At 38.2% G+C, this 144,179-nt stretch overlaps 2 protein-coding genes across 2 annotated transcripts in view; one reads left to right on the forward strand and one right to left on the reverse strand.

The window, feature by feature from the left end:
- Positions 1-16,309: 16,309 nt before the first annotated feature.
- On the reverse strand, positions 16,310-63,305 carry LOC133991468 (contactin-associated protein-like 4). The gene is made up of 22 exons (XM_062429890.1): positions 63,234-63,305; positions 59,047-59,194; positions 55,523-55,726; positions 46,348-46,523; positions 45,954-46,100; positions 43,503-43,770; positions 42,544-42,693; positions 42,192-42,360; positions 38,878-38,984; positions 37,364-37,483; positions 36,919-37,119; positions 35,919-36,081; positions 35,374-35,501; positions 35,007-35,177; positions 32,730-32,948; positions 30,529-30,768; positions 27,499-27,720; positions 23,997-24,130; positions 22,889-22,976; positions 21,148-21,363; positions 18,998-19,069; positions 16,310-16,506 (listed from the first exon to the last, which is right to left on the reverse strand). Exons 1-22 carry the CDS (start codon positions 63,288-63,290, stop codon positions 16,310-16,312), a joined length of 3,597 nt encoding a protein of 1,198 aa, XP_062285874.1. The 5' UTR covers positions 63,291-63,305.
- A 79,233-nt stretch (positions 63,306-142,538) lies between these two features.
- ciao2b (cytosolic iron-sulfur assembly component 2B) overlaps positions 142,539-144,179 on the forward strand; it is a 2,992-nt gene continuing 1,351 nt past the window's right edge. The window contains exon 1 of the mRNA XM_062430349.1: positions 142,539-142,769. Within this exon, the coding sequence (XP_062286333.1) occupies positions 142,643-142,769 (127 nt within the window). The 5' untranslated portion in view covers positions 142,539-142,642. The remainder of the gene's footprint in view (positions 142,770-144,179) is intronic.

Raw genomic sequence — 144,179 nt, forward strand, 5'->3', positions numbered from 1 at the left:
TGTATCAATTTTTGGAGCCTGATGTGTGAGAGAGAGGAGAGAGAAATGGTGGAAAAATGGGGTTAAACTGTTGTTTCAGGTGGGATGAAACAAGATATCCTTCAATAATCTTTGAAGGAAATATTGTTTGATGCCAGGAAAAAGAATTTCACAAAACACTCGCAGAACTGTAAAAGAAAAAGAAATCAAAACAAAGTGACAACAGCTTTGTAAAAATAGGAGCTTGTCCAAACTCTATGATAGTTGTGTGTGTTGGTGTCACTATTAAAAAGAGTGTATCTCTGTATGTCTTTTGCTGAGTATATGCATGCATGGATCAAAGCTTGTTCTTCCACCAGGGTTTCATAACGTGGTCGATCCTTGTCCTCGCAGAAGGAAGCGAGTGTATGATAAAGATCACAGATGTGAGGAAGCACTGCATCCAGCTGAGCCGATGCTCAAACACTGCCCGTCCTCAGCTGCCAAATCTATTGATCAATTCAAAGTAGCCGTTCGGAGAGTCGGATCTGAGCACACACAGGCTTTACACCATCTCTAACAGTAGAGGATGTCTTGTGTTGTCGACTCCCTGCATGTTAAAATTATTCATTGGAACTTTCTGAAAGTTTTGTAGAAATTATCAGAAATATCAGCCATAACGCCTCAACCATATCTCCACTGGGTTATTAAAACTCCAATTTATTGTTGTCAAGTTAATTGCTATTGACTGAGGGAGATATCAATGCTCATTTCCACACATATTTGCTTTCATTTATTGCTAATTGCAGCATTCTGTATGGATGGCACTCTGTTAAAAATATTCGGCTGATTCATGTTGTGCAGCTCTGGTTCATTTGCAGTCAGAGCAGCAGAGTAACAGTCCCTGCTCCCGCAGCTGGTGCAGGCGTGCGCTCAGGAAAATGGAAAGAGCTGATTTGATCTTCCCGCTAATTGCGAATGCAGGCTTTTAATATTTGAGATGCTGACATTGAGATCGTTATCCCAAAACAAAAGCCCTTAAAGCACCATGTGCTTTGTGGTTGTCCTTTCCCAGCCTCTGTGGCCATGTGCTTCCTCTCAGCTAAACACCACTTCATACTCAGTCACTCCACATATTAATACTTAATGGTATAGCAACATTCATCTATTCATCCTTGGGTGTCCTTGTTGGTTGAGGATACTACATTTGAAACAGATTAGAAGAGGAAAACTTTGTTGGCATTGCTTCCCTGTTCCTTCAAAGGTCAGCCCTGTCTGTATGGTTTGCAATTGCTTAACGGCAATAATTTGTCAGAGTGAGTCACAAGTTCACAAAGGTAGAGCTGAATGTGAAAGCACCACAGGAAACAGGTTCATTGGTTGTGGCGATTCCATTTAAAAAGGGACACACATTGTGTTTTGTTTGATTTTCTGTAATTTTTATACCTTTACGATGTTGGATGTTTGTTAAATATGGTCAAAGCTCCAAAACATTTGGTGAATGTATGTCAAATGCTCCTTGTAAGTCAATAGTCAGGGCTCCTCTGAATCCTTTGCTTTCAATGTTACCTTTACATTCTCCTCGTGTTAACATCAGATTGTTTGACCATACCAACAAACAAATCATCTGTTCTGTAGCTTTTTTCTTTGTTGCTGGAGGTCCAATCAGAACAGAGTGGGCTCAAGGAAGGGGGGACAGAACGAGACAGAAGCTTAAACGGCGGATTTATAAACGACCAGTATATGATAAATAAGGAGTTTTTTTAACTGTAAATCATGCAAATGTATTCCAGTAGAGCTCCAGAATATAAATATAGACCTGGAAATGTGCATGATTTGTCCCCTTTAGATTAACTAACTTAAGTATTTATAAATTCTGTACGTGCTAGATATTGTATATCTGTCTGCCCTGGAAGCAGCATCCCTCCCCTGTTCCTCTTTCTGAGTTTTTGTCCATTCCTTCCTGTTTTTCCTTGTTCAAATCAGGCTCTAATTATAGAGGATGTGCTACACCTGCTACTGCGATATCACCTGCTTCCCACCCTGTGTCTCCCTAACTTGTTGCCACTCCCCCAGTGGCTCTCTCCTTCTCTCCCCGCTGAGTGTGTGATCGTTTGAGTGGAGACAGGTGTGCTGGACTCGGACCAGAGCCCCACCGGCTGCAACGCACTCTGTAATCAAGACCTCCATGAATACTCAGCCCTGCCAGATTCACACTGTTAGATCATAGCCTCTGCTCAGTCAGGCCACCCTTGCAGCCATTTTTGCCTGCAGTTACCTAGTTATCCTATCATGCCTGTTTTCCCTAGCTTGATGCTGTTTCTCCTCTCCCCTGTAGTTCAGATCAGTCCTGCTGCCTCGTTAGCCCTGCTTCCCCACCCTGGACCCCCCACTCTACTTAACTTCCTCAGCTCCTACTCCGAACCTGCTTACCTCTGCCCTAATCTCCCCTTGCCCCTGCAACAGCCTCAGTTCCTGTTTCCCATATATCAGCCTGAGTTTCTTCCCCACCCTGCTTTATAATAAAATACCTTATTCACCATATCCCTACCTCTATAACTGAGTCTGCACTTGGTTTTTCTTGCTCCACCCAATGTAACAGAGTGTTGTATTGCTTTTATGTAGTAATTCAGATAAAATACCAACAAATGCAGCAGTTATATATTGCATTAGTCCATGAGAGTGTAAAGCCCCCTGAGATGATAATTGCTCTATGCAAATATAATGGACTGGTACAGCCATGATGCATTTCTTTGTTGTTGATCCATATGTTCAGTATGTTTAAAAAAAAGAAAAAAGATCTCTACTTCATTGAGTTCTGGAGCAGGAAAACAGGTGGTATTTCATTTCTATTGTGCAAAAACGATGCCATCCTCCACAAAAGGAACAAGCCACACACCTTTCAAACTTACAGGGATAAGTGTTTGAAAGTCAAGATAGATTTTCAGTGGAGTATTTTAATATGGGAGAAATCCACTTACCTTGCACATAATGGTTTGATTTATACCATTTATTTAACAGATCAATTATTTCCTCCTAGAACATTTCTATAATGCTTCAGGCTTTAATATGTATGACTCTTGGAAAAATAATTACCAGCAGTCATCATATAAATGAGCATCAGGGTAGCTGTCACACAGAGACTGGGGGGGGAAACAAAGTTCAGGGTTCTGGCTGACAAATCAAAAGTCAGATCGTGACACTTCTGTTTACATTGAGTCAATGGACGGAAGATTACCACTGAGCCTCTGGGATGGGGCCATGGCATGAAGACAGTGTCTGTGGATTTGACAAAGAAGGAAGCTCTCAGTCAGCAGCTCCTGTGGGAGCGGGACGCTGCGACAGACTGAATGCTGAGAGGGATTCAGAGAGTCAGACACCTCTGGCACTTTAAACACTGACTGAACAGCTGCTCGTGTGTTCGTATCACATCACATCACACTGATAACTGTGTGCAGTGTAGTGATTCATTACTCCTCTTACACACCAGGGAAACTGAACCACACAAACATTTATCTATGTTGTATGTTGTGCTGTAGAATCTCATCTCACCTTACAGATGTTATGCTCTTATTTTTGTTCTTTCTGCTAGAAGTTTTTATTAAAATGAAGAAAATACATGTGAGGGGGGGATGCATCAATTAGATGTAGAGAGAGAATGTTATATATTTAGGTGACACTTGTATTTCCATCTAAAAGGAGAACTGCACTAAATCTAACAAGTGTTTGGCTTGTTTTTCGGTGAATAAATACAAATACTTCAAATAGTTTCTGGTTAAAGAAATTGATATAGAAACTGTTAAACATTTTCCTTTTTTTGACAGAGTTTGATAAGATGATAAGAAGATTGATACCACTCTAATACCATTATCATGTCTGTGCACCAAGTATGGAGTTGGATCTATTAGGTGATTAGCTTAGCTTAGCATAAACACAAGAAGCAGCTGTTATGGCTCTTACTATATCTTGTATCTTTGATTTATACAGAAGCAGAAAGGTAAAAATGTCAATTTGTGATGAGTGTATGCATTAAAATGGACAATAACATCCCCCAAAAAATGATTTAGGAGAATATATGAGAATTACAATTCACTTCTGAGCTCAACTGTCTAACAAAGGCAAAAGGAAACTAAAAGACAGTCATTGCATTTTTTAGGGGTTAATAACTGTCTGAATTTGTTAAAAAATGTTGCATCTACAGTCTGCATATAAGTTCATACACTGATGATAGACAAGACACACGCCTGATGTTTTTAATTTCTATAAATCCTGCATGTTGTGTTCATAAATGCATCATAGAAATCTCTTAAACACATCCCTGAATCTTTACCCGAATCTGCACCAAAACAAACCTGCTGAGATGGAGAGATCTGTTGTTTCTTGGCCTTTTGTTGAACTTTCCAATAAGTTTGATTAAAAATGTGCTCAGTTTCCAGAAATCCTGCTACCAAACAAATAGACAAACAGAAACGACCGGTACTGAAAACATAAACCCCTTTGGTGGAAGTAATAACTGTTGAGTGAAACTGAGAAAATGGCTTCATGGGGGTCGTTTGTCTTTCCAGCCAAAATCAGTCAGTATCAGAAAATGTGTTGATTTGCTCACTGAGCCAACAGATGTTATTGTTTATCCTTTATCCTACTGAGTGCTAACACACTGATGAACAAACATGACAAAACTCATTTTGGACTAAACATAAAAACTAATGCTCCACTTTTTCTCCCGCAATGTAATGAAATAACATTTTCACCATAATGAAAAAGTCTGAGATGAATGAGAGTAAACAAACAAATAATGCTCAGGTGAACTAAGTCAGATGTTGATGTGGCTGCAGGTGCAATTTGGTGGGAAGCTGTGGACATGAATTGTGTCTATGGTGCAGAAAAGGTATTAATAAATGCTGGATTGTGTGGATATATGCACACAATATTTTTATTTGTCACATAGAGACAATGCTTCCTGTCAAAAGAAGCGAATAAAATAGAATAATTCATTTGATGCAGCAGAATTGTAAAATCTTTGCTGAGTGTGAATTTCCTGCGTCGTATCTGGAAGTCTGGTTTTAAAACAAACCTGTTCTTTGATAAATTTGCAGCCTCTGATCTGCAGCAGTTTTATGCTCATATCAAGCTGTCTTGATGTTATGGAAGCCCTGCGGAGTTCTGAGTTGTGCTCAGTAAAAGTCATGGAGAGTGGAGTAAAAAAGAAAAAAAAAGAAGGAAGGAAAGAAAGAAAGAAAGAAAAGTAAGCCACAGCATACATTTAGTATACATTTATTTTACAGTATTCAGGCTGAACTGTGAATGAATAAAAGAAAAAAAAGAATGCCTCAAGCTAAAAACTAAGTGTTTTCTTCTCAGTGTGCTCACAGAGATTTCCCTAACTAACCATGTGGAATGTTTATTATTTAGATGCAAGGAAGATAAAACACAAGCAAGAATCACAGATGAGATGATGCAAATGAAGAGAGTAAACACACAGTGCAACAACAATGGATGCAGGTGTTTTCACTTTCCAAAATTAAACAGGTGAACTGACAGGTGTGAAATAAATTGAAACCAGAAGGCAAGTGTTGAACATCTCACATAACATATTAAATTAGTGCTGGATTCAGGAAACTTTAACACAGTGACTTATTTGAGTGAAACATCAGTACAACACACAGTCCATGTTCTTACCTATTTGTGTTCTTGTGGACTTGTGCAACATCATCATTAACTAAGAACAGTACAAACGACAGGAGGTGTTCTTGCTCTGCCTGTTTTATCAAGGACTCTTTGGGAGCTGACTTGCATGGACTTGGGTTAGCCCTGAATGCTTGGAGTTACTGAGGCTAAAAACTGTTAAAAACGTAATCCAAGGACTGCTATTATCATTTAAATAAAAGAAAGTGACCATTTAGATTTTTAAATATTTGATTCATTTATTCAAATAACGCATGTGTGGAAATTTGCTCTGACATTTTCAGAGATTTGATGACTCAGTGGTTCATCATCATACTGCGGAGAACAGCCTTATCTCCTTAAACATGTCTGGAGGGGATCTTTAAGCAGCGGTCTAATGCTGTGTTCATGTCATATCGGCTTTACCATAATTCTGAGTTTTTGATGTGTAATACTGTTTACGGGAACCTCCGAGTCGTATATTTGCCTGGAAAACAGATTTTTCTGAAAGCTCAGATATATTCGACTTGGCACTTTTCATTAAAACCTGAAAACCAAGCAAACATGGATGCCTCATGTCAGTCAAAGTCAGTCTTTTAATATTATTAAACCCAAATTTAAAAGATATAAATATATTTTTTTCAACGTTAAAAGTAATTTAAACCCAATTCAGTTATCATAAAACCTTCATGAGTTGTCAGATGATGTGAACGCTCATAAGTATTTATCGCTAATCGTTCTGATCCATCCTGCATAGTGTTAACATGACAATACCAGTCAGAGCCAGAATGTGCTGACTAATTAGAAAACATATCCCTGACTGTAAAACAACTTTGTGATTATGTTTGTGAATATAGAGAGGCACTAGGGAAAAAACATTAGTGCTGAGTACAGTGCAGATGTGTTCACTGCCAAGCAACTGCACATTAGATGAAGCGGAGGGGATGAAAGATGAGGGAGGCTGACTGTTGCAGGGAGGGCAAGTTTTCCGTTTAACGGAGCATCTCACACAGGAAAACTCAGAGGTCATTTTTCCTTCAGGCGCTCTGTAGTGTCAATAAAGACTCTTAGAGGTCTTTTTCTTGATTTTCTGAAATCTGTCACTGTCCAGCAGAGTTCAAGGCTCTGGAAAACAGTAATCCATCACTGCCTCTGCTCTCTGGACACTTGGCTCTGACCTTGAGCCATAAACAGCATTACTGATGTATTATAGCAACTGAGACTGAATAATTACACAGAAGAGGGGAGGACATTTAGCACACAGCCTGGCTGGCTCATGGATGGCTATAAATATGGATAAAGAGGTGTGATTTTAACATGGATACCACTGCAAAACTGATTATATGCTGAGTGGAAGTGCGGTGTGGGTGGTGAATATGATGGAGCTGGAGCACCATACTGGTGTGGTTTCCATGCATAGCTGTCATTCTGAGCCCCTCATCTGTGTTTAATGAATATGTCCATGACTGCAAATGTGATATATGAAACGCACCATGAGCGATGACTGTGTGACAGAGTGATGGTGTTACAATGCAATGCTGAACAAGATGGTTTATGATCTGTAAATTATGCACAGACTGTGTGCTTCATCTGGGTTTAGTCTGATGGAAAAACATCTAAAAAATGAAAAAAACCCACATGTTAAAAGGTGAGAAATTGATGTGATTAAGCACCATAACAGGTTAAGAAATGGTGTTCTGAGTGTTATAAACATAAAGCTCAATGACATAGAAGAGGAATATGTTGTAACAATGGTTTGAAAATGGTTATGCATGACTCAACGTTGCCATTGGAATCCATTACTGAAAATGTTAGCGGACTATGGCGGCCGTCCTACAAGATGAAGCAAGCAAAATGTGGGAGATATTTGATACTCAAAACATACTGTAGATTACCGAGGATCTTTTAAGTGAAAGATTAATATAAAAAGGGAAAAAGAATGACATAAATAACAATACATGCGTCTGTCATGGCCATAGATTTAAATTATTATAACTTTAAGGTTGGTATGACAGATGGTGTAACAAGGCCAGCGGATAATTTGGAGGAATGTATTGTTTGATCTCATGGAAAATAACACAAAAAATGCTCATTTGTAAATGATTAATCTTATTATTATAATGGTCAATTTTTTGTTTGTTTGTTTGTTTTAATAAAAAAAAAGAGATGGTATGCAGGCAGGATCAAGAACAGAACTATTTATCTAAAATCAAACGGTGGCAAATTGAGCAGACAACTCAACAGAGAAACTGGACTTAAATACTAACGAGGAGATGAGGTGAAGGTGGGAACAGATAGGGAGCTGATTGGCTGAGGGAAACAGGGAGCAGGGATAAAGAGCTTGATGCAGGGCAGGTGTGGAGGGGAAAAAAAACAGGCTGGGGAGGAGCGCAGGAACGCAAAAGGGAGGCACAGGGCAAACAGAAAACCTAAACTCAGAAAATGCAATCCTTTAGATAACTTAGACTGAGTAGGCTCACAATCAAATCTATTTATTGTAATTTTTACCATACATGAAAAAAAAGGCTCCTCTGGGATCAAAATGCAAGGAAACAAATATGTAAGTAGGAGACAGAAAAAAAGAAACAACTCAAATCAGCCTTTTCGTGCACAGTCCAGTCTTAATATAACAGGTAGAAAAGGTTGAGGAGTAGGAACAGTAACCAAGGGACCCAGAGCCATAATGCGACGGAAAACTGAACAGGTTCAATAACCATGAAGAAGAACTCGAATTAAACATCCACACAGAGTGAACACAGGGACCCATGACAGTTGGCTCTAAATGCTCTTACACCCATGAGCTTCTGCACCACTTTTGTTACGGACAAAGGCAGACAGAGGCGTGAATTGGACCTGCAATTTCTGAACACTTTGTCATTGCAGTCGGGAACAAAACACCACGCACAGACTGACCCAGGACCCAAAAACAAAAATTGAAAAGTGAAACTGCCAAATATATATTGTTGTTCCAGACAGTTTTTTAAGATTGGTGATTGGACTTTCATTACCAAAATCCACCATGTGAGTTTGGTGTTGAAATCTTTGATTACTTTTCTTGTGTGTGTCCAAACCTCAATTTTTCACTTTTTAATCAGAGAACTGGATATTTGTATTATTTATTACCAGTTTTTGATCTTTTGCACTGATGATTCAACCATGAAAGTTTGTTCTCAGACCCTTGAAATGCTTTAACTGCAGAAAAAGAATGGGATTTTTTACATCTGGACCCCTGCAAGTCTGAAAAATAACCCTTACTTACCCTTACTGTCACATTTTCAAAAACAGAAGTCAGCAGTTCAACGTAAGCAATGCAAAGAGATTGACATTGATAGTGAGAAAAAACCCATGCAGATCAGATTTTAAAGCGTCTAATCCCAAGATAAGTGTTTGAGTTAAATGTACATTATTAAAATCTATATAAATACATTAAATATGTCTGCTTTAAGGGTAATTAAATACATGGAGCATTTACATCACCCTATGAAATGTATTCTTCCCCTTTGTAAATGTTTTGACATTTTGTAGATATGATTTTTTCTCCCTCTGGATTAGTTTAAAAAAGCCACATAGGATCTACTTTAAGTAAAAATAGAATTTAATTAGGTTAAACAGCATGTTGCCACTGCAGAACTGATACAATCAGTGCAGCTTTTCATTCTCTCATGTCTTATGATAATTTAATATATGTAGCCAGTCGAATAAAACAGAGGAGAGCAACAGTTATATGATCAAGATTAATCTGATAGCCTAAATCTGATTAGTGGAAACTGAAATGAAGCTGAACAGATGCAAGAATCAACTGAATGGGGCTATCTTTATGGTTCCTATCCGGATTTTTGAATGATTTTAATTCAATCATGGCTTCCTTTTCTATTTATTATTTTTGAAGGTCAGCCTGGTTAGTTATGAGATGTTGCTCAAATAATTAAATCAGAAATTAAACACATGAACCTTTGTTAACATGGTATTGTATCTGCTTTATGAGCTCTTATATCAAAATAGCCCCTTCCCTATTACTGTACTTTGTCACCACGGATACACCATGACATAAGATAACGCATTGAGGTACCAATGAAGAGGGTCAATCCTGACAGAGAGGTTTATTTATAGGATTTGGAGGCAGGTGAGAGCCTCTTGTATGGCCAGTTTGTTAGACTACCTCAGCTAGCTGGGGTTCAGGTTTTGGTTATAGCTTTTTTTAATATAGCTTCTTATTCAATGAACCAGAAAATCCCCAAAAGTCTTAACTCAACCAGAAAATGTACCCCTGATAAATCTGAGTAAAACTTCAGTTTCAGATGAGATCTCTATAATTACAGTAGAGCAGAAAGTAAGAGTCCTCCAGCTGATACGACATCTCAAGAAGCATTACCATGACCTCAGACTAATAACGCCTTTAGGAAGTAAGTACTTTGGGAAGTGATAGAAAAATACTCCAAGTAGAGAGAAATGTAGTGAAACTAATATTTGTGCAGACACTGATGAGAGACTCTAAATCCAACTTTGTGGATGAAAACGGTAAACACAAAAGAGATGGACTCTATCGCACCTCCGGAGAGTTTGTTACCAAAAGCCGTCCTCTAGAATTGTTATTATGGCATTGCAGATTACTCGAACATCCCCCCTGGGTGTGTTTTCTCTCTCCAACACAGACTTGCCCACGATTATCTCAATTAAGGAGTTTTAGGCAGCTAAGCACCCGATGTTGTGAGTGAAACTGCATTAATCTCATAAATATTCCCAGCAGACCCGTGGCAATTTGGGACTGTTTAAACCACATTGGTTTTTCAGAGGGGCCTTTTAAGTTAACTCTAAATAAGTACTCTCATTTTAAGATCTGCATAGGGGGAAAAAATGAGAAAGCCAAAGTGAGACAGGACAAACACTGAAGAGAATATCCTGAAACCAAACCAAGCAAATGTGTAGGCCTTTTCTTTTTTTTTCTTTTAAGCTGCTGCTCGTGCATTTAGTTGTTTGAGATTTTCTTGCAAGATTGTTTTAGGGTTACATGATTGCTCTAAATTTGAATTACACAATGCATTTGTTAAATAGAATAAGACAGCTGATTTTCTATATCTTTCCTTTTGATAACAAATCTCATGTGGAGAGATCTACCTACAAGTCTTGTGTTTGTATCCAAAGTCTTAAGTATCCTCTGTGCTGGAGACCTCTGACCACAGAACTACTCTCTGGAGACTGAAAACATGATTGCTGTTATTATTCCGAGCCATTTCTAAACAGACTAATGTGCACAAACTCTTTGCGGTGAAGGAACATGTCACCCAGTGCAACTGTTTGGCTTACTGACAGGTTTTTAATAGTTTTTTGGACAACAACAGAGGTCTAAGGCACAGAGGAATAAGATGTATGAGGTGTTGGATACACACACACACACACACACACACACACACACACACACACACACACACACACACACACACACACACACACACACACACACACACACACACACACTACTTAAATATCCATACCCATTAACTACATCTTACCAGAATTTAAAAACTAAATAAAAAAAATAAAAAAAAGAAAATGTAATAATTGGTGGAATGGTGCTAAAGATGGTAAAATGATGATGCTGTAAAAAAAAGAGCTGCAGACAAAACAACACAATTATTTTAGCTCCTACTCTCCACAGTTCAGTTATTTTCTACAGTAAAAAGCACATGTATTTGACAACATAGAAGTGCTATTTTCATTATCTAATAGGACTGTGGACTGTGTGCCAAGTGTGATTGGTCCCATTGCTGCTGTGTTGCAATCACTGTGTGGAAGAAGTGAGATGAGAAGAAAGAGGAGGGAGGAGGGGGGGGGACAGTAGTGGGCTGACTGTCATGCTGTGCTCTCTGGCATGCCGTAGGTGGGTAACCATCACACTGTCGCTCTCTTTGCTTTGAATGAAGTTGTAGGAAAGATAAAGCATCGAGTGATGACAGCTAAAAGTGTGGAAACGAGCAACGTCTCCTGTGATTCTGGTCTCCTGGGGTGATTCATGTTACCACCATCTCTTTCCCCACCAACAGCTGCATCAAAACAACAACAAAAAAACCTTGCCATGAGCCAAATTTGACATGGCGGGGGGTTTCGCTTGAGCAGTCCAACCTCTGGCCTGCGTGCTGCTGACCCCTGACGACTGCACTGTCAGTGTGCAAACAGAGGTAGTCCACATTGCTGTCAGCGGGGCTTTTTAACAGCGCTGGCCGGCTGACATCTCGGACAGCGGGATCTTGACTGTGACTCTGGGAAGCTGAGAAGTCTTTTTATCATCAATAAATGTCACATTCATAGTCTGGATGCATTTCCTTGCATGATTATGATGGATGTACAGGCGACGCAGAGCCAGAGGTCCAAGCTGTCGTTTATATTCAGGTGCTTTTTTTTATGGAGCTGTTTCTGTTTGTTGTCCTGCATTCCCATGAGAACCTGTAATCAGATAGCAGGCAGCTCTTAATTATCCAGATAGTGTTTGAAGGAGAACACAAAACCTCTTCTGTTCATTATCTCTTTATTAAGTGCATATATTGTGTTTATATTGAAGCTTGACCTCTGCATTGATTTAAGCAGAAGGTAAAAAACATCAGTTGGGGTTTGTTTGGTGGTGGGTTGAGAATGTGTCCATAAACTTTTTAAATGAGTATTGTTGCCATCTAGGTGCCCTTTTCTAAATCATTATTTAACCAGGACATGTCTGTGCTTTATCGAGATGTTCAAATGCTTCTTTTCTCCCCCTTAAGCCTGAGTTACTCCCTGTTCCCCTCTGGTTACATAGCTCAAGTGCCACTCTGTTGTGACCTTCTGAGTGAGATGAACCTTAAACCCCTCAAATCTGCACAGTCCTTAAACCTGAGCCAAAGGCATTATGTTCATGCCAAAATGAACTCTCTCCATCTCGTACATACATAAGTTGCCAGCCTCATCATCATCATCATCATCATCAGGCATTATGCAAATTATGAGCTGACAGTTCAACATAAAACAAACCTTTAGTGATATTAATGCAGCTCCCATAACGTTTCAACCATCCAACCAACCAACCACATGCAGGCAAATACTCAATACACACCTCCCAACTGATGCAACAAATCCTAAAAAAGGCTAAATCCAAACAGAAATGTGGAAGGTTATAAGTTTTCTCACATTTTACTCTTTATATTCCTAATGAATAAATATTAAAAAACTGCATATGGTTACATATATGTCTCTCTCTATATATGTAAATATATCACAAATGTGTATTAGTAGTATTTAGGTTATATTTTACCCCAAAAACCAAACAAATTGGTAGTAAGCAAAAGAAAATCAGTCTGAATCCAGTCTGGACCTAAACAAAAACCCTTCTGGTGTGGTCAAATCGTGCCTCCATTATTCAAATATTCCCATCTGATGGTTGAATTCAAGCATATGTTTCATATTTTGGTGTAATTCAAAGGTCAGAGTTGACTTTTGTTTTACTTCCACTGGCCAGATGTGCATTCATCCAATGGAAACGTAAATAGACGAACAAACTACAACACTTATATTGTTTGCAGTTTGTTTCATTAATTAATTTATTATTACCTGCATTACAAATCATCCTTTTTTGGTGCAGAGTGCGGGGAAATGTCTGTGAACAGAAATGCCCTGTGACTGCATCTTAAACCTAGTAGTAGTGTAATAGTAGAAGTTGCACTTTTTTCTCCACACCTTGCCCTTAGGGAATCTGTGAATGCCTCTTTTATTGCCTTAAAATGAACGCAATTTCTCATAACAAGTGAAGCTCACATTTTTGGTGCCAGCTTTATCATTGCAATCTAATTCTAATAATCTCATTTGTTCATTTGTGGCGGCACATTGTAACAAAATCCAGGTTTTGTTGGAGGAACATAGCACTCATATAATTGTCTTCTCTTCTAATAACTGAGATGATGATCTTGAGTTATGATCTGAATTATTTTGTGTGTGTGTGTGTGTGTGTGTGTGTGTGTGTGTGTGTGTGTGTGTGTGTGTGTGTGTGTGTGTGTGTGTGTGTGTGTGTGTGTGTGTGTGTGTGTGTGTGTGTGTGTGTGTGTGTGTGTGTGTGTGTGTGTGTGTGTGTGTGTGTTAGTTAAAGGGGCGGACAGCAGGCGGTAGGAGGCCTCCATCACGTATCTAAACTGTGTCTGGGTGTTATCGCTCCAGCTTGGAGAGAGGCTTGGAAGAATTAGCTTGGCATCTCTGGCACCTGAATGCTTCACAAAGCAGCAGGCGGTGAAGTTTATCTCTTCTCTGCAGACAGATGCATATTAATAGCCATCAGAAATGTCACAAGGTGAAGGAAAAAACCCAACCGAAGGCAACTTTTAAAGGGCCAAACACTCAGATATAAATGCATGTAGTTTCAGCCTCATTTAACAGAGAAATAACTCATTCAGATTTGATGTTATCTATTGATCAAGCTCAGAATCTCTTGTTCAGTTATTCAACTCTACTTGGTGGTAATTCACAAGACTGTTGCAATAGATGCTATTAGAGTAAATTGTATAATCAATCAAGTTAATAATCCATTAAAAGTGCAAGATTGTAATAGACTCGACAACAAAGATAAACCCGCCTCAGAAAAAGCATCAATGCTTTTATTTTCACTGAACAGACCTTTGTTTGTTACTAAAATATCTGTACAGATTAAAATCTTACAGCATGTCACTCACTCACTGACATCACAGTTATTATGCAACGCTGTAAATGTCATCATGTAGTTTCAGTTCAGTTCAAAAGTGATTTACGGCCAGAAGAGGAACCAAACTGTTGCACAAGAAATTCATTCCTCAAAACAGTTTAATATGACATTCAGTAAACAGTTCATACTGTATAAAGCTGCTTCAAAGTCCTCAATCTGTGTATTCAGGTCAATGACGTTTCTTTGTGTCCATGTGGTTTAGTCAAATTTAAAAGGGGTTAAAATGTGAACATAAATGTATGAATAACTTGCACACATTCTTTGATATATTAACTAGTTTGGCATGATCTTACATCATAACTTTTTATATTAAATAAAAGGTAATGAAATATAATTGTTCTAAATATTACATTTAATCTGGGGAAGCATTTCAATCAGGTTATTATTCATATAAGTCCACTTAAATACACTGTAAGTGGATAAATGATTTTGTGGTTACACCATTTGACATTTTCAGGAGCATTCAGTCTTACTTTTTGTACATGCTGATGCTGCTTTTGAAACATTTTAAGATATTTTTGAAATGCTCATCTTGCCAACCCTTATTTGTCACTGACCCAGATGATGGTGCTTTAACTGAAGCTGATTTCATTACAGGTCTTTGCCCTCATTTGTCATTTCAAGTGTTTGATACCTGTGTAAAATCCAGATGTGATTTAACACACTTTCATTTTACACATTGCAACATATGTTTAACAATATGATCATGTGACTGCTAAGCATCAGGTCGTCATGTGTCGCAGTAATGTTGATGCTTTAAAGGTCAGATCAGAAAATTTGAATAATTCATATTGAGATTATTTGATTATATACTAAAACCAACAAAACAAAACACCCACACACTCACTGATGGAGGAAATTTTCTGGAAAAATATGTTTTGGATGCATTTTTATGAATGCTTTTACGTCTCTATGAAAGTGCTAGTGTGAATTTTGTGCATTTTTTTTCTGCATTACGTTAAAATTTGGCTACAGCAGTTTTACATGAACAACCAAGAAATGTAAAATAATGAAAAAAAGTAGAAATACATGTATGAAATATGGAGTTTTTCAAAATTGGTATCAAACTGGAGACTTCTGGTTAGCAAGTGGATCCACCTCTTATTGTCCCTTTGTCTGGTTGCCCCATTGAATAATATTCTGTTTAGTATTTAAATGAGAATGTACGGCTATTTCACATAAAGTTCACAGCTCTCCATCAGTTAATATAATTTTGTTTGCAATCTTTCACAAATGCATGGCTTCCTGTTAATCCGCCTATCAGGCAAGCAAAGGTCAGTGTTTAAATTACAAATTTAATGCTTCAGTAGGGATCAGGGTGCGGACAGAAAACAAAGGCTTGAATTGTTTTGTGGTGTGCAGAAACTATGTCCTTCTCTGATAGCAAGAACATAAATATAGAGTAACATAAAGAAAGAGAAGTGAAATGAATAAAATGCAAAAGGTGGCTTTCCCATAGTTCACACAGGTGCAAAAACTGGATATTGAGTCTCGGTAGCTTCTCGACAGCTTCTGACAGGAATAAACTTGGTTCACTCACTCAAAACAGAAAATATTATCCAGAAAATGTATTTAAATCATCACAGACCTTCAGCTGTGTTAACTTTCATACCAACAATTTCATGGAAAATATGTTTCAGTAGGACAGAGAAATACAGATCGATATAAAGTCATACTTTTAAGATTTACATCATCAGATATGTACAATTATTCCACAGACAGTATTGACGCATTGTAAATCCAACACTTTGTTCTAATGCATCTTTATACAGTCTTTACAAAAATACAACCACGGAAGCAAAAATGAAACTTAACAAAACAAAAAGACAGAAAATGAGTGTATAGTTCTTGTTTGTGCCTTCCTGTCTTGTTGAGCCACCGTTGGGTCTCAGTTTGTAGTGTAAAGCACTGAGGCTTGACAAGGCATCTCTGTCTCTGTCCGTCTCCTCACATCGAACAGGCTGAACCTCTTCCTTAAATGAAATATTCCTTCTGGCTGTCGCTCGGACCATTGTGTGAGCTGGTCTGGCTGCTGAACGGCAACTCTGGTCCATCCTCGGGTTTTACAGTTTTTACCTCCTGGCTCTGACACGTCCCTTTCCTCCTGTAGAGGAAGCGGCCCATTATGGCTAATGCTGACACGGTCACAAAGATCACCACGGCTATCACTCCTGGAAATGAGAGAAATGGAAAAAGTTATTGCAGCTCAGCAGGGGAATATATAGACCTTCTTTACCTCCATTACTTTATTTTTTGCCATGTTGAGGAATTCTGCTGAAAAGTCTCCCTCCAGTCAAAAATAATAGTGATGTTTTCAAAGAAGGAAAGCTCCTCTGTGTGCTCCTTAAAACTGACTTTAAGACAACTAGTTTGGAGTCAATTGAAGACTAAAACTTGAAGCCTCTAATGCACAAACACTGACAGTGGACTTTTCAGGGAAGTAAGAGGCACCTTGTATCAAGTAGTTAAATATTTGAAATGAAACATATTTGCATACTCATAGGTTCTGTATTTTTAATGAGGGAGAAGCAGCAGATGCTCATTTTAAGGATGTTTATAATTTAAAGCAGAGGATTTTTATATGTCCTAAAACATGTGAGGGATCTTTAAAGAGCAAGTATGGGCCAATAAAACAATATCAAAACATAGATTTATTGCTGGAAAACTAATGAGCCCTCTATAGATTTACATGTTTGAATGTTTTTCCAAATTTGAATCACAGTGGATTAATTATGATATTTTTTTTTTTTACTCTAATCAATCGAAAAAAGGACTTTAACTTCATAGTGAAAACAAAAATTACAAAAATTGTCCTTAATTGAAAACAAACACAAATGAGTTAATTGCACAAGTCAGTATTTATCAGTGGCACTGTTATTACATCAGTTATTACATCATGTGCAGAAGGATCTGTATCAGCTTTTCTTATCTGGAGATAAAAGTTTTTTACCTAATTCTTCTTCACAAAACTACTCAAGGTCATGTCAAGTGTCATGACTTGGAATCAATATTGTTTTTAAGCTCTTCATCTGTAGCTTTGGCTTCACTTTGGAGTCAGTTTATTGCTGGAAAATAAGTCTTCTCACACACACACACACACACGCACACACACACAGACAGCAGCAGGTTTTTCTCCAGGGTTACTTTTTGTTTTGCTTCACTCATTTTAACCCCGTACCCAAAAGTTTCAACCAGAAAGTGCACGGTTTAATAAATCAAAAAGTCTGAAATTCCCATTGGGTGATGTTAAAGTTCAAGACATGTCAAAATGTCATCTACGTGAACACATCCGTTTGCTGCTTGTGGCCAATAAATTCAGCCTGAAAAGAAACTCCTCAAATGTGAGTGAGTAACGACAGATGAATTTTGGTTTTTGCATTGCATGTTGAATCTCAGAGCACATTTATATTTGCCCCGCATACAGTGGAGATCATGTCAATATAAGGTATTGTTTGCATGTATTAAGTTAAAAGAGGTGTTAGATTAGATAGCTTTATTGACATTGTACAAGTAAAACAAAATTAAGTTTGTGGCTCTTGTACACAATACATTAAAAAGACAGTCAGTTAAGATTATAGGACACTATTCAGAGATGCAACAGTAAGATTAGTGATCAGTGCCCTTGTATATCCAAACTAACTAAACAATTTAAATAGTCTAAAAAAAATCTATCTATCTTAATAAACAGAGCCACAGCTCAATGTGCAGTGTCATCAGTGGACAATGGCAGCCTTGATTAATAAATAAATAATTAATTATAGGTGTAACTTGAGTTCAAAATGTGCAATATTGAGTTGTCATAGTATTGTAATAATAGTAACAGTAAGCAATCTTTAGTAACAGTAAACAAGTGCAATCAGGCAATTATAGACATAATGGCAGTTGTGGACAGAGCGAGAGAGCACATACTTTGAAAAGTCACTTCCTGTATTGGTGGTTTAGTTTGTGGTTTATGAGCCTTGTTTGTATAGTGGGACAGATTAGATCTACAGAATTAAATTGGAGACAAAACATTACAAATGTTCCTTTAATAGAGTAGAAAATAAAAAAAGTAGCAAGCGGTCAGTGGCTGAACAGGCAGCGAGAAAAGATTAGATTGCTTTGACTCCATCATTAGTTGTGCAGTTTGCTCATTTTCCACAAGCTCCTGCGGGCAGTTTCAGCTATTAGAGGACCTCTGCACCAATGTCAGCCAAAACAAGTACAGCCATTGTTCTTGGAAATACATTCTAATTAGTTGTGGTTTCCTTTGTGTACTCAGACAGAGTCACGTTGTTTGAGGGACAACTCACAGCACTACACAGCATGCAGATATCATGGAAATGACACAATATATCATAATAATAACAAATTGGTATCTAAAAACTAAGATTATTTGAGCAAATATCTTCATTAAACATAGAAAGCTAAATATTTTGCACTGGTGTGACAAAAATATTCAGCTGTGAACATCTTTTCACTGACAGTTTTCTATTCTGAGCTGTAGAAATCCACAGAGGTATAACAGAAAATAAAAAGATGTGAATTTTAAATGAGATCACAGTTTGTGACTTATTGGAGCCCTCGAACATCACATCATCCCTGCTTGTTCTGCAGACACTTTCTGTCTCATGATAGACGGTACCGACGGTGTGACAGTGAAACAACTTGCTGTTAGCGTACCTCCAATTAGAGCTGAGTCACTCCTGATGGCATTGACTAGAGGCTGACCTGTTCCCACTGATCCAGACTGGCCTGCAGCGCAGACAGAAGAAACAGACCGAAAAAAGAGAGAGGAAATAGAAATGAGATTAGACAGGAACGAGAAAAAGAAGGGGGGAATCACGGGGGAATGAAAGGGTGACGAGAAATGAAGTTGAACAGATGAGGAGAACAAGTAGAGGAGGGAGGAAGTCATTAGTGCCATGAAAAATAGAAAATGGAGCTGCTGAAGAGCGATGCTCAACAGAGACATGTCGAGGAGGAACAGGAATCATATAACTTGGTATTGTCAGTCAGAGCAGAGAGGCATATTCTCAGTGTGAGCGACCACACGGGAGAGATATCACAAAGAAAACTTTCTTCCCAGGTCTGTGCTAATTGCCTCGTTTTGGTCATTAACCCGGTCATTAAATCATCATAACGTTTTAGAGGTAGCACCCACACAGAAAGCTGGACAGTATCATTTACAGTTACTTCAATAATATTCGTTAATTTGAGTTAATTGCTATAATTGTACACCTTCACTGTGGGTCTATTGTGTTTTTGGGGTCAACCACAGATTTTTGAAGGCTGGAAGCTCACCCATTACATCAGAAAATCTAAATATTGCTAAAATCAGAGCGTAGGTGGAGCAAGTTGCAAACACTACAGAAGCTGAAAACAAACCAAACAGCCCTTTCCTTAAGCCATTCTGCCTCTATGAAAGAGCATATTGATAGTTTTCTAAGCTTTTAGCCCATCAAATACAAATCTATATATTTATATCATTGTCAACCATTCTCCAAAGGATAATATGAGTTTTAGATTGATCTCCTATCTTCCAAGGAGCTATTGTTGTCTATGATTTCTGTCCACAGTGAAAATCAATGGGCAGAGACAATAGGCCTGGCCTAGGTAATCCATCATAGTGGATTCACACAACATCTTTATTATTTTGTGTAAAGTATGCCACGGCTTGTTTAAAAGGCGCCTTTTAGACTGTGCAACAACAATGATTGTGAAAGGTTATTGTAAGTCTCACTGTGCGAGATGACTATAATAAAATCTGAGTCACAATCTGTGTCAATATAAAATGGCGTCTGTGAGATTGTGCACTTGAATGTCTGTTGGAAATTGTGGCGCTACGATGTAAATACAAATAGTAAATGAAAGCAGAGGCATGTCATCTGCGCTGTCTTGAAAATGTAGCAAAGTCACATTTCACACATGATTAGTTTCACCTCCAGCGTTTTTGTTTTTTTGTGTGCCAAGGACATATTAATGTATTTTTCTTTATTTTGCTAAACTTTATTTAAACAACTTAAATGCCACACTGATCAGGGCATTCTGTGTGTATTCTAAATGACTGTAAATGTGCGTCGTAGCAGCAGTCACATTGTGAGAAGTCAGTCTTAAATTTCTGTCAGAATTTGCCTCGGTTTGTCTTTGGTCACCAAAAGTCCACATTGGTCGTCACTGGACATGTCTCACAGTAAACAGAGTATACAGTATGTCACAGTGTGATAATACATTTCTCTAATGATTGTCAGCTTTTGTCTCAGACAGCCCAAAATTGCAAAGGACCCTTCAGATTTGAGGCTCTGAAAAGCCTATATATATATATATATATATATATATATATATATATATATATATATATATATATATATATATATATATATATAAGGCTATAGACCAGACCATTTAACTAAAGGACTAAACATGCACAACTGCCAGTATGGTCCTTCTAACAATGGATAGTTTCCCACATGATATGCACTAAACAAAAGGCAAAAAACATGAAAAATTAGAAACAAGAATGAGACTGATGAGGGATAGACAGATGAAATTGCATCAGAGTCTGATGGATGTTTATGTCAGCAAGATTTTCTATCCATTTGTTCTTATAGTGGGTCATGAATGGGTGATGAATACTATGATCTCCCAGAGTGTTTCTTGTCACTCTGTCTTGTTTTGATTAGTCCTTTTCACTAAACTCATTTGGACATGTCACAGTAGGAAGAAGTCAAGAAGTCACAATGTCTGTGGTGAAAAAGGGCTATTCCAGTCATGTCTTTGACACTGAGAATGTGACAATAACACCAAATAAAACAACAAAAGTTCCCTCTGACCTGATAGGTGGTCTGTGGTTTCTGCTGCATAGGGATTAGCTGAAGTGGAGCCACAGTCGGACTGGACCAGTGGACCGGTGATGATAACTGGGCTGGTGTCTGAGTGGAGCAGAGCAGCTTTCAGAGGGGTGATGGAGTTAAAGAGGACGGCAGAAAGGCAACCTGCGAAACCTAGAGAGGCAAGCTGAGCTATCTCTGGATCCACCTCATCAGAGTCTGCAGAGACAGAGAGGAACAGGGTTGTGTTTAGTAATGAGCCTTAAAATTGTTGGATTTTTAATGGATAAACAATCACAGACTCTCTGTAGATATACTGTAACATGCATCACATAATAACTCACAAAAACCTTAACCCATATTCAAATCATTAAATCAAAGTATGCTGACAAGGACTAGCATAACTTTGTCTAATTTGTTAGCAGTGGCAGCGCTGCACCTGCATCAGGAATGTCTCAAGGCCTCTCATCTTATTAACAACCAATTTCTTAGTCCGTCTCTGAAGGCGCCGTTCAAAAAGAGCCAAACTAGGTCATGACAAAGTAAATTACAGTGCTGTCATGTCTCTGTTACATGTCCGATCTGTTTAACAGTCACACCAGGTAGACACAAACCACAAGCAGAGGTATTTTGGTTAAAATAGCCCACCATGATGAGAAAGGTTAAATTCTATTTAATTAGACTAAAATCATCAGTATGTGCTTTTCCTCCTCGGAGTCTTCAAGTGTTTATTAGAGCAGCTTGAGTTTAGCTGGCCAAGGAGAATCAGAGAGAAAAATCTAATTGTTGAACACTAATAAATCTCTATGAAAGAATGAGAGCACTGTACTAAACTGTTGCAGCTCTGCTGAACAAATAATACTGCAATGTGTTCGTCATACCCAAGAGGAACCATATAATTGGTCCAAAGAAAATAAAAGATAATTAAGAGGCGAAACAAACATTGACATCATCAATGCACCTACATCATCCCAAAAGAACAACCTCAACGGTGTGATGACTTTAATACAATGTCTCCCAGTAGGAGCGTCTTATGTGAGAAGTTTGAAGAGTTGCTCACACTGTATATAAGCAGAGTACAGAAGCAAACAAGAAAGAAAAAAAGCCTTTTTGTTGGCAATAAGGAAACTTTCTTCTCTACTTGCATCAAAAAAGCACTGCTCTTATGTACTATATGAAATCCTGCTGCAGCTGCAAAGAAGTTGGTTTTCTTTTTGATTTGTGAAATATGGATTTAAAACCACACAGAGCCCTAAAAGCCTGGCTTTAAATCAAAGTGTGGACTTGCCTGAAATACCAGGTTTAAAAAAAAGAGTCGCAAAAGGAAGTCTAAAAGCTACACTGGAGGGCAAATGGAAACCAAAATGATGGAAGCCAGATGGACAATAACAATTCTGGTCTTTTATTCAGTCTGTCGGTCATTTCACCACTTTGATCCGGACAAAAATAACAAAAAAATATCACCAACTATTGGATGGATCGCCTTTACATTTCATGCAATACCCTAATATTTCCTCTAGAACCACCATGAACTTTACATTTGGTGATTTTGAGTAAAATGTCTCAACAGCTACTGGATGAATTGCTGTGAAATTTGATGAATCTCTGAAAAAACTGAAACAACTTTGATGACTTTACTGTGATGAAAGTTTGGAAAACCTCATCTCTGAACATCTCAGTGTGTCTGAGTGCTTTGCAGCCTGCAAAAAGGCCCTATTTAGGTTTTTGCAGCTGTCTCACTCACCACTCACTCTGCCAAGAACCAGCGACCTGATGGCATTGAATTCCACATCGGATGTCAGGTTGAAGTCTTCTCTGATGTTCTGGTCAATCTGAAAAAAAATGAAAGATATCACTTGAAGATTAGTCTCAGAAAAAAACACCTCACCAGCACTGCTTGGTAAATACTTACTAGTAAATACTAAAATTTAACTGATAATACACCTGAAAATGTTAGAAGCTGATGAATTGTTATCATACTAGCAGGATTGAGGATGATAATTAAATATTTCCCTGTATTTAGTTGTTACAGTGTCTTCAGCTCTGTTATTTGATTTCCAAAGTCATGAAGTAACAACACTTCTTCTATCTTAGAAGGGTTAAACATTCACCGCTGTGCTATCGAGAGTTTGCTGACATACTGCGTAGCTGCCTGGTTTTTCAGCTGTATGAAGGCGGAACATGTGGCTATACAGAGAGTCATTAAAACAGCTGGAAAGGTCATCGGGACTGAGTTGCCAGACATCACAACCATCTCCACCTCCCACTGCCTGTAGCATTCACTTTAGCAGCAACATTTGCAGTTTTTATTTTTATTGCACTTTATTGAATTTAATCTTCTTATTTCTTATTTAGTATTGCAAATACATTCTTACCTATATTGCCTATTTTCTAGAGATGCTGTGCTGTTTCGTTCTTGTAACAATGAAAAATAAAGTACTTTGAACTGTGGTTTTGGTACTTGGAAACACAGCTCAAAGTACAGCTGTGTATCATCAGGATAGGGTGTGCCACATCATGATTAAGCAAAGATTATTGTTATTGAATCAGGTGCCCAAAAGTTCAACATCATCTTAGAGTCAGCAGAGAACATTTAGTCTTGAATGTATTTTTAAAAGAGCACTTTAAGAGCTTTTTCTGAGCTATCAACCACGTTTCTGTGTCTACTGTCTGAGTGCAGCTCAGGCTTTATTATCCGTGAGTGTTTTGCTGCAGCCTTCTCACAGTTTTTCCCAATGATTGTTAAAATGGACTGACAGAAAGTCATCTGTGAACACCAGGCTGACTCTGTATTTAGTACAGACTGAGGAGAATATTGTAGCCTGATGTGTGTGTGTGTGTGAGTGTTTTACCTGCATAGAGACAGAATCTGTCAGTCTACTGATAGTCACAGTATGTAGCTGGCCGTTGGCGAGGTTTCTCACTTTGCTGCTCAGGATCTCTGCATCTTTGCTGCTGTCCAGTTTGTATCTCACCTCCAGCTTGTCTGTAAACACACAAATCAACTAAACAATGCACTTGTACGTTCCTTAAGCACAGTGAAAGACCATATTTACTACATTTCTCAAGAGCAAAATCCTATTATTTATTGTTTTGTGGCTTATAAGTAGAGAAATAAAGAATGTCCTTAATAAATATGCAGAAATTGGAGCTGTACAGGCACGCTACAGTGTTTATTAGGATTACGAACATTCACACATCATTGGGCATTTCTGATCTTAATTGCTAAGAACAACCCAACCTGAGAGATCTAGACGCTCCAGGGCAACAGCAGCTGAATAATTCACCAAAAGATTAATTCAATATTTGGAGAATCAGGGCTAAGTTTTACCAATAAAGGTCCAGAATCAAGTTAATTTATATGATTTTTGCATCATTTACGATGGATAATTTCATTCCTTTCACATGAATACAATCTGATGTCTGCAAGCTGTGTGAATGAGAGTGAGACACATTGGAAAGTAAGGATTTCCTGGAAAGCAGAGCAGTGCAAAAACATATAACTGGGATAAATTTGAGTTTTTAACATTTTTACTCTTACTTCATGTGAGCATATCTTGGATAATAATTGTGAATGTTAATAGTCTATTCTAATAGTCATCTGATAAGGAAAGGAGAGTTTGAGAGTCTGGATTCCTGCATTATTCATATTTTTCAGAAATAATTTTTTTCAACACTTACTGATTACTGTTTGTTCAACATGCATTACAGCAGAACAGACAGAGAAAAGTGGGAGGAGGCTTTCACCCTGTAATGACCACGATTAAGAAGTCACAGGAGGTGACTACAGAGCTGACAGACCCTGATGACTCCGCTGACATGGAGTTACGTCAGCAAACTTGTAAGTGTTTTGAAAAGTTGGAGATGGCTGAACTTTTCACCTTTTAACAACATCAGATTTCCAACTGTCCTTCTTTTTCTGCTGCAAACATTTAGTTCATATAACAACAATTTCTGCTGGTGAGTTAAAAGTTCAGCAGAATTCTCTCAAAAGTGTATTATTTTTCTTTGGTGCTTACCAGTTTCATACTGTTTGAGAATCAATTTGGAACTTTATGATCATGTGATAATGCATGGGGAAACTACTTGTTCCTGCTTGGTGCATTCACAGAGGCTCTGACATTTGAAATCTGAGAGTCAGCTCGTAAAAGCAACAACAAATCCTCCTTTATCATGCAAGATAATTACCACAATATTCATGCATATTGCTGCTTTGTTTTTTGTTCTGGGTTTGATATTAAATAGTGTTCAGTAGCTTCTGAGTGCAACATATTTTGGCAGTCGTCTCTTCAGTCTATGATGTGAGAGGAAGACATTTCTACCTGACAAAGAGTCAATCTGGTCTCAAAACATACTCTTTTTGATATTAAGGGCAAATATTTTAAAGGGAGCATTTGCAAGTATTTGAGAGAAACAGATTAACTATGCAACTGAAAAAGGGACATGTTACTAGAAACAGTCATAACCATGATATATTTAATGATGCATATTGTTGTCTTTAGTCATGGCTTACGGCAGGAACGTTGTCAGAGGAATGCACTAACAAGGAGAACATCTGCTCACAGCTACGGTAAAATACAGCAATAATGTAACTTTAACAGAAGAAAAAAAGGGACAAAGATCTTCATGTTCGCCATGATTGAGGAGCTAAATTTAAATTAATGTCTTAACATTCAAATAAATTGGAAACCAAGAAAACTATTAAGCCAGACATAGGGCAGAAATGTAAATGTTGATGGGCTAAAACCACCAGAATGACATGGTTAGCAATATATATATCTTACTTTCTTCAAGTTCATTGGCTCTTACTGATGTGGATCTTTAACAAATGGGTCCTAAATATATACTGTAATTTCTAAAAATGGCAAAAAAATTTACAAAAACAGCTGCCAATGTTCATTGTAACAAAGAAACATGCACTCACATCAGCGGTGTGGCTCACTCACTGATGTATTTGTGAGTTGTTTTTGGGCAAAACTAACTCTATAGCACAGAGGAATAACTTGCAGTATATCATGGAGTTTTTTACAATGAGAAACAATACCACCAGGCTTTATGATTATGAAAGAAAACACGTGTATAGTTATAAGGACACAATTTGCTTGTTTAAAACTTTAAGGTGACACTTCAACTGATGAAAGTGCAATTACACCATTGCTAACAACACAACAACACATCAAACAGGCTGCTTGCAGTAAGTTTTATCACCAATAGAAACCTGTTCCAGAGTTTTAATGAGGTGTATTCAGTTTAAATGCAGCTACCTGTCGTCTACCTGATCACTGTGGTAACTCTAATGACCTGCTCGCCATCACCATCCTCCAGTCTGGGTTATTAAAGCAGCCTATTTACAGTCTATTTACAGCTATTCTAGGTGGAATGCCACTTATAATAGGTTTATCAGCTTCTTTTCCCTCTGCAATTCAAATGACCCTACTTGCCACTCGTCTGGCTGAACTCACGACAAGTTGATTAAACACTGCAGTGAACAGTGGGCTATGAGAACTGGATAAAAGAAAGGAGGATGAAAGAAAAGGAGTTGGAACATAAGAAGAGAAGGAAGGTGACAAGGAGGCTTGGTTTAGGAGAAGAGAAGGGAGCCTCAAACAGCTGCAATGTCTGTGCACATATCAGTGCTCTCAGTTCATTGTTGATCATCAGGGATGTAATGTAGCTGATGCATAATGCAGTGAAATGTCACTTTAACTGCTTTGAAAATGCACCAAAACAAACTATTTCAAGGTGCTGGATAAGCTTATTTAAATTAGTAAGTTGTTAAACACACATATGTGTACATGTTTAACTTATGTTAGTGTTATTTTGATGAATTAGATGATTTAAGTTATTATTTTCTCCTTGTTCTTGTACATGTTGTCACATTATTAGTCTTACAATCTGTCACACTGCTTATACAGTCAGAAATGTTGGTTTGTCTTCAATGTGACATCATTTATTACGTTTTTATTAAATTTCGAGTAATTACACTTCATTACATAACCAACAGTAACGAGGCTTTACATGATCCCTCTCCACAAAAGATCACAACTAAGCAGCACAAACTCTGAGAAAACAAATTAGGTTTTTAAGTTTTCATAAGGAAAAAAAATCAGCCTCTTTAATGTTAATTCAGAGCATCTTTCAGATATTTGTTTATGGGAATTAAAACCCTTATTGTCACAGTTGTAGCACCATAATATCAGCCATACTGCACTCCTTTATTCAGTAGGGAGACAAATAAGAAAATAAGGCTCATGATGGTGCTACATGAGCCAAGCCAGGTGTCTAGATACAACATAGTGAACATCAACAGAGAAAACCACAGTACATGTGCTTTAAGAGGATCTGAGTGCTCACCATGCTTGTTAAGCAGCAGAGCTAGGTACTCTCTGTAGTAGGAGCCCACGTAGAGGAGCAGAGCTGGACTCTGGCTGGTCCTGAAGCTCAGGGATATGTTTTCTGCTCTCAGGCTCATGCCAGAGTGGATGAAAGAAGGCAGAGCGTTGTTGCTCTTGTTTAGCATCAGCTCCTTGAAGGTGTAGCTGACGGATGTTCCCGGCTTGAAGCTGGCTGAAACCTCTGCAAGAAGGGAGATAGCGTGTCAGAGCTTGTTACAAACTTTGATAATAGAAGATGTCTTATTTGTAGCTGTGTGTGACAGGCAGTTGTGTTGATGGGATGTGTATGTTTGAATCTGGTTGTCAAAAGTTGAGTTTGACTTGATTTATGCTGTTCTTTCTCACATTAAAGTTTTTTTCTTAACCATTTTATCTGTATTTTGCTCAGACTCAATAACTTTTTATCCTGTGCCTACTGCAGAGTCACTTAACATTTCACTTAACCAAATCAACATTTCACTTAATCAAATCAACATTTCATTTAACCAGATCAACACTTCTTCCCAGGGACAGCATAACAGTCAGGTTTGCATTTAAATGTGCATACATCTTCACACTGCATCTAAGTAACATCTCATCTCACAGGGGGACTGTATGGTAGCAGTGACTCAAATGTTGTATGTAGAGCGCCTCTGCAGCACTGACAGCACCTAATTAGTGAGCTGGTGAAAATGCAGCCATAGAAAAACCAGCTGACAAGCGAAAAGAACAATGTGAAATCTGGCTGCTAATTATAACACAGTCATGAGTTGTGACTTCTGTAGCAGATACAGTATACCTGTGTAGCTCCAGCCAACACAGCTGGGCTTGTTATTTATTGAATATGCGACACATCGCCATAATTAAAGCACAGGGTAGGTTTAAAATTCAGTTGGCATCAAACAACTTGTAGTTATGTTTATGCCATCGAGCAGCTGTAGTAGACAGCTGTTACTGTGCTGACATGATGACTTGATGTTCCAGTGATAACTTAAATAATAAGAACTTGTGATGTGCAGTCTTAGATTTAAAAAAATAAATAATGCAATGCATCAGATCACAACAATCTGACAAGCTGTCTCCGTCAGGATACCCAAGCAGGTTTACTTGGATATGTTGACACTTTGGTGAGATAAATAATTGCTGCTACAAGTTCTGTCTTTGTTCAGATGCTGCAAATAGAAAATGATTTTGTTGTCTTTAACTTAACTTTTTACTTAATTAACCTCAGTTCAAAACATCTTTAGCACACATTAGTATTGCATTTATAAAGGTTTAAGACTAACATTTTTTAAATACAACATGCATTAGTGAGATTTTGCAGCATTCAGGCAAAAAACACAAGTGTGGGAGTGAAAGGTCCAAACAAGATAAATAACCAGCCAACCAAACTTAATAAACAGCCTCAAGTTATACTGTGTATCAAGTCTCCCAAAGGATCAAGATTATTAGCAGCTACAGATGGGCCATTCTGCAGAATTCTTGCCTTTTCCATCCTCAGGACATTACATGCATACATATCCATGAAAAGCATATGTACATTATATTATACATGTATGTATTATATTATTAAGCAAGGTGTCCTGCACTTTGTCCTCATTACAATTTAAAGATATACCATGTAAAACCGTAACAAAAACTACCTTAAACACTGACAAAATAGGATTTTCACTCATCCCCACTCTCTTCATAAAATTGTATTGTGTGACTCTGTTTTCTATTTAGTCATAAAAAACAATTTCTTATTGGGAATTCATAATATTTTAGTTGAATTATATAGTCCTGTTACCCTGACACATTACCCCATCTAAAAATTTAGGATATTTCACAAGTCACATGATGATTTGTAGTCTTCTGAAGGCCATGAGAAGACCAAAAGTAAGCTCTCTCACTATGTTTTCTGTATTTTTGATAATATGACTGAGAATGTCAATCTCAATATTCAGTCCTGTTACATCATTTTTTTCTTAGATGTTATTATGTTGTTTTAAAAAAAAAAGTTTTGGTAACATACTTGAAGGTGCTTTGTATTCCTATGCTTTTTGCATTGATGTCATGTGGCGAAATGTCATGTATTTTACTAATGCTTCGCTATAAACTCAGTCCTGTTACTCATATGAAGTATTTGTCAGTTAAAAATGGCATTAGATTGACCATTGCACATTCTGAATTGATAACATGCATGTTTTTAGATATAGTGATGAAAAAAAGATCAATAATTAAGTTGAATTTTGATGGGTTATAACATGCACCATGGCACCAATTTGGCAGACTGGTCCATATAACAAGGATGTGAGGTTGCAGTGGTGGGGTATGCACCTGTATAACCTCAGAGCTCCTGTGTATATAGATATGTATATATATATAGTGCATGGGTGTTAAATTATTCAAGTTTGTGTTTGTCTTCATGACCTCTTTTAGTGTGCATGACCTCTCCTTGCATCTCCATGTGTGTGTTTTTATTTATAGAACACTTTCAGGTGCTGCACTGTAAAATATTCAGGTAAGGTTTCAAAATATGTCATCACTCGTGGCTGAGTTGTGTGTTGCTTTTGAAGTTGTTTTTATATAAAGTCAGCTTGTTAGATTTCTGAACATGACATCTAGTTGACTTTATCATACATGCTTTGTAAGGTTTAAAACTAACCTATTAACTGTGTGTGTGTGGAGCTACAAAAATCTAGATATGGGAGAAGATTTAGGGAGATTTGGAGGCCCTACTTGGAGTTTAGAGCAATTTAGCAAGTGTGTTTGTATCTGACTGAATCTATATCTGCACTGCTTTCTGCTGCCATATCTTTACTGATTAGCCAACTATGCAAAAATGGTTAAATGAGTTTGCTTTGGGGTAGAACATGAAAAGCCAACTAAAAGCGAATTTGTTCACAATGACCTACATTTATAAAGTGGAAATTGAAGTTCTTTATATTTAAATTCATGTTAGTCATTTCATTGACACATGGCTAATCATGTGGTGTGTGCTGGGACACCGGTGACAAAGCATCTCTACCTCTGTCGCAGAATACTCCGGTGTAAGCAGAGGGGCTGCAGTCGCAGGAAAAGCTGTTGGCTCTTTCCACACAACGACCGTGGTTCTGGCAGAGGGAGCCGTAGCTGCTGCAGTGGCCCGGGCATCCGGCCTGAACTCCCGGTGTGATCTTGGCCCTCTCCTCCAGATCCAGTGTGACGCCATTCAGCTGCAGAGCACGAATACAACCCCGAAAGCCCTTCTGTCTAGATGCTGTGCCCCCTGAAGACACACAAACGAAGCACTTAAAAGTGTTATCTGTTCATCTTTTCTTTTTCTGTTTATGATTCTATGCAGGTTACATAGCTGCAAATGATAATTATTTTCATTTTCATATACTCCCTTGATGATTTTTTGACTAAATTGGTAACAATTAGTTAAAAAGTAGCAATCACAGTTCCCCAAAGCACAAGATGAAATTTATTTAATTTACATGGAGGATTATATGAAACAAACAGATGAAAATGTTCTCAAAATGTTGAACGAGAGAATGTTTGGCTGATAAATGAGATAAGCAATGAATCAATTATGAGAATTGTTGTTGATTAACTTTGTTATTTCATGAATTAATCCATCTTTATGAGTCACCCCCCCCCCCCCCCCCTTTTAATTGCAGAGATCTTGGATAACTTGTGAGTTTTTTCTTTTTTATTCAACATTTTATGGACAAAATGGTTAATTGATTAATTGAGGAAGTAATCATTAACAATTATCGATGATTAAAATAATTGTTCTCTTCACTCTTGAAAGAGCTCAAGTACTTCACATAACAGTCATATAACTTCATGAAAAATATATGCAAACATGGATTATTATATCATTATTATATTATATGGATTATGCAACCTAAGCAGCTCTGTTCATACTGTACAGAAATGAATGGAAAGCAAATCCCATCATCTCTGTGATCAAATCCAGATGTGACCCTGACTGATATCTGATTGTATTATATTATTATTATTGTTAACAGCTGAACCCACTTTGCACCTTCACAAACAAAAATGTGTCACCAAGCACACGCTGAATTTAAAAAATGATGAGGTGATGAAACACAATGAAACACAAACTGGTGAAAAATTCATGAAGTTGACTTTTTATTGGCTGTATGTCAGCTCGCTGGGCACCGTGATGATTCTCGCCATCTTGAAGTTGGTGAGCTGTCAGTCTTTGTGACAGCCTCATTGTCCTGCCTAGCTGTCTGACTGTGACAGGAAAACAATTCTTTTTTTATTTTTATGGACAGAATTTAAACTCCAGAAATTATTGTTTTCTGACTTCTTGCATTACAATCTCTAACTGTCCTCAGAGTTCAGGCTCTGCAACATTATAATTGTCTCAAAGTGCCAAACTGGCAACCTCAAGACTCGTATAATGGGATAAACAGCTTTCCAGGACTGCAGAGTTGATGAGGTTCATATCATGGCCTGCTAGTTTCATCAGGAGCTGTCAGAAAGAGGACAAGCTTAACTAATGGACCGGGTTAAAACACTGTTTCAAGGTTACTGCAATGAAACTGACCACTACAAACTTTTCACTGCATCACCCTGAGGATAATTCTAACAATTCGCAGGACTTTTCACTCAGTCTATGCATATAGAGGTATTGCTTCTATTAACTGGGCCTGTGAAGCTGAATGGGTAAAAATGATCTTAACACAGTCTGGGAAGGATTGTTAAAGGCTGATTGAACTCACTTGAATCTGTCAGTGCCTATGTGGATCAATAGTAACCAGAGCTGAGCTTTAATCTGCAGTTTTGCTGAAGTGTATAGTTTTCTGACTATCTGTTTTTCTCAGGAGAAGCAGAAGTAACTAGGATGTAAAGTTGCCACCTCCCATGGGGTCAACAAAACTGTACTGTAGAATCATTGTGTGTTTGATGTGCAAAAAACAAAAGAATATAAAGAGAGTTAATGAAAGAAAAAGAGAGGAGGGCAAAGACAGAATATTGCAACAATTCAAGAAGGTCTGAGGTAAAACAAGAATAAAAAAAACCAAACAATAATGCCAACTCTTGATAATGACAGCTGACACTAATATGTCTTCCAGAGAGAGATCGTAACTGCGCAGAAAGAGAATGCATGAATATTGTATTGCTGTTACTTTTGTTGGGGTCTTTAAAAGGCTGCTTTGAATTGCATTACAAAAATCCAAACCAGCCCTGACACAGCACACATACACACACCTATAAATAACTGGCTGTTCAGCTGCAGGTGGATGTGCCCATCAGTGGGGGCCTCCTGTGTGGCGGCAGGGAGCTCGTCGAGACGAAGCGACGCCTCTTTAACATTCCGCTCGGCGCGGATGCGATGCCACTTGTTGTCATTCAGCGGGAAGCCAGCCTCCACGTGAACCGCCAGCGGCCCGTTACCCACGTCAAAGGAGAAGAGGACCTCTGTGGAGGCTGCGTCAGGGAAAAGAGAAGCACAAAGTCGAGACTTACTGTGAATATTTAACAATATTCAAGTACATTTTTACTTCCCATCCATATTGTCATCTGCATATTCACTTGTTCCAGCTGTGGAGAGACCAGGTGTTATCCCATATCATAACACACGTACATGCTCAGGCATATATATGCTGCAAGCTCCTATGATTCAATAGCCCAGACATTTTGTTCTTTTCTGACTTGGTTTATGTGAATCTGTAAACATAACACACACTATTTTCCAAATAGAACAAGATGGAAACACAAAGAAGAAAAAGACAAAAAAGAAAACTCACTGCAATTTTGTAGCCAGCTCAAATCACAGACAATATCGCTCTAAAATGTTGCCAACAAGCCATATTTTCACACTGAGCCGGCGTACATTTCTCACTGATTTACTTGAACATAAAAGGCCCACTTTCTCTTATTGCCCCTTTTATCTTGTTACTCTTTTACCAAGGACCAAGCTCATTTTGAAGCCCTTATTCCCAGGAAGAGTAACACCATCTGTGAAGGCAACAAGATGAAGTTATTTTTGCAGCGGGAGTGCAGAGCCGGCTGACACATTGACACCTAAGGTCCACCGGAAGTTTGAAAGAAAGAAATATATTCACACTGAAATCATTTCTCGCTAAAGTGATGCAAACACAAACTGTCGCCCAATGGCTCACAAGGATGTGACACTAAAGAGCAGCTGTTGTTATGACAACCAGCCATAAAGACAGAGCTCTACTACAGCCAGCTTTCCTCAGGTTCCTCTTGCACATTTCTCTTTTGTTGGTTACCGTTTAAATATTAATAAGCAACAATTCAAATCAAAGGAAACATCTTAAGGTGTTATTCATTAAGAGTTCAACACTCGACTAATCTACTACACCAGGACTGTGTGGGTGTAGTTTGACCACATTTTTTTGATGGGGTCCAAACAGCCACCAATAGTCATCAAATTTGGATTCAAATATAACTAAATCCTGATTGGCCAGGGAGCACAGAGTGAAAAGGAAATACATAAATATCTAATAAAAAACAACAAAAACTGTTCTAAGCTTGATAGAAAACTGTGTTCAAGTAGGGCGTGTTTACTCACAGTAAGAAGCTGATTGAGAAAATACATTTTCAGAGCCTTTAGACCTGACTTCTTCATCCTCACAGCTACATTTCTGCTGGAGTAACTTGATTTCTTTGTGGTTTATATTATTAAGCAGGTCTCTGACTGGCTTCTCCCACGTGTGCATATGCTGGACAAAGACTTGAGACATGTGAAGTATCACTGTAGCAGGAAGAAATGATGTATGTAAAGGTGATGTGTGTCTTTATAGAAGTCTGAAATTCAGACAAATGCACTGCATACAGTGAGAAAAAAACTGCATTTTCTCACTACTTAGCCTGGTCTCTTTCTCTTGTTTATCAGTAAAAGAAATTAGGCTACAGCTTCATATATTACTAACAAACTTCAAATATGCCAGCATTGGATCAAGGGGAGAAATCTGATGACCAGCTGCAGCCTTAATCTGATTTTCTTTTTGCAATAATTTGTTTTTGTGTGTGCATGCAAACATAATCTATCATACGGAGCGACCTGTATATCATTTTCTATCAGGACCAGTTACAATCTTTGACACTTAATCAAGAGGTGTTTTAATAAATGGTAGCTACAACAGCATGTACTATGTGAACTGCCATAAAGTATCGCAGTATGATGATATTTTAACACCATCACGCTGTAATGATACAGAGAACTCTAAAATCTGGTGGCTATAAAGGAAATGCACTGCAGCGGCGTGGAGCAAAGACACTCCATTGAATTCCCACTGGAGGAAAAATAACTGATGGTGTTTGCTGGAAAAGTGCATTTCTTTCTTTGATTTCTTTCGAGAGGGACTGAGGTGGAGTTTCATGAAAGGCTTGTCACCTCCAGCTGAGTTCAATCCAGATGAAACTTTTAACTCTCGGGGATAATCCTTCATGCTTAGGTTGTACTCGCATCTAAGTGCAGTCGGGATTAGATGTCTAACCTGAGAGATTTTTACTTACAGCTGAGTTCAATCCGAATAAAGTCTTTGATGCCCAAGTTTTCCAGGAAGACGCCGGAGGATGAAGTGGTTTTAAACAGGAAGGAGATGTCCGCGCTCAGCTCTCCGTGGAATGTGGGAAAGTGGAGGTATGATGTCTCTTTGTCAAAAAATGCAGCGTTCCAGACATTTTCTGCAAAATGAATGAACAAGTTTTAGTCATGGTGTGGACTACATGAATGGTTTTTGAAGTTTAGCTGATACATGTTTGGTGTGTCAAGTTTGGTGAGTACAGTACTGAGACATGACACACACACACACACACAAAACACACACATCATTTCAAAAGCATGCACAAGGTGAAATTGAGGGCTCTTGGCTGGACTTACTGTCTCCATGGCAACGGAGAGGTCCAACCCTGTATGCGCTTTCTGAGCCTGGCCTGTGGACATCGCCCAGCACCAGAGACCTGACAGGGAGGGTCTCCTTATGGGTCAGTAGGCCTGAGTCATTAGCCCTGGAAGGTAGTGAGAGGGTGGAGCGGAGGAAGAATGAGAAGGAGAAGGAGAAGAAGAAGAAGCAAGAGGCAGAATTTAAAGGAGAAACCAAAGACTAGAGGGGAAAAATACTTTTTATATCAAGCAGTGCAAGGACACAGATAAGAAAGAAGGTTTGAAATAAGTTTGATTATCATTATCATCAGTGGAACGAGATGAAGGAAGGAATAAGAAGAGAAAATCAAAACAAAGAGAAGAGGGATTTTAAACTAGATACACACAAAATGTCTCATTGTACTGGGCATGTTGACATTAATGTCACGATAGATTAATCTGCCAAAAGTGCTCTTATGCATTAAATGTGTTAGACTATCAGGGCTAAATTCTTATTTCACTATGCTTCATCCTCAGTTTTGATAATAATGAAGGAACAGTACCATTCGGTGCGGTCTGCATCACAGTTGCAGTGGTGTTTGGGGTCCACACAGTTCTTCTGCAGGCCGCAGGCACACTGCTGGGTGCCTGGAAGAGCCCCGCCCCAGTAAGTCTGCATCTGTCCTTCACCTGGACCCCCCGTCCACCAGCTCAGCGGAGAGCCGTCTACAACACAAACAAATATTCATCTTAGTCACTTGTGATGAAATGTTAATGCACTGGAGGCTTTCCCCAAAGGTAGTCACAGCTGCAAACTGTAACACCTCGACCTCCTGTTTTAAATTCAAAATATATGGGCGCCGGGCAGCACCATGATGTTGGTTCTATGTGGTGCCACAGAATATAAACAAGCCTTAAGCTGAATTCAAATGTCCACACTTCACTGTGCTTGCAGACTCGCGGACTTTGCAGACGCATTCCTGGGAATTCGTCAAAAGCCGACGGCTGTCCAAAATCCACTTTTCATCAAGTCCACAAGGAGCCTACAGCAGTCTTCTGCATACTTCCAGAGAGTCCACTCAGTTTGCATACTTCACTCTAGATATGTACCATATTTTCTTTTTTTGTTGTAGAAATGTTCTGATATGGTGAGGCTTGATTATGCACATACATAATACTGATAGCACTATAGATTTAACAATGTGGATTGTATCATTTATTAAACTAGATGTGCAAAAGGTTTGTTTTTGTCCATCGACAGATTCCAAGGTCCTCTTTTGAGGATTTGCATTTCATGTAAAGCAAAAATATCTCTGAGCATTCTAGCCAGAGTTGTAGCTGCTGTGTGAAGCAGCAGACCTGCACATATCATGTAAATATCAAAACCATTGAGAACCATTCTGAAAAACAATTTGAAATGAATTACAGGGTTAGGAATTTAAATTAATCTCCATAGAAACATTTAAGGTCTTAAGTCTTATCTCATAGAGCATTTTATCCCTTCACTGTCTGTGATGTCTTAGCCTGCAAGTCTGGAGGTTGGACAAGTGTATAGAGACTTACCTGGCATTTTGAGGAGGCGTGACTTCCTGCAATGGTAGGTAAGTTCCTGTTCGCAGTGCTCTGATTGGCTGATGATGGCCGCTAACTGCGCCTCCTCAGATGTGTATTCAAAGTGAGCCGAGTGCTGGCTTTTGCCCAGCGAGGGTCGGACTCTAGTTAGTTCTGTGTTATTGTGCTGGATCACCATCCACGTCATCTCCTCTGGTGGAGAGAGAGAGAGACACACAGAGAGAGAAAAAAAGACAAAGCATATGTTGTTAAGTTTTCATTTTTGTGTGTGTGTGTGTGTGTGTGTGTGTGTTTGTGTTTGTGTTTGGGAATTTCACTGAGTCAGCAGGACTGACAGGCAGGAATAGAGGCGGGATGAGAGAGAGAGAGTGAAGGTGACGCCAGACATAAAACTGGTGTGTTTGTGTGGGTGCGATTTGATGAGTGTGTCAGCTACCTGTCATGTTGCAGTATATTAGCTGTGGTCTGATGGGTCCGCTGCCATCCACATCAATGTAATAATACCCCGATGTGTTCCCTTTGTGTTTGTACGCCTCGCAGGACTGCTCGTATATGGCTGAGGACAGAGAGAGAGAGAGATGTTTTTGTTAGCCCTCTCTAACATCTCATCACCAGGTGAGAATTCTTCTCTCTCTTTTCATCTTTTGTGAGTGATCTGATTAATTAAAAGACAAAGTATAATGCAATGGGCCCCTGGGCAGAGACAAATAACCCCCTCCACTAATACACAGCATGTGCACCACTTGCAGTTATTTTGTTTCTCTTTCAGAATTTAAAAGTTTCTTTCTCAGTATGCTGATTAACTGCTATAAGTGCTGCTATTTAAATTCCAATCACTGTGGACAGGAAGATAGACACTTTCCCAAAGCTTTCTGCTACAACAGATCCATACTCATACTCCTCCTCACATGCAAAAAAATAAATAATTGGGCACTGAACAAAACACTGTACTAAAAAATTAAGAGGAAATCTGTAATTCAGTTTTTTTTAAAGCAGGTCTCCTATCAAACATTTAAATTACTTTTACTAAATATTCACTTGACAAACAACATATAACATTAATTATTGAGCTTTGCAGGTGCTGGTAGGTGGATTTTGTTCCCTTCAGACAGAGCCAGAGTATAGCTGTTTTTCCCTATCTCCACTCATAACACTAAGCTAAGCATCTCCTGGATGTAGCCTCATATTCAATGGACATTTGACTCTTGAAAAAAAAAGCAAATAAGCATGAGGTCACAGGGGAATAAAGGTTGAGAAACCCAGAATTAAAGTATTAGTTACTGTGCTGACTGTTGTGGGAACCTGAAAGCGAGTTATTGATCATTCCCGCTTCACCTTTGATTCACTTGTTAAATTTATTGGCTATATTGAAGAAAACCTTTCAGCCTTGACACATCTGCTTAAGTGTTGTGAAAATACCTTGGTTGTTATTTGTTTTAACCTTTAGCACACACAGCAGCACTTCTCTTGGGTCTTCAAAGCAAAGTACTATACTCAGTTTGGTTTGGTTTGGTTTGGTTTGGTTTTTGGCTTTTGCAAAGTAAAGTTTCCTAAATCAAATGTACACTTACATACAAACACACAGGCATTATTCACTCAAAGGTTTTAACCAAAATGATTGGATGGTGAACAGGCATCTTTCTCTAAATCTGCCCCTTGGCTATAATTGAACTCTCACTTCTTCTCACTTTTCCGTCTACTTTTTAACCTCCCTAGCTGTCTTTCTCTCTTTGCGTCGTAGAGTTTCTTCTGGGCTGAGCGCTTACACAATGATGATTGCAGGAGAGAGGTTACATCTTAGCCCGACCTTTTGCCACAACAATGTCTGCAGAGACACAACGTTAAAAAGCAGCAGGTCGTCTCATTATAGGAAAAACAAGCGCAAACATACACACGGAACCACAGACACTGTATACGTGACCTTTACACAACAAGGCATCAGCCTCTTACAGCTATGGCAGGTGGCTCCACTGTAGCCGGTGCTGGAACAGTTACAGTGAAAGGTGCTCCATGACTGACTGCAGCTGCCTCCATGTTCACAATGACTGGCAGAACACCTGAAAGAGAGAGAGGGAGTAGAAAGAGAGAGAAAGAGAGAGAGAGAAGGAGGGAGGGGGCCAGAAAGGAAAGCATATTGCCGTATACCGTATATTGCAAATACATGTTCTTCCTGCTTTAGATATGCACAGGGTTTTATAGGTGCTAACACGGTGTTGACGGCTCTCTGTTTGGACTGAACACAAGTAGTCAGAGGGGGAAGGTGAATTAGAAAAATCACAGTGACAATTAAGAGAAGAAGACGATTCACACGTTTATAAAAAGATGTGCGAGTCTGAAACAAATAAATATGCTTTGGACAAAAATACAGTAAAGATTACATTTGTGTAAAATAATTAAAATCGCATCAGACATCATCAAGTTTTGGCCAAAGGTTAGCTAACAGTTAAGCTGTTTAAAATTAGATTTAAAGATAAAGAGGTAAACAATTATTTTAAGTTTAGGGTCAGGTCTTCAGGATGATAGAATAACATAAACTACATTTAAAAGTGAAAACTGGAACTTATGAGGTGGGATTTGAACTCTGCTGAATATAAATGTAATTTATAATCCACAGCCCAACCTGAACACCTTTACTTTTCACAGGATTCACAATCTAACTGTAGCTTGTTTCTGGCTGTGCTGTAGCTCGACAGACCTTTCTTTCATTGTTGGTTTTATCTTTAAAATTCTGGACTCAGAACTAACCTTTGCCTATATTTCTTTACATAACAAGCTAAGAGTTTAATTTTATTGTTTTGACTGCATGAATACCAGATCAGAGAAGAGGTGTAACTACGTGTGTGTGTGTGTGTGTGTGTGTGTGCTCAGAAATGAATTCCTACAACCACTGCCGAGGCAAAGACTACAACTTTGGAGGTAATTCTTACGTACACCAGTGGATGTTTATATGTGTGTTTTCTACTGTGGACATGACATGAGAGTTAGTAGCTGTGTCCCTGTGCTGCAGAATCCAATTTACGCACAATTAAACGCATTTTACCAATCTCTGCTGCATTTTTTTTTAACTTCTTTTTCTATCTTTCAGTGTCAGTCCAGTGTCAGGACAGACGCCGAAGAGGATGGAAAGAGAAGAGGTGATTAGAAAGAGACAAAATGATGGAGATAGAGAGTGAGAAAGCGAGAGAGGGAGAGAGAGAGAGAGAGAGAGAGAGAGAGAGAGAGAGAGAGAGAGAGAGAGAGAGAGAGAGAGAGAGAGAGAGAGAGAGAGGGAGAGAGAGAGAGATCCAGGAGGGGAAATTAAGGTTGAGAGAGGGATCGAAGAGGAGGAAGGAGGAATTGAAGGTGGGGGTGAATGGAGCTCAGCAGCTACTGGGTGAATTTATTCGAAGGGGGGAAATAAGGTCAGCAAATTTGTGACTGCAGAGAGAGTAAATGAGAAAGAGAGGAGAGAAGCATATATTTTTAATCTTTTACTTTTGGGAAAAAGTCTGACTCAGCAGACTTGTCTGATGGTAAATTTTGTCTTTCAGCACCAATTTCACTGCTTTCCCTTTATCTAAAAAACAAACAAACATGAAGGCATGTGCAGCACTTTGTATTTACTCCACCAATATGTGCTTCTAAATAGCATAATGCATTATAAATTCTGTCCATCCATTGTTGCCTCACTTATCTGCAAACGGAAGAGACTTTTTCCTAAGCACGCATGATCAGTCAAGCAGCACTTATTAGGGGGAAGTACACTGTAGGTTGCAGGTGAAGGGTTTGAATAGTGTGAATCAATTTTTCAACTTGACATTTTATTGAAATAATAATATGTATTGGTGGATAATATGTATGCCATTTGCCAATGGGCTCTAATGGTTTGGAAAAAGGTCTAATGTCATGTTCTGAGAGGAATGTGCTCTCACACAACAAAACATTAAACTGACACGGTGGAGTTTGTCTTGACATTTTCTGCAATATAGAAAAATGAAAAGACATATTAGAGGCTACAGTTTCTTCAGTATTTGATGATAAAGAAATGTCAAGAACATTGATTCTATTCAGTGGTGGTAACAGATCTTTCAGTGTACAAATCTGTATTGGTTCAACAGTTTTAGTCTCCAGCATTATGAGCTTCTATGGCTTTAACATCCTTATAAAATGTAATAATGTTAATAAAGCTGTAAACTGCATCAAACTTTACTTCAAGCTATAACTGTAATCCACCCTCACTTTACTTTTCATGTACAAACTATTAACTATAACTATACTAAGATGCAAAAATCCAATTAACAACAGATGCATGATGCAGCAGCTTCTTTTGTTGAGGTGTTTTAAATTAAATGTTCACCATTGGGACATTTGGTGTTTGTGGGTTTAAGTTTTCTTTACCTTCTGCTTCACTCACAGCAGTGAAAACCTTTATTCAAAAATGTTCCTCATGAGTGCAGTTCTGTCTCTCTTGGAGTCCCGAGCATACAAACAATCAGCAAAAAAATAATAATGTTGACGATAATCAGGCAACGGAAGAGCGAGAAAGCAAACTTGAAAAATAAAAACTCTCTTTTGAACCAGCCAAACTCTCTATCAGCTGACACTAACACAACAAAACACAATATCCCAATTTTTTCCAAACTCAATCACACACTGAGCCACAGAGCCAATCAACACCAGGCAGATAAAATATTGTGCAATAGTGACTTGGCAGCAATCAGCAGAACAGGAAAACATTGTTTTGTCACTCTGGTTATTTCACTCGACTCTACAATAACTCTAAATTGTGTGTGTGTGTGTGTGTGTGTATGTATGTATGTGTGTGTGTGTGTCATACTCTTTCCTTAAGAAAACATATTGTATCACAGATGCTCACAAATAAATCCCATTTTCAAGAAACAAAAGAAAGCAAAACCACATTTTAGCCCAGAGGGAAGAAGCTGCACCTCCTATAAACAATTATAGGATGTTTTGTGAAACAGTGAAACTGGAGTATTGCAGCCATAATTCCCTTTGCATCCAATCTACTGCTGTCAAATAATCCACGTGTAACACCCCTCCACAGGAAACTATTCACTGAACCTCCAGTGGAAGATTAACAGGGGTTACAAAGATAGGATGGCAACAAAATCATATTTTTGATTATATGATCCTTAAGTAGCGCCAAACAAAACGTAATGGACAAATAAAGGTAAAACAAAACTAACAGTTGATTTAGCATAACATTTAGCATAACATTTGCTATTTTGCTCAATTTCTCCTGTATAAATACTTTTCGGTCTGACCTGTCAATGATGCCACACATATCGATCTGTAGGTGACTATAGTTTCCCAGCAGCCTCTGCTGCACCATGATCAAGTCGACTGGTTGGTTGTCCACAGTCAGTTGACGCATGCAGCCTTGGAAAGCTTTGAAGGGGTTCCTGCACTCCTGATGGCTCCCATTAGGACAACCTGTGCAGCAAAGCAAACCATGATGTCCAACTCTGACCCCAACATCTCAAACAACTGTACCGATGACGTTCAAGTTTAGAGAAGTTAAACTTGACATTTAACATGATTGAAAGGCAAACATGTTGTTTCAGCTTTTAGAAATAGTCTAATTAATGCATGTGTTCATTTGTATCAATGTCTTACCGGCAAAAAAAAGTTGACCTCCGGTGGTAATAACAAACGAGGGACTGGCGTGAGCAGTGGCGCCTTCATCTCTGTCCACTGCAACAGTCAGACGTCCTCGTCTGGAGATCAGCTCCACAGAGTGCCACTGGCAGTCATTCAGAGCTGAACCTGAGGACACACACAGGTATACTGTAAATACCTTTGATTGTCATGATTTCATCATTTAATGCCATAGTCTTAAACTTTGTTTTACTATTTAAATCTACAATGAATCTTGGCCAGAAACTAGAATTCATATGTGCTGGTTGTAGCAGGATGTGCAGTTTTTTTGTGTTAAAGTAAATTTTAAGATGTGAATGTGAAAACTTATATGATCTCTGGAGAGAAATTATATATGATTGCTGTACTCAATGTGGACATCAGAGATTGGGCACAGCTACTTGACAGTGCTGCTGGAGCTTGTTGTGATTCAGTGTGTTGTTCAAGGACTCTTCACCAAGCTAGATAAATGAAAAAGAAATACTTGAACCTAAATCCATTGGCTAAAGGATGCTCTCTTTAAAGACGCTGGATGTTTTATTGGGATTGACATTAAGGCATTTTATTTTAAGAAATTCTGTTTTCTTGCAACTTGTGCAAATTAGTTTTTATCTGTCCGGTTAGCTCTATGTGTGCTGATGAATATGTGGTATAAAAGAGCTTTTTTTCATTGTTGAAAGTGGTCAGTTTGAAGCAAAAAGCCACTGAAAGAGAAAAATACCAAGTACATTATTTAAATGAAGAATATTTCTGCTCATGCTGGGTTATGTTACCAAAAACACAAGTCAGTTCTTGCTCTGTGGCATCTGTGCTGTGAATTCTTAGTTGTTAATCTAGACCTTAATGAGATGAAACTGGACACAAAATGGAGAGATTTTGCCCCAGTGATCACAGAAGAGAGAATATAATTTAAATTGTAGGTCGAAGGTCAGACTGACCTGCACTGAGCTCCAGCGGCGCCCTGCCCTGCTTCTGCACCTGTAGATGGAGCCTGGCTTTGCTCAGGTACAGCCACACCACACCCTCTTGTTTTGGTAGGTCAAAGGTCAGGAGCAGCCCTGCCTTGTTCCACGTCCGAAACTGAAGCCCCGCCGACATGCTCGTCGATGTCAGTTCTGTCACTCCTGGCAACCACAGGAAACTCTGAGGGCTGGTGAACGTCATGGCAACAAAAACGGGCTCAGCGCAAGAAAAGGTCACATTGCCCTGAGATAGATGGAGAGGAGGAGAGGGGAGAAGATGTGGAGAGAGAGCCATTATTACAGCAAAAGAAGGAAAACACGATAATGTATGAATATGAATTAATTTGCGAGGCTGCGTGGCGGTGCCCTGATGCACAGAGATCTCATCAGCAAGTCTCCTTAAAGAGCAAGAGACTATTACCATAATGATAATAGCCAAGCTTAGAATAAGCACCAGCGGATCAAACTTAAAGCACCAATGTCACCCAACAGCTCTCTAAGGTCACAGAGGAAGTACAGAAAGAGAGAGAGAAATAAGATGCTGATTAAGCGCCTGGGAGCACCTGGTCAACTTTGTATGCAAGACCATAGTTTGGAGAAGTGGTAATTACGGTAAGTCCCCTGCCGAAGCAGCAATACTGGTATATTACATCCCATGGTCTCTACTGGGAACACTGGATTTTCTATTTTTAGTGGACTATGCAGCACGCAGACACTTGATCAAATCAAAAAGCTCTGTGTGGTACAGTTAAAGTGATATATGTTAATGCAGAATGAAGAGGAGAAAGCCGAAGAGACTGTGATGCGCATTAAGGTGACATGATCCAATAAGCACACACGCGCACACACACACACACACACACACACACACACACACACACACACACACACACACACACACACACACACACACACACACACACACACACACACACACACGGAGAGAGAGAGAGAGAGAGAGAGAGAGAGAGAGAGAGACAAATGTATGAACTTGCCTTCCCGTTTTGAGCATTTAAATACAGTAAATTGGAAGTAAATGAGGAGATTTTTTTCCTTCTTCTTATCAGTCAGAAATTCATGTGCACTTAATTTAGCATTTCCCAGTTTCACTTCATTTATTGTTACTATGGCACTGCTCAACAGCAGCTGTCCAGTGAAATATAAGTCAACTATATTATTTAAATAATAGTCCGTTTTCAAATCTTGGCAGTGATAGTAATACATAGAGGACTCATACTGTAGGTCTATTTGGAATGCAGTGTTGGACAAGTTACTGAACATTAACTTCTCTCAAAAAGTGATTTTACCAATCACTGCATATTAAAGTAATTAGTGAGTAGGGAAAGCAACTTTTGTGTTCCTTTAATGCAAAAACGCTCAGAGTTTAATCAACTTGGTTGAGAGTCTGGTGTGTTTTTCCCACAACCTCAGATCAGTTCAGTTCAATCCAGTTTCACCAACATAAAAGAACGACGACTAACAACTCTGCTCTCAACTTAAAATGAGAACTCAAAGTTGGAACTGCAGCAGGAGTTCAGTAACAGTTATTATTAACAATATATAACATTATAACCCCAGAGATGAGGCTTATGTTTTACTATGAGTTGGCTGCAAAGACGTGGACTTTACAACACGGCTCTGAGACACAGTGAGGTCAGATTTATCGTGTTTGTGTTGTGTGTGCGGCTGCTATCTACACTTTTCACATAAAACAACCGTGACTAAAATACAGCAAGAAAGATGAAAGAAAGTTAGTCTCAACACTGCTAATATGTAAGCAATAATAAACTCTGCGATAACCTGTTATATAAAAATAACAAACTATAGGCAGAGTCAAAAACACCCCAGTGGTAAATGGATCATGTTTCCTCTGCCAAGCACATTATTTTTCTTTATCAATGTGTGTAGTCGGTGTGTATTATGTAGCTTCTGCCTTGGCCACTTTACCAAAGCAAAACAGTCATTATCCATTTTCAAAGCTTGTTTGAAGTCAGTTTAACGCATGGTTAAGTCAAATGGATTATTATTTCTTATCTGTCATTATGTATTAATACAGCATCAAGCAGAAGCATTGTTGCTATAGTTACCAACAACGTTATATATATAGTTCCTGTGGTTACCTAACTGAATGTTTGTATGTTTTAGTATTTTTGATGGACATTGTATAATAATTGTGTTTTATAAGAATATATGTGTTGAAATAAAATCTATGAATCTGTTATTTTTTTTGCTAATGTTGGATCTAAATCTATATAATACTAATTTCTGGCCAAAATGTTGCTTCACATCAATTCATCCAATGTATCAGATATATTAGTGGCATCCACCAAAAGGCGTACATGTCTAGTGTCTACAGTGTGTGACAAGTGTACATAATACACAAACACACACACAAGCTTTTCAGTCCAAGATTATGAGTCATGTTACCTTCACAGTAACCCGCTGATCTTTCTGTTTAGCCAGGTCCACCAGGTTCAGGCTGTTATAAACAAGGTTTTCTATACAGCCGTGAAAGTCCTTGTTTGACCCGCCAGACCTCCGAGAACCAGGGCCTCGGTCTGCTCCTACACTCATCTGTAGAGGGAAAGAATGTGACAAACACACACACACAAAAATAGAAAATAAAGTTGGTGTTTCTTTGCCTCATTATTTTTTCATCATATTTTCATCATGAGTTTCCCACCTACACAGACAAACACACAGACACACACACACACACACACACACACACACACACACACACACACACACACACACACACACACACACACACACACACACACACACACACACACACACACACACACACACACACACACACCTGATCATGTTCCCAGTGAGTGAATCTTGGTGGGATCTGCACCCACAGTGTGCTTTTGTCCACGGTGAGGTTGAGGTGAGAGCCGTGATGCTCCACTGCGACGTGGTGCCAGTGTTGGTCGTCTAACAGGCTGCCAAGAGACACGAGATGCCGGCCGTCAAGAGAAGAGCTCCTGCCTGGAGACGAAGAGGAGGAGAAAGACTGAGATGAAAAAATGGAGGAATATGTAGTGATGATGGTAGATAAAGGAGATGATGAGAGGAATCTAAAGGAGAAAGTTGATATCTTGAATTTTATTTATAAAATAAATAAATAAATATTTCCTATACATCACTAAATAAAATCTGCAAGATAGTACACAATTAAATACTCAAACTTGACTAAAATGGGTGGATTGTTTTCAGCAGACACAAATGAATGTTGATGCCTGAAAACTGATATTCAGATAAGCTTATTTTCTTTTTTTGTCAGAGCAGGATCAAATATTTAAGTGTTTTCCTTTGTAGAGATGTGTCTTGTTTCACTAATGTTTATTCATGCAAAGAATTTGACTCTGAAATCTTTGTATTGTCAACAGCACGTTAGGAAATGCAGCCTCGTCTGCTATGGGAACAAAATAAGCACAGTATTCCTGTCTACACCTTATGCTTAAACTGGCAGGGACTGCTGTTTAAATGTCTCCGAACTGCTACTGTAGTGTCACAGTTTTCTGTTGGTGATCATCTCAGAGCCAGATCAACATCCGCAACTGAGAAAGTGCCGGAAAAAGAAAGGTGATAACACATAATTAGTATTAAAGGGAGCAGGAAAGAGGTTGAAAGGTATAAATAAATGACGGGAAATGCTGCTGGTTCTCCTCAATCCCTAAAGTGTTGGCAGAGAACAGAGTTTCTGCTGAGAGAGGGAGGTGAAGACAGAGCTAAATGCACTCGGTCATTAAATATGAATTAGGTACCGTTTGAACCAGACAACGTTGTCTGAGTGGCAAAAGAAAGAAAGAGATTGGGAGACAGACAGAGACCAACTCATATGTGTTCAGTCATCAATCACCATTGATTTATCAGATGGATTCTTGCCATAGCAGAGGGAGAGACTAGAGAGAGAGAAAAGGAGACAGACAGAGACAGAAAGGGAGAGGGTGAAGCGCACTTAATCATCATTGATCAGCAGACTGATGCTTGCACATGTCACAGGGAAAGAAAAAGAAGGAAATGAAGGCAAAGTCAAGAGTACTTAGTCAATTCTGAATTATATAGACTGAAATTAAGTACAAGGCTAGACTAGTTAGATATACTGCAGTTTGTAGCTAGCTGTGATAAAATAAGTGCTTTGGTGTAGAGTTCAGCTTTGGTGAATTATGAAACAACTTTTGAAAGTGCGGCTGATCTTTGAGGGAATCAGGGAGTGCAAAAGGGCAAGAAACAACTTTATTAGCTGTGTGCCACCATCACATTTTATGCATTCCCGCACTGCCGAATGGGACAGAACGCCAAAAAGAGCTTTCCTCTTCACATCCAATTTACCTTGAATGAAAGTAGCCACGTTCAATGTATCACCAAGCTTTCAGCACGACTTATTTTATGAGGCTGTGTGGCTGAATTTAATTTAGGCTTTTTCTGGTGTGACAAGGCATTAAGGAGTCTTGCAGTCAAGCGAACAGAAAAAGACCTGATGTTGTATTCCTTTCATGCATTTTAGGATGATCTTTTTGATATTCATATACAGTGTACCACATTAGAAATTAAAATTGCCTAACTATAAAAATGCAATCCAAACAAGGTATGATTATTAAATAAAATGTTCTAATAAAGAGAGCAGAATATCCCTTCACATCCTGAAGATAAGCAAAAAGTTATATATTTTTTAATTATTACTTAAGATGCAGTACATGACATTCAGCCACTAGATGTCGCACTATAGCACCAGCATCTCAGATCAAAACGTTATTTACTCAATAAAGTTGAAAAAAACAACAACAAACAGACTATCGTCCCTGAACTGAAACTCAGATCAAACTGCCAAAAAAGGGAGTGCTGATCAAATATGGATCAATATTCTGTTACTGCATTGCCTATTTCTTGCCTAAGATGTTTTCAGAAACTGTTTAGCTGGAATTCATAACGCCATCTTGGAAACAGATGTGGAGGACACGGAGGGACCAAGCCCCCAGGAACAGTGCTGGGCTTCGAAGCCAATTTGATATAGTGGACAAATTGTCTGATTATAATGTCCCATGTTGCTATTGGGCGCAAACTTACATAGTCTGCAAATCAGCTAAATCTTCTTGTGGGTCATAACCTCCCTGAAATGACTCGTTTTATCAGAATTCGGTCTGATCACATTTGGAAAATCCAGAAGTGCTCCATGATTTAATTGTTTTATCACCATTCAAATGAACTGGAAGGCTAAACTGGGTGGATGACAGAAGACACTAATGCATCTGCTCTATGGGCCCAAATGATCCGGGTAATTTTATACCCAGGATTCAAACTTTTTTTGCTTCATGTGCCACTGAGCAACTTTCATAAGAATGAACGAGGCCCCGCCCAAAACACTGTGTCCAGTTCTCTTTATAAGTCCACTGGAGGGACTCACATACACTAACATGCATGCTCACATTTACTTACATTGCTGTGCAGCCAACCGGCTTTTAAAACAAAGAAGACAGAAGCTCGGACAACAACACATACATAGAAGGAGTTTGACTACATTCACTGCTCAGGTCACCATTACTTCACTATATCCATACATAGAAAATATTGAGGCTAAACTCTCTGAACCTATCCTCTTTTAGGACCCAAGAACCTGCTAAAAGTTCTTCATAGCCTTTTTTTTTTTTTTTTTTTACAGTGTACGTTCCCGTGTAAGTTGATTTCAGACAGCTCCCTGAGGCAATATCACCTAATCATCTGCTGTCTGCTCCTGCATTACGGCTCTTCGCTGTGACTCTAAATCAAATTTTGCTGGAAGACATTGACAGGTCTTATAAGATGACAGACTGCTGTAATTGTTTCAGCATTGTCATTTTATTCCGCTTAAATGGACGAGACGCACAACCAGTCAACACAAGAATTATGTGCAACAACTGAACGTGCTCACTGCTCACGGGAGAAAGATGTTTTAAATAAGCCTGGCCAAAAAAAATAAATTAAAAGGAAAAAGTTTGATATTGATTTCCACATTGATATTCCACGCTGAAGACTTTTTACGAATGAGTTGTCAAATTGGGAAAAAAAAGGTGTTTCTAGAATTAAGTTATCATTGTAATTGCTTTTTTCCTTCCGTTTTTTTCCTGTCCTGACTGCGGCTGCTCGACTGTCCAGTCAATACAGTCAGCAATTTTTAAACTTCAGCGTCAATCAGCAGTCTCTAAACATATCCACAGCAATAACTCCAGAAGGAAATTGTAAAAAACAGTTTGACATTTGTTTCAAGGAACCCTAAAACATTGAACAAGTAACTAAAATACAGGACCACTGGAGCCTCATAGACTATGCAGCTAATCAGCTTGTCCTTGTGCATTACTGGATGCAGCTGAGGGCTGTAAAATTAAGCACAGCTGGGTCTTTCTGACATGAGCGTGTTGCTCCTTGGATGAAGGCTAAGCTGTTTATTTACAACCCTGCAAGACTGAACACAAGTGAAAGACCTTCCTATATTTCAGTGGATAGAGTGCGTAGAATAACAAGGTTAGTCAATACTGCAGTACTGAACACGACACACAGCCCACCACTCACTGTGACAGCTAGGCTGACAGACTGTATCCAGAATGAGTCATCACCTGTGTGCACCAGGCTACATTATACAGCTATAGTATGGGATCACTATATGACTATATGACAGGAATAATTAAGGTTTTTCACAGATTGTCATATATATATATATATATATATATATATATATATATATATATATGTATATATATATATATATATATATATATATCATTAGTGCCAAAAAAGCTCCCAATGCTGTCAACGGGTCCTCAATTTTCTACGGAGAATGAACAAAAAACTAAATAAGATCAAACCTATCTGTGCTCTGTTGTACAGTCCCATCAGCTCGTTAATACACAGAGGCTTCTAAAGGGATTGAAACTCCTGCCTGAGCAGTTTTAATATGACCACAAATCAATCATCTCCATTTCAACAGCTTCTACCTGAAACTCTGATCTTCACAAGGCGGCGTCTGCCAGGCCCTTTGGGAAGAATTTGAGACTTTGCCTCCAGGTCATGAGTTAACCACATGGATATCCCCATCAGATCCGACTGTCACTTTAACCCTGCATGCTGTACACTTGCACAAATGAAACCTGACCTCTCCATCGTGCATGCCCACTTAGTTGGCACTTTTTAGTTTTAGGCACTTTAGATGTTTAGATTCTTTTCCATTATGCAATACCATCAGGGAGGCATTGATCAGTCCCAAACTTATTCTGCAGCATTACAATGAACCCAAACATGCAGCCAGAGTCGTGAAGAACTATCTTAAGCCACAAGAAGAACAAGTAGTCCTGCAACAGATGGTTTGGCCCCCAAAGAGCCCTGGTCTCGACATCATGGATCCAGTCTGGGATTACATGCAGAGACAGAGGCAGCTGAGAGGTCAAAATCCACAGAAGAACTGTTGCAACTTCTCCAAAATACATTGACCTGCCAAGTACCTCAAAAACTTTGTGCAGGTGTACCGAGGTGAACTGCTGCTGTTTTAAAAACAAAGCTGCTCATAAAAAATATTGATTTAATTTAGGTTTCTTCTTTTTACTTCACTTTGTATGAAGTCAATCGATAAGTACAAAATATACCTATTTTTGAAAGCATCCCTTCTTTACTTTTAGTGCATAAAACCTTAACACAGTACTGTATGTACACATATGTGAACTGTATTCTGCCTTTGTGCAAACAAATTCAGATCCCAAGTTATGAGATTAAAACTCGCAACTTGGGATCCAACTGCAGTTTATCATTCGTTTACATAATTTGTATCTAGAAATCTACTTGCTTCCTTTTTATAGAAGGGAAAGATTTTATTCTGTCTGCCTATCTGAGACCTTTTTCATTGTTTACCTAAAGCAAGCAAAGCTCAGGCAGAAGGCACAAGATGAGTAAACACTGTTCCCTGTTGGTATATTTACTCTCACAAAATATTCCAGTAGCAGAAAAAAACTGAGCTTAATTATGAGCCAGTGAGCTACAGGACTATAAACAGACGTTTTGATGAATGTATAGCAGAGAGGGAATGGGATGCTTTTGGAGAGAGTGCATACATTTTAATGAGCCGGTGTATTTATTCACACAGTTTGGACAGCTCCAGACAAACAGAGTGGAACTAAGTGTCTTCTGTTAAATGCTGCTGAAGGCTGCTTAGGGTACACATGGGAACGAAACTCCCATAATGGATTGTTACAGTGGGGGCCAGACCAGCACACACTAATGAAAATCTAACTCAGGTAAAAGTGCAAATCAGTTAATTACCTCTGTTGTAATTTGCAAAGTTAATGTTTTAAACTTTTAAACGGGTGCAAAATGACCTGGAATAGCTTCACACAGGCTGGTTTTACATTTTTAGTGCCAGCGAAGCACTGAACCAACACAACTACTCATGGCATGCTGCACTGTGGTTGACCCTTCTCAAAAAAAGCACTAAGAGCTACAGTATGGGTTAATATGAGCATGTAGGACACATCTGTCACTTTAAATCACAGAACAAATCATCATGATTTGGAAAGTCATCATAAAACAGTATTTATTTATTTATTTTTGAAGTTATTTTATGTCTCTGTTATGGCAACAGTAGAGAGGAGTGACAGTTAGCGACAGGGAGAAAGAGTCTGGTGATTGACGTGCAACAAAAGTCAGCTGCTGGAATCAAAACTCAGGCATTTCAGTTTTGTGGTATGCTTTTCAACCAGTAAGCTACTACTATACTAAATGCTGCTGTCTAGACTTCTGGTATGAAATTTGTATCAACTTTCATATAAAGATAAATCTAAATTCCTCACTGGTTTCAGAAAGATCCAATACCTTTGGTTGCAGAAAGCTGCATCACAAGACATTTTTTACTTGGCAAATATTGAATGTGCATACACATTTAGTCACCAGACAAGTTATTTTACAATGACAGCTTTACAACTGAGGATACAAGGACTACTGGACAACTTTTAAATAGCAAATACCTACGGAAAAGAAGGTAAATTAAAGAAAGTCACATATTAGAGCTTGAAATGGAGGGAATGAACCCATTTGAAAAGAAAATGTAAGAAGGAAGCCAGACAGTGAAGTATAATGACATATTTAAATGGTGGTGAACTCTAGGAGGCAGAAGGGATACAGTATGTAGAGCAGAGGGCAGAGAAATGTGACCAAAGCAGCAAATCGACTTCTTATGTCTGGAAAAAATATGAAGTGATGAATGAAATGGTGAAAAATACAACAGATGCCAACTCATTGATTATGAAGTGAATACACACTATTAACAGATGTGTCGTCAACATCAAGCTCAGCACAGCAGAGATGAGTGACAATAAGAACTTTTCCCCTTCAACCACGAGGCTGTTCTCCTGCTATACCACAAAATGAAAATACTGCACAGTCCACTGAATTTAAAGGACAAATCTAATCCATCAACTACAGCAGCAGGTTAAAACCTTTAATTACACATACTGAAATAATAAAAGTAGTATAGTAGTCCGCTGGTAGGATAATCACTTCAGAAGTGTTTCTGCATGTGGTGTTCAGCTTATGAATATGAACTTAGGTGATCAATGAGTGCAGCTGAGTGTAAAAACTTGACTCAGCAGTTTACGTACAACCTACATGAAGAAGGTCCCACATGAACACAATGCCTTTAAATTGAAATATTTCTCTAATGCTTATCAGAGTAGTAAGTATTCCACCTCTATGGAAATCAGCAACAGCATGAAAAATATGCACATCAACAACAACCAAAAGAAGACGAGCACAGCTACAAAAAAAAGAGCACTCAAGCAATTTGGTGTTGCACATTGGAAGATGAAAAAGACGAAAAAAGAACGCTCCGCAGAGGCTGATCATATCCTGACTTTTAATCTCTAGGTTGGGTAAAGCTCCAAAAACACCACATCCTTCTTTTACAATGATGCAACCTTGTAGAGTTTTTCATTAAACCCTCCTAAATGCTGACATCTTTCTAACTCCACAGCTTCAGTTTGTAACGCAGGCTTTCTGCTAAAAGTTTTAAAGGATTAGGCTGGCAATTTTCTATTTTTGTATCGATTTTTCTGACCGCCAATAAATCTCATGTGTAGAGCCAAACCGACAAAATCAACGATACTTAAAAGTGTTGTGCGTGTATCTAAAGCCTGATATATTGGATTCCTCTGTGCTCCAAAAACTATTACGTCAATGAGCCTAAACGGTGCATTGGGGCACATGTTCCTTCATTCCTTAATAGTTTTAGGACTACAAGAGAGGTCTTTGGCACAGATGAAGAAGATGTGTCCGGCTTTGGATACACACACAATACTTGTAAGTAGACCAGTTAATTGTTGGTTTGACTCTACAGATGAGATTCGTTGACAATAAGAGAAATATAGAAATCAACAGCCTTATCCTTTAAGTCTCTAGCCCAATTCAAGACAAGCCTGATGGCATAATCTGCGTTATTTTTGCAGACTTTGGGAAACCTTTACAGTGTAAGCCAAGATATTATACAGCTGGCTGAGTAGAACTACTTGTGACAGGTAAACTGAATTTATAAAATCAGTTGCGTTTAATCCCCAATGCCAAACCAAATAATAAGCATAAGTAGATGGCACAAGTATAAGAACAGACACAGGTAGTCAGCAAACACCATGCTATTTTCAACCACTAGATCTGTGGGTGAAAAATAAAACAGCCAGAAAGATTCAGCAACCTCATAGCTTAGTGATATTTCCAAGCACACAACCACAGGCAAAATCAGAGCAAAAAGAAAAAAATTTAAGATACGCTCACAAGCTGTAAATACTTGATTTGGTGGCATAATCCTCTGTGTCTCCGTGGAGACTAAACCATTAAAGAGTTGATCCACAGGAAAGAGTGTTATGACTTCTAATATAACAGATTCCCAAGACATTTGTATCATACTGTATGGAAAGTTTTCTTTAAAAAGGTGCAGTGTGTAGAATTTTGTGGCATCTAGTGGAACAGGTTGGGCAGAAACAGAGTATAATCTTCATACGTTTGTTTAAATTAGTGTATAATCACTAAGACTAAGAATCTTTATGTTTCTGTTTTCTTAGAACCTTTTATATCTACACAGGGAGCGTGTCCTCCTCCACCGAGCCTGCCATCTTGCACCGCCATGTTTCTACAGTAGTCCAGAACGGACAAACCAAACACTCGCTCTAGAGCAGTGTTTTTCGCAAGTTTCGTGGCCACCGTAGGTTCTACTACAGGCTTGGAGGGGTTGCAATCTGTAACCACACTGCTAGATGCCACTAAATCCTACATACTAGTCCTTAAGGGTAGTTATTACATGCTCCTCCTGCCGGTTAGGATGAGCATATGACTTTGACTCTCATGATGTCTTTTGTTCTCCCCTCAGGTGTATCTGATCTGGTCTGATTGAGGGAAAACTAATAACGAGGGAGCAGGGACCTTGACTCGCCCTCTTTTCTTCCTTCTGGCCTCGGCAGCAGCAGTTTGTATTTGTGACTGACTTGATTTAGATTTCTGCTTTTGTTGGTTCTCTTGTTTTTTGCAGCTTTATTTCTGTTAGATTTTGGTCTGGGTGTCCTCCTTTCCATTTGTTAATTTTGGCCCGCCCATCAGCCTTCTATTATGTGTTGTTAATTTGTTATGTTGATTTATGGTCACAATTATGGTTCATTAAAAATGTAATGTGTTCTGAAACTACTTGACTCTTTTGGGTTATGTTGGACCTCTGTAGATGCCTTTCTGGGGGTTGTAACAGCCGTACATACTTGACAATATTTCAAAGTAAATTACATTCACTTAGCTTGTTTGATAATGCAACGCAGCACTAGCATGACTGTAAGCAATCATGACTGTGTGTGTGTGTGTGTGTGTGTGTGTGTGTGTGTGTGTGTGTGTGTGTGTGTGTGTGTGTGTGTGTGTGTGTGTGTGTGTGTGTGTGTGTGTGTGTGTGTGTGTGTGTGTGTGTGTGTGTGTGTGTGTGTGTGTCAGACTTGTACCTTTTCGGAGGAGCAGGAGAAGCTTCCCTTTCTCCAGCTCTAGAGTGAGGCTGTGATCGCTCTGTCCCTCTGCGTGCAGCAACGTCCCAGAGTTGCTCAGGGTTTTAAACTTCAGAGAGATGCTCTCTCTGGTCATCGGCCTTGGCCTGGGACTCAACCTGTAGAACAGGCTGCTGCGGCCATCGAAGCTCACCACGTCAGAGTCTGAAAAAGAACAAAACCACACGTTACTCTGTCCTCTGTACTCATGTAATCAACTGGGAAATATTATCATGGTCGGGGGTAAAATCATTACTCTGAACACATCAATATTGTCATGCAGAATGTTGCAAAGGTACCAACGTTTATATTCTGTTTGAGATTATTTCCTGAAGATCTGCTAAGTTATTTCTCTCACAATTGAGGCTATTTCTCAAAACACATGTATTTAAATCTCACTCCTAATCAATCTCTTTCCAGAGGAGTTGGCAAGATAATGTTCATAGAGGATTGGGATTCAACAGACACATTTAATCATAAATCATTTCTCTGCACCTAGAACGTATGATAAAAATATAATTAAACTTATAGATCTCTTTTAAGGATTTATACATATACCCTCACACATAACTGAAGAATTTGACTTATATAATATATAATTTTGATGATCACAGATTGTACTTCTAACTTTGCTTTCTTAGGTGATATTATCCTGTTTTCATCTTTTTGAAAGGTGTTTTTTTTTCTTTTTTAACATTCTTTTCAAAAACAAGACAGTTTATATGATATATTGCCTGATATAATTTATTTTTAGCATGTTTTCTTTTCCCCCACTGGAGGCATCAAGTGAAAAATGAATCACTCTGACATACCTTCCTCTAAACAAAACAGTGCAGGTATTTGTTTTAGTCCACAACATCATCTACATTTTTATCTAGACTATATATGAAGAATTACTAAATAATTGTTTAGTTTGGATTTTCATCTGATTTCTGCTCAGAGCCATGATCGACATGCAAGAGATTCCCAGAGGAAAGTTGGCCGAGTGACTGATTACTCATAAATGAAATGTAGACACTTTGAGGAGCTGGTCTTTTAGCTTGTCTCTGAATATGACAAGTAGATTGATTACAGACCACGAAGCATCTTTCATGTTTTTCAAAAGAAAAAGATACACTAATGTTGCTCATCTTGATGCTACAAATCTCTTGCCTACAGAAACACCATCGAAGCATCAAATTAGAAATGTCAGCTGAGATGATTTTGGGCATTTATTGCTGACAACAGTAAAAACCTACAAACTTAAATTGTTTACAATTCAAAGCCCCAGAGGTGTTTGTCTTCTTCTTTACCTTTTGGATGAAATGAGGAAATGTTGCCAGCAGCCTCAGAGTCTAATTAAAGTCCTTTTTTTTCAAGTTGAAAGGAATCATTAAATCAAACTGAACCAACAGGCAATCACTCTATTGTAATATGTTGTTTTTTTAACCAATTACACTCTTGTTTTACACGCATCAGGGTTACAAAAGGGTTAATAATTTATTTGAAGTTGTTTAGTCCCTATAGTTTTGTTATCACCATGTAATTTTAATTAAAAAAAATAAAGAATTAAAAACTTTGTTTTTCTGTTGCTGGGGGCAACAAAGTAATGAAAAAACTTTTTATACTAACATAACCTCTAACAGACATATTACTTCAGCCTGTATTCATTTAACCTAATGAAACTTAATCTGGAAACCAGCAGAAATAGGAGGCGGCAAGTCTTCTATTACTGTCATTACCACAGCTGTTGTGTCCTCTGGTGCCTCCTTCTGTCTTTACTTTACTTCTCGTGCTGTTTCTGGTTTTCCTGCTCATTCCTTACCCGCCCAGAACGTGCCAGATGGGCCCCTACTATACATCACATCCAATTAGTGTGTATAATGTGTGTGTGTATATATATACAGTATATATGAGGCATGTTTCTATCCATCTTTAAATTCATTTTTTTCAATTATGATGAAATCTGATGTGCCAGAAGTTTGAAAAAACAGAACCCAAATATTACAAAAAGTTTCGGTGTGGATAAAGACAAGACGCAATAAAAGCAAATGGAGATTCTGAATAAACAATGACATTGTGGTAACGTCTTGTACTGTAGACAAAGTGCTCCTGTCTCCCTGTTATATCCTCCCACTCAACCAGAAAAAAGGAAGAATAAAAAAGGAGGGCTGTCAGGTACCATGTTGCATGTTTCCCCCCTTCTGTCAGCTATAACAACTGATAAAAATGTCAAAAGGATACGGGTGGATAAGAGAAGACAAATTCATTAATTCAAATAAAATACTGTGAATGCCATGTTAGATAATATAAATGCCATGATGTATCAGAGAGTAACCAGTGCTTGACTAATTACATTCTCTTGGTGGAGTCTAAATTACTTAACATAAACGTAAGACAATAGAAAATGTCAACGTGGGATATAAAACAATATAACATATAAAGACTGTAATGAAAGTGTGACATAAAAAGTAATTATTTCCGAACCAATTTGAGATTTCTTTATATATTTCTTTTTTTGATACAAAGATATAGTCTATTCAAAGATCCCCTTACAGGCATCTTTTAATATTCTTTGAATAATAATTTGTGTCGATTATGGTTTTTTTCCACCACAAAGTTTGATTACACGGTCAAAACTTCTAGAAATTACTTTGACGCCTCCAGTGCACACACACTGAGGAATCTTGTATCCAGCAGTCAACCTTGTGAAATTGAAACTATTTGCTTGTTAGTAATTATTCTGTCATATCCAGCCTGGGCTTACTGTTTGTATTTGTTTAGGTCCTGTTTTATTTTGAAATATTTTCTCCTTGTGTTTCTGTTATCATTAGCCTACTTCCTGTGTTTTACCGTTTCACCTGTGTCCCGTTTATAATCATCCCTTAGTGTCGTCTTGTCCGGTTTGTCCTTGTCCGTTCTGCGTTGACCCTGTGTTTCTGCTCTTCGTGTTTTTCGCCTGCAGATCGTGATTAAAGACTTTAATTTTGTCAGTCCTGGTTTCAGTCTTTTGCATTTGGGTCCACCTTCTCGGCTCTCCTTTGTGACATAGTCTCTCTGAACTGCTGATCACAAAATATCTCATATTTAAAGTAATTTCAATTCTATGTACACTGTATGTGCAATGGAGGTCTCAGGTTTCTACATACCACTTGTATATTTAGGGGAAACCTGATAACAGCCTTTTAGTGTCAAACTCTGCACACACACCATTTTGCCCAGTGAAGGTGAAACATTCACTAACAATGTGCAAAACACATTTTTATAAAAATGTGTAAGGATTGTTTTTCCCACCACATTTGGAATAAAGGGCTGCCGGGATGGTTGCTGGGTTTATTGTTTAATGCATGTCCAAAAAGCTGATTAGTAACTGGCTAAGAATGTGCAGTGGCTAGAATTTGAACATACAGACACTAGTGACTTATTTCATCATGTGACATGAGTACTGTAATCTCAGTTTATGCCTGTAAGTGAAGGAAAGGGTAAAAAAACAAAACAAAACTGACTGTAAAGACATCCGTAGGTCTCCAGTCTGAGTCCAATCCGACCGTTGGGATTCCAGTCGAGGGGTATCAGGCGGACGTAGCGAGCGATCACTGGATGTTGGAGCTTGTGCTGGACCACACTGTCTGCGTTACTGTTACCTGAAAAGGCCTGGGGGAAAAAAAACAAAACAAAACATCAACAGTAGCTAAATTAGTTTTCTGGCTTTCCACTCATGCACCTGTCCATCTTTCATTTGTGAGACACCATAAAGATAATTGTGTAAAAAAAAAAAAAAATCCCTCTGGATCTTGATTGTAGTCAAGCTTACTACTAAATAAGTGAACATGTTCTCTTTCATGTCTTTATTGAAGTTGAACTGCACTCCCTAGGGCCTGTGTGAGAAGTGATACGTTTGATTTTCCTCTTAATGAAGGGAATATTGTGGAGATAGGACCACGTTCCTGCTGAATGGGTTCTCAATCAGGTAGAAAATTAGATTTGTGAAGCACTAGATGTAGTTTTATATGTATTAGACGCCTTGGTAAACACTTGGTCCATAGAGAATACCATTTATTAACCTCCTCGATCCTAGAGCACTCTTTCTGGAATTTAATTTTTTTTTACCTTTTTAAGCTTCAGTTTGGACTTGATCTTAAGCCTTTCTTTATCATCTTTCCTTATAAATCCTATACTCTGCCTCTCCGCTTTTACTCTCTATTCTATCCGGACAGTTCTGCGTCTAGTAAAATACAATTATGAAAGTAAATATTTTGCTTGACTTATACCCAAGTATGAATCTTGATATCTTTGAGACTCAGTGCCTGTTCCTATTACCTCTATTTTTGATTTTGGACTCAGATTTTCTTCTCTGTCGGCCCTGCCACAGTTCAGTGTTTCCTTAAAAAAAACTCTATTCTGTGTACTGCTCTGATCACTTTGTCTGTTTTTTAATTTATAGTATATGTAAGTTTACTCAGCTTATCAGTTAAACTTGTTAGTAAATTAAGTGGCAGCAGGATGGCCCTTCTTCAAATGGAGAACATTTACCCAGCTGAAATGTCCTTGAACAAGCCACTGAATCCCCACAAGTTCATGGCTGTTGCAGCTGATCCTGACCTATGATCTCTTCATGGAGGTGTGGAACAAGGAAACATATGTATGACATTAAAATCTGCATGTGTTTGTTGTGGTCTTAAATGAGGCTAAAAGTTTATTGTTGCAAAGAGACATCTGCATATTTGCATGTCCTGTTGTGATTATTCCTCTGAAACACTGAGTCCCCTGAGTGAATTGTCATAATCTGGACAATTTTATTAGATATAATTATTTGTACCAAATTTCCCCACAGCTTTGAACAGCCAGGTCTGTCAAAAAATAAAGTCCCAACTGCCACAAATGACCATTTCCTGCTGAGAAGGCAGAGGAGAACGACGCCTAATTTAGTTGAGGTATTGGCTTTTGAAATATGACCTGAGTCAATACGGAAAATCCTCCAAAGGGACAATTTAACTGCAGAGACAGAAGGAAAGTAAAAGAGAGGTGCTAGGTTGAAGTGAGAGTCTGAGAGTGAAGCAGAGAAACGTTTTGGTAAAATGACATATGAGAATAAATGAGGTAAATGAGATCCCAGGAAAACGTTACATGACCAAACTCTTCATTAACTAGAACCAAATTCAGACGAAATGCAATTTTATTTAACATCATCTCTACTTCACTCGCCCTTTATCTAAAGAGACCAGATTAAATACTATCTACGGATTATTTAACTTCCAAACATCATTTTAAAGTTACAATACATGACATTCAGCCACTAGATGTCGCAGTGTAACACCGACATCTAGGACCAAAACGTATGAGCGTTGTTTATTCAATAAAGTTAGAAAAAAGAAACCTCAGTGCTGATCGTATAAGAATCATGATTTGGATTGATCAGATTCGATTGACATAACTGGCACCATAATCAAACCAGCCAACAACTGTCATCACATTTTGGTTCAAATGTTGTTAAACTGTATATCAACTTTCTCTGCCTGACCCCTGCCTACATCAAAACCATTGAAAGACCACAGAAAACACAGAAATACAGAAATCTTTCCTGTTAAATAACCAAAACTGTTCAAACTTTGGCAGAAAATGTGTTAATCTAAAAGACCACATCGCTCAAAGTAAGAAGCTGATTGAATAAACAGCTTTACAAGGTCCTTTTTTTACATTTACGCCTCATTTCCCTAAGAAAATATATGGGTAATGAAAACAAATGATCCATTTAAATTGCTCTTGGTAAAGGTTCATGCAATTAAATCGATAAAGGTAAATCTTGCACATCCATTACCTCAGCCTGCACACCTTCATCTGCTGCCTCCTCCCAGCCCTTTTCCACTTTTGGCTCATATTAACATTTTAATATTTCAGTTCATTTAATAGAATCTGTGTCTTCACCTGTCCTACAGGGAAATCTATGATGTATTTCCAGTCCCTTTACCTCTATTAACAGCTAAGGATACTATCTTCCCTGATTAGGAGAATATAATAAGACCAACACCATCTGCTCATTCACACCTTTGTGGCAGCTGCGAAGAGAGAAAGAACTGAGAAGATGAGAGAGGAGGGAAAAATTAAGAGCACAAGAGAACATTTCTCAGCTCCACAAACTCTGGCCTCTAAGTTTAAAGGAGAGACAGGTCCTGGAGGAATTGTGACTGATGAAGAAGCTCAGCAGTCAACTCTGTTCCCCGAAAGCTATAATAAACTAGGCTGACTAAAATGTGGTGCTTCAGAAGGACTTTTGAGACATGCTGCGGATTTATGCCAAGTGTGAAATCAACAAGCTTTTAAGCCGCGAGAAGCTCTTTTCTGTTCTCTCTCTGAAGGAGTCTTAGCTTGACATTAGTTTTACCCTCGCTGTGAGAGTCTTAACTCTCATCAACTCTAAAGTGAAGCTGCTCGTCACAGCGTCGCTGTAATACGGAGAATTTTCTGTCTATAGCAAGAGCTGCGATGAAAGGCTTGACTGCCTCTACCTACTACAGTATGTAGGGGTAATATGATTCACATGTTGATTACAAAAAAGCCATGGGAAACAAATATTAAAATGTATCAGTAAATGAGATGCTCATTCTTTTCTATTTAGTACATTTCAATAAACTTGAGGTTTGTGCTTAACATACAGCTTGATTTATTGCAGCTGAAAACTGATTTTTCAATTGACTGTGCTACTTTAGTGAGCAGTGCTTATTCTGCTCATAGTTCACAGGGTTAGGGTTAGGGTTAGGGGTTAGGGTTAGGGTTAGGGTTAGCCCATCTGATAAACTTAACTCATTATTAACAAAAAGAGAAAGGCCAGTGATGGCTGGTAATGAACAGAGAAGGTTGAGTTTTCCCGCTGTTCACTTCTCTCCAAATTGTCTTCTGCTATCTGTAGGATGATGCTTCAGACCTTTTTATGCACACGTTGTAAAACTCATACTCTCTGCAGTGCCTTTTTAAAATAATACTGCTTAGTACTGTCTATTCAACAGTATGGTTTTGAGTAGGTTCAAGTGAACCTATTAAGACAAAAACGCTTGAATAACTTTAAATATAGAGAAACATATTGTCAACAGTTGCATTTTAGGACACTGGAAAATGACACCTTGTCTTTCTCCCTAATTGGAAATCCATAATCTATACGTAAACTATAAAAAACTATTAAAATATGTCTCCTAAGTCTATTATCAGTGTATGTGCAAATTGGACAACGGTTGGCTGTAGTTGTGATATCACAAATCATATGTTTACACCTTGAACTCACATTTTAAACAGGTACAGACAGAGACACTTTCCATTTACAGCAGATAAATGTGAAAACTTCAAGTGTCAAACTCTGCACTTATCAGCAAATGACATGCAAAATTATTCACATCAGCCTTTAAAGGAACATTATAATTGTAATAGTTGCAATTTTTGCACTCAAGACATTTTGAAAGTAGGAAAGGCACAGGTGTTAAATATCCAATTATTGATGGCTGTATTCAATTTAGCTGCTTCAGCCATGGCTTAGTGTCAAGCCATCATTAATGTTATTGGTAACACCTGCCCTTTTTCCCACAATGAAATGTCAAAATAAATAAAATACAGTTTCAGGCTCACTTTTCTCCTATACCGTTGTTAAATCTATTCATACACTGACTTAAGAGCTGTCAGTAGAGTTTTATTACAATGCACTCACCCCTATACTGTCTTCCTGTCGATACTGTTTCCAGTTGTGTCCTGTGTCGCTGAACATCAGCAGGTAGGCCGTCAGCCAATCAGAGCTGCCATAGCGACCTTGCGTGGCAACAGCAGCGATTTGGGTCCGCCCACCCAGGTCGACCTCCAACCATTGATATCTGTCTGAACTGTGAGGAGACCAGCCTCCAGCTCCTGGAGAGAGAGAGAGATAGAGAGAGGATGGAGACATAAATGCCTTTGCAGCATCCAAAGAATGAAGTGCTGACTTTTGTTTTTTGACACAAGTCATGTTAAGAGTTCTTTTTAAAAAAGTCAAATGAACACACACTGATAATACCAGTAATTATAGGACACTTTTCACAAGAAAGTTAGGAAAGTACGCTGGAAAAATCAAAAGGGACTAATCACTTGCTAATCACTGCATTAGAAAAGCCAAAGACATTTTCAGACAAATGCAAATCCAAGTTTTCACTTGTCTCTTAAAAGAAGACAAATCTTACTCAACTTATTTCATCAGACATAAAGTTTTCCAGAGTTTAAAGGCCCTGAGCGCAAATGATATATCAAATTCTTTCTTTGATGTTTAATTTGGAAGTCAAAAGAGTTTAATCTGTTGCTTAAGGACTGTTCTGTGCATAATATAAGCTGCAGCCGAGGCATTTATGGTGAATACCACAAAACTTATACAATATTAAAAAGTGGGCAGTTCATAGCAGACCTTCATATAATCTGAGTAGCAGCGCAGAGACCCGCAGATGAAAACGGGTTAAATAATTAAATGTGTGTGTGCGTTTGTGTGCAGAAGTGCTGAGTCATTACAAAGGGACATTTTGCAGCAAGGACACCATATGCACACATTTTAAAAGAGATATACTTTATGTTTATTTAAAAAGTAAAATGGACATTCATTGACTGTCCCAGAGTTAGACAGCTAAATTTCATCAGCAGTCCCTAGGCAGGCAAATTTACAAAAGAATAATAGTATCAAATGATACAATTAAAACAGTGGTATTACACAGTATACACACATAATGCATGTTAGATAATAATTGCTGAAAATATGAAAAGGCTGAGAACTGTGTAGTTCTGAATCGAGGAGTTAAACTGTTTTTCACTATTTCTGTGTTCAGGATTTGCTGGGTGTACTTGAAATGGCATGACGATGATGGGTCAAGCGGGGGAGCAAGGCCAGTGGGGCAAACGATATTGTGCATATTCAGTGAGCTTCATAACACAAACCTTATAGGACTGAATGGGCACCATTTTCAGTCCAGTATCTTATAATACATTTATGCCTTAAACCCTGTATAAAAACTTGGCATTAGCTGGGTGTGTAGTCTGTTTACTAATAGCTGCATGCAATTCTTTTATTGCCACCCTGGTCAAAAAGTCCTATAGGATTTTCAACTTTTCCAACAGGATCCTATAGGATTCCCATACGGTCCTTAATATCCTACAGAAATCCTACAGGACAAAGTTATATTTCTTTTTAGGATTTGCACAGTGCTTTTGGAAATCCGTTTTTTGTCTATTGGTCCCCATAAAATCTCTTAGGATTCCTATGAATAATAATTAAAAAAAATCTTTAACTCTAAAAAAGCTAAGCATTAGCATCCTGATGCACACTGCAGTTAACTATGAGCTATTGTAAGTTAGCAGAGCAGTGTCTCTCGATAATAGTATTGTCTGTACACCAAGTGTTGCTCATATAAAGGCACAGTCCCCCACCCCTCACCCCTCTGGTCTTACCTGGTTGATTTGTGAGGAGACCAGCCTCCAGTATCTGCCCTGAGGATGTAGAAACCTGGTAGCTCAATAGCACTATCAGGGATGCTGTTAAGCCATGTTTCTGTAAAAGTCATGTAGTTGTACATTGGCAGGATAAATATCAGGTAGAGCCGATGAAGAGTTAGTGTTAGCTTAGCCATTAGTGCTCCTCTCTTCCCCCAGTTGTTTATGCTCTCTTCCGGCGGGCTGAAGCTGGTGAATTGAGCCATTTTGGAATTATTTCAAACCTAGCTAAAGTGTCTGTTTACAGGTAAAGTCGGTATTAAAGCTCAGGTCCACTAAGAAGATATATACCACTGCTACTTCATTGAAAACATTTTTAAATTTAATGTAATGATGATTGGCCATACCTTAAGCCTCTTAAGAGCATTTAAGTTAGTGGCTCCAGGTATTAGTCAAGCCCTTAGGTGTTTCCAGGGAAACTGAGTTATGATCTGTGAAAAATGCAAGATTTTGATTGCATGATAACATAAATTACTCATCTTTTTTTTCTTTGGCAATATGGTATAAGCCGGATAATGCCCTCTGAGGTGTCCATAATCTGGAATTAATGGACTCTGCAGAGGCAACCATTTTCAGGCCTCCCCATTGTCCTTTAATTCCTGATTATGGACACCTCAAAGGGCATTACATAACTCACACTGATGTTATAGAAGTTAAGATGCGTTTTTAGTTCTAACCAAACTTTTCTCTGTATTTCTAAAAGACAACTTCTTCACTTTTGGGTGACTTTGAAGACACATCTTTTAATTAACATTGACAGCCACACACTGGTATCAGTATCATTGTTTTGTCAATACAATTTATTTTGGGGTGACAGGCAGCCATAGATTGTAAAAAATATATTGATGCAGTATCTGTAGCAAAGTTGATTCAGAAAGAACTTTTGTATCTGGGCTCTCTGCCAGTTGAATGACTTGGTATCAGTAGAGTTAGAGGTTGAGGAAAAGCCTTCAGGGATAATGAAAGGAAAATCATTTGGTCCTTACTTTGTGCTTAAGCCTTTATATCTTCTCATAAAAGCAAGAGACTTTCACCAAAATTTCCACAGAAGCACATTAGAGGAATGGGAATTAGGATGTGAGACCCCAATTTCATATGGAAAAACTTTCCATTTCCGGAGAGTAATTGTTTTTTTTTTTCTTTCACACAACCAAGGTTTTTTCGAGCCAGACTCTCATGAACATTAGAGGACTCACATCCTCCAAGGCAGATAATGTAAATTTGGTTCCAACTTGGATGACTCAACACTGCCAGAGAGTGTTTTGAACCTAACCTCAAGGTTGGACCCAAGTATTTGCCCACCCAGAGGGTGAAATGTGATATAATGTGAATTCTTGAGCAGAGAGAAATTGGCAGTTGAGTTTCCATGCTATCATGTCCACATATCAACAGTTTCAGGGGAGGCTGAACTAAGCCGTACTGTAACACAGTTTTGGCTAAGCTGACAGCTTCATCACATGCAACAGATGACTAACACAGTCCCTTTGGCCATCAATAACTCACTGACAGACAGATAGGAAAACACACAGACTGAAAAAAGTCATGAAGGAAGACAAAAGACAGTATTTGTGACTACCTATTTCCTTTGTAGATATTAGTAGTCCAAGGCTTTTGCTTATTTAATAAGAATTTGTGGGCTAAAGTACCTTTCACTCATACAAAAATACCATTAAGCTTTGTTTTAGAAGCCTCCATCTACAATCTCATCCAATTCTTGTCCTCCTAAAAAGCCTACAGTTTGCACACAATTACTAAGTTTGTCCATTTATTGAATAACAGCTGGCAGCACCGGAGCCAAAGCACCATTTTTAAATCCATTACATTTAATTTTATTTAAAAGCACTATGATCACTTTCACGTATGATTATAACGTTTTTTTTTAAATTGTTGTCATAGTAGAAGGTTTTAGAGGTAAAACAAAAGAAATCCTAGTGAATTTATCTGTTGTTTTCAGCCCGTTCACTCTTAGTGCACCAGCAATGGAGCAGTGTCACAGTGGGTTATTTCCAATAGGAGGTGCAAATCAGAAATTTAGACCCACTCCCTATGAAGATATAAAGTGCTCACTCTAAATTACCACAAAGGCACACTGCAACTTTTAAAGAATACAAGTAAAATATCCGTTCCTAATTTTGTATGCACAGTGCTCTCACGTGCATACAAAATAAGAAGGTTAATAAGAAGACTGCAGAGTGATTGGAGGAAGCAAAAATAGGAAGGTGTTTGTCTTAAACGGAACTGTGTGGCTTCAAGAGTCTCTGCTTATTTTGCCGGTAAATTAACTCAGAACGAGGCAGATCCTCAGAGGACGACTCTAGAAGATGAGAAGTGTTAACAGCAGCTGGAGGAGACGTAAATGAGCAGGAGCCGTTAATTTATACACTGATTTCTAAACAGAGCCGTTGGGATTCCGAAATTAAAGCAGTTTTTATTTTTACATCAAGGAATTATTTTATTTTATTTTATTGTGGATTTCTTCTGAAGTGCATGCGGTCGCTTTGAAAACTGAATTTGACTTATTGATCAATCTAATTTAGTTCTATATTCTGTTTCTATACAGCAAGAAATCATTGGCAAGGAGCAGAAGACCTCAAAGAGTGTGAAAGAGATGAGATGTTATCTGACTCTTTGTATTACCTATGTATGCACGTTCCTTATTCATTACACATGCAACACCCACAATCTTTAAGAGATTGTGTGGGTTGCAATGCCATGCCATGAAATAGATTTTTTTTAATCTACCTGGTGAATGTTTCTCACATCTTTAGTGTGCTATTCTGGACAGTTTGTGTCTTGTTTCACTTCTTCATCTCTTTTTGTTTCTCTGTTTTTCTCTGCAGACAAACTAACGTATGTTTTGCCATGCAGATGTGTCTGATCTTCCTTTTAGCAGCATCTGATCCTCCTTTACTCAGATCAGACTCAGATCGGTAAACAGGCAGAGCAGATTGACTGAAGTGAAGGAACACAGCAGTTGTGTTTGCTCACAGCTTTTGCCATCAAACACAGGAGGAAACAGCTTCCTGCAGGCTGTGCTTCCCGCAGTCTCCCAGGTGGTGAGCATCACTCAGATCCTTTACTGTGTTGAAGACAAAGACATCACAGCGTTTTCATCCAATTCCTGTCTCTGGTATGAGAGTAAACCAGCCAATTCTTGCTGCCAGAACAAGCCAAAAATAAAGATGCGCTGCTTGTCAAATCTCTTGTCAATTCTTCTCATGACAATCACCAAACTTTTACCAAGCTTGTGATGCACTTACATGTGCACCTAAAACCACAACAGAAAATCTGCAATCACTAGGACTTACAATGCCATCTGGATTTATCTGTCTGTCTGTCCATCTATCTTATGATCAGTTTGTATCATAGGATAGTCCAACCGAGACTTGTCTTTGATCTTGATTACTGAGTGCAGGGAAGTGAATCATGAGGTGAGCAGCACTGTTGCAACACATCAAAACAGAATACTGCTCATTTTATCTGCACGACCGGTGAAAACAAGGGAGGGAGAGAGAGAGAGAGAGAGAGAGAGAGAGAGAGAGAGAGAGAGAGAGAGAGAGAGAGAGAGAGAGAGAGAGAGAGAGAGAGAGAGAGAGAGAGAGAGAGAGAGAGAGAGAGAGAGAGAGAGAGAGAGAGAGAGAGAGAGAGAGAATGTGGGGATCATTTATTAATGTTAAACTGCTACATTTTATATGTGAAGACTGGAGAGAGACTGATGGAGAGATGGAATAGCTGACACAAGCACATCCTCGAGGGGAACTACTGTTTCTCGTGAGAACAGTAACATTCAGTCCTTGATGATCAGATCAGTCACATATTATGATATCAGTGTGATTCTTAATTAATAACCTTAATCTAAAAAGCCTTGAACTTATGTATATTCTCTTCAAACACAGATGTCCTTAGGGTTTAGAGAAGGAAACATCGAATCTATGGACAGCTAGCACCTTGGCGTGTTAGAGCAATGCATGTGCAGAATGGAAAAGGTAAAGCTTTAAAAAAAAAAAAAAAACAACAACAAAAAAAACTAAATGGTAACTCATTCACACTGTAATTAAATTAAGTGTTATCGTGAAAATCCTTATTGACACTATTCTTATGGTGGCACAAAAGTGATACAGGTAATAAATGTATACCGGTGGATAAATTAATACATAATACATTTTCTGTATTTCTTTATTTATATATTGTTTAATAATGTATCTCTACATGTATTTATATATTTATTTCCTGTGTTACTTTTGGGCATCTATATTGTGGATGTTGCTTCAAGAACTGAGTAACACTGAGTAAATGAAGTATGATGCTGCCACTGTTTAACTTAAATTTTGATGAGTAAATCACAAATAAACATGCTGCTCAAACAATCCCAGCTCTGTGTTTAAAAGCAGTTTCCATTGTCAGCCAAGACAGACACTACCCAACAAATGTATCAACAATTCAGTGATGGCCAGTCTGTGAAGAGTCTCCAATTATAGTGAATATGCTGCTTTGTGTTGCACAGTATCGCACCAAACACATTCATTAACCAAAAAACCTGAGAGATATCAGCCAGGAGTCATTGTTACTCACCTTCCCTTCGGTTCAGCTTAGCAAAGCCTGGCCCGTGGCTGCCAGACAACTGGGAGGAGCTTCTGAAGGATGATGGCGGTAGATGGGACACCAGTGAACTGTGACACACCTCTGTGAATGACAGCACAGAGGGTACAACCATTTAAACTCATGACTTAATACACAGGAAACAGGAAAATTGTTTGACTATCAGCTTACAATAAGAGTGCCTTCTTTGATTTCAATGCTGAATGTATTAAAAATGAAATTAGCTTAATCTTTCATTATTAAGCCTAATAATAGTCTTGTGTAAACATTTTTTTTAATTACAATGAGACCTTGTTGGATAAATAATGCATGTATCATTTTTCTTGTTGTAGACCGCACTGCAGACTTAAATGACCCAGTAAAGGCTTCAGCTGAATCCTCTATGTTAATGGATGTTTCCTATGCTGCCTGGAGCCAAATATCTCTCAGAGCTCAGATATCTCTTTGTGAGATTATATTAATGATGCATCTTGTGTTGTCTTTACGTTGTTTAGTTGAGATTTAATCAGACTCGGCCTCACCGCTTTGATATCGGATTTCTGCCTGTTACGGGAACTTACACGGGAGGTTTGACTTTGGTCTCTCTTTCATTGGACTTTGATTTTATCTAGTTTTTGTTCACTGTTATGTGTTTCTTGCCGATGCTACCGTAGACATACACTGTTTTAATGAGTTATAAAGTGATTCATTGATTCCCTAACATAGTAGTCATGTGTAGAGATTTAACATACTTATTTGTTGTTTAACCAAGCATTTGCTGGGCATGGACAGCCTTTATTACTTATTGGCTTTGACACAGTGGAAATGTAAACTTATGATATGGAGAAAAAAAAAGAAAAGTACAAAATCACAAGTTAAATCCAACAGAGTCTCACAACAGTTTGTAAAATAGTCACAAAATGTAATCTATATATACTGTATGTCTACAATGACACGCATTTTCCATTTTTTTTCATGACACCCAGCACAAATAATGTATTTTAATTGGAAATGTCGTTTTAATATTTAAATAAAGGGTTTTTTTGCCAGTCCAGTTTGGGAAACTGTTAAAAATCAGTGTTAAACGATAATGATGTTTTTGGGTGTAACAAAGCTGTGGTTAAGGTCTGGTTAGGTTTAAGCCAAATTTGGTTAAGGTTAGGAAAAGATCATGGTTTGAGTTGATATGGCAACATAAACACCATGACAAATAATGACACTTGAGGTCAAAAACAGGAGGCGAACAGTGGTCCACTTTTTGCCACCTATCTATCTCGCCTTCCATCCAACCAGCCACTTCCAAACATGGACATTTGTACCTTTTATATAGAAGTCATATATGGCGTCTGTCACTCAACAAGGGTGCAGGCATGAAATATACTTCCAATAGTAATATATTAGTTTGAAAGTAACTGTCATGAACATTTTTTAAAATGTGTGTCCATGTACACAAATCTATAGATTAGATTTCATGACTACTTCACAAACTGCTGTTAAACTGGATTGTTTAATCAGTGCCTTACTAAATATAAAATGATTTAAAGTAGAGTTTGTAGCCACATACAAACAGTGTGAAATGCACTAAATTTATGTATCTGGATATAGATAGATAGATAGATAGATAGATAGATAGATAGATAGATAGATAGATAGATAGATAGATAGATAGATAGATAGATAGATAGATAGATAGATAGATATATATATAGATAGATAGATAGATAGATAGATAGATAGATAGATAGATAGATAGATAGATAGATAGATAGATAGATAGATAGATAGATATATAGATAGATAGATAGATAGATAGATAGATAGATAGATAGATAGATAGATAGATAGATAGATAGATAGATAGATAGATAGATAGATAGATAGATAGATAGATAGATAGATAGATAGATAAATAGATAGATAGACAGACAGACATAATACATTTTTGTAAAACACTGTATTGTTGTTAGCTGGTATAGTGGAATAACTCTGGAAACTAAAGAGAATATTTGATGATAAAAATCCAAGAATGCCAAGGTGATACCTGACATGTTTTCCCAGCTGTTTGCAGTAAATAAAAGCAAGTGAATGCAGACAAACATCTTTTAGATTTGGAATTTCGTGTGTGCATTTCATTTCATTTAGATCAGGTCATCCAAGGTCCTCTGTGCCAGTGACAATTGTTCTGCAAAAAGCTATGAATTTTTAAAATGAATTACCATGAGCCAACGTGCCATCTAACACTGTATATTAGCTGCAAGAGCACATACAGTCTGGACCCAGTGAACTGGGAAAAGTTTGAATACATAAGAGGATCATTTCTCCATCAACAAAAAAAAGTACAACACCAAAAAAGTATAATTCTTCCCAGACTTCATACAGGTTAACTTTTAATTTAACCAGAATGTCAGTGTGAGCTCTTTAAGCCTTACACATTGTTCATATTCTGGCATTTCACAGTATCCCCTCATAATTAGTCTATATACATAATTTTAGGACCACAAATCATCATCAGTCTTTAATAAATTGGTGATTAATCCTTAATAAAGCTTTCAGAGAGCAGAGAAAGTGTAATCTTTAGTTTTTATACTTTTTTTGTTGATGGAGAAACATACAAAATCCAAGTAATTATGTTAAATGTGAATAAATGGGCACAAAAAAAGGCTTGAATTGGTTTTTTGAATGGACTTGTAGATTTATATTGAGATTTACTGCTGTAACATTTACTTTTGCCCATATCACTTTTGTCCTGCAATGTTCTGGACATGTTTTGAGTTCCACATCCTCATTTTCCTCATGTTATCACAGAAAATAAACAATCCAGCTGTCAGGTGCCCCTCTTTATACTCTACAGAGGAATTGCCGGTAAAATAAAATAAAAAGCATCACAGCACTAAAATATTACAGTGCTGTAAAATATGTAATGTGTTTGTTGTTAGTCTCTGAGTTCCACAAATGGTAGGAAGCAGTGAAAATGCAGTTTTCATGCATCAGAAAGTACGTTATGTATTTTAACTGTGTGACTTCCTGCATGTTGAATTTTATAGGATTATAAACCTCAATAGATTTTAAACCCACCACTGAAACCACTTGACCTTTACAGCCATCAATGGGTGACTGACCTTCTTCTCTCTTCTAGGGGTTGGGGTTGCCTCACTAATTAATACCAGAAGCGTAAGAGCAGCAAACATCACTTCAAAAGGATAAAAAAAGGTCTTAATCACTTAGCTTCTGACCCCGAAAAAAATTTACAACCTTGAAGGGCGAGACCTCCTTCCAGCCCACAGACACCGATGATACATGGGAGCTAACTAAAATAAGTGGATTTATTGTAGCTCGGGTGGAAGAAGTGAGGGAGACTTCTACATCATAAGACAAATTTTCTTCACTTAAATTTAGGTTGCTTACTGAGACAGGTGGGGTACAAAATCCTCTGACTCATAGGCAGGAAGTTGAGACAAATGCTGAGCACAAGCTGGACTCCCAATGTTTAACACTGACCATGATTATAGTGAAGGAAGTCCTGTGAAACATTAACATATTACATTTTGATGCTTGTCTCAGAGGGCTTTGCTGAGGATCACAATCTTGAATGATCTGAGATGAGAAATAAACATTTACTACTAAAGGTTTAAAGACATCTGGCCTGTGGGTTATGTTTCCATTAGCTAGCATTAAAATACAGCTTTTTGTGTGTTGAGGATAATGAATTGATTGACTGAATGTGTCAATTTTTGTTTTGGAGTTTGAGAAGAACAAAAACGTACTTTGAGCACAATAAACGGCATAAAGCTCTGGGCTATAACGGATGACAAAAATGTCGTTTACACCTACTAATAAACCCCTAAAGATTATGGTCAATACATTTCTAGTTCATAAGACATTACATCTTTTAAATGTTATAATATTTTTGCAAAAGTTACATTTTCTACTTAAGAAAAATCAGACCTACAATCCCCCGAGAAGCAACTGAGAAAATCACTGTGAAAAGATACTGTTCTACTACTAGCTTTAGTATTAGCACGTAACTAATTAAAGCTCTGCGTTAGGAGATCTAAACCATCTTAAAGCTATGGTTAGCCACTAAGACATGCTAATAAAGTTATCAAACACAGAAAATTACATTGGCCTAATTACATTGTGGGGTATACAGGTATAGCCGGCTGTTCTTACAGTAGCTCTGCATGTTTGTTATGCTGTACTGCGTCTTTAAAGACAGTTTCACACAGTTCTTTGTGTTGTTGGTTAAACCCTCACATACTGTTTAGGGTCACATTTGACCCACTTTTACATTTGACATCTGTAAAAACACCCTGTACACATTTATTTTAGCCAGACTTTTTCTAATGTGACCCATAGTACACAAAAATGAAAATAAAATAATAATTATTTTTTATTTGTGCGACTGATTCAATTTTTTATGAATGCAAATGTACGTGTAAGTTTGACCTGTGCTTATTAAAAAAAACAGCATTCAAACATGTTGTATTCATCATATTCTATAAAATGTTCTCCTGGACCATAAAATAGTGATTGTGAATGTCTTTTTTTTCTCCATAAGATCAATCAAACAGATGGATTAATCAAACATGTATTTATGTGAATTGGTGTAGAGACTCATTATGAGGCAGAATATGAACAGTGTGTAAGGGTTAACGATGTCGGCTCCATACAGGTCAATATTTTCTCAGACCGGCTTTGTTATAAGCACCAAATATTTAGTAGTAGTTTTTTATATTCACAGTCTGCCAGTCTCAGTACGCTTTAAGAAACCTCTCAGTGACACACAGAGAGGATTCAGTATTGAGGCTGCTTATAGAGTGTTACTCTGACAGCCTCTGGCCTTAACAGAGATACACCAACACAAATTGAATCATTAGTCTTTCCTTTTCAGCTCTCACATTCAAAGCTCTGTGAGCTGAAAACACTATAACCTGAAAACCCTTCTCTGGACACCCATGACATGTGTTAAATCATCATTTATTCACCAGATTGAGCTTCACTAGTGAGCTTCTCTCCTCTCTTCCACCTATCTCCCCATCTGTTCTACTGCATCCACTTTGCTATTTCGCTGAAATGGCAGAGTCCCAGCAGAAGTCACGATTGCATCAAGCCAATGAGCATCTTCCTCCACTTTAATGAACTATAGACGCAGACTATTTACAAGTTCAGAGTTCTTTAAGGGTCTTGGACGCTGTGATACTCAATATCCACCTCTCACAGGGATGTTAATGTTAATACATGCATCACTGGGCACAGTAATCACACTGAATCCTGTTTATGCCCTGAAACATGAACCACCATCCTCAAAAAGAAAATTGTGCACAACTTTAATCTAGGCTGAAGAGCAAAGACTGCACCTTTCTTCTCATCATAAAGTAAATTGTATATTTCCCATGAAAATGTAAATAACTGACTTCATCCGAATGTGTTTCAACCTTACTATGAAGTGAGGATGCCCCACAGTATGTTTGATATTATGCCATGTTCCCTGCTGCTGATGCATTCATAAAAGTTTTAGCATAACGTTAGGAAATACTGAGAAAGAGAGTAGCATAAATAGTGCATGCCATGTACATTTACATAACATTTTACATTTTTGGTATGTAGATGTGATTTTTATCCACAGTGACTTGCATCCTGAGTGCCTGAAAGCCCCCCCCCCCCCCCCCCCTCCCCTTGCACAGAGGAAGATACTAGAGGATTTCCAGATATGGCATGTAGTCAGACATATTAGTAATATAAATACAAAGATCTCAGTATCTTTAATTAAGATCTTGAAAGCTGTGTGAGCACTGCCATGGGTGGAAAAACAATGACTGAAATAATTAAGCCGTGAATGATTTCTCCCACTCTTCAGTGCCTTTGCAATCTCAGGGGAATATACGTGCCGTGATGTGTTATGTTTGAATTTCATTTCATCACATTTTTTCAAAATAGTACGGTCGCAGGTTAGGGACTCATTTTCTCTCAAATGTCAGTGCTTGTTGTTTCATTTTGAATTAATAAAGAGAAAACTTTTAAGTCAGACAAAAGTTTTTTGATGATTTTTGAGACATCACTTGGCTGAGACAATACCAGCACTTATATGACTTGATGTGTTTTTTTTTAAGCTGTCACCTACTGAGCTTTGAGGATCAGCACATCCACAGTCTCGATACTGATAACTTGCATTTCTTGTTTCCAGCCCTTCATCTACTGGTCATGAACACACAGCTGGTATTTTTTTGTGACTCTAACCTTCTAAAGCTTATCCAGACAAAAGATGTCAGTAGTTTAATATACTGTTTAAGTAGTGCTGCTGATACCATTGTGTAAAATAAACACACAGTTCATACACTAGTTGTTGTTGGATCTTGGTATATTAGAAGACATGTTGGCAATTTATTTGTCTGATTTACAACTAATCTCATGTGCAGAGCCAAACGAACAATAAATTGATCCTGTGTATCCAAAGACTGGTCTATATTGATATATATCTTATTCCTCTGTGCCGTAGACCTCCGTGGTTGTCTAAAATCTATTGTAGTGAATATATGTACTGAAGTTCTTTGAGAAATTTAAAATCTATAGTACAAAGTCAAGAGGTTGTGATATGAAGCATAACAAGCTAGCGAAGCTCTGTAAATAGAAGCATGTTCCCATGCTTGTGGAGTGGCATTTGCCTTACAAGTAATTCAGTTTTATTTATATAGCACCAATTCACAACAGAAGTGATCTCAGGGCACTTTTCACATAGAGCAGGTTTAGACCATACTTTTTTATTTTACAGAGACCCAATGGCAATGGGAAGAAACCATTGACACTAATGTGACAGTAATCTTTGTGGTGCAGGAACATATAACCCAGTGCAATGGTGGCCCACTAATGTGTTTTTAATAGTTTTTGGACATCAACAGAGGTCTACAGCTTTGGATACACACACAATACTTTTAAGTAGATCAGTTCATTGTTAGTTTGGCTCTGCACATGAGATTTGTTGACAATAAGAAAAATATAGAAAATCACCAGCCATATCCTTCAAAGGAGTTAAACTTACTTTTTAGGCTGAATATTGTGGCAGATTGCATTAAATTGTCAATGCTGTCATCACCTATGATAGCCTACTGACACGATAATAGTAGGTTTTGCATATGTATTGTATTGAATTACATTAAATTGCACAAATGCAACTGGTTTATTCTTCCTTGTTTCCCTTTTTTGACATATCTGAATTTTAAAATGAGTTAATTAGTGGTGAAAAACCTTCATGCATGAATCATACACCAAAAAAAGCCCAATTCTATACATGATCCATGATGACGAAGATACAGAAAAGTAGAGATGCATGTCAAAAGTAGCATATTGTCAGAGAGAATTTCACAAATCAGGTTTTAAGGGGAGCTCATGTAGATTGCATAAATTAACAGAAGTGCACAGAATTAGACAAGTATAAAACTGTCTATAATCTGACATGCAGACATGGACTATGTTTTGAAAGTTTCTGGTTACAAACAGACTGAAATACAACGCTTAGACCACACAGAAAAAACAAAAATCAAACATACAAGCTCAAGTTCCTGATTCTGCACCTCTGGGTTTGTGGAACTCAGTTAAAACATCTACTGCGTTTCAGCTCGGAGCAGACAGTGTTTGTAGTCTCCACGCCTGGTGGGAGAGCTCGACCCCTCTGCATGGTGGAGAATTTTAACGCTATGAAAGTGTTCGTGCTCCATGCAGGAAATAGTAAGCAACAGGGAAGGTAGAGGTTCTTCCTGTTGGTGCTGCTCTTGTGTTAACTGAGACATGTCTTAGGGACAAGGTCACTGAAAAGTATAATATAGCACGTTGAGAAGCATGTGCAGTGAGGAACTCCTGCTCAACATAGATTCACTAAGTGTAGCAGCAAGTGTAAGCAAGGAGCTTCCAACCATTTAATTTAGATCATACTTAAAGCCACTTCAGAAACACATTTCCTGCAGTTTTCTAATATCAAAACATAGCGTGCGATACTGATTATTTTACTCTTTTGATTAACAATGGAGCAACACTTTGTTGCAAATCCTTTTTTACTTTGAATTTTCCAGGTTTAACCAACTTTAACAGGAAACATACTACTGTCATTTGTGCCCTCGAGCAAAGCGTTTGACTCCCACCTGCTCCAGTGAAGTGGTGTGGGAGTAAATGAAGCAAAACAATAAAACATCAAAAAATCATCAGTGCACTGATGGAAGAGTTTGTTAATGGTCCTTGTTTAATATTCATTATTTTTTAAACTCATTAAAATGTTGAGTCAAACACATTATTTCTTGTCCTAGAAATAGCTGGTAGCTACTAGTTAATGATATGAACAAGAATGTTGTTTTTCTTTGTCACAGCAGGAGATGAATCTCATTTTATACTTTATATTATATCTTTAACTTGTTTGCAGTGTGAGGGAAAGAAGGCAAGGCAAGTTTATTGTACAGCTGCAAACTACAGCCTTGATTTAAAAGTTTGTTTTAGATATAACTGGTGCATAAAAACTGAACACTGCTCCATCATGTTTAGTTTTAACCCTGGGGGGGGGGGGGAAAGTTCAGATTAAACAGGAATAAGTCATCAGGCGCTCCTATTACTGTATGTCCAAACATGCATAAGACAAAATTCACCTCTGTGTATGTATCTTAAAACAAGCATATTTCACAACTAAATTCAACAGGACACACTGCAACATTCATTTTAACAGCAGAAGAACTTGCACTACACAATATTCTCAGGAAAACAACAGTGATGACTTCACCTTGTTAGCCATCCTGAGACCAGCTCGTCTCTCTATCATCCAGGTTTTTGTGGAACACATACCACATGTACTCATTTAGACTTCACCAGCACTGCAGTAGCCTAAATTATACATAAACATCAAAGACAGACGGTGTGTGTGTGTGCCGTGCAGTGCAGGTCAGTGGCACGTGACCGCCTCAGTTCACTACCATTCTTCATTATGCCTTAATGTTGCAGCCTCTGCCCAGAGGAGACGTTAAAACACAATCACCTGTTGAAAAATTCTGCACCAACAATCAGCATCTCCCTATTCTGTGTTAGTCTATTGATTCTTGAAGCAATAATTTACAGATAGATCACCGTGCAGACTAAGCCACTGATCAGCACTTCTGGAGTTGGCAGGAGATCAGTATCACACACATTTCGGCACAGGCCTGCTGAGACAGGGGTCTGAACCCAGGCTCTCTGTTTGAAGTGCAGACTCCTAAACTGCAACCTGCTGCCTTTAATTTACACCCAGAGTTGGCATTTGCACATGTGCATCGCCCACTTCAGCATGCGGCCATGTTCTTTAAAGGGAACACATCATGCACACTTCCAGATCTATATATTCTTTAGCTTTACAGGAATATCTTTGTATGATTTACACTTCAAAAACAGGCTGTTATAAGTCCTGTCTCAAGGAGCCTACTCTGTTCTGATTGAACAGCTTTTTGAAGCTGCCCCTTCGCAGACTTGCCACAGCTCTGCAGGCTATATAAGCAAACAGTAGTAGCAGGATTTCACTTATTTTTCTAGAAACGTGTCAAATACGTCCGTACATGTTTGAGCCAGGATCTGATCTGGAATATGCGAGTGGACAACGCACATTAGCTGTTTTCTGCTGTATTAGTTTATAATTCTATTTATTTTAAATCATGGCACTACTCTGCCTAATATCTTAATTACTACATAAGCTCTTTTGCAAGATCCTGTGTTGTTTGTATTACAGTTTGTTTGAGTTCAGCACAACATTTTTTATAAATATGCAAAGCTTTGCTTATGCATAATACACAACATTTCCCTCTGTGGAGAGATTTACACGAGTGCACTTTTGGTTGCACAGATACATTTCTTTAAATAGTTATGAAGTACGGTTCAGTTTTTGCAGAAGTATTGTAGTTCAATGTCGTAGGAAAACCTCTTAGCGAAGCTTTTGCAACACATTAAACTGAATTAGGTTCCAATGTACCACTCAACCCACAGGCTCTGGCTGCGTAACAAAATCTGGTTCGTCATCAGTGTGTTTTTCACATGCATGATGTGAAAAATTTAATTAAGCCAGGCAGATATTTTTCTCCATATCGCAGGACAGGAGGGGAACCTTTTGATGCTTAATCAACTCAGTGAGCGCAATGGTTATGGTTGTCAGTGCTTTGACAGATTTTATGATAATTACAAAGAATTCTCTCATGGTTGAGAGAGGTGTGAGAGGTGTTTTAGTATGCATGATAAGGAGAAGGATGAGAATCCCAGCGGAAAACAATGCATATGAGATGAGTCGAGATTTTAATGATGCTTCACTGAGAAATATTTACATGACACCACAGATTTTTGATACAGTGTCAAAACTGCTCTTTACAAGATTTTTGTTTAAAAGAAAATTGACACCACATATTTCCTACAAGAAGTAAGAGAGTTTTCTTGATTGTGACCTACAGATTTCTGAATCCCTGCCAGCTGCAGGGCTGCTCTTATGTAACTGACCCTGACCTGAAGTACTATTAAAATGAGATATATTCTCTGCCACTGGTGGACCAGTTCTTCTTTCTGTGCTACCTCCTCCACCTCATGAATCATTAGACTGCTGGTCAGATACCTTATCTCTGTTGCATCTTAAAGTTTTGGCTTTGACTGGCTTTGGCAGAAGTTTGTCCTGCGGCGTTCAATGTCAGCTACCGTCCGTTATACCAACGACATTTCTTCTGCACTCACATTCACTAAGACATTGCATCTGATCTAATTATCCCTTGTGGCAGCCTGTAGTGTAAGAGGGAACAGATGGCGATTTACAGTCTAAAGGATCCTGCAGACAGCTCTGGTATGTAGATGTTTTGTTAAATTATGCCCAGGACTCCTCCAGAAGCCTTCAAAGTCGATTCTGGCATCTACAGAATATCACATTAGTTGTCTGCAGAATTCTGAATGCATTGTCTCGGTTTTATTGTTGTAAAATAAATGTATGTGAGAGAGACAATCCAGCACCAATTATAAGGAGGAGGATAGCAAAAGTAATGAACAGTAGAGCTGATTTTATATTTCTTCAGGAGAGGGTCTCATGGTAGAAAGGTCAGTGAGTTACTGAAGAGTTGCTGGTTCAGTTCCTAGCAGCTGCTCAACATCTGTACTACCAAGACAATTACTGCTAGACACGAAGCTGTGTGAATGTGGACGACTCGACTGAGGAAATACGAGGAGACGACTGTGTCACTAATAGATGATACACAGAGCGATGAGCTTCATTTTTGTGTGTGTGTGTGATAATGATGCTCTCCTTTATCATCATCCTTATCATCATCATCAACCTTTTCTTCTTCTTCATATTCATCTCATTATCAATTACTTGTTCTTTATCATCATTCATCATTTTTTCATCATCATGACCATAATTTCATCATTATTGTCACAAACTTTCTCTTCTTTTCGATCAACTTCATCATCATCAACCATTTCTTTTCCATGATCACATCATCATCAACAACTTGTTCTTCATCATCTCATCGTCAACCTTTTATCTTTTTACGATCATCTCATCACCAGAAGCTTTTTTATCATCATCAATCCATCATCAACCTTTTCTTCTTCTTCATCATCATCACCACAATCATTATTTTCCTCCTCCTCATCATCCTTATCAACTTTCTCTTCTTGTTTGATTAACTTCATCATCAGCAGCATCAACTTTATCATGATCGACTTTCTCTTCTTCTTCCTCTGATCAACTTCATCAATTCATCATCAACTTTGACTTTTTTTTTTTACTGTCACTTTGGTACTAATCATCTCTCCTGCAGCCTTCATCAGGAAGTCAGAGGTTGCTTGGAGACATTCTCAGGCAGGATGTTTTCTACCACGAGGGTTTGAATCCTTACAGTTGAAGTCTTGCCTCTCTACTCACTACTGCACCTACAGCTAGTGGGGCTTCTTGTCAGTAGAAACCAGGACCCTCTACAATACTGAGTGACTGAGCACTCTGACCTCAGCAGAGTTTGACAGATTCTTGGACCAACTACAAGTCATCTTAGGTGATGACAGTGCCCCGTGATTAATGAGTGTGTGTTTAAGGAAGCAGAGCTCCAGTGGGGCTGGCCTTGATCCAATATCAATGTGTGTCAAAGTCAGATGGATAGACTGCAGGCCTCTGTCAGTTTTATCACTTAACTACTTGTCCCTGGGTTAATAAATCTAGATTCCTGACTGACATCTCTGAGTTTACCTGATGGCCGCAGCCACCGTAATGTAGCCTTGACTTCATCAGATCATATTCATGGCTCTCCTTCTCTGAACACACATTTTCATAAATGACACTAAAGAAGAAATATGAGAGGGGGCTTCTCCTCAGCTTCCTCTCACTTTTCTCATCTCCGCTGTCAGAAACTCCAAGAGTCTCATGAATCATAAAGGACAGTGGGCTTCTGAAGGGAGGTGCCCAATTTATTCACTAATTGGATTATATCCACAGGTAAATGTTCCTCTCAATACAGATTTCCAGTTCATTGGAAAATAGTAAATTCTCATGTTCTGGTTAAAATGGGCAGCGGTGTGCATTTTTTCGTTCAGGTTTATCATCAGAATTGTTAATAAAATAAATCCCAATATGAGCCTGGAGTAGAAAAACAGGGCACACGTAGTCAGTCAACCAAATGAACCACATTGTTAGCCTACAGTGACCTGCAGGAAATCAAGCAGGAAACAACATCTTGTGATTAATAACCCACTTCTGAATCATTTCATAATGCAGGCAAAATTTACATTGTGTAAACATTAACTTAATGGCTGCAACTTGCAATTATTTTATCAATTAATCCGTTAATCGTTTTGTCCAGAAAATGTTTGAAAATAGTGAAAAATCCCAGTTATACTTTACAAGAGCCCACAGTGACTTCAAATTACTTATCTTAAAATGTGTTGCAGCACTTATGAACATCGTGTTAATGATTCTAAAAATACTAATTCCATTGGTGTCAAGCTGGACTTCAAGAGTGTGACATAAAAACACTCAACTCAACTCAAGCACAGCAAATTTAAAGCAAACCAAAGTGAAGCTTTTTGATGACAGCGATGGATTTCCTTTTGGATATTTCTTCCAAAATGAACATGTGTGAGTATCAAATTACATCATCTTCTGACTATGTGCAGACACCATCAGAGAAGGGCAACATCTGGATGATTGACTTATATTATCCTTTAATAGATTCCCTAACAGAATCATCCATCTGATGAAAGCTTATTTCTACAGGTTAATATGGATTATAATGGATTCATTGTATTGGTGTGATAGCTTATTGATCAGTCCCCTCTTACAAAAGGCACAGACTACTGAGCTGCAGGACAGGGCTTACTGGAGCTGGTGGGGACCCTGGATTTTTTTCCCACGTTTGCCTCTTGGCTGGGAAATGTGAGTGGAGGCAACAGATGAGATCTCTGCACCCTCAGTGGTTCCTGCCATGATGCTCTTGACAAGGCCACAGAACGATTCAGTCAGCCAATGTCATGAAATTTTATGAAATGAGACAATGATGGCTTGAAATGCACCTCATGAAAAGTGAGGGACATCATTTTGTCCCCTTGATGGAAGGACTGCAGTGATGAGACATAACTAGAATCAGGCCAACGTTTCATGTTGAATTGGCAGCCATTTTTCTCCCACCTCTGTGATCAATGTTCAACCTAGGAAGGCGTTTTATCACCTTAATGAAGGTTTTAGGGCACATGCGCACGCTGCGCCTGGCAGTGAGCGAGAGCTTGGCTTTTATTGTTCTCAGGCAGTTACAAAGGATGGCTGGTTCCATCCTGCTAGATGGCTCGCACCCACTACATGGGGAAATTCAGCCCCTCCCATCAGGCCGCTCAATTTCTTATTCATTTTTCTTATCAACTTAAATTAAATATATATTTTAGTTTCTGTAGGTGGACACTTACTATAATCCTAACTTTATCCACAGTGTCAACTTAATCACTAGCCTCAAAATGTGGGTTTTTGTCTGGTGTTTCTTTGTGTTTTTTGTGATGAAGTAACATCATTTTCACATTCCTGCTAACAGCATCACATGTACAACATTAGTTTGTTGTGATGTTACTGATTGATGCTAAATAGAAGTACCTCAAAATTAGCTCCAGTCACTTGCTAAATAATCAGACTCACCTAAATCTGCAGCTCAGCATCTATCATCAGCCAACAATTCCCACCTTGAAACAGCTTTGGGACAAAATCCGCTGACTCTGAACTGAGAGAAGACAACGCTTTCTCCGCCTCCTACTGACATTAGTTTTAAACTGAGAACATCTCTCATTGGAGATTGGAGACTGTGAGTAATTCGTTATCTGAACTCAACATGTGCACACACAGGTATACTAACCACATTTATCGGCATTATGTACACACACACACACACACAAACACACACACACACACACACACACACACACACACACACACACACACACACACACACACACAAACACACACACACACACACACACACACACACACACACACACACACACACACACACACACTCTACCTGGGTGCTGCTTAGCATTCCCTTGCTTGCTTCATGTTCACACACGACTATTTGCTTCTTATCTGAGGAGGCACACACCCACCCTGACATATAAACACACACACACACACACACACACACACACACACACACACACACACACACACACACACACACACACACACACACACACACACACACACACACACACACACACACACAGACAGACAGAGTAGGAGTGCAGCAGCATTATCTGTCATTAGGCTGCGATTAGAACACACACTCCCCTGACTTCAAATCAGCTGAGAGAATAGATAACAATCCCACGGAGGACATATGCAACAACTCTGGACAGACACAGAGACATTTTCATGGAGCCTCTCACATCTCCTTTGTGTGTCTAAAACTGTGTGTGTGTGTGTGTGTGTGTGTGTGTGTGTGTGTGTGTGTGTGTGTGTGTGTGTGTGTGTGTGTGTGTGTGTGTGTGTGTGTGTGTGTGTGTGTTGTCTCACAGGCACACATAGAAGCAGACTTTGCTTCATCTAAAGCACGGAGGCAGTGTCTTTCCTTATGCATACTTTTTTTTTTGAGTGAGCATTGGGCAGATAATTGGAGGAGATACCATCAGCTGGACATGTTCCAACAATCATAACATTTTTAAGGGAAAATGGAAAATTGTGCACCTTTTAAGACCAAGGACGAAGCGAAAAAACTAATCATTTTATTTCAATGACCACAACAAAAATTAATTGGTTTTTAAAGTCTCTATTACTTTAAAATTTCTGATATTTCCTCCTAGTGGTGGTGTAACAAAAAATATCCAATAAGAGTAACTTGAAATATGCTGTGGTTCAACTCCACATGTGTTTACCTATACAGTGGATACAAATCAGAATTGTATAAAGTTAAACACTCTTTTCTTTTCATCTAATTAACAAGAGCTGTCAATTATAGAATATATTTTAAAACACAAAACAAAGAATAACTGAATTTTGCTTTTGTGCTCAGTTAAATTAAACATGAAATTGACAGCTGCACTACTTTGATACGATTTTTACAGTTTTTATTTGGCTGCATTAACTGTAGTGTGCTAGTGAGACATCAGCCATGTCAAAACCATCTCCTGCCTCCACCTGCTTAGCTCAGAGCTGCTGGACTCGCCGCGTCTCATTCTCGTTGCGCTGCTCCACAACCATGACTTCATTACAGAGCATTTCTATGCAGCTTATCATTTCTTTTCTGAGCTCGGTGAAACTCAGACAAATCCCACCTCTACACTGCATCCACTAAACTTTCCTACGCCCTCAGAATGCATCTGCGGGCAGTCACTGGTCTGATTGAGCTGCTGTGCTTGTATATCAGGAGCAAATTACACACAGATTGCAAAAAGAATGAAATGGATGGTGTTAATATTCTCCGCGTATGATGGACAGATACATACAGATACATGCTTGAATTGAACTATCAATATATATACTTACTCTACAGGTTATGCATTTGACATGTTTATAGTAGCTTCTGTATGACTGTATCAGCATTTATCAGCATGATACAGTCATACAAGCAAAAAAAATGAAGTCAAGTAATGTATTTGTTGGCACTTAGCAGTCAAGTTTCAATAAACAGAAAGCCCTTGTAGTGATCACTGTTTCTACTCCAGTCTTACAGGTATGTTAGCGACTTTTCCATTATCTTCAAATGAGCTCCTTGCCCCTCTCCAATTATGTGTCTACTGCAGGGAAAGCAACTCTTTTTATAGTTATACATACATATAAAAGTGTTGCTGATAAACTTTAATGTTTTGACAATAGCTTGCACTGAAGATTCTCAATTGACATGACTTACATGACTTTGCTTTGTGATATATTACCTCCTCTCCAGATGGCTTTGTTGAATGTTTGCTCTAATTATCCAACATAGTTGTCTCTGTGTGAAAATAGAGGCATGTCTTTGTGATACCTTTAGTTCATTACTAAGCTAACAGTAGGCAGATATTTGACAGTTTTTATTTGTTTTTCCGTCTAATCAATTTTGGTACATATTGTATTTGGATGATGTTACTAAAGTTGGTTGCCAAATTCTGCACAAATCTGCATATTTTCTACTGTATCCTGCATAATTTGATGGCTTCCAGCATATAGGTGATGCATTGGTAACGAGAATAACGAAGAGGTCATGGGTCTGGAGTTTTGTACAACACATCAGTGCACAAAGAGCCCTAGTATACCCCGACTCTTTCTTTTACTTTCTAAGCACTTCAAGGAGAAACAGGGCCGCTCATGACAGATTTGCCAGCTATCAGAAGGATCAAACCCTGTACCTGTCACCGCACCATACACTGCTTCTCCTAAATATGTACACTGCAGCTTCAAGCGCAGAGAAGGGGTCACTGTGACAGCTTCATAAACACAAACATCTGCCCTCTTACAATGTCTTTGCCTCCTTTGTTCCCTCTGACAAATCACTCGAGTCAAACTATGCCTGTGGCACTGGCTCAGCGCTAATACAAAGTCAAATAAAATATGGAGAGATGTCTGCTTGTGGGAGATTATTAAATGGATGATGTACTGTATGTTTGCTCTCTAAGAGGGGAAAAGAATAGGCTTCAAGGAGCACTTATTGATTTTAGAGTGACAGCTACATTTTCTTTTGGTTATGGTTTGTGATAGGCACTCTGCTGAGTCCAAACCATTTCCTCTAGGGCAACGAAATCTTTTTATCTCTTTATATATATTTTTTTGTTATTTTACTCTGTCAAAGCCTCTAATCTCAGTGTGTCTGCTTTTGTCTGTCAAGGGGAATATAAACCTGAAGTGGTAACATTTACCATTTATCTGTCTGTCCCCTCTCTGCTCAGCCTGAATCCCTTAGAGATAGTTTATTATTTCAAACATTTAACAAATCTTGTTTCCCCAGGCACGTTGACTCAGAGTACTGGTTTAATACAGCATCAGCATCATGATGAATAAATATTTACCCTCTTTATTAGACACCCACTTTATTAGACTGTCTCAGCAGCATTGTTTGGGAATACACAGTTTGTACACAGCTACTAGTTCAAATTATTCGCCTACTGACATTTCCATCAAAAGGGTCCCAAATGGACTATCACTGTGGCTTATGTGACTCTGCTTATTTGAATAGCTATGATTTTTTTTTTATTGCTGTTTGAGGTCTTATTAGTGCTGCTCAACTATAGACAGAAATGTTATTCCAATCCGTGTCAACAAAAAAGGGAACAAAAGAAAAAATATATGCACACAAGAGAAATCCAGAGAGCTATGAAACATCCCACAACAAAAAAGAATAACAAGAAAAATCAAGTTGACAGATTAAAATTCATGTTTTCGACTAACACTCCTACAGTAAAGCAGAAACAAGTGAATTCTCCTCTTGCTGGTCATTTCCTTCTCTGTGAACACTGAGTGCATTTCCCATCCAAACCTCTGTCAAGAAATGAATTATGAATTACTGAAATGTGAAACTACAACAAACCTCTCTAATAACGGCAGTGTGCTTCACATTTATTCAGCCAAAGTGCAACCGCAAACTTCTGCAGCGTCCTCTGGAGCAACTGAAGCTTGATGAGTGCCTTGCTCAATGGCAACTATTTGATAAGCCGAAGGAGAGGAAAGTGTTTTTTCTAATTCACTTTCCACACCCACACTCTTCGTGCACTGCCCCACTGAAGAGCTTTGCATGGGAAGTCGTGCGTGAAATAATGTATGAAAATAAATCAATGAAAAGATATTGCTGTGCATGTAAGAGAACCCTAAATTCAGATGTCTTTCAAAAAGACTCATTTGCAAGTTTAGAAGTATAAATGACAGAGAAAATATCTGTATGATCTCAAAACCTCCTACCTACACTTTTTCCAAACATTTGAGATGAGTATAAACTGAATAGCAGCAGCAAAACAGACAAACCCCACAACAAACCTGTACTGTCACCTAAGATAAAAATGCCACCGTGCTCACCTCCTCTCGTTGCCCCATACGAGCTGAAAAGTATCAGGGCGACTTGTGAAATAATTCCCCAGACTTTTTTACTCCAGAGATCCATGATGAAGTGGAAGGATGCTGCAGAAGAGCCCACCGGGTGAAGAAGGGGGGACAAGCTGCCTTTCCTCTCCTCTTCACTCCACTCCTCTCCTCCTCCTCCACACTCTCCAGATCCCTGATGAATTTTTCACTTCTGCGTCCACAGCGCTCACCAACATCCGCCTGCACCTCCACTGCAATGACAGCAGAGGCAGGAGGCTGCTTTCTGATCAGCTGCACTCTGCAGAATGAGGGGATAGAAGAGGGTGAGAGAGAGAGAGAGAGAGAGAGAGAGGGAGAGAGAGAGAGAGAGAGAGAGAGAGACACACAAATGCAGAGAGGGTGAGAGAGAGTGAGAGAGACAGAGAGAGAGCTTTCACTACTGTCACAGCTCGGGAGACTTTAGTCATTAAAAGGACTTGAAGACCCCATGCTCTGGCAAATATCCCTCAGCAGAAAACCCACTGCAGGCTACACTATTCTGCTCTGACAATGTTTGAGAAAGAGTCATCTTAGAGTCCCATTAGGCTCCGGGTTGCTGCTCACGGTCTGTTTGTCATCATGTAATGCAGCAGTTCAGGTCCGGTGGTTACAGAAGGAAATCCCAGCATAGTGAGTCAGTCTCTGCAAATCAATTGTGAAAGTATCCCACTGCAAAAGTACACAGGAATAATAATGGCTATACTCGTTCTAATTATTCCACTTATTCTCTAAAAGGTTACTGTATCTAATCTCATAGAAATGTAGAGAGAAATGTAGTGCAGTTGGCTGCTTATTTCTTTGTCTTTCCTTTACTTACAAAGAAAAATTGAGATTTGCATCTTTTTTTTAAGGTCTGGCAAAAAAGCAGCATGAAAACACTGTTGGGATAATGAATACAATACAGACAATACAAGCAAGTGCCAACCACTGCACAAAAGAGCAAAAACAATCTGCGCTTAAGATGTGGATAAAAGTGGATATTTGAATTTTCAAAAAACTATCTAAATTCTATATTCAAGTCCTTTTAAAATTGTCTTCAATTCACAATAAATAAAAAGTAATACCCTCTGACAAGTTCAGGTTCTTCTGTACCCTGTTCAAGTAGAAAATGAAGTGTACTGAAAAGCTTTTTGACTCAAGAAATTCATCATTCATCAATCATAAGAGCAGAGAACAGTGGTTTTGCTGAACAAAACACAAATGTACACAGACGTGAAGGACAAAGCATTACATTAACATTGCTTTTGTTATATGAAAATATAGAGAATCATGAATGTAATATAACCTGCGGAATAAATATTGATGCTTTTTATTCTGCGCTGAGGCTGCACTCAGCGTGAGTTTGGTGTATGCACCTGTGCAACAGGCCTTTAAAACAAAATGCGGTGTTTCACAAATGGGGAACAGAAATGTCCCGAGCCCTCAATCTGTGAAAATGTGGTCATCCTCCACTCACAGGAGGAGGCCAATCAAAGTTAAGAAGTGAAATCTCCCTCACGGCTGTGCACGCTCTCTCTCCAGAGAAAGCTGGGTCTTTTGTCTGTCTCAACCGTTTAAATTTAGATTTAAACGGCTTCATTGGCTACAAGAAGGAAAAATCCAAAGCACACTGAGTCCTGAGGAAAAGAACTTTTGATACTGCACAGCTGATGCCAGTGTGTTTTAACATATCTTATTCAGTAGTTATGATTTGATCAATGCATATTCCACATATAGGCAGTGTGAATATGTTTGCACCTGCCTCCTTATAGATCTCCTCTGTGATTCCTGTAGCCCCACCTTCCTTTTCACATCCACTTTTAACCAGCCCACCCTCACAAGAAAAGGTAAAAAATTCAGTCAGCGAAAACGACCTATAGTTACGTTTGAGTGGCAGACGCCATCTAGTGGCTGTAGCAATTATGACGTGGGGAAGTGACGCAGTTCAGATGACGTCTAAATAAGATGACACATTTCCATATGTGGAGGAGGTGGGTTGAGTGGATGGCTACATTAATAGAAGGCAAAAAAATTGACTTAGCTGCAGGAAGCCTCTGTTCATTTGTGTTTCCAACGGTGAGTGTCATGTTTCCAACTGTGAGTCGGGAAAGTTTTTTTAAAACTGATTTTTGTAGTGTTTACTGTTGTCATGAATATGAAGGTTTTCTCACTCACAAGGACATAACTTTAACCCCCAACATGTTTCCCAAACCCTAACCAAGTGGTTTTTGTACCTAAGACCAGACTTAAAAACACAGCGTTGTCACACCATAAAACATAATTAATTAAGTTGTATTAGAAAACCCTCAGGTGCAATCGACCTATGTGGTCGTTTCATTATGAGGATGTGTTTTGCTTTGAAAACCCCGATGAAGGGTTTCAGCTGAAAGGAGTTCAGCCATGCAATACTAAAATAAAGGCTTTTTGTTGTACTCAAGGCACAGATTGCATATATTTTTCCTTTTTTTTTCCTTTGCAATTTTTGCCAGAGCACTATACAAATATACGACATATTCAGAACAAAAACAGTTAACACATATATGCTACAAATTATTTTAGTAGCATTCAACATTATTGGGAATTTAGGTCCAGGATTTTAAAAAAATTAAATATGATTTAGGACATTCAATACAAACTGTACGCCTAGAACAAATGTATAATGTATATGGTATAAAAAATAAGAGAAAAATAGATAACAAATGTAACACAGCGTGTCAGTCTACCTTTTTAGAAAACTTTCAGAAACATTCAGCCTTTGTGATTAAACAAAAAGACAGAAAAGAAGACTGATGATATTTCTCCTGTCTGAAGAACAGATGGGTTTTTTTGTTTGGGTTTTTTTTTTCCAGTCTCACACAATCATTTCACAGTCATCTGTCATTTGATAACCACCACACAATAGGAAGGTGAGAGAAGTAATTTCTCCGTCTAAATTGGGTTTTCACGCTCATATTTGAATACTGTGTAAATATCTCAGTTCTGCTGAGTGAAGACAGAGATTATGCTGCGGACTTTATCAGCATTATCGCATTGTTCCTGGATCACGTCACTGTCCTTGTTTTATCTACCGTGATGACTTACCATACACACAGAGATGTTAGAGAGGCTTTTCAGGAGCAGGGAGGCGGGCTGCATGTGAATGAGGCAGGCTTGTGTGTGGACAGGGGAGCAGAGATAGAAACAGTTTGCCTGTGTGAAGCTGAAAACTGGAGAATTTGTGTTAAATACAGAAAGCAGAGAGGAAATTGTGTGTTTTTGTGCATGTGAAAGATGTAAACAAAACACACACACACACACACACACACACACACACACACACAAAGTGAAACTGAGCTTTCAGACATACAATATGCTTACTGCTCCTTTCATGTCTGGATTTCATCTCTACATTTGGATGGATAGTTAACATCTTAAAAAAGGATTTTGCTCAGTTTATCTTTGTCTAAGTGATAAGAAGATTCAGCGCAACTGTAGATTAACGCCTAAGCTGAGAGTGAACATTTGCATGGGAAACATTTACTCAGCATTTGCAAACACTTCTGTATCATCAGAGGATTTCCTGTTTGATGTGGAGCTCGTTTCATCGCAGCGTTGTAATTTCGGAGGAGTTTTCATGATATAACGTTATATCTTTGTCTAAGAAGAAAACACCATCTTGCTATGACGTTAAAGCACAAGCTCACAATTTTTCAAATCTATCTTAAAACAATAGATGGGTGGTGATATCAACACTTGCTGTAATTATTCTTACATCAGACTTTTGAAATAAGTGATTTCTTTTTCATGCATTTAAAAGTTTATCTGACTTGGAAAAAATTGTGAACTTATCCTTTAAGCATGATGTCCTACAGCAATTAAATTGGCTTTTATTACATACGCTTTAAAAAAAAAAAAAAGCATATAAAGGAGTTACTATATCTGTTGCTCTTATCCTCTCTCTGTATGTACATCAAGTGACAGACCTGTTAATGCCTACAGTACATAATAACAGTCCCTCCAGGAATTTCTAATCTTGATATATAAAAAAGAACTTTCTATTTTTTTCCCTGCGCTTTTTCATCAACAACAACAACAACAACAACAGAAAAAAAACAGGTCAAACTGGAGGCTTTATTACACAAGCTGGCTTACTGCAAAGAATGCCCTGTTTGTGTGCTCAGAGTGCCCATACTGCCCTGAGATCCAGAGCGATTCAAGTTATTTCTACTGTGACTGGAGGCATTATGTAAATATACATATGTTCTTGAAACAGTCACAAAGTTCTCCAGCTGCCTTGCAGTTTTATACCGTAATTAAGCACAACTTTTAGACCCGCTACAAAGTCAATCATTAAAGGCCAAAATAATCACAAAAAGGCTCCTGGAGCGACTGACGTGATATAAATTTTCTTTGAGAAAGTGAGATTAAGTTCTCAGGCAATATAGATTTAAGTATAAAACAGAGTTCTGAATGTGTCATTAATAATGTATTTTGTATTATAAAAGCTTTGGTTTTCCTTAGTTAAATTTACATTAGATTCGATTGTTTACATCTAACAACTGAAGTATAGTATGGTTTGCTTTTAAGTGAAACAGATGATTTTGCTTTGGCATTGTGTTTTTTCTCTTTTTATTTTTGTGTGATTTTCAGCTTGTTTTGTTTTCACTTTTTCAGTTTGCTTTGCAGCTGTATTTGAGCCCTTCTGCAGCCTCCTGCCAGGCCTCGTTTTGTGTAACTCATTTTTATTTTGCATACCAAATGAAGCCGGCCAATGACTGATGCACTCCCACTCTACTTTATATTCACAACACCTGCTGCAGCCTGTGTAGGGCTTTTGGTTCAGAGTTTGTTCAAGAGGTGAGCAGGGATGATTTCAACTTGGTGAAAAGGAGAAAAAGTAAATAAAGAGTTTGTCTTTGTACCATAAGTGTAGAAGCGTTTTGTCGATGATGTTGAGACACATGCAGGAGTAATTGTGTGTGTGACTTAAAGTTTATTGAATTTTAATTTTTCAGTAATGCAAAGCTAGTAAATTGTATGTATATTTGTCAGATATTGACAGTACTGCATTTATATAGCTACTTTCAAGTCTTCCAACCACTCATAGCACTTTATACACACACATTCATACACTGATGTGATGTGTCCTGTCGTGTCACTGCGATACGTACAATCACCTTGATGAAGTCCATGCCCTGAGGAAGAGTATGTATAGAGCCAAAGCTGCTGACAAGGAGATGTCTCTATAGGGGAAATCTCCAAAACTGTCAAATGCAGCAGTCTTTTTTTTTCCCTTGTGAAAAAAACTTGATCCTGCTGTTGGCTTTAAATTAGTCGACTCATCAGATCACAACTTGGTCTACAAAGACACACACACACACAGTTGGTGAAACGTAGGTCGGACCTTCAGTGAGGTGTCACATTAGAACTGGGCACACAGACAGAAAGGTTTGGGTCAATCATGGTGGGCAGTTGCCTCCTCTGACAGATGTAGTCTGTGTGAATGTGGAAGTTATTCAGGCTCGAAACAATCATCTGATATGTATTAGGATGCAGAATTTGTGATAAAATAACATTATTATACTGCTTTTGTCTGACCTCCACTGTCTGGATGTGAAGTGCTATGCGGACTGTGACTGAGCTTATGATTCAAATCATCTAGTTTCTATGATTCTAGTGTTATTTTGGCTCAGAAAGTATATCTGGTCAGTCAGAATATAATCAAAACATAAGATGTAGATGTAGATATGTAGATTTACTAACTTTATTAGTAAAGTTGATTTCATGGAGCAGAGGCTTGACTTTTATTTTGTGTCAGTTTGTTGTAAAGCAGCTTAAAACCAAAACAACTGTAAAAAGCTGTCTGTAAAAACAAGGCTAAACTTAGCTAAAGGGTAAATGTATTAGATTATAACCTGTATTTTATTGACATATGATGATTGTATTTCCAGCACATTTCTTGGCAAGTGTCGAAGCAGTGAGAACCTGTTACATAAATGACCGTGTTTGATGCAGGTTTACAAGGGACATGTCAACCTAGATTTGTCTACAGTCCCTGAGCAGTGATGCGCATCGCTTGTGACAGACATCTAAAAAAAACACAAACGGTGTCTTCACAAAAAAGTGGCTGAACTTCTTTATATCTAGGAGCAGAGTAATTGGACACTCCCTCACATCTCTTTTTTCAATTGTGAAAGTTTGATTTTATCAGAAGGCTCTGCATATCGTTGGAAACGACTTTCATCCAGCAGCTCCTCTCTTTGAGGAAACACCCTCTGGGAGGAAGTTGAGACAACTCAGTTTTACATCTGAGCGCTTTAAAAGGAGTACATTCCCTGAGGTTATTTGACTGTTGAGTGGGAGACCTCAGGCACTTTAAGGTACATTTTGTTTTTAGCTATGGTTGTCTTCTTAATTATTTATGGCATTTGGTATATTTTATTTGGTTATTTGACATTTTAAGGTCCTGTATATTGTTTTTAGCTTATCTTTATATGTATGATTTGTTTGTGTATTATAATGTGTTTTTGTATGTATGATTTTTTTTTTGTGCAATATGAGCTCTGCAAGGTAACGTTTGTTGTCATGACAATTAAATGAATTCATCTCATTTATAATGCTGTTGTACCATAAAAGATGAAATGAGGAGTTAGCTATAATGAAAAACTAATTGCAATTTATTAATGAGTAGCTTGCAAGCCACAGCAAAACAGGGAGATATGCGCCAAACTTCGCAGTAAAAAACTGATTTATTTAAGTAAATTGCGACAGTAATTGTGTTTGGGCATGAAAGTCAGGATTAGTTGTGTATGAGCGTGCATGCAGAATGCAGTGGCTGGTGTGAAGTGCATGTTGTCAGTATTAAAACAAAAGAAGGCAACGCAAAGAGACACCCAAGCTCGTTGAAGGGTCCAACACACTAGTATCTGGGCAGGTGGGGTTAAGTAACTTGGGAGCACTGGCCAGGTGTTCCCAGTTAGCTCAATGGCTCCTCAGCTCCACCCAGCCAAGAACCTGCAAGACACACACACACAAAGCACACAATATACAGGACCACTTATACAAGGCTCTGGGGCGTCACACTTCCACAGACTTTTAAACATTTGTTTATCACCTCCTATGTTAAAAAAAAGGTGAAATGGAATGCTAATGCTCAGTTCTTGGTCACCTTGAATATGAATGAAAGATTATGTGACTTATGAACGAGGACACCATATAGCGCAAGGATACCTTGTTTACTGGGCCATCTGAATCATTTCCCTCCTAGAAAAAATGCCTCCTCGTGCACAGAAGTTTGTGTGTGTGTGTGTGTGTGTGTGTGTGTGTGTGTGTGTGTGTGTGTGTGTGTGTGTGTGTGTGTGTGTGTGTGTGTGTGTGTGTGTGTGTGTGTGTGTGTGTGTGTGTTAAATGCGCTTAAAGTTTATGGCAAACAGAGCTCCTCTACATTAAGACTTCTGGTTTATGTTCAGGATGATACTGCTCATTCCAAAAAAGTGGTTTCATTTCCATTATCGATGCCAGGTTGAGTTTCCATTATTGACCACAAGAAATGTTTGTTTTCTTTGTGCTAGGGCTGACCTCCAAATAGCTACCGCGGATGCTATCTCCTCATGAATAATGTTAAGAAACATCAATGAAAAACAGCGACTCAGACTCAGACTCAGACTCTCTAGCTTTGAAAGATCCATGCCTGAAAACTCAGTACATTATTGGTTTGTGAATTTCAGTGCATTGCAGGAGTTAGCGTACAGTGTTGCATTTTAGTTTCCCCCTCAACCAGCTTTTAAAAGTGCAGAAAAATGGATAGCATGTGAGCATTTGAGGACAGACAGCAGCGGTGTTGTGGGTTGTGCCGAGTTAATCAGAATACACTGAAGTCTTAGAAGCAGTTGACGGATTTCATCCTGCCAGCAAGAATTCCTCTGGGATGTATGAAAGCTACGGCTGCATTGTTTTCCGATCTATTAAGGCTGCTGACAGTGGAGACACTGCTTTTTATGCTTTTTGCTTATATCTATGACTTTAAAAGGATATTTAAATGAAAATACCAAAGTATAAAACTGATCTAATGACTCCTTGTGTGCTTGTGCTTTCTTTTAGATCAGTGGATGTTGTTTTTATGATATATTTTATATATAATTCTCTAAAATGCAACATGACTTTAAAGGAGAAATATGTAACACTGACAGTAAGAGTTTAAAAAGTGAACTGTATTCCAAATCCATAATATTGGAGAGAGTTGCCTTCTCCCGCCAATGCTTATGCAGGTTTTTAGGTCAAGTGGCATCTTATCTCAGTTGATCCAGTTTATTTGGTTGCTTCTATGGCTGCAGGACGCTGTGAGTGTGTGCTAATGTTTCACATCTGGCAACCTGTGGAATGGCCCTCAAACTGATCTCATAGAAATACGTGAAATTACCAAAACCTCTTAACACTGCATTACATGGGTCTGGCACGTAAAGTGTTAAAATTGTGTGCCAGCACCACCATCAGGTTAAATGGGCATTGGGCCGAATCAGACAGACCAAAACAAAAAAACAGAAGCTCTGCACTGGACCAGAGTTGGAATTTCAATTGAGAACATATTGGCTGTGGTATTATAGTCGGAGAAGCCGGTATTTCAACTTAGCATGTTTCGTTAATCTCTGATAACATATCATGGTCATTTTTAAATGTCTTAAATATTATTTAATAAGAACATTTTTGTAAATACTTCACATGTTACTTGTGGTTTTACAATTTCACTCTATACCAATTTAAAGCACTTGGTATCTTAAAGTCGCAGTACATGACATTCAGCCACTAGATGTCGCACTATAGCACCAACGGCTCAGACCAAAACAAACGTGTATTCTTACTCAATAGATTTGGGAGGAAATGCACACATGACAGGTGCCAAAACAAAGAACAAAGTAGATCTGATATCAACACACACAGAGGTAGCGTGGCTTAACTCTCTTCCCATTACTCCACTATATCGTTGCATAAGCATATAGTTGTTTGCTGACATCCAGTGAGGCTCAATGTCATTTATTATTTTAAAAATCAAAATGGGTTACATAATGGCTGTTTTTACTCTGTGAAATGAGCACTTTCTTCATTTTAACAAACCTGATCAGACCTGTTTACTTTTCATGTCTCAAGTCACTGTTACACAAAGCTTTTTAAGACTTGGTAACTTGTATACAGCTACATATCATCAGAGTTACTCCATGTGTCATTTTCATAATCCAATGAAAAGTATTGCTTGTAGTACAGTTGTAAATGTTGCAAAGAAAGTTAAACAGCTGATTAAAATGCAGATATTAGAACTTTCATTTGGGTGAAACTATAAATTGATCCAGCCAATCACCACTAATCACATCAATGGTTTTTGACACTGACACAACAAAACTCTCTTTGACTCTTTGACTAAGTGACTGCTTGACTAGCTAACTGGCTGAATGTCTGACTGCTTCGCTTGCTGACTGACTGACTGCACTTACATTTCCCTCCAGACAGAAGACAGCTGATTTCACCTCGGTGGCTTTGACCTCAGTGGGCAGCGGGGTGAATGAATGTGTGTCCATTGGTGTTCTGGGAGTGTTTAGGCTGAGCTGAGCTTTTTCGCAGCGCTGCAGGGTATTGACGGGGTTGTGAAGCGTGATATTAGGTGCAGGTCTTCGCGCCGGGACACCTCAGAGCCTTAACGATCTCGAAGCATTGCTGACCTGTTGACAGTGACTGACAGGAGCTGTTCAGCTGGAAGAAAACACTGCTTTGGGCTGTGATTTTCACTAGTTAGACAACAAGAGGAGAGTCAGAGGGTGAAACTGCTGTCAATTCATTAAATGACACAGGGCATACATGCACAACCACATACACACACGGACTCAGTGTCATTTATTGCTGAATAGAGAAAGAATTCAGTCTGGACTTCAGTGTCAAACAGTTTAATTGGTGTCTCTAGATTTCTTCAATATGTGATTTGTCTGGTTTATCTCCTGTAGATTTTATTTCATGCACACAATTTCATTTCATTCCACTAACACATTTCTTGAAAATGGAAAGGTGTGAGTCAGACTGATGCAATTAGATTTGATGTAATCTGTCGATATAAAAGATAACTAAACACTGTATCATTTGTACTTTACCCTTTCTGAAGGGAAATGTGTCTTGTCAGCAAAAACACACCCACACTTCACAAGCTCACATAAAATACAGTGTCAGTCAGTTCTTCTAGTAATAGTTTCTGCTCATTAGAAGTATTTAGGGTAGGGTTGCATTCAAATTTGCAGGCCTGTGTGTTAAATTCCTTTGAGATGGAAAGTTATAATTTAATACATTCATGTTTCAGCTGTTCCATTTTTCACTTAGAGTTCACTCCAGAGCAAAATTAAAATATGCTTTTCTTCTTATTCCTGCAGTTGAATGTTTGAGCATTGTGCAGAATGATGTATTTGCAGAGTTTGGCACTGGAAGACCGTTTTCACATTTGTCTGCTGAAAATGGAAATTTCCTCTTTGCTCAATGAAAATCTGATTTAAAGGGGCGGGCCTATGAGCAGGATTTGTGGTATTGCAACTAGTTTGAAAGCCATTTCTGGTCCAATATTCAACTTACACTAGCCTGATGTAGAAAATGTAACCCACCAGTGCAAAAAAAACACTGAGAATGGACTTTAGAAGTATATGAAGTATATTTGCATTACTTGCATATTCATAGATTCAGTTTTGTTTAATGAGGGAGGTATAGATGCCATTTTAAAGATTTTAATATGGTAATGTAATAATCGTTTTGTTATGGAAAAACCATATCAGACACACATTATTGTACCAAGCAGAGAATCTTAATGTCTTCATGTATGTCTGGGGGGAATCCTTAAATATGCTGCTGCTACTTTTATTTTTCATGTACTATTATTTGTTGTTTGCACACATAATAAGAACAGTGATGACTTTACTTTTGAGGCAAAATGCCTTTAGCAGCACATAGACTCCTTACTTCTTTTATAAATTCCTGCACATCTGTATTTACTACTATTCTAGCCTTTGTTCTCTTCTCTGTGTCAGCGGAACATTCTGGTTAACATTTTACAATATACATGTCAAACAGATGTGATCACTTTCCACAAACACAAACACCACGCTGCCCGCTGAAATTGGTTTAAAGATTGATATTGCTCCATCTTGACCTGTATTTTTGTTAACACCATTACATCCAGTCAGTAAATCAGTCACAGCAGCAACCTTTGACCTCTGCAGTGTGTTTGCTCTGCGTGTAATCATTCAGTGAAGTTGACCCACATTTTTTTTCTTCTCTCTTTCCTATTGTCCGGTACAGCAGCACTATAAATATCCCACATCTCTGGCTGTTATTTCATTTCCCTGTGAGTGCTGCACCAAATTTATGAAGCCGGTAAAAATCTCTCTGCGGTTGCTCTGCAGATTTCTGCACATATCTCTGCTGCCCAGCTCAGGACGCTGTGATCAGGAAGAGGTGAATTTATAGCAGAGACAGAGATAACCTCTGCTCTTCAACCCACTCACCATCCATATCCAGGCTAACGATTCCCTGTCTGTCTACTTCAATCTTTTGGTGTTGTCTCTGTGTGTCTTTCTGTTTCTTGATTGTTCCCTTAACACTTCCTCTTTGTGTCTGTCAACACTGAATGACACTATTTTCCTCTCGGCCAATCTCCTGCTGCTGACATGAGCAGTGTTAATCTGAGCAAACTGATTGTCATCTTTTAGAGAAGGTAAAACACAGCTGGGTTTCCCTCCATGTAATCTTTGTTCTCATGTTGTTATGTTTTATTGTGTTTTTCCTGACAAATGCGCCCAAAGTGAATATTCAAGGTTAACATCTTGCACTTTTGCCAAACCAGTAAACTAAAACCGAAGAGATCTCATAAAACAGAAAAAAGTAGCAGATTCTTACGTTTGTGAAACTTGAACCACAGAGAAGGAGAACATATTTAATAATCAGTAATCGAAATTGTTGATTCATTTTCAGCAGATTGACTAATTAATTAATCAACTAATTGAATTAAGTTGTGTAATAGCTCAAATCAGTTAACTTAATTTGTAGTTGAAGAGTGCCACCCACAGAAACTCACACTTCAATCACAGAAAATGGCGTCAAACATGTCAGCAAAAGCACAAGAAACTCAGGTGTAAAACCTATAAAAAAAAAGCTATATAGTGATTATAACCAGCTATATGCAAACTTCATGGCAGAAGGTTTTTTAGTTTTTAAAAAAAAAAATCTCATCACATTCCCATTTATTGAAAAAAAGTAAAACGTCAAACAGGTGCTCAGATGAAGCACAGAGACACATTTAATACATTAAATTCAGCATTTTGATGGTCCATAAAGCCGCGCAACTTCTGGAGGCTCGCCTCCGAGCCAGACGTCACAGGGCACTGAATCCGTCCTCTGCGACGATATCCATCTCAATCACCAAAGATGTGCACATTGAATCACTCGGCTGTTTGAAATGCCTGCTGCTTGCAGTTTATTGTGGTAAACCGGCAGAGTGTGGAGGTGACGAATTAATGTAGAGCCTAACGACTATACAGGATGGTAATGGAGCTCTTTGTGCATCACTGGCTTCCGGGTTCACAGGGTTAATGGGGTATTACTCATCTAGGATCTGTGATGGCAAGTAATATGCCATAAAGGGCTGAGTGCAACGTAGGGAGAAAAGAGAGGGGTATGTTATAGAGGAGAGGAGAGGAGAGTAAAGGAGAGGAGAGATGTGAGCGGAGGAGGAGAACTGGAAAACAGGGGACAGAGGAAGAAATTATTTGATCATTTGTCTTCGTGATTACTTATTGTCCAAAGTTGTGACATAAATGACGTAAACTGCAAACCAGACAGGAAGAAACTAATATTTTCTTTTATTAGTCCTCTTTTTTCTTTCTTTTGTTCATCTCTCACTCCTCCTAAGTTCTCCATCTAGTTTCCAAACAGTTACACAAACTATATATTTGGTAGTCTGATTGAAACTCATGTCAAACACTTCTATTGTTTTTCTTGACAAGTGTAATCGACCGTGTAATTCAAACAGTAATAGTCCTATAAATTATATTTTGGAAGTGCCTTTTGCAATATAGAAAACTGCATATGTTAGTAGTTCAATAATAACGGTATTAATATTTTATCCATCCATTCATTTTCCGCCATTTATACAAGACCAGCTCCTCTCGAGGGATCCCAAAATGTTCCTAGGAGAGGAGAGATATGTAGTCCCTCCAGTGCATTCTGGGTCTGCTCCAAGGTCTTCTATCAGTTGGCTGATATTTTAAAAGTACTTAAATATAGGCCATTATCAAAGCAGTACTTAAATAGGGTCAAATATAGTAGCCTATATAAAAAAGTAGACATTTTTTAAATATTAGTCTTTCCACTGACTGCTCAGAGACTCTTTCTCTGCTTCCATCCTTTATTGTTGCTCTGTGTCTCTCTGTTTCTTGGATGTTTCTTCAAAGTTTCCTCTTGTTGTTTATCACCACCAACACCTTTTTCCTCTCATCCAGTCTCCTGCAGACTGAGCTGTATCGGCAGAGCTATTACCAAAATTGATGTTTGGATTTAACTGAGTAATAGCAAATAGGTTTTTGCTTTTTTAATGTGTGACAATGAACCACTGACAGGCTGTGAAGTCTAGCAAGGTAGCAACAGGTTCATGTATTTCAAAAATCAGCATATCAGCTACACCAGGATGTTTTTCACACCTGTGGTTTGGTTCCTTTAAGCTGGATGTTGATGTGAACTGAAACAATCAGAGCTGTTTCATTTTAACACATCCAAACACTGCCACAATGAATGAATGAGATTTTATGTGAAAATGTGAAAAAAGAAGAAGTGTGAAACCAGCCTCTTCCTTTACTAGACTACACTGTGCTCTTCAGCAGTTTCATACCTAGCCTGTATTTACACACACGTTCATGGCAGTGTGGCAGTTTGCATTGTCTTACAGTGGTGACTCTGCTCCCTGTTGCTCTGAAGGTCGTCATGTGGGCAATTTTTCATCTGAGCTGAAATTCATTTTGGCTGCCTGCCTCTATCTCTGTCTCTCTCTGCGTCTGTTTGGAGGAATAGGATGATAAATCAGATTAACTTAACGTTTCCTTTTGTCTGCTGGGGCAAAGAGGTCTGCAGAAAAGAAGTGAGAATAAAAACTTTTTTTTTTTTTTTGCTGAAGTCAGACAGTGACACATCTTATTACTGCACCATCATCTGTGACCTCCAAAAACAAAGTGTTGTGTAAGAGTTTGGATTGTTTTCTTAATTAACTTTGGTGTTACGAGGTTTTCCGGGCAAGCTCCAAATCCTGGTTGTATGTGAAATATTAAAAATAAAGCATGCAAATTACTTGAATGATGTTTGTCTATATTTATTCTGATGTTTTTGTCATTTTCATATTATAAAAATAGGATAAATGCATGAAGATGTTATTTAAGATCAGATTATTTTGAAATGGATTAGCCTGCCCCAGTTAGCCTTATTGCTTTTGCACCTGGAGGCATTTAATGAATGGTTCTATGTCTGTGTGTGTGTGTGTGTGGGTGTGTGTGTGTGTGTGTGTGTGTGTGTGTGTGTGTGTGTGTGTGTGTGTGTGTGTGTGTGTGTGTGTGTGTGTGTGTGTGTGTGTGTGTGTGGAGTCACGTCCTTCAACTTGTTTCAGGACATTAACACAGACTCAGTCTCGCCACGGTTCTTCCCAAAACCAACATGTGATTGAAACACTTAGGAGACAAACACAAACGACTGAAAATTGGCTCCAAACACTGCCAGCATTTAAGCATTAAACCAAAAAAACAGCCAAAATTGTGTCCTTCATGTCCATTTAACGATAATCAAGAAGTGGTGACAAAGCCTGTGCAGATGAAAGGACTGCATTCAGTCTGGGCCGTGCAGCGAGCAGCCTGTCTAATGTATTCCTGCTCCTTTGTAAATTTGTCATTTGTTGCATTTTCAGTTTGTCGCTTGCAAGCTCTGATAAGCGAAATGGAAAAGAGTGGCTTGGATCCCCTCCAAGTTTTTAAACATGATTTTTCCCTCTTGTCGCCCTTCATTTTGGAAGGTCTCACACACTCTGAGAATTTGGAGCTTCATTGGAGGTTCATTTAAAGATGGTGTTTTTTTGGATATGTAAGCCTATTAGGAGGTAGTATTAATTTCTCTTACAGCCATTTGTTTCTTTTCATTTTGGTGCATGATGCCGTATATTTTTTACTGAACTTTTCTCAGGCAAAGTTACTTTCTGACCATATTGTGAAGCATATTGTTTTTGTTTGTGCACTCATGAAAGCACTGCATCTGTATCTGGGAGCTGCTTTGTCAGGAAACCTTCTGAAAGTATTAAAAAGAACAATGCTGATTTGAGATATATGATAAGTGCTGTTGTTATTTAGCAGCTGACAAAACTGAGCAAGATTTTATCCAAAAGTTCCCCACTGGTAAATACAATAATGTAATTGTGTTACTCTGTTTCATAGCCTACATGCCAAACAAGCTTCAAGTGCAGGGTGATTTTAACAATGTAATTAAATAAGTGATGGCTACCTGCAAGGTTGGAAATCATTCTAGGAAACATATGATTTAATAATTAAAATAGCATACACCATACAACTGGTTTGGTATTATAATGCTGTTCAAGCTCAAATATTCTTAAAGGTTTTCTTCAAGAACCCTATTATTGAACCATTAAAGTCACTGAAGAGTGAAGCCTTGAAAGCAAGTTTCTGGGCTTTTTTTTATAAGAAAAAAAATCCCTAAATGTTCTTCTTAGAGTGCAGCTGCTCCACGCTGCCATTTGTATTCTGTTTATGACCGTGGAAACACAAACTGTGTCATTTTGGCTGCTCTGCACAATCAAAGCCCATCCAAGAGCTTTGATTACATTTTAGAAACAGAAATTACAGATTTTGTCAGGCTGGGGCCGGTGGAGGAGCCGCCCTGTTTTCTCAAAGAAAACTGTGATTCTGAGGTTACTTATCACCAGCTCCTGACACACACACACACACACACACACACACACACACACACACACACACACACACACACACACACACACACACACACACACACACACACACACACACACACACACACACACACTACAGACCAATCAGTAGTTTGAGCAGCCGTCTGCACTGCTCCATTAGTGGACTATGAAATGGAAGTTAACAGATTTGCACCGTGAAATGTGGCCTGCAAATGCCAAGTATGATGTGAATGTGCTGAATCACAATGCCACTGAAACTACTCAGTCAAACAAACATTTGTACTCCGACTCTGTTATTTGTCTTTCAGCTTTCGTTCTACATCCGAAGTATGTTGGGTTCTGCATATTGACATCTGCTACTTGTGATTGCCCTGTGCCTATATTTTAGCAAATAACTGACTCATTTAAATAACATACAGGGTGAAGGACTGACAGAGCTGAGAGACTTCACAAGAGTCTGACAAACACTATTAAAGTATTAAAGTATGTTAGTTGAGCTAGTTGTAGGAAAGTTAACAGCAAATATAACGTCTTCTTTTTAATGTAATATCTGAGGTGGATGTTATCATATCAGGTCACGTGGCTGCCTCAAAATTATAAATTATACCTGCATTGGGAGCTACATTGTGTGGACTTTTTTCTTCCTTTACAGATTTAGATTTTTGGTCCAGCACCTGTTTACCACATAACTTTTTCATGCCTTAAATATGTGGACATGTGGTCGATCTTTGAGAAATGTATAGCAGGACCCCAGATTTTTACTTGTATTTACTCTATCCATTCAGACCAACCTGAAGTATAATAGACAAAACCAATTGAACAAGGAAAAAAAAAAGTGATGTGCTGCATTAGGTCAACAGAAAAATGTAGAATAAGTAGCAGCAGGGTCATCAAGCCAGTCTGATGAACTGTTTTAACCCTTACAGACGGTTCAGGGTCACATTTGACCCATTTTTACATTTGAGAGCTGTAAAAACACCCTAAATACATTTAAATTTGGAAATATTTCAACTTCTTAAAAACATTAATATGCAGCTAATACTTGTTTGACCCATATTTATTCACAAATTCAAAACATACTGTTACATTCTTCACATTTAATACAATTTATGTTTTTTCTCCATAAACACAAATAGTAAAAACTGAAGAATAAACTTTCTCTTCTCTCTGAAAACTTAATTTAAGGATTAATCTTGCTATTTACTTGTGACTGATGATGACGTATTCATGAATGGTTTGTTGTGTAGAAATTTGGTAGAGACTAATTATACTGTGAATGGTGGGATACTATATATAATATGAACTGTGAGGGATAAGTTAAGATGATAATTGGCTATTAAATAACATGGTCTGTAAACATTTGTGTGAACATGCAAATAGCATTGGTTGTCTGTTCTGTGCATTTCATACCGTTATGTTATGTGATCACTGGAGAGATCAAACCAGGAAAATCAAGAGTGCATTTACCGAAGCAGCAAGCTAAATGTTGAGTATGAGGGAGTTAAGTGTATTTTTTCCTCCATAACTACCGATTGACTATATGTTGATTGCCTGCTTGCTTTGGCTCCACTGATGCTTTTACAGGCCGTTACTTCAGGACCGGTGCTGCTCAGAGGCAGACGGCTCATCAAGATGAGTGACAGGATGAGAGGTCCACTGAGGTCAAGTATAACTGGAGTTGCGTAATTCCTTGGTTCAAGGCAAAGAGTTGCATTCAGTAGCTTTAATCATTTCAGTGAGCTTTATTCCCCCAACTCATTTGTCCTCCTCCGGGGATTTCAAAGGCCAGGGTCAGCCGCAGAGCGACACCCTGAAGAGAAACAAGCTCACAATGCTTGAAGACTCTACAGCACTGTGTTTTCCAAAGAGTGAGACTCCCCGAGACTCCCCTGCTCAACAAACCTCGACTGTTTTCTGCTGCCCTGCAGGTGAATGTAGTTAACTTTAAAATGTTGAGTCTAAGCTACTGAATAAATGAGCGGCTTTTCCCTGGTGTGTTGCAGGACTTTCATCATCCTTAGATCTATATTCAAAGCTCTTTCACATAAATCGAGTGTAGAGACGGTGATATAGCATCGTGTTTCAATGGACTCCGGCCTTATTAGCACATATGCAGTCACCTCAACAGCAGGAGCAGCTCAGTTTGACTCTTTACAAATTTTGTAGTAGTTTGTTATTGTTGGTTCCCAGTTTGATTGGTGATAAACATGTTCAAATGATTTCATAAGCCTCTTCATCATTCATCACAGCTGTTGATCAAACTGTTTACGAATTTAATGATCAGGTTTGCACTGTTGTGATTATTTAAAATTCATTGGCCTGTAAGTCAATAATAAGACATGCAGTGCAACACTGATTTCAACCAGCAAACATGGCAAACTTTGTTAGTATTTTCAACAGCGTCATGGTCACACAGAAAGTATTTTTTTTCTTTTGTAGAGATTTATAATTGCTTTTTCATTCATTTAATATAATGGGCTTCACTATTGCATAGAGTGGTTTCACACTGTGATCAAATGGAGCCAAGAACATTATTTATTTTATTCATTTTGCAATTATTGTAAGATAATCACACTTCCAGAGAGGAGCAGGACCCCAGAGATCTACTCCAAATGTATCAATTTAATTTTCACCTTTTTGTGTTTGTTTTTAATTATTTACTTTAGTTAATTAACTGTCATTTTCATCATACATATTCTTTAGTGTATTCGTCTTTCATTCGTGTTTTAGTTGCTCTCCTTTTTCACACACCTTTGTAATGGTGTTAAAGAGAGTGTTTAAATATAACAGTGCCAAAAAACGCTCTGCAATCTGAAAATATCTTGTTCTCACCTGTCATCCCTTTTGCGCTCATATTAAGTCGCTCAGAAATAGTGAAAAATGAAACTGGCTAATGTGTTTAACCCTACAGACCTGACATTTTTTATTGAATATAATATGACAAATATAAGAAAAAAAATAACAATCAGAGGTTCAATAATATATTTATTGATTGATTATATTGGAAATAAAATGGTAAAAAAAGACAATAATACAAACTAAACAGTGAACTGCAGCATTTCCCCTGTAGCAGCATTATCATGAATCTCAGTATCAGTGTTAATATTTCCCTTATTCTGGTATCAACATGTTGGAAGCAGCTGGCTGATTGTGTTTGATGTCTGCTGCTTCTCCCTCACTGAGCCCTGGAGATCTGATGCAGTTTAATTAATGATTTGATAAATGTTGAGGTGTTAAAAGGAGCAGAGGCATGAAATATGACTGACGAGAGGAAGCAGAACTAAGCAGGCTTTCTTTCCACCTGGTTCTCCACATTGTTGGTTTTCTCTCTCTCTCTCTCTCTCTCTCTCTCTCTCTCTCTCTCTCTCTCTCTCTCTCTCTCTCTCTCTCTCTCTCTCTCTCTCTTTTGCTCTGTTTCCATCCTCTTTTCTCCGTTTTCCATGTGTCTCACTCAGTGTATCTCCTCCTCCCTCGCTTTGTTTAACACAAACACACACACACACACATACACACAAACAAACACACACACAAACAAACACACTCAAACAAGCTTGAAGCAGCAGGGGACATGAAAATATGTATATGTTTAGAGCTTTACAGATACTTTACCATACAGTTAGAGAGATGTGCTATTTTGTTCCATTAAAAACCAGCAGTGGTTCCACTTGTATCAGGATGGTGTCAACAGAATGTCAGCGATACTATCTGAGTCAACTTGGATGAATAAACAGCTCTGCACGCTAAGAGGAACAGATGATTGTAAACTGTGGGGCTGAATCTGTTGTATCAAACCTTATCAGTGTGCAGGTGTGGAGCATTATAGAGGTCCTAAAAGATGAGAAAATATATTATCTTGTGCACACAAGTTTAAAAAAAAATTCTTCTGGGGGTTTAGGGCCTCCCTGGAGTTGAAGTGGATGATGAAACACATTTTTTTTCTTTTTCAAGTGATATGACTAAAAAAATATAAGCCATTTTTATTCTGTTAATTACAAACTTTAATGTGAAAGGTTTTTGTAGAGATTATTCCTTCAGTTAGTGTTATATGAAGCACAATGTTTGTTGGTAAAATCTTTATTCAAAGTACTTGTTCTTACATTTTGGGCCATGCTTGTAAGTTAGCTAAACTAAGACGGTAGTGTTGAATATGGTAAACAATACCTGTTAAATACCAGCATGCTAGCTTTATTGTGAGTATGTTAGCATGCTGAGGTTGTTATTTATTTCAAAGCACAGCCTCATGGTGTGTTCAGACAAAATGAGAAATTTGCACGTATGACTGATCGTGGTTATTCACCCCACGGTCCCAGTGTTAGCTGTAAGCAAGCTTTATTGTTTTTGGGATACACAGAAGAATACATTTGTGGCTGTATGTGAAGAAATGAATAGTTTGATGTTGCCAGTTTAACAAAATAATTAGAAAAATCACTGTGGGAGAACATTTAAACTTGTTTGACCTGATTATTTTCTGTAAACACATAATAAATAATATAACAGTATTACTGGCTGTGCTTTTATCACACTGTACTGCAGCTGTTTTGAGCCGTTAAAAGTCAAGAAAAACAAACAGGAGGCAACAGCAGGAAACAGAGAGGTGAAGTTGTGCAGGTTGTAGCACTGCTGGGGAGTGCAATGCTCTCCAGTGGAGCTCCGGTAAAATATCTTTGCATGTTTTATTTTTGGTATTTGTGAATATCACTTTCACATTCACTCTCTGTGTTTGTCATCCTGCCCCACACGTATACAATGTCTCCTCAAATCAGCAGTTCTAGAGAAGTAAAGGAGTCATTCATTCGCTTCAACATGTAATTATCAAATGTAAATGTTCTTTACTCATTTAACATGACACACGCAGACATAAATGACACAATTTTGTTATTCCTTCATGTTATCTGGTGTTCTATGATAAAGGCTCCTGCTCCGCTTCAACTATGAGCTTGAGTATAGGAGTAATCACAACACTACATCGTTAAATATATAATTTCATGACAATGTGAAGCAGGTTTGATTGCATAAATAAAACACGACAATCATTTGAGGCATAAAACTGCAGTAAGAAGCAGTTGAAATGTGAACCAGCAACAACAAGAGAGGGAGAGAGAGATGACAGCACTGCAGAATGAAATAAAAAAATAAAAAACCTTATAAAGAGAAAAAAACAACTCTGCAGGTCTGAATGATAAGTTATTAAAAATACTGAATTTATATATAATATCATGTAAATTTATACTCTGCATCTTTGAACTATCTGGACTGCCGACAGAGAGCCTCTTGTTTCAGTCCTGGTTTCATTTCCTCATTATATTAAATATTTAATACTCTATTCAATTATATAGTCTGTTAAAAGCTGCTCAGATCTGCACTTACTGATGTTGATATTCTATCTCCTTATGACCTGCTTTTATTTGACTAGCATACATTTGTGATGTGCTATTGTGCGTAGTTTTGCTATAACTTTGTATGCTGTTAATTATTGTGTTGTTTCTTTGCTCTGACCTGCCGAGGGATTACAAATGCTAATTAGCTTGAAGCTATAATCTTGTACGGTGTATCAAATGGCGACATTTATATTTGAGCTGCACACTGTCGCCTTAAAATAAAATAAAAAATATATAAGCATCGGAAAGTATTCACTCTAGCATGTTTCCAGCTCAGCATTTTTTCAGAGGCTGTGTGCCAGCTGCTGAGTAGATATTTCCGACTAAATGGATCAAGAAGACAACACATATAAGTTTGTATAGTCTTCCACATGCATGGAACAAACAAATTCAAAATCCTAATCCTACAAGTGTCAGCCGTGCTGCTGGACACTTTGGCCCTGGATCTCCTGCTACACCCTCGCCTGCCTCTGTGCGTTTGGCTGGCAGTGTGTGAAGAGCAGCCATCTGTTTTGGGTGAGAGCTCGTCCTTTGGTTTGCTCTTTGTTGTTAGAAATAAAGCATCCCCTGCTTTTGTTTCAGAGGAAAAAAGAAAAATCATTGAAGTGTCATTAAATAAGCCAACATTTGTACTCAAAGCATTGATTGAAAGCTACTTTTTTAGAGTGCAGGATAGGTAATATGTTTATACAGCATTCATCAGTTGTATTTATTTGGCTGTGTATCCTCTTGAACCAATGATCTTACATGTAGGTATTTATCATGTAACCGTGACAACAGTTTTGTCCATTGTATCATGTCATTCTCTTCTCTATCCACTCTGTGCTATTGCTCTTCTTTTCAACTATCCAATTGAAGTTGAAATAAATAGAAACATTCAGGATATTCAGGAATTAAAAAAAAAAAAAGTGTTATATTGTTTGATAACAACAGGGCCAGAAAACGTCGATATTTCACAATTACTCAAATGTTCAATGCCAACAGTTTTAAAAAGCTCCCATACAATCTGTGCACAGCAACTATGATAAACTTAAGGTAAGGGGAAATTGTTTTTGTGGCAAATGAACTGGGAGTTATGGTTAGGCAACTAAAATAGTTGGCTAAAGATTGTGGTATGTTTAATAAAAAGGAGAACATTACTTGTAGATCAGTGACAGGATGTCAGTCTGCATGAAAGTCGGACTCAGAACAGGAACATGTACTTCCTGGCACTTGGCAGGTAACTGGATGAACCATCTGTCTGTTACTATCTAACTTTGAGATGCAGCTGGATTTGCATTGCTGATTGGTCTGAACCACTGGTGGTTCGGACACTAGTGCAAAACCTGCCAAGACGGGTTCTCGGGGGATCTTGTGATGCCATGATCTTGTGAATCCAGCTGCCTCCACATGGTACATTTTAGTAATGACCACTAACAAATGTGCCCAATACACAAGTATATTTTTTGACCTCTACGCTGCATCCTGCTTCATTAACATTAAAAAGCTGTTGCATTATTTTTACAGCCCAGAGTAGCAAGAGCATTGCAGCTGCAGATCAAAGCTGACATTGTCTTCATAGGAGAGAATAATTATGCTTATGCAAATGTCCCCAAGTTTATGGTATTATTTGTTTACAGTGTTTACAGTTATGACAACAATGTATCACAACTAATTTGACAACGATTCTGTATATTCGTGTTTAAAATGGCACATTTAGCAACGTGGCAACAATTTGATCTCCAGCATCCAAAAATACATTTTTATCAGAGTATTACATCATCTCTGCTCAGACAGCAACCACAGGAGGGTCTCTGAGGCTCAGAGGGGGAATTTGGATGCTAATATGCAAATTAATTATCCACTTACTTTATTGAAACGTTTTTATTGAGTTTTTAAAAAATGTCGGGGAGAAGGAGATCAGGTTTGTGCTGGGTTTGTTCAAAGCAATACTGCTGCAAAAGTTGTTGAACTTAAATGGAGGAGCTTGCTGCTGCACACAGGGAACTCCAAAGGTTCCTGTTTGCTGAACCTTTAACACACTGTATAGATTATTTAGCGTTTAAGTGCCACTGTGGCTTCATTAGTGGCCATTAATTTCCTTAATTATATTTTAAACAGGCCCTCCATTATTGCACCTTGTGTTTTGTAGAAGTGCTTGGTTTTATCTAATCATCTCGCCCTCAGCCTCTACAGTTACTCTACAAAAGGTTATTGTGCTTCGGGTCATTGAAAACCTTTCACACAGCCCTTAGAAGTAATTATGAATTCTTTATTCTGAGAAGCTTAAAGTCACTAAGGCATGAAGCTGCTCCGTCCTCTGCACCAAACCTGAACAATCTGAATGGAAGCTATTTAGTGCAGAGGATGTTCCCGTTAAATCCCACTGATGAAGGTGCATTTTATTAAAAGGATTTACATCCCATAAGGAGCAGAGGAGGCGGACATGAGGACTCTGAGCTGAGATTTCGTTTTTTTGTTTGTCCGTTACTGTAGAATAAGGATGCCAATTTCAAAATTAGGTATTGATCAATTTAATTAAAAAAATTATACTTTACATATTATGTGGCCACCAAAAGACAAAGCACATACAAGAATGAAAGCAAAAACATTAAGGGAAATGTGCTCCAAATCCAGAAATGCAATAAATACCATAACACAGGTGAAAGTTCTCATTTAAGAGATGCTGATACTTTAACTTTCTGGAACCAGATTTCTTTTTAAAGGACCAGTGTGTAGGATTTAGTGATATCTAGCAGCGAGGGTGCAGATTGCAACGAACTGAAAACTCCTCCCTCCACATGAAAGTCCCTTTCTGGAGTCAGTGTTTGGTTTGTCCATTCTGGGCTACTGTAGAAACGTGGTGGTGCAACATAGTCTGTGGAAGAGGACGTGCTTCCTGTGTAGATATAAAGGTCTAATTTTAAGGTAACAAAAAACATGTTAAAACTGATTTTCAGGTTATTACAGACTAATTAAAACATACTTATACATTTTACATTAGATTTCTTCTATTAGAGGTCTGGACCTTTAAATCTTTTCTCAAGTCCTTTTAAGATGACCAAAGAATAATGTTCTAGCCTTTAAAACAATCCCACGTACATTCTGTATCTGTTTCCTTTTTGCTTTTAATGAAATATTCAAAGATGAAGGACACATAGATGTCCTCTGCATCAGTTTGTAAAGCTTTTATTGTAATTACATTCAGCCTTTCTCTTTGAAAACTTTGAGATCTTCACTATAATTTCAAATACATTTTGTGTGTGAATTTGACCAAAGCTTGGCTGCACAGCAGGAGTTTGTATAATAGGCTATCCAGCAGGGTGAGCTGGGTAGAGGTTAATGAAGGTTCTGTGGGCAACCAGTACTCTAAGATACCTTAGGATGGCTGATAATACTAAAACATATCTGTTGTTACAATATTTAGATACTTTAGGTCTTTGCCACTATTTTCTATATTTAATTAACTCTACTGTGAAAATGTGAATCTATTTATGAGAGTACTGATGTTTTTGCAGCTCCTACTGCCCACATACACGTGGGTTGATGAAGTATACAGTGCAGTAAAGTACAGACATTCAGGAAAAGGTGGTTGACTCGGCCCATCATAACGCAGGACCAACTTCAATCTATTTCTTCATCAGTAACATTAGACTCTGATGTTCCCCTGATCATCCGAAATCAAGCCAGGTGACAGAGAATGAGGCAGAGAATAAACAAGACTAGAAGAACTACACTACTGAGGATCAATGGCACTTTGAGCGGTCGAGCTTTGACCATGCTCACAATAACAATGCTTACAAGCTGATGTTTAGTTGGTCAGTATTTACCATGGTCGCCATTTGAGTTAAGACCAGGGCTGCCAGGTTTTGACTTCAGTTTGGAACGTTTTATTCCCACTCAACCCCTTGCTTGCTCTCGCTCTGGCCTTATCATCCAGACCTTTTTTGCTAATTTGTGTTTATTTGGCAACATTTATGATATACACTCCATATATTATATATATTGGCACAAAAATAGAGATTTAAAACAATCACTTTACCTCTTGGATTAAGTCAAGAAACAGCCTCCTTCACTATGCAACAAGAACAGTATTTAAATGGGTGGATCAGGACAGGGAATAATCGTCAGAAGAATGGCTATTTCATATTTTCAATGATATCTATAAAAACATTACATAGTATAAAAAGGTGGTAGGCTGCAGGCTACTGGACCATCTTCAGGTCAAGCAAGGACAAACTATTTATGTAAATGAAATAGCCTTACAACACATCACAATACAATTAAACCTGGTTAAACATTGTTAAACCTGAAGGTTGCTATTCTCAATACTCACAAGGCCATCGTCAAGGTCCAACAATTGTAACAAAGTACAAACAATTTAGATGAATGAAACGCCCTCACAGTTAACCTATAAACCTATTACTGGGAATGGTGAGAGAGTTTCAGAGCAACAGAGACACAGAGCGTCCCTGTAACCATAGTAACGCCATATCTCTCCTGCCTATGCGGGCACAGTGTGAGAGGAGAGGGAGAGACGCTGTGCTGCTACCAGAAAAGCTGCTGATTGAGATTACTCAGCATGCAAAGGGAATAAATTACAATATAAAACAGATTTATAAATATTTCTGCTGCACAGTGTTGATGTTGCGCTGTGCTGCTCTGTCTTGTCTGTCTGTGCGCTATCACCAGCACGCCGTGATGTTATCAGTTATAAGTTTGGGGGGTTTTTGTGTGAGAGAATGGACGTGTGGCATGAATGTGTCCAAAGTTGGCATCCCTGGTTTAGCGTGCTAATATTTGCTAATATTGCTCTAAACAGAATGGCTGAGGCTGATGGGAATGTAATTAGTCTCACATGTAGGCCAAAGTGCACCTGTTGAAAATGATTATTGCATGAAAACGATAAGTTAAGGGATCACCAAAGTAATTAGTAATGCTCCTCTAGAGGGACATTGAATAGTGCGTCAAATTTCATGGAAATCCATCTAATCATTTTCAAGATATTTCAAGTCAAACCAGAGGAAACATCAGGGGATCACCAACATCAGTAGGATTCATCCTGTAGGAATCATGAATGTCTGCACGAAATTTAACGTTACTTAGTCCAACTATGTCACTAACTGCATCCAAATGACAAAGTCTATAATGAGGCAAATAATCAGAGCTGTTACCGCACTTATAATTACTGACATTATCTCACAATCTCTGCCTCAATTCTCTTTGTTTTAGTTTTTTGTGTATGTGTTTTTCCTTATTTTCAGGGACAAATACCCGGATATTTTTCTATAAGAGCACATCAGTTTTGCCAGTTTTTTTATTTTTTATGGATTTTATTGTATTTTATGTTCCCAAACATTTGAAAAGTTGTTTTGTTTCTGCTGCAAACTCTCTGTGTACAACAAGGTGCTTTCATGCTGAATGTAACTCAGAATATGCTCCCTGTAATTAAGGTGAAAGATATTTGGAAAATTGGAAAAGAAGAAAAACAGAATGTTCTCACTGCCTATTCTTATAACCTGACTATTGCTGACATGTTCACATTACTCATTTTTTAATCACATTTCCACCCATTTTATTATTAAACATAAATCCAGATAAATTCCCAAAGTATTTGCATGCAAAAAAAAATCAAATTAGCTTTACCTGAACAGACACATACACAGCATTCAAACCATCACAGGCTTCCAGGTGCTTTCTGCTTGGCAGCATCGGTGTGGTAAAGCAGAACTGAGTAATCAGTCCTAAACTAATCCGCTCTAAAATAGCTTCACTTCAGCCCATCCTCCAAGCCGTTAACATGCCTTACATGGAGCAAACTGATTTTTCCGGCCTGATTAAACTCACCTTGCCTGTGATTGGTGCTGTTGATTGACTGCTCAGTGATTTCCTAGACTAATTTAGGTGGTTGTGATTGCCAGGGCCTGTTGTGTTGGCAGAGACTTAATTTCAACACAGATTAGTAAAGGGGAGCATGGAGGAGACATGTCTTTACTTCCTAAAGAAGAGAAAGCAGGGTGGGTTACGATTTTCAGAGAAGTCTTCTTATATCCCTCCTTCATTTTCTATTGTTTTTTTTCTTTAAAGCAAAAAGAAAGAAGGATAGTGGTTTAAAAAATATTCTCATACGGTTAAGAAACTTTCTCATATTCAGTAAAAAAAAGCAAACTAAAGCAAACTAAATTCAATCCTAACTCTAGACTTAATCGAAAAAGTTGTTATCCACAAATGGCCCATCACAGAGGTCAAGGGCCGTATTTATGAAGCGATTCCTATTGCCTTAATGATTCTGACAAGTTTGATAAATACAGACCCAGTTTTCAAATTGGAGACATCTCTGTACCCTCATGTCCTTGCTAGCACACTTGGTTTTGAAATGTAGAAATACAAGGATACACATTATGCATATTGTATACTGTATATAGATTATACAAGAGCATGCACCCTCACATAGACACTTACAGGGAAAGCGATGAGAGAATGATTCTGCAGAAAATATCTCTGCCTCTCTTCTGTGGACTGGAGGAGGGAAACTTGTCACAAAAATCACCAGAGGAGGTAGAATTTCAGTGAAAAGTGTCTGTGGGGGTGTACAATCACAACAAATCCTCGACCTCACACACACACACACACACACACACACACACACACACACACACACACACACACACACACACACACACACACACACACATACATACATACAGATGACAGATGAGATTTGTGATAATTAAGTGATATTGTTAATAGCTTCTACTTTCCAATAAATCACAATTTCAATTTATTGGAAAGGCAAACAACACTTGCAACAACACAATAAGGAAATTCATCATGAGGATGTGCTGGATACATTGTTCGTAAAATCTCACTCTATAAATGTATTTGTAATGGATTGTGTGTTGCAGCTTGTTTCTACCTTCTGAAATATATTTTCCAGCTTCATAGAAAAGGGACCGCAACTTTTGAGAGTAACTGATTGCACATTAGATGCAGGACTTTATAAATTCTGTTTCTGGGTTACACAATCATAATTTAGCCATGCTAATGATGTCATGTAACATTTATAAACCTCTATGGATAGATATACTGGATGCAAATTTGAGAGTTTACTTTATCTGGGGTGCAGAATATAAAAAATATCAAGTTGGAGCACAAAGGAATAAAAAACAACAACAACTGATTGCTGTGAAAATGAGCACTGTGTATTTCATGTCATGAGCTAATTGAGATGAAGGAGCAGCAGATCAGAGTTCAGTTTGGATTCATTTGGATTAGACTACTGTTTGCTGATTTCAAAGTAAAATGTGGATATTAGCTTGTTAGTGTTGTCTATCTCTGAGTGACTGAATATGAAGAGGTGTGCTTGATTGCATATTGTATCTATTAGAGAGATGATTAAAAAAGCACCTGGGAGGCAGATCAGTTTTCATTCAATTAAAATTATACTTCAAATAAAAGATGTGCGAAGGTAAAGCTGTGGGAGGAAAATGCTATAATGGACAAAGTCACTTCATCTTAATTTGTTGACTTTAAACCAGTTTGAGTAAAATTTGAGAAAAGTTTGAGAAAATATAAAATGTGTGAAAACAGATTCTTGACGTTTGTATATTAATCTGCTCTAATATCTGATTAGCATTCAACCTTGGTGGAGACCAGTGAACCTTCAAGCCTGCTGGTTATAGAGTGAAAGGATTACAGGGTACATATGCATGCACACACATGCACACACACACAGAGACTCATAGATAACGCATCATCCAACTCAACATACATCACATCATCATATTCATCAACAACAACATCATACAATTATATATGCTCTGAGTCGATGATATAATCTCTTTAATGTGTGATTTCATTAAGTTGCTTCACCAGGTTTTGAGTTTTCTGGAGTTTAAAGCTCAGTTTTTGGTCCCATCATCTCTCAGTACGTATTGATTCTGTAATTTTCAACTTTAAAAAGTTACAACCAGGCAAAAGTAGGTTAAAAATGAATCTTTTTCTGAAATCTAGGTAACACATCCCTATTATTTAAACATGATTTAAACGTGATTGAAAGACTTTTCAACATCAGATAGAACTTTATTCATCCTGTCTCATTTAAGGTTATGTTTTAGATATATTATTATAGTATTTTTGAAAAAGTGAATAATATTCTAATATAATCTAATTATTGATAAATTGGTGCAATTAGATTCTCTTGGGAGTGCCTAATTATACATCTACTGTATTTTGGCTGTTCAAATTTGTATAAAGTTCATAAATTGTGCTGTAAGATGCTGGTGGGCATTCATATACAAATATTTGGGATGTTGTTGATTAATAATCTGTCTGAATAATCTGATGAGAGTTAAGCCATGTAAATGACGAGGCAAGAAAATAAAACAAGCCATTCATTTTGAAGGAAATTAAATAATTAGACTAAGATTCTATGTCATCTTAAATTAAATCAAGTTATCTATTTAGGATCTCACATATTTAAAAACTATCATTTCAATGCAGTAACAATGGTTATATGTTAGATTGCATTTGACCTGCTTACTGGCTTGTCTCAAAGCAACATTTTACTGCAAACATCCCATTTGTTCCCTCGCATACAAATCATCTTTCATTTCTGTTAGATCTCCCTCCTCTAATTAGCAATCCTGCTTTTATCTGTTGTTGCCTGTGTCATGTGTCATGTTCACCAAAGTTAATGTGATGCCTTTGCGGCTGTGCCTCTTTTTAAAGGCTTGTCATTTTGTCAGCGCTCATATTTGCAACACCCAAAGGAAGAGATTTCCCATCTCTTTACCACCGCTATGAAACGAATAACCCTCGTTCCTTAAGGATTTCAGTAATGTTTTTTAAGGGGTGAAGTTGGATTCTTGTCCTCTTGTTTAGCCTGTGTGGAAAGTCTGCTGTTCTTGCCACTAAATGATCAATCTATGAGGGGAATAAATGCCATTCGATCAGCAGATTGGCCTTTCTGGATAAATCTCATTAACTCAGGAACATGCCATTCCACCGTCACTCATCAAGCCAAAATGTCACAGAAAATTGGCACCTTTGTTCCGAGAGCAGAGAGAATTCATATGAGCCTATGAAATGTTCAGCACCCAGTAAACTCCTGTTCACTCACTTACCTTGCAAGGCTGCAACTCTCCTTATTTTCATTTCATACTCATCTCAGCGTTACCTGGTCCTGCAAGACTGTGGAAAGTCTGGATGATTATTTTTTCATCTGAACAACAGAGGAAACGTGGAATATATCACATCTTACATGTTCGTGATGAACAGAAAAGGTAGAGCTCGGGACAAAAAGAGCTCTAAAAGATTTTGAGCTTGTATAATTTTAAGAAATAATCTCACAACCTGCCTTTTCTACTTCATATTTTCTGAGTCTGTGAGTGAAAACTGAATCAATTGAACTAAAAACAAACATATAGATATTTGTGAAATTTTTGTGAATGTGTGCTACTTGAATAATATTCATACAACATTTTATTCACACTTTGACTGCTTCTGCATGGCAACGGGTCACATGACATAAGCCTTTTATCCATATACCACCCTACTCTTTAGCAGCAATACATACTTCAAAGAGTAGTCTGACATTTGGGGAATATGCTTATTTACTGTCTTTACAGAGAATTAGATAACATTTTTGATATCACTATCATTTCTGCACTGTAAATATCAAGCTACAGCAAGGAGATGCTTATCTTAGCTTAGTTTGGGCTAGCTATTTCCCCCTGTTTCTAGTCTTTATACTAAGCTAAGCTAACGGTCTCCTCACTGTAGCATCACATTTGGTGGGCACATATGGTACGCGGTATCTCTTTTAATCTAACTCTTAGATAGAAATCTCCTAACATGTCCTTTAATGCCCACTAAGTGTTGTATGAAGATAATATTTTTGTGTCATTGAAGTGTGCAGTCAGTGGAGCAGCTGTGGCTCAGGAGATAGAGCAGGATGTCCATTAATCAGAATTTCGTTCGTTCGATCCTTGACTCCTTCAGACTTCATGTCGAAGTGTACTTGGGCACGATAATGAACCCTAAATTGCTCCCAGTGGTTTTGCCACCACTTTACATGGTAGCTTGCTGCCATCAGTGTGTTAGTGTGTGTGTGTATGGTTGAACAAGCAGAAGAAACATTGTAAAAATGATGCAGCTATTTACCAGTTCAGACAGTTAGTGAGTCATATCCAAAAAAAAAGGGGTGGGGGGGCTCCAGTGTTCCTGTGTTATTGGGATCCACGTAGGAAGTAGGACAAGCTTTCTGAACACACATATTAGTTGAGTAGCTTTCATTGGAATGAATGGACCACCTTGTTTATTACTCTCAGGGTCAGATTCAGCTTCCTCGACTGAATTCATTTTAATAAATCCGTAATGCCCACCACACTCAACAGGTACCATCATGATATCCTTGAGAAGTACATTCATCTTTCAACAAGAGATGTAAGGGTGCAGTGGAAGGAAGCAAGGTTTATGAGCCACCATTTAACTAGATTATTCATGAAATCTGCCATGTGTCACTGGTCAGGGCGAAAGTATTTGTGTTGGTGCAAGATGTGTGATTAAATTAATTCAGTTATTATATTCGGAAATGTGACACTGACACCATTTAAATCAAGTGTTTAGTCTTTGGAGGAGATGAAGAGGGCGAAGAAGGAAATGCTGAAATGCTGTTTAGCCAAGAAAGCACACATCAAGTTTAAAGATAGATTTCATCTCAAAGGTTTTGCTGTGAGATTTTAGCTTTTTCTAAAGTAAACTTTTGCCGAGAATCGATTGAGCCCCGCAGCTGTTTACATGATGGCGTGACTCAAGTATTTAAACTTTTAGTATTTATATAAAATGAAGAAAGATACATATATAATAAAAAAGGTTTAGGAAGGCAACTTGATTCTTCATCTTCAGGGAAGTCAGTGCTCTCTCACATGTTGACACAATTCAGCTATTGGAGGAATCAAGTTGCTTGAAGATCCTTCTATGATCTTTCATATTTCCTCCTGTGATCCAAGGAAGGAAACCCTGTATGATTGAGGATCCAGAAATATGTATGTGCATTTCTATCGAGGCTTTCTTTACCACAGTGAGGAAACTGAACTGTGCATTGTGAACTTACTGAGAAACATCAACCTCCAAATAAACATGCTTTTTATTGATGTTTTCAAATGTCAAATAAATAAAGATCTGGACTATATTTGTGAGAAAAGAGAAGTGTAACTGAGAGGGTATTGCCCTAGGCTATATGCAAAGAAACACAGCAGAAGATCTACTTTTGTAGTATGCTGTGTGTATGTTTGAGCAAGGTTAAAAAAGCCAGTCGATCCCTACTCTGCACACACAGAGCCAGATATCATGTCTCCCATGTCCACACAACCCTGGGTCATATCTTGATAATCTGACAGGGAGGAAACTCAGCTAAAAATACATTGAGGACAGAAACCCAGAGGATGTAGAGAGTGGAAAGGCACAGGCAGTAACACTTTTTTGCCGTATTTGTTAGCGCTAGGCAGAATTTGCAAACAGGCTCAACTGACTGACATACAATGAGTGAGAGGATGCTTTGTGTTGATCCTGAGGGTCTTTTTGCTTTTAAAATTGAAAACTGCTCTCCAATGCTTTAACCTTCAGGGAGGGAATGAAAGTTTCAAACATAAAAAAAAAAATCAGGCAAAAGATTTGAAACATTTTCAGAACACAAGAGCTAACCCGAGCGAACACAGAGACTCGTTGAAAGCATTTGGGATGGAAAGACAAAAAATAAATAAATCTCTCAAAAACCCACAAGAGGAAATTACTAGACAGTTGGATGCTATGCTTTATTTGACCTGCAAATATGGCAGCTCAAACAGAAATGACAATATCAACATTGTCATTTGTATGGCCTGCTGCTGTAGATTTACTCTCTGGATGCAGCCCAGTATTAGCCCACTAAATGTCAACAGAGCAAAAAATGCAGGCTCATTGCTTCTTCACAGGTGGTTCAGCTGAATTAATCTGCATATTCACCAACTGTGTATTACATACATTTCAAACTAAGAGAAAGGGGATGATATCTGACATGACCCCTGTGACATCTCTCACAGGGAGTAAATGTCATTTTAGTGAAATGTCCACAGTGCAGAAGAGAAGAAAACTAACAAGGATGGAGTTTAAGATCTTTCTGAATTAGCTGGAGCAGGAAATATTTGTGATGGGAGAAGACACACTCCCAGGTTACATTTAATTCAACCTTTTCTCTCTATTGTTCTTAACCGTGACTGGTTTTTCAATGGAGACTCAGGCTTAATTTATTCTCTCTTGGTTTTATATATATATATATATATATATATATATATGCTCTGAATATTCTCTGAATAATAAAACATTTGTAGAACTTTAAATAAACTACACAGTCTTTACTGCAATCCATCACTGGTCAATCTGACCTTATCAGTCATTTAGTGTCATATTTCACCATATTTTAGGCTCAAAAGTGCTACGAGGTGCTATTGGAAAGATGACTGACATCTTCACTGTTTGGTTAATATTGAATTTGCAAACAAACAACTTGTCTAAAGGGACAACAGTAAGAGAGATGAGAAGGAGAGAGTGAATGAATATAAATGTACAGCCACTCCTCTGTCTCAGTTTGTATCCGAGTTAAACAGAAACACAAAATGTGCACAGTTTTTAGGAGGATTTATTTGTCTAAGGACACATGGAGGGAAATGAGGAAGTGTTACATTTTGCTTCCCCCAGTGCTCCATTCTGGTTTTTAAAGCGTCTATGTGACACATGTGCTATGTGAAAACAATTTTCTGCTTGCACACAGATTCAGCACAGTTAGTGGCAACGTTAATAAGTAAAGCACAGATTTTTGCAGCGAAATATGTTCCTGTTTTGTGGTCATGAATAAATAGTTTTCTTCATTATTCATGCTGTTCATATGGCAAACAAAATGTTGTGTTGCAAAAAACAAAAACAAAAAAATAAAAGGAAACAGGCACAGCAAAATTGTTCTGCATCATGTATCATATGAGAAAAATGTCCTGGATTATTACTTTAACGTTCTCATTATCTTCTCTGCGCTGTGGGACCACTGCTGAGCTGCCTGTTTGAAAGTAAAGCGAGACGCTGATGAAGAAAGAGATGCATGCACAGCAAACCTTTCCCTGTAAACACAGGTGAAATAAATAAAACAAAATTGTCGGCCCTTTGTTCTAATAGAGTCCATAAACAGGAAAAAAAGAGTCCATAAATACAGAACTGTGCTCTGTGAAGCAGACCAGTGTCTCGGGTTTCATTCAGCTGTTGTTGTACTCGTTTTCTTTCCAGTCCTGTTTCAGGCTGTTTTGAACGGATTCCAATTATTGGACAGAGAGAGGCTGCTCAGCTCTTAAAGCCGGCAGTCACTCAGGCTTATCTTAATAGAGATCTCCCTCTCACACCAAACACTCTATTGGATCATGTCAATTTGTCAGTGATGGCCAAGTGAAAACACAATATGGTGACAAGTTTATATATAGTGTAGTGTGACAGTGAACACCATGTGGTCTTTTACAGAAATAAAGATTCAGGTTCACAGCATGGATTGAAGGTTCATTGATGTCATTCAGTAATTTGAACCAGTTTTAAGAAAGTTAAAATTTTTGTTGTATATTGTGATTCTGATCATACTGTGGTGTCCATGGTGATCTTCTGGACGAAGGTGGACTGCTTCCTCTGGTTTGGGAGTGAGTTGCTGCCCCAAGTAAAGGAGTTTGAGTATCTTGGGGTCTTATTCATGAGAGAGGGTAAGATGGAGCGTGAGGTTGACATCCGGATCGGTTCAGCATCAGCAGCTTCCTGGATGTCTCCCTCTGGAGGTGTTTTGGGCATGTCCAACTGGTAAGAGACTGACCCAGAACATGCTGGAGGGATTACATATCTCTCCTGGCCTGGGAACGCTGAAAGAGAAGGATGAATGGCTGGACCTTGAGAGGACCTTTTGGAAAAGTCAGGGCATTTTGTCCAGTCCTCACATCTCCACCAGCTCTGTGACAATTGTCTTGGATTTTAATGGTGCTGTGTTTAGAATTTAATGGTATCTAGTGGATTTGGTGGAAATGCCATTATCATAAGTATGTTTTAATCTGTGTATAATCACCCGAAACTAAGAGTCTTGTTTTCGTTACCTTAGAATAAGCCCTTTATCTACATAGGGAGCACTGCCCAACAGACCAAATACTGGCTCTACAGGATGCCTTTTGTATTTTCCATGAGTTTCACTCATTCTGGGTTCTACCTCATCACTACAGTAGATGCCACTAAATCTTATACACTGGTTGTTCCCTTTAAAATTAGAATAGGCTAGTTAGGGTTAAAGAATTGTGAATGTACTTCAATTTAATTCAAGTTCAAACGTGTGGAAATTAGGTCTCCAAAACCACAATAAACCCCTGTGAGTTTAGTAAGACTGGGTATCTAACCTTGATAACGTTTTATGTAGTATCAAGTTTTGAAAAGTCGGCAACTATGGATTGTTTACACTTTTTATGATTCTTTGGACAGATATTTTCTGATTTCATGAAATCATTTTTTTTAAGTATTCTTTTTGGTATCGGTGCAAAAACTTGGGTATTTATGTGGAAGCAAAATCAAACAATAGCTGTCTGCCTCTCTCACTTTGATATTAATGCAGATCAAAATATAATATTTAATTTAACTGCAATCTGTACCATGTTAGACTGATGACTGCATAATGTCACAGCTGTAGGACATTTAGGTCTTTCCCTTCAGCTGATAACAGTAAATACATGAGGTCATAAGCACCAATGTATGCACATGACTAGTAGTTTTTAATAGTGAAGGATTTCAGCCCCAGCTCCCCAGCTCCCCAGATCACTATTCATAGAATATTAATGTAATACTTTATTGATCACATATTCCTGCTGAGTTTTCCTCTTTTGAAATGCCGACAGTCTCTAAATTGACTGGAAATCCAAAGACCAGTGTAAATGGACAGTTCACTCCCACAATATTTTTATGTATGACTAAAATATGTGAGCCAATCTATAAAACGGAGCCTTTTCCAATTTATTTTCCCACTAGCAATCATCTAAAAATTTTCATCACTTGTTTTGCTCTGAGAAATGCCAGATACACAGAGCCAAAATCTTCAATTACCATTGCGTCAGACAGATGTTATTTTCCTCTGAAACCCTGTGTGCTGCCCTGGTCCCTCTCTCCTCAGCTTCTCCTCTAAAAGGCATCAGGGCGCTAAACCCTGAAACCGCTCATAGATCACACAGCAACATCACTACTGTCCTTAAAACAGCCTCTTCGTAACGGTGTCTCATTTTGAAGGAAAATAGGTTGGTGCTCAGCTGGAAGTTTCCACTGCCCTGGAAAGCTGCAGGTCCTCTGTGTTTATTGTTTTCAGACAGACAGACAGACATATTTCTTTGTGAAGTTAGTTTTATACATCTATCCTTGCACTGTATTTGCTCTCTCTCGCTCTCTCGCTCTTTCGCTCTCTCTTGATTAAAATGCCCATCACTGCAGATTTAATTCACCGGTCAGTCAGTTCCTTCTGTAGAGCCAAATATGAATTAGACGGAGGGCAGCAGACAGGCCGCACTGACAGAACATAATTACAGTAAAAGGTCAACAGAGACCCAATCTGCTATAACGATAGGATGGGAAATGTTGGCTGAGTCAGAGAGTGTTAGACACTGGCAGAGACAGAGACACAGCTGCTGGTCATTACCGAGCTGTTTACACCAAAGTGTTTAGACTTCAGAACCAGTTTGTTGTTGGATTAACTTGTGTGACTGTCATACACCAGTGCTATACTGTTATATAGGCTCATAAGTTTTGGTCCAATACTACTTTCTCATGGTATACAACATGTACTATGTTTTAAGTATCATACTGTTTCTCAGTTAGGAATATAGGAAATCAATTAACAGGAAATGATCACTCAAACTGCCAATTATATTTTTTCCTATCTCTATGCAAAAGCATGAGTGTTCAATTTGATTTCTTCATTTCACATTCAGGTTTTTTTTATGCTTTTCTGCTAAACTCTGCCCTCCCATTCAAATTCATATGTGCTTGCTAAGATGTCGTATGCCACAGTTTATAAGTCCTTCTCTTGCATTCAAGTTGATTCTGTGTGCTTGTGGATTTTCTCTGCTTGTACTCAGATATACTATGTTATTGCTTGTGCTCCTGTTTAAGTATTTCTTCTCTTTGCATTCAGGTTGTTTCTGTGTACTTGTAAAACATCTGCTTTTTAATTTCTACTCTTGCTCTCAGACTTTTTGTGCAATTGAACTTATTCTTTCAGAAACAAGGAAGTGCATGCTCTGACTCTGTAATTTTGTCTTTTAATTGCTTGCCTGCACCAGAAGTGGAGATATGTCACATTGCTGCGTGTGGTCACCTTGTGCCCACATTTAAGCACATGTTTCTATTTTTTCCCCATTGTAATCATTAATTAAAACTACTCTATATAATTGTGTAATTTTTTTATATTATTCCCATTAATCCCTTCTATTGTCTCACTATTTTTTGTGATTTGATAGTTATTTAAATGCTGCCTTAGTGCAAATTTTGTATTGTGGGATTACAGTGTGCATCAACAGCACACTGAAAAAATGAGTAATTTAGTCACATTTACATACTCAAAATCGGTTTAGAATTAAAATTGTGACCTTGTTCCCTTCATGAATATAATTGCTCATGCTAAATGTGTTTGTGTCATTAATGCATATTGCTGTCAATGCTGCTGCAAATGCAAAATGCATCACTTCATGATTTTTCTGTGAGGACCTACCAGACACCACAGGAGTAAAAAAACGGTACTTATGCAACTTTTATGGACTGGGTGTAGGTTGAATCCTTGTTGTGTTGAATCAAATGACTAAAATATTATTATTTAAAACCATATAGACTGTGATGGTTGTATAATCATATGTACATGACCTAACATCATGAAGTCTACCTGCACAAGTGCGCAAACATCAAAACACAGACCTACGAGCAATGTTGCATCAATGTTTTATTTGTCAAGGTTGTTGTTCTGTCTTGTAGAAATGAGCAAAATCAAGTACAGTTGGGGTATTGTGTGAAAATTGTGATGGATTTTCCAAAGTGGGCAAAAATTGAACAAAACGACAGGGCCGGTAGTGTCGAAAAAGTCAAAAATGGGGAAGGGTGGGCGATTGTCCCAAACCTTGCTAAAAGGGGCCAGGGGGGCGGGCTGACTGAAAGGAAGCAAAATCGAGTACAGTTGGGGCATTGTGTGAAAATTGTGAAGGATTTTCCAAAGTGGGCAAAAATTGAAAAAAACGACAGGGCCGGTAGTGTCGAAAAAGTCAATAATGGGGAAGGGTGGAGCGATTGTTCCAAACCTTCCTAAAAGGGGCCAGGGGGGCGGGCTGAGTGAGAAAGGAGCAAAATCTAATTCTGCGAACCTTATCTCTTCAGGCAGGTCGTTTCGAAGCCGAGGGGACCTGATGGCAAAAGCTTGGTCACCTTTAGATTTACGGCCAGAAGGGCTTCATCTGAAGATCTAAGGCTGCAAACAGGATCATATGTGGTCAACATTTCTGTTATGTAGCTTGGGGCCTAACCCCAGACGTGCTTTTAAGGTGATCAAAGTGAAATCTTAAAATCAAAGGAAAGAGAAGGCGGGATTGGGATGAAGTTGTGTCGTTTGTTAAAACCAGTAAAAAGCTGAGCTGCTGCGTTCTGAACCAGTTGGGGGTCCTTTCGAACATAAACTTTTGGTTTATGTTACAAAAGAAGGAGTTACAAAAGTCAAGTGTAGGGAAAACAAGTGTGTTGATGTCTTTTTCCAGTTTAACCACAAGAATATTGGTTTAATTCTGGAGATATGAGAGAGAGAGACAGATTCTTATTTGAAGGAAGCAGGACTGGACATTTTGATCTGTGGTTCAAAGCTTAAATCAGAATTTCACAATCCTCACACATTTCGGCCGGCGGGTTTTACATGAGCAGATAAAGGACCAAAGCCAATGGGAATGACAGGTTTTGCGGGGCTGAGCAATGTTATTTCTTATTATTAGAGTTATTGAGTGGAAGAAAACTTTGTCCCATCCAACAGTTGACATCACTGAGACAATCTACAACAGTAACTAAGGTTTTTGGGTCACCCGGCCACAGAGGAAAATATATCTGTGTGTCATCTGCATAGAAATGAAAAGACACATGGTGATGTCGGATAATTTGGCCAAGTGGAAGAATTTAGATACAAAATAAAACTGGGCCTAAAATGTAACCTTGTGGCACACCACAGGTCATGTGAGTTGTAAGAGATGAGTACTTACCTCTGGTGATCAAGTAGGGTCTTTCTAAAAGGTGAGAATAAAATCAAGTGTCCTTGTTGCCAACCCAGATTTTATGACGGATCAATTGACATGATCTACTGTGTCAAAAGCTGCATTTAGGATTAAAGTTATGCTCTCCCTTCTTTTAGCTGCTAAAAGGAGGTCATTGAGTACCTTGAGGAGGGCAGTTTCTGTGCTATGTGAAACTCTAAAACCTCACTGAAACTTCACAAAGATGTTATTATGACACATAAAAGCTAAAAGTTTGGTGTTAAACTGCTGCTTCTAAAACTTTTGATAAATGTAAGAGAGATGATTAATGTACCTGCGGTCTGTGGAGAGACGAGGGAGAAACACAGAGAGGGAGAGAAAAGGAGAGAGAGCGGTTCAGAGGCAGGATTCAGTATTAAAGGGTTATAACATTGTGGTAGAGTAGGTACAGACAGTGACACATGAGGGTGTAGAGGTAGAAAGAAACCTCACACACAAACATAAAAATAGCTCAATACGGACACTTACCATCACCAGTGTTTAACCAACAACAAATTAAACCTCAATCTGTTTAAACCCACATTTTATTTCATTTTATTTTGTCCACTCATAATGATTCAATCATGACTCATCAGTTTAAATGTGACCTCATATCTGCTTTACAAATCGCAGCCAAACAACTAACCACTTATTTAACAAATGATCAACTTTTAGATCAACTTTAGTCTGACTCTAAGTTCCAGCAAAACCACACAGCCTGAGCTGACAGATTATCTTTTGGTTATTGATGTCTCACACCTGACACCTCGTCTGCCTTCCTGGTGCTTCATCAATACTGTTAATCAAAGCCTATTATTACACCGTCTACAGAACATCAAATACCGAGGTTCAGCTTCAGCATGGCTACTTCACATTACCTATTTGTCTAAAATTTCAAGACAATCCAGACCAACCAAAATGATGAAACTGACAATAAAGCAACAATTTGTATGTTTCTCTTGTGAGAAGTCAGTTTACTTATAGCACATTTAAAAACGATTGTTGGCCACATCACTTCCTTGATTTTAAGTGGGAACGAGGAATGAAGAGCAGAAATTGGTCATCAAATCTGGGGGGCGGTGTGTGTGTGGTGGTACTACAAGGGGTGAAGAGTTCAGGAAGTTAAGCCGGTGTCAGTCCATGCAGTGCCTTAAAAAAATTATTACTGTCTCTGAAGCGAAGGTGATTGTTACGCTGTCAGAAAACCTTTCAAAGGGACCGTTTTGGTGGCTTGTTGGATGTTAAAGTGTCGGTCTTTAACAGTGGAGAGCACAGTTTGAATCCACCTCTCCTACCCACAGTCATTGTTGGTTTCTTTTAACCATCTTTCCCTAATCTTAAACAAGCACTTTTAGCTGATAAGGGAACATTTTTTGCTGAATTCTTAAAGCTACATGCTGTATGGTCGCATGGTCGCAGCGTCCCTAACCCTACCCCTGCTGCATGTCATTCCTGCCTCTCTCTCTCTCTCCCTGTTTCCTGTCGGCATCTCTGCCAGTTACTATCTAAAGAAAAGGCCCAAAACAAATCTTTTAAAAAAAAGAGTTTGTTGTTTATATGACTCAATATCACAAATCCACAAATCACACATTTTCCTCAAGGGGCTTTAAAAATTAACAGAGCTTCCTCTATCCTTAGACCCTTGGTTCAAACAAGGAACCCCCACACCCTCCATCCCCAAAATCATCTTTTAACAGGGAACAATGGAGTAATAGAGGAGGGATCGTTATCAAGGACAGACAGACATGTGAAAGATGTTGTGTACAGAATAAACAAAGAAAGCTAGATTATTGCTTTAAAGAACAGGATGTCAGAATTGATAACATAAGATTTTGGTAAATAAGCTTCTTTGCAGAGAGATATGAGAAGATTGATACCAATTACATGTTTGTAGGCTTCAGTATATATGAATCTAGAGTCAGACTGGAGGCTGGATGGGCTGAGGAAGGGAATTAAAATAAAAAGTATTCAAATTTTTTTTTGTATTTGTGGAAGGTGTTTATATTTACAGATTACACATTTACACACAGATTGTCGATCTGCACACACACATCATTATGAAACAAATCTAACTCCATAGATACCAATCTAAAAATTAACATTTTTAAAGGATTAACAAAACCGATAGATGATAGATAGATGATGCACCAGATGTGATATAATCTGGTGCAGATTAAGTACATACAAGAGAGATTGGGTAACTTTACTTACCATTTATAGAAATTTCCACGACTGCAGTCCTTCTTCTCAATTTTGTGTTGGCAAATGTTGCATTTCATTTTCTTTTTGAGAAGCTTTCTTTTTTGTAAGTTTCAAAAGGTGTTTTCTTTTAGATCTAGAACCTTCAATTAACTTCAGTTCAGTGGCTAAACTGGGCATTTTATTTTTCCATACATGAGCTTCCTGTTAGCGCCAAAAGTGTGCCATGAGGTCACAGGTCATAGGCGAAGTACAGGTCATGCTGCGTTCGCAAGTGGTCGGAGGTGGGAAATATGTCATCTCAGACCTAGGTGCGTTCGAGTAACATAGTCAGAGGTTGAGATCATTAAAATTAATAAAAACTCACAAAATGTACATTTTTTCACCGTTTATGATGTAGGCGGCCATGGTGAAATTACGTCATATGGCGAACTGGGGGTTGAGAAAGCATACCGGCTGTTTTTTTATTTTTCCTACTCGGAAGTCAGAATTTACAACCTCCGAGTTATACTTGAACGCAGCATCCCTCTTCATGCAGATTCAGACCATTCAGACCTGTCTCTAATGCCAAAGAAGAGAGTAACATTTGCTTTCACCATGCCCAAAAGACCTTTCATTTCGTTTTCGCTTTTTTTTCTCTCCAGTGGTATATTGTACATCTCAATATGGAGCCGTGCACTTTGGAAATTAAACAATTTATTTTCTGCGAGACTACTGGATAGATAATCAGCTCTGTTCTTTTTTCTTCCTCTTCTGTGTACACTCTTCTTGACCTTGTCTCATTATGTCAAGAAATACAAGAACACATGGGCTTTGTTCTAATGAATTTATTATAGCAGCCTTACATCAAGACAGATCATCACTTTGTTGTTATGAAGCTGCCAGCCCAACTTGAAAGATGCTATATTTGATGCTAAAGTCACATAAAAACTCCACATATTTAAAGTCTGAATGTTTGCTATAATGAGGGTTTGAATTGATGTCCTCAAAATTCAATATGAGGCTTTTCACCCTCAGGTGTTTTTCATGTTTCCTTCATACTGACAGATCTGAGAGGAGGTGACCATTCAAAGGCTCTACATGTATGACTTTTAAAAGAAAATTCCTTGGAGTCACAGCTGTTTTTAGCTCTTTTTAAAGGTTTTACAATATAAAACTAGCCAAAATGCCCTGCAGGGAGAAATCAAAAGTCTAGCTGAAGCAAAGGGCTCTGAAATATAACTGCGGAAAGAATGACAGAAAGACAAAAATAATCTATTTTACAATCTTCCAAAAGCAGATATTTTGTGAATGCCGCACATGAGAGTAGTCAAAATGTTTTGCAGCTAATCTGAGAAAAATCACAAGGGAATAAAGCAACAGGGGGGAAGTCAAAGCATTGATATATCTTTCCAACTTCTGAAAAATTTCCACAGAAAAATAATAGCAACTCATCCTCTGTTCTTGCCAGCATGAATTTGGACATTAAATGATACGGCTATATTTGGAAATGCATGACCTTTCAAGGATTCAGTTATCAGATCTCACAAAGCATGTTGGGTATATAATGAGCTATTATTATTATAAATTATGGACTTCTTGGGCACATCATGCATGATAGTTTAAAAATATTTTTCTCTTCTCTTAAAGTCTTTATTTTATCTTATTTTTTTATACAAGGAAATGTTGTCAAGACTGTTACACTGAACTTTTTAAAATGTCCCTTGGATCAAAGAGCTTTCTTTTTTTACATTTCTCATTTCAACAGATGTTTAAAATGAAAAGTATTGATTGCATGGAAACAGAAATGATTTATCATTTTGGGCAACAATACCAGAATACTCAAATTGAATGGAAGATATGATTTAAAAAAAGAGTCCATGAAGATTTTGTGGGAATATAACATTGTAAGCACAATGAAAAATAGATTGCCAGCTGAAAGCATCCAACAATGTTTAGGTTAATTATGTCTGTGAACTTTAGGAGTATGTCATCCAACATGTTATCATTATTTTATTGTAAGCTACAGGTTTGTACAATACCATGTTAAAGGAAAAACCTGAAAATGTTCTGTATTTTTTTCACTGTCAACATATTTCATGCACAGCCAAACTCAACAATGAACAATGAATGCACATGAGATTTGATGACAGTAAGAAAAATATAGAAAATCACTAGCCTTATCCTTTAACATGATATTAAGTTAATAAATCTGCTTCAGAGAAATCAGAAACAGTGACAAATAAAAACCACAGATCATATACATGAAAACATAATCGTCAATAACAGCATGGCAGGATTTGAGTATATTCACAACTGTGTGTGTGTGTGTGTGTGTGTGTGTGTGTATGTGTGTGTGTGTGTGTATGTGTGTGTGTGTGTGTGTGTGTGTGTTTGTGTGTGTGTGTGTGTGTGTGTGTGTGTGTGTGTGTGTGTGTGTGTTTGTGTGTGTGTGTGTGTGTGTGTGTGTGTGTGTGTGTGTGTGTGTGTGTGTGTGTGTGTGTGTGTGTGTGTGCATACATGCATCTATGATTGATGGATAATGTCGCCAGTGTGGAGAGCAGACATCTGTGGCAATAAAATATTACATGTTGCTATCAGGGAGCTGTAATGTTGCTCATCCCTTTGTGAAGGCTCATTTCGCCTCAGCGCAAAGAAGACAGGAGCTCACATGAGGAGATAGCTGGCGGCCAGAGTGTCTGCGTGACTGTCAATAATAAATAAACTGAGAGTGAAGCTGTGAGGAGGGAGTCTGCTAATCAGCTGGAAGACCTGTGCTCTGGCTCCATGTGTTGGCGAGTGTCAAGATCAATACAACCTTGTGGGCGATGATGTCCTGTGAAGATGAAGCTGCCTGTAGGAAACAGCTCTGGTGTCTGTAGAAAGTTTCTTCCTAATCATTAAATTGTAGCTCATGTAGAGATTTTCAAATTCAGACAAACTGTGAGGAGCCGGGCTGGACTGTGACAAAAAAATTTAAATCATGGGGCCGAGACATAAATCTGCATGATTATTAGGCTATTTATCTCTGACTAATGCAGGCTACTTTTAAATAAGTGCACAATTAAGTTTCCACACAGCCAAATCTTCAAAGCGCATCACAAAGGAGTTCACATCTCATCTCTGAATCACAGCAGCATAACACCACAACTATGAAATTAAAATGACTGAAATCATCATATTAAGCTACAAGCAGAATACTAGTTAGGCCAGCAACACAGCAAGAGCAGGCAATGGAGGTCTGAGTGGCAAACACAAGAAGCCCTTTTATGTTTCTGAAATGAGAAGATAATGACACGGTTTGTAGCTTAGGTGACTGTAGTGCATTTTCTGTATATGCTATGTAATTTTACTGTTCATATACCAAGTATTTATAAGCTGTTCCTTCAGATTGTAATTATCTTTGGTTTGTAACTGCTGTGTAATGTGTTAAACATGTGTGAAATTTAGCTAATGAAAATAAAAATCTTGCATACACACCTGTCGTTGGCTAGTGTGTGTGTGTTTTTTTCTTTTTTAAACAAGCTTTTTCAAACATATTTCAGATTTTTGGGCATTTTTCATTTATTTGAAAGTAAATGGCATAGAGGCCAATAGGAAATAGGGAGAGAGAGAGAGAGAGAGAGAGAGAGAGAGAGAGAGAGAGAGAGAGAGAGAGAGAGAGAGAGAGAGAGAGAGAGAGAGAGGGAGGGGAATTACGTGCAACAAAGGTCCCTTGCCGGATCCGAACCAGGGACACTGTGATTATGTGGCATTTGCTGTAACTACTAGACTACCAAAGCGCTCCATATTGCTGATTTTTGACCATTTTGTCTGCTCCACTTTCCTCTTAGCCCTTTCCCTTTCAGCTCCACCTTTTCTCTTTCAATGTTCACCATCCATCTTAGACTGTACACAACTGTGTCTTGCGACTGGAAAATGTACAGGCAATGATGTTGTTGATGCAGGAGGCTACGATAGGCATGCATCTTAGCATCAGGTTAAGAGCAATAAAAGGGAGTGGGGGGGGGGGGGGGGGTGCATGCCTGCAGATCTAAATCGATGTGGTTGTTCTGAGTTGGTTTTGCTTTGATTTACCTGAGTAATTTTGTGTTTTGAAGCTGGCCTGGCACCCTGGGCCAATCGGCAGACAAATCAGATACACTGGCAGGAATTGGCTCCTTCATGTATAACAGCTCAAGTACGAGATGTCTCAGTTATACAAAGCTGTGACAGAAAGTGTTCCGAGTAACAGTGTGAAATATTGGCAGAGAGAATGCTTTGGAGAGTGGCAGAGATTCAAATTGAGCTCCTGTGGAAAATGTAATTAAATAACTTAGGTCCAGGGAATGTAAGTTATATCTGAGTGAACTGCTTTTTAAGTCTATACACATGAGATTAGCTTCGGGTTTCCAGGGCAGTCAACAAATTTGCAATTATATTTCTGGACATATCAATGCTGAAATAAATCTAAAAATGTGAAACCAAGCTGATTGTTTTATCACTCATGAATTGTGGTTTTGTGTTCTTGAACTGGAGTTACCTTATGTAATCTATGACTGACTGACTTACCTGAAGCTGATTTCCTTGTGTTTCTGAAATTAGTTTCTTTTCTTTGAAGAGAGTGAGTGATTACAGCCCTGAGCATGATATGAGATGACAAGTGATTTTGCCTAAATGAACAACCTGTTTCATCTCTCTGTTTCCACCTCTCTTTCTCTTAGTCCCTTTGTGCCCCCTGCAGATACTGCTACTCCTCTCCTGAAGAAAAATAATGAAATTATTAATTAACACTCACTCAGGGAGGAAACCCCATCCCACTGCAGAGTGCCATCAAAGCCACACTGGAGAGATGAGCTCACTCAGATCACTTAAAGCGCCGCATGAAAAACAGTTGTGTAGTGGTTTATGTCTCTGAGCAAAATGAACGCTGGTTGAAGTTCAATGAGGCGGACAAAACGCTGGAGCAATGGTTACAAATTGGGAGCTAATTTATACCCTTGAAACAATTTTAGCCAATTAATGGTAATGAATAATCACTTAACCGGTTATTTCTCTGAGAAAACTTGCCTGAACAATTACACAGTAGCTTCACACAGGGACTCTTCCATGTGTAATTTAGTTACAAATAGATTGTTTTGTTTGTTTCCTAGAGCAATGTTACAGCAAGCAACATTTACACTTAAATCAGGTTTACATGATGCCAAAACTATCTGCAAATAAGAGCTTGGGTTTGTTATGGAGACAGTTTTAGACAGCTAGAAAATGTAGCCATTTTTATGAAAAATATAGTATTTCAATATAGTTTCAAATTCAATTGGACTGGAAACTTTTCCTCTAGCTAAATTTGCTTGTAAAAGAAAGATGACGTCTTATGAAGCTTTGGCCAAGGTTCAAGATTAAAGATTTATTCCACTATGGGTTAATGTCTGCTTTTTCCTCCTGTTCTCTTTCTCTCTGTTACTTCTGCTTTTCACACACTGTCAAACTCACTTAATTCACATTACTTGAACCAATCAGTCTGAAGATGCTTTAAATATTGCTGCAGTTTTGCCATTCTGTCTTTCACACTTATTATTTATACAGTCTGTGTGTTGCATGGATGTATTAAGAGATCTGGATACAGCGTCGTAGACGGGGCCCTTTTCCAAATGTTATCGGACCGAATGGATCAAATTCTGAAAGTGAAATATGTAATTTCATAGGGGTTGTGATGCTCATAAAAAATGTATATCAACCTTTTTCCAGCTCTCCTATTCCGATGATTGAGTGTAGAAAAAATGCATTTCGGGCCATTTTGGGAAGTTTTAATGCCAGAGTTTGGCCACTATGTGCGATCGCCTGTATGCCGTACTGGAGCATGTGCCTTGTCACAAAATCAGAGAGCATCCTACATGATCCTGTCACATTCTACTGATAAACATTACAGATGGTTCCTACTTAAATAGAAGATGTTGTTAGACATCACTGCCTTTGTGTTTTCTGAGACAGTGTTTGACACGACCTTGCAGCTGAAGATACATGTTTAATTTTGTGAATCACAAATGATGTTCAGCAGCCTTTTCTCTAAGTGAAAGACAGCGCTGGTTTATATTTACATTCTAAACTTCACGCTCATTGTTCGGCTTGTATTCCTGTCTGCAGCTTTGAAAAAAAAGTTATTCTTTAGTTTGTATTTCTCAGCCATCTGTATAATTTTGACCTTGCAACTGTATTTTTCATTCAGTAAATCATAAATGAAGAAGAGAATCTCACTTTCTTAGAAGACTGAGGGGCTCTGAGGAGCAGCACACCCTCTATCAAAATACAATATGTATAATACATCCTATGTGCTTCTCTTCAGGCCAAAAGCTATAGGATAATAAAAGACTGAGGTCTCTGTAGGCTTAATTATAAAGATGGAATGAATCCTAAACAGCATAAACCTGTCAGTTTGAAAGATCTGACATTATGAATTATTGGGCAGCTGTCAGCCTGCATGTTTGTCACATTAGAAGATTGAAAATCTGTAAAAATGTTGTTATGCAAGTCATTAAATTCCATATCATGACCCTAGCGTTATGTATGCAGGGTACCGTGTGTGAGTTTTTGTGCTTGTCTTGTCTCGTCTGGAGTTTCTGAACAAATTTAGAAAAGAGCTTTAAACTTTACACCTTCTTTAAGCACTGTCAGACTCGTATGAACAGCCAGGATCAGGATTATGGTTAAGTGGTGTGTGTGTTGTTGTGAAGAGAAAGAGAGTAAGTAAGTAAGAAAGAAAGAAAGAAAGAAAGAAAGAACGAAAGAAAGAAAGAAAGAAAGAAAGAAAGAAAGAAGCAAACACATGCCAAAGAGGCCAAAAGATAGCAGCCAGTTTTACCAGTTAGCTCTTAAAGACTGGATCAGTGCTTCAGCTAAGCAAAGGACACCTGAGAAACCTCATAGAGGGAATTTCACTAAACAGATAGTTATTTAGAGGGCACTTTGGGTTGCATAAGATCTGCTGGAGCCAGCTGCCTTTAGTACTTTATCTACTCTGCCCATGTGAAGCAGCAAAGCTTGAGCTCTACTGTGACTGCAGCGTATTGAGATAGCATACTGTAGGCTTTAAATCATCAATCATGCTTTTTTGTATTTTTCTGTTAATTGTATGCTATCATGCTGCATCTTGTCTGTGTTAAACATGGCTGAAGTGTTCCCTTTAAGTCAAAAGTCAGGATTGCTTTGAACACTGCATTTACAATTTTGCCTCTACTTTCTCGTCGTGATGACACTAGATTGCTCAAGCATGCCCACAAATGGCCTTTTTCTAGGTAACGATGTTCACACACGCTTATTTCGGATCAGATTCAGACTCGAACACGTTCAGATATATTTGAGAAGTTTACATTTTGAGTAAAGAACAAGAAATTAGGCAAAATACAGACCAATTAGAACAGAATGGGCTCATTGGGAGTGGGGCCTTAAAGAGACAGGAACTAAAACGGCATGTCTTAGACAGAGACTAAACTGAGAGGCTGTATAATGAGCCAGTATAAGAACTGTTTTTTAAACTGTAAATCATGCAGAAATATTCTAGTAGAACCCCAGAGTAAAAGTATAGACCTAAATGTGCATGATACGTTCCCTTTAAATTAGTTGTTTTTAATTTTCATGCAGTGGTCTCACTTGCTCTGACTGCTTCATGCATACCCAGCCTTCAAACTCATTCATACAGTGTGTTCCCTGACTGCATCTGAAGGCAAAAGTGTTATTCCAGTTATTTGAATGACCACACAAAGGTGGAGTGAAGAGCCTGCCATCATCATTTGTACATCGAAAAAGTGATGCATTGTAGTTGTGTGAAGAATGAAAAAAGAGTCCTTGAGAGAGAAGTTCAGACTCTGCTTGCCCTGTCTCACCTCTGCACACCTGGCCCGTCACTGCATGAAGTGGGCATGCTTGTTGGATTGTTTGAGAAGTTACATAAATGCGAAATTGGAGAAAAAGCATCAGGACAGCGTTTCAGGTGCCGTTTAACAATTCATCAAACACTTTCGTTTGAAGCACCTGCCTGGCCCTGTTTTCTGTGTAGTGCTGCCCTTTTGTATGCAATTTATATAACAAGTTGTCTTGTTGTCAACAGCTTTGCGGTCTCATTATATGCACATCAGGTTTACTGCTCTGGGCCCATCAGCAGTAGCACGAGTTGAAGATTAAGATCTGGTTCTGTATAAATATGGGACCCACTGTGTACTGAAACACTGAGAACAAACTAGAATTAATCATCTATTACACACAGTGCACAACAACTGCAGGACAGCCTCATTTTCACCAGAGATGTAGTCAGCCCCACCGCTTCCACTGGTAGCGTTACGAATTTTAAAATGACCGGTTTAAATGCAGAGAGGCTGAGGTAGCACCACTCTGACTGTTAACTACCCACAAACAGTGTTCATTTTACACAAATGTTTAGATGTCAAACAGAACATGGAATTGTTTTTTTTCTCCATAGGTTGCGATGTCAAACTAAGCTCATCAGGATTCTCGACAGCCTGCAGCAGGAAAGTCCAATTTGTCATTCTGGTTGTGCAAAGCATTAATCTGAGGATTTTAACTCTCCTGTTTGTTTCCAGCTTGACAGAGACATCTTGCTCCAAAACTACAAAGTTTTCATCCTAGAATGATAAAGGCGATAGGATCAGGTATAATGTCTGTTGTACCACATTATGTGATTTATAGATTTCCTTAGAAATGAAGATCTTGAAGAATTTAATTACTAAGATATGCGTAACAGGTATGAAATGGTGTGTAGGTTTGGAAGTATCAGGAGAATAATGTTATATTAATGCTACCAATGGCTATACACATTAATAATAATAGCTGTAATCCTTCAAGAAACCAAGAGTAAAGAGAACAAAACACCATTCTTGCTCAAACAAATTTGACTTGTTTAATGAAGTTAGTCATTGTTAGAGAGACTGTTATCTTATTTCGTAGGAGCCATCTTTCATAAAACGATTTAAAAGTTGGTCATTGTGAATCTGTTCATCCAAATTGTCACAATTAGACAAGTATTTCACCCTTTTCCTTTGCTGCTGCCCTTCTGCATGACATTTATATTACTAAATGTCATGTAGGTGTCAGCAGCCATATGCAGCCTTATTATATGCACTTTTTTTTTCAAAAGGTGAATGTATCATGTTGAAATTAAGCTTTTCAGATTGATCGACCTCTTGCATTTCCACTGACTTCAGCAGCTTATTAAGATTCTGTCTTGATGAAATCAGCATTTCAGATGTGGCCGCAGGCTCTGCTGGTGATGAGCTCATCCTTCTAGTACAGGTGAAAAACACACAAGAAATCACGTCATTTTTGTCTCAATCACACTTTTTTAAAGCTGAAACATGACACTTGGGACATTATATGCCCATATTTTAATCTACAATATATTTCTGTATTAGATTGTACAACATCATTTTAACCAAAATAAATCAATGGTTTCTTGAAGGAGTTATATGTGAATAGTGAATGCCTTAACATGAAATTATAGGAGAGTAGCAGACATCCGCAAAATAATCATGTTTTAAGTTTTTAGAAAAAGTGATTGATTGTCTATAAGAACATACATAAAGAACTGGAAGCTAGTGGGAAGATGTCACAACTCAAAAAAGTGTTCATCTAAACCCCCTACCTGTGTTCGCTTTTACAGTAGCAGACAAATCACTGGCAGGGGAGACACACCAGTAACAATGGAGCTTTTCAGGAGAGTGTTTTCTATAACTGTCTGGCTCAAAGGGCACTCACTGATTTCAAGTGTATGTCGGTTTCATGGTTACAAGATGATCGTCTTAGCTTAATGTTTATTAGCTCATAGCTGTTGCCCAGTCCTCATTTCATCCTCACACTTATCTCTATTTCCATTTTTAGAACAAAAGGGGTCCTTTCCCCGTTAAGTGCTATGGGATGGTACGGGGTACAGTGGGAATGTGTTACAAGAAGGAGACATAAGTGAGGTCTGAGAGGTCTGATTGAGACTGATGTGTACAAAATTAAACTAACGATTCTGTGTTGTTTTGTTTTTTGTTGTTGATGTTGTTTTTTGAATAAAACACATAGATTTCCATCACAAACTGCCATGTTGTTGCAAAGTAAAACAAATTACTCATGCCATCATGCCAGTTTAACAGGTCGATTCATTTTAACCCAAACTCCTGGCTTTTGGGAGATAATTTTTTTCCTTTGTCAATGTAATAAACTTTGAATGGTTTTGCTGTTGTTGAAGGGTAAAATAGGCCGTTCCTGACATCTGCTGGACAGATAGGGGAAAAACAACACATACATATTGTGCTTATATTTAAAACATTCATATATTGAACATCAATCAGCTGCTTCTGTGCAAAATAATCTGAAAAACTAAATACATAATATTGTTGAAAAATTGCCCATTTATCATAAGACATCTTAGGCTGTTTTGTAAAAAGACGGTTTATTACAGTAAAATTATAACATGTATTATCTATAGGTTATTATGCACTGGTTTTACCGGTCTGGCCCACTTTAGATCAAATTGGACTGTTTGTGGCCATTTAACCATTTCACGCATCGTGGTCACTGCAGTGGACAGCTATTCAAAAGCTGTTTTCTTATGCATGAAAGCCTAAAGAGAAATGAAAAAAAACTAGGGAAAACAACTTAGGTTATCATAATTCAGGCATGAAAGGGTTAAAATAAGTTTGACACCCCTGATCTATAGCAGGGGAAAATTTAGGATCAGACCTTTAGGGGACTCAGCTCCTAATGATCATTTCAAACACAATGCCAAGTGTTCAAACCTCCTGCTAAATTACTCATTTTAGTAGATAACGTAAATTACAACAATAAATATGAATACATAGTAGAGTGGGCCACTATAATGTATAATAATAATAGTAATTAAAACTGCAAGCAGTGTCGAAGGGCCCTTGCACCCCCCAGTTTTCCCCCCAACTGTAACGCGCGCCGTACGTCCACGTTGGTGCGTGCGACAGTGGCAGGGCTGTCAAAACTGGCATGTAGATGTCTTTGCTCCTGTGCCTTTAATTGAACATTGTGTGATGCGGTTAATGTCTCCACTAGATGGCAAACTAAGACCACAAATGAGTCTGGGTGACTTCTCAACACAAAGGAATGTGGGTGAAGGGCCAAAAAATCATCAATATTGAGCATTTTTGCCTGGATGGCCGACTTCCTGTTGGACTTGGTATGGTATGGGTCCAAGAGGCTTTTTTGTGCGTCTGGACATAATACATAGGCGTTGTCGATTTCATTTTTCTATGTCAATGTAGAAGGCAGGGCTTAAACTTTGAAATCTTCCAGGGGGCGCTGTGGAGTCATATTCTCACTTAAAAATCCCAAACTTTGTCAGTAGTCAATCTGTGTGACTGTTGAAGTATGTGTACAATTTGGTGAGTGTAGGAGTTTGGTAAAATGTACAAAATGGATAAAGGCATTAGGGGGCGCTATTGAGCTGTTGTGCCACGCCCAGGGGCAGTTATGGTCTCAAATTAAAGTGCTCCTGAGTGTAAACCTATGTGGGCAATTTGGTGATTCTGTGAAGACGGGAAAGTCGTCTAAACTATGTGGGAAAAACGGAAAATTGACGCAGGAAATGCACAATAACTCACTTCCTGTTAGAGTTAAAATTTTGAATAAATAAAAATAATTTGGGGGTTTACCCATGAGTGCTATGAGTCCTGTAAATTTCACTAAGATCAGACAAAGTTTGTGGTCACATGACCTGCTGTTAGGGGGCGCGATGGAGACCCCTTGCCACACCCACCCCCAATGATGTTGAAATTGAAACGGCGTCACCAAGTGTGACATTTCACGCACTGCATGTATAAACATCCGACAATGTATGGAGGAGTTATAAGGAGTTGTTTGTTTATACAAACAAACGACTGCCACGCCCACCTGGTATAACGTAGGCAAAATCTGTTATCAAGTTTACATCATCAAGGTCTGAGGATGATACAGTTCCAATCTGAAGTCTCTGGAGTAAAAACTGTAGGAAGAGTTTTTTTAAGTACGAGGCCTGAAAATGGGGATAATGGCGGAAAAAATGCACCTGTGATCCAACATGGCCGACTTCCTGTTGGACTTAGGGTATGGGTCCAAGAGGCTTTTTTGTGCGTCATGATATATATGAATCCTAAATTTCATTCATGTACGTGTATGTAGAAGGCGGGGCTTCAACTTTTAATGTTCTAGGGGGCGCTGTAGAGTCATCTTGGCACTGAAAAGGTTCTAATAATAAGAATCTTGTCAAAAGCAATAGGTCCCTTACTGACTTGTCAGTGCTCGGGCCCTAATAATGGTTCAGAAAAAACAATGACAGATTTCTACAGAGAAGACCCTAAGATAGTTAATGAACCCTGAGGGAAAGACTATATTAATGACAGAACTATCTAAAGTACATTAAAGCTGTTAAAATAAAACCATTTGAACCTGTAGCAAAAGTAACTACAGACAAGCTCACAAAATAATTAAAGTTGTGTAAAGCTACAGTTTTTAGACGTGGAATCTTTTGGGTGTACTGTCCCTTTAAGACTCTTCCTCTTCTTCTTGGACTCTCTCGCTTTCCGTTGTTCTCGGAAGTGTTTGTTTTATGCAGGCAGGTTGCGCAGTGCAGTGCGAGTTTAGCATTAGCACCAGATTTCAGAGACAGATATTCACAGTTTAACTTGGACTAAAAACAGCGTGTAAATGTCAGGAGGAACCCGTCTGGAGAACGCTAACCCTGTGATCTTCCAGCGGTCCGGGGAAAGGCTGCTGACCGCTGCAGACGAGGATGAAGACGTGCAAGACCCCATCGACGACAGGGAAATATTTGATATCCTGTTTTAAAAATAAACTAACATGTAGTTCCTATCTTATTTACAATGGTTTTACTATGTAATTGTGCTCACTAACTTGTCTATCATGTTATATTGGTGACAGCAGTCATATGTAGTTATGTTGCATGCACGCTGTTGCATCATGAATGTTACTTAACTCTAAAAAGCTACATAGTTACAGATTATAATAATAACTTTATTCACATTGCACTTTTCAGATACAATTAGAGATTACTTCAAAAAACAAAAATAAACTAACAAAAAAATATATAAATATTAAATAATAGGAGAGATGATGTCGACGCTGAAGTTAGTTTCTGATGCGCAGTTAAGAGGAAATTGAATGGGTACATTAAAAATAAATTATATTAAGCAGCTGATTCTCTGTTTTTTCACCATTTATATTGATGAAAGAGTGTTAGACATCATATGAAAAGCTTTAATGCTGTTTCAGATTTATGGCACCTTTATTTTGCTTATGAAACCAGAATAAAAAGGGAGTTCTCACTCATATTTCTCCATCCAGACCACGTTAAACCAGGTCCAGATTAAAAATCTCTATATTATAAAATCTGGACTAGATTAACAAGGAGGCTCCAGAGTCTCATATTTGTGGAACCTTTATTCTCTTTGTGAAAACTGAAAAGGTTTGATTTGGACTGGATGGGGAAAAAAGCAGTGAAATCGCCCTTTTTTCATTTTCTACAAATACAATAAAGGTTTCACAAATATAAAACTCTGTAGTCTTCTTGATAATAGACTAACCAATTAATCTGATTCATCTGTAATGAATATAATTAGTATATTTGTTGCAGCCCTAGTGGGTTGATCAATACAATGTCAGCCAACTGTTTCCCAAAGCCTAAAATGGCAATTACTTTTCTATTAATGAACTAATAAATTACTAATATTCTCTCGTGAAGAAGTTATGAAGGCCATTTGTCACAATTTCCTGACATTTCAGAAAATGTATGATTGATCAGTTCTTTGAGAAATAACTCACAGATGAATTGATAATGAATATAATAATAATAATAGGAAATGGCCCATCATCAAATCTAACACCTAGCAACATATTTTGGTTTTATATCATAGTATTTTCCTCTAAAAGCCTGTTTGCTTAAAGACATTGAAAAAAGTTTTGGTTATTTGTTATTATCTGCATGATAAGCTTTCATTCAGTTGCATAATAACTTGTCTTACCGTTGTTTTATGCTGACATTTTCCTCCCACAATGAACGTCTAACAGGATGTTTAACTCTATTGTTCAGATGTGAGTGCTGGAAAGCAGGTTTGGGTTTAACAAATATGCAAAGTGTGTCAGGATCAGTTCTAAAAATACAGCTGCCACTTACAATAAATCATGTTGGAGAAAAAAAAAATAATTCAGCTTAATTCACCTGTGA

The sequence above is a fragment of the Scomber scombrus genome, chromosome 12 (genome assembly GCF_963691925.1).
Source record: "Scomber scombrus chromosome 12, fScoSco1.1, whole genome shotgun sequence".
In the NCBI taxonomy this organism is placed as follows: Eukaryota; Metazoa; Chordata; class Actinopteri; order Scombriformes; family Scombridae; genus Scomber; species Scomber scombrus.

What these genes read in the sequence shown, in the direction of transcription:
- LOC133991468 (XM_062429890.1), bottom strand. Translation starts at nt 63,290, where the DNA reads ATGTTCAGCGACACAGGACACAACTGGAAACAGTATCGACAGGAAGAC. An exon ending in GATGCAGACCGCACCGAATG is followed by an intron (nt 35,502 to 35,918) that starts GTACTGTTCCTT and finishes ACTACCTTCCAG; the next exon opens with GGCTAATGACTCAGGCCTAC. An exon ending in CGGAGTATTCTGCGACAGAG is followed by an intron (nt 27,721 to 30,528) that starts GTAGAGATGCTT and finishes CCCTTCTTGCAG; the next exon opens with AGGTTTCAGCCAGCTTCAAG.